Genomic DNA, 105,468 nt, shown 5'->3' on the forward strand with positions numbered 1-105,468 from the left:
AAAAACGACTGCGTGGACACTCGGAGGGGACTTCCTAAAAATGGCGAGGGTTCGCGGCAGCGATTTCAAAAGGTGCGCGGTCTTCTCTCAGACGCTGCTCCGGCGACGCTGGCCGGGTCCTTCTGCAGCTGGGGCAGCGGAACGCGTGACACAGGATCCGGCGCTGGACGACTGGCGGACGAAGCGACAGTGGGAGCAGCGCGCTTTTTCGTCCACGTGACGCGAGGGGGCAGTGGCACGTGTTTCAGCGTAAAGCTTTATTTCGGACACGAACGCAAATGGCGAAGGAAGTCATGGCGCGGGAAATCCGCTGAAGACGCGGTTGGGATGTCAGGCCACCCCCGCTGCCAGACAATGCGTGGATGAGGTTCTTAAGTCCCCCCCTCTTGAGGCAAGCAAGCACAAGCACCACATTCAAGCGACGCGTCAGGCGGACCCTGTGGGTACAGTGAGGGCGGGAGACGTGGTATTGAAGCACCCTAGGGGCAACCACACGTACGCGACATTACGAAGAAGGTTGCGACACATTTTCATTGTCCGAATAAATACAACCGTATATTATACAGCTATATATATATATATATATATATATATATATATATATATATATATATAGCTTTATCGCGAGTTTTTCCTGCCGCTCTAGAACTTTCTCACTGTCACTTTTCATCTAATTATAATATGATAAGTTGATTAATTAAGACTAATTATCCAATTAGACGGAATGAAAAAAAAATATTCTGAGTATCTCCAAGCGACGGCAAACAATATAACCTTGGTTCTGCCCAGCTACGCGGCATTCGCATATATTTAATGTTCAATTGGCTCAGGTTACGTGGGACACCCTGCATAATCACAATTGAATGACGACAGTACGATTACGGTACAATGACGAAGAAAATTTTACTTCGACGGAGCGACGAAGGCGGTGTGACGATGACGGCACGACGACAATGGGATATGACGTCACTGAAGTGATGATGAAACGACAGCGTGACGACGTTGGCACGACGACGATGGCGCGATGAAGACCTCATGAGTGTCGGACGAAAATGCTGAAACGACGATTGTGCAACGACCCCGGCGTCCACACAAACCCGTAAACGTACAGTCGCGGACAGAATATTACGGACCATGAAATCTAAGAAAAAGCGGAATATCTCCGCAACCTCACAACACAGTCTGGTATTTGAATTTTGGACCTCGACTAGAATATGCTAACAACGTTGTCGTGGGCAGTTTTACTGGTTACTGCAACAGGCTGCTCGGGAACTGAACGTTTTCGGAGATCCCGTGGTCCATTTTATTCTGTCCGCGACTGTACCTTGTGGCCTAAGTTATTGGGAAAATTGGACCACTGGGTCAGAGTAGAAGGCGTGAAGACGACAGCACGAAGTCAAATCGCGAAGCTGGAATGACGACCATTGAACGACCACGACGCATCACTGGCGGTGCGACAACGAATGAATGACGACTGTATGACGACGACGTAGTGATGACAACAGCATGACGAGTGTTGGACGACAAAGCTGGAATGATGGCGATGCAACGACCACGAGCCCTAGCGGATCAAGCTGTTAGGCAACTTGAACCACTGGGTCGGCGTAAGAGTACGGACGGACGGACAGATAGATCGGCGCAAAACGACTGATGCAGGCAAAGACTCTATTCTCTATTGAGACTCTATTCGCATTACAATAATCGCATTCAAGAAGGCTGATCATTACGCCACGCCCCTTTACGGTTCGCTTTCCCGCAGCACTTACGCGCTCGCGGACGAAGCCGCCGCTGGATTGACTAGTCGCTTTGCTAGGCTTTGAACAGCAAGTAATTTTGAGGCCGAATCAGATAGGAATCGAATTATGTGTTCAGGAAGCGAATATATAACATTTTACAGCGAAGCTGTTATGCGCTCGGTTATGGCGGTTTCTGTGAGTAGGCAAAAAAAAAAAAAGAGAGATGGCGGCCATCCCCGAGCTAAAAGAGCTAAAGCGTATCGCCGGGTACCTCCCAGCTGCGTCTAATCGCGCGAAGTGTTAAAATGTAGCGCTAAAAAATATCGCAATAAAGAAAGTAAAACCGGAATAGACACTCTTCAGTATGGATTGCGGTTTGACGTAACCGGCTCTATAGGCAAACCACGTAACCAAATCTTAATTCCCTTCCACCCGTGCAATGGGTAGGCCGCGTGCGGCGAGGACTGCGGAAGAAAAGTGCGCCTACGAAGAACACCGTCGTGAACAGAAGCGGGAATGTGCGCGGCGACGGCGGGCGGCCCGTAATACGGAGGAAGATCGTGCCGCAAATGCTGAGCGTATGCACCTTTGGTTGAAATCACCCCTACCGATTCCACACCCGTCGTAATTGTGGGCGATTTCAACAGACGTGTCTCGGCCAGACGGAAAGTGGTTCGTGGCGTTTCCCTTGAGAAGGTTCGGCATTCAATCTTCTTACACAACCATCGGTGTGCCCACGACGTGTCATCGGTCGTGTATAGACCTCACATTAGCCAAGAACCTTTCCAGTGTCGCCACCGTGCCACTGGCCGTATATCATAGCGATCATAAAGCGATAGTCACCTCGGTGACCAAATAGCAAATCTAAGAAAGCAAGCAAAAAAGGTCAAAATATAAAAAAAAACAATGGAGTATGCAAATTAATAATAAAAAAAGATCGTGAAAAACGAAACTCATTGTGGTACGTGTCTTTTATTTTCAATCAACAGATTTATTATCAACATATTCATCACAATATTGGCATACAGCTCCGCTGGTCATCCCCCTTCACAGAGTGGAATGGCCCTGAATTTTTTTCAAATAGTTTCAGAATAATAAAAAATTTTCTATCACTGATATAAAACAGCGTCAGCAGCCTATAAGATAAGCTTGCCTCCTCGCCAAACATTAGAAAAGAGGTCACTGCCTTATTTTCTGGGACAGTCATACAACGGGCATGTTTAGTGGCGAGTTACGATGAAATAGCATGCTTCATCGCAATATAGACTGTTTTGCGGCAAAGCATCTATTTTACACACAATGTCTTGTGGTGAAACATACACACATTACCTAATAAGCTATAACTGATAAATGGAGCCCACTGAAAGCAAGACTGACTTGGTGGTTTGCTTATTGGGCACAAGTTTGTCCAAAATAATCTAATTCTTTAGGGTACATTCTTTGAATTGTGTACAAATACGAGCACAAAAGCAAACAATTTAAAATGAAATGGGCACCAACCACGCATATGGTGTCGCAAATATGAAGATATCACAACAGAACAGCACTCTTGCAGTATTCACATGAGAGCCTTTTATTTCATTTTGCCCCATGAAAGGAATGCATAGAAAAAAAGCTTCACTTTCTAGAACATGTCTACACAGTAAAACCCTTTAGATACACGCTCAAGTGATAAAAAGATGTCCAAAAGAATAAAACAAGTGCGTGTGGCACATGATATTCAGCTTCAAACGCTGCTTCGTTAGTAACAGACTAGGTTAAACACACAGAGATGCTTTGGTAGCTCAAGAGGTCACATCACAAGGTGCACAAACTCCTGTGACCCTGCCAAAGAGCATAATGGCACACTTTGAACGAAAATGCTTCGAGAAGTTGTTGGCATAATAGAACTTTAGAGACCCTCGCCAATGCACACACACAGGAAATATCCAATACCTTTTTCCTAAACAGTTTGCACTCTCCTTCACAAAATTTGTTATCTGCCCCACCATACACTGCTACCATACACTGTCAGTAACATCTCTTCGATGCATCCATTGACAGCTGTAAGCTCAGCTACAGTGTACTGCACGACAAGCACTTAAATGTGCTGGCAATGCACCTTATACCCTCTCACACTGGGCATTTTAATGTCATTCGAATCAAATGGAATTAGCATCGAATGACATTATTCGGCTGCTACACAGTAATATTTAATGCCATTAGCACCAGATGACTTGCACAATTGAATGAGTTCGAGGGACTCATTCGGCTTCGCACTCCAAGCGAACGTGTACTCTCAAGCCCAGAAACAAAGCAAAACAGGACAAAGCGTTTGTAAATTGAAAGCCGTACTCTTAAGGAAATAATAACTTTTCCGTGTTTTAATGGACTTGTTACTTTAAAGAAACAAAATCTGTATGGCAGGCTGTTGCAAAATTTTGTTACTCTCCAGCTCAGCAGCGCCTGGCCGCCACCCATGGCACCGCCACTCTGCTCGTTAGCCATATTGTAAACACTAGGGCGCCTGGTTGTACGTTTTGGTTAATCAGGCATCAGCAAGCACTTTATGTGCATTTATGCAAGCACTTTATATCTACCTTGTTCTACTTTAGTCTCCACATTTTTCGGGGTGATCACCATTGATATCGCCACCGAATGACAATTTTTTGAGTGTAGCACCTCCACGGGCTAATGACATTCGTTGCACTGAATGCCATTAAAACGCCCAGTGTGACAGGGGTATTAGTGGCCTATGGTGGTGAAAAAGTCAAACATGGGCATCAGCAACAAAATGTACTACTAACAGAACACCTTTGAGCTTGCTGTTAATTAAAAGCCAAATCATAGGAATACAAATGTTGTGAGAATAAGGTACAATAAAACCAGCGTTCTAGTAAAATATTCTAACACAGCTCATTCCAGTCAAAGCTGAAGAAATAAAAGAGTAGGGCCCCCCATTGTACATAATAATTTCAGAGTGCAGTATCTAAAGCATAACAGAGTTACAAAAGTAAAGTATAAGCAAAGTGAGCAGGTTCCCTGTAATTAAAGTTTATAACATATGCCCGTACTAAAGATTACATGTTCACAAAAAACACAGTCTAGTGAGTGCTGAAGGCAGAGAGAGAGAGTGAGAGAGAGAAATGGGGAGAGAGCCCATCAAGTTTGCAATACTAGCGATATAGATGAGATCAGATTACCCAAGTGTACATAAAATGAACCATACATTCAAATTCAACATTTATGTATGTCTAGTGTACTGAAAATCGCACACAACATGACATCATAGCCCAACATTCATGCAAGCCTAGAACACACTTTATCAGTTTTTATTTTTTGTATAAAACAATGTCAGAAGCTGTAACTCAGTAATCACTGCATTGCGAGATACTGGCTGGCTCTTTGAGCTTGTCTCATGCCCTGACCTAACAAAGCAGTAAAAGCTTATACTGGAGGAACAGTCCCTTCACAATACAATCGGAAACTTTTCATGACACTGACTTGAGAAATTTGACCAGCATCAAATGAGCACATGTTGAACTGTGTGCAACAACATTTTGAAGCACGGATACAGGAAAAAGGCTGTTTAGCACCATATAGCAGTGATAGCCACGGACTTGGAAAACACGAACTATTTGAAACTTCAAATAGTAATGCCACAAGGTCCGGTCGATGGTGACTGGTTAAACACTTAAAAAACTCAGTAGCTAATAGAAGTAGTCGCAGGAAGCAAACTGTGATCCAGCCTTGGAGTGCCACGTGCCATGTATTTTCAAGTAGAGATTGCACTAAAGGTAAACAAGTTCACCCCCAGCACAATTAACTCATTAATAATACCTTAACTTACACAGCACATAAAATTCAAGCCAAAACTAAGCTTGGTCAATGGCAAATAAAAGAATAATGATTCCAACAGTAGGTTTTGTACCTTACGGAGCTTAGAAAAGTTGTACAGCAATGCCTTTTACATTCTGTGAAGTCTTCAAATGCCAGAAAAAACAAAATATCTCGGAACGAGCCGCTAAAGCTGCTACAAGGCACGTTTTCTTTAACGTGAGCTCATTCAATGAATCAATGTGGTTCCAGGCTCATAGCATTACTACTTTGTAGAGACATGCCCACATGGTTAACTGTGATCTTACAAAGCTCGAATACATATAATGATGGACATCAGCTGCTTTCACTGCTGCTCCTTGTTGCAACAGCCGGCTTCTTCTTACTTTTACTCTGGTCAAGCTTAGCTTTAGCAGCAGACAACTTGCCCATACTCTTCTTTTGCTCAAGGAGCTCCAATACAATAGTGCTGACCGTGCAGGCAAGCTGTTGAACACTGTGGGGCTGATCTACAGGTGGCACATGGATGAATACGGTCCAAGGACTGATCCTTAGTGAGGTGAAGTAGATGAACTCACACAGGAACCTTGAGAACACACACACAAAAAAAGGATGAAGACATGATATGTACAGCTGCCAATCATGCAGCCCAATTTCCCTTTGCACTCTTATATGTAAAGCCATAATCTGAGTGCATTGCAGTTTGCAAGCTGTGAGCACAAAGAGAGCATGCCAAGTGGCAACCAGCAAGATACATTGTCATCATCATCATTTATTAACCCTTAAAGGCCCCTTTCGGAGTATTACACAAGGGGGAGGGGGGTAAAATGGGCACAGCTGTGAGCAAGGTGATTAGCTTTGAAAATGGGCTGTCAGTAACTGCTCAAATTTTGGGCCATCACAATCATTAACTATTGACTGTGGCAGCTCGTTCCAGTGCTCTACTGTGATGGGCAGGAAAGATTGATGAAATGCAGTGGTAGTTCCATGAAGACACTGTACACTTAAGCAGTTGAAAAGTCAACAGGAAGTGCAGTGAGGAGGGAGAAGTGTGTTATACAGCTAGGGTAAATAGTAGTGGAGTTTGTGAAAAAGACACAGTTGTGCAATCGTGCAGCGAGTTGACAAGGAGAGGGGGTTAAGAGAAGATTTAATGCAAGTGATATTTGTGTGCCAATTGTATCCTGAAATTATATATTCTAATAGATTTATAACTTATAGATTCTAATGCATTAACCAAGTAAGTCTGCTGAGGGCTCCAAATTGGTGATGCATATTCGAGTTTAGTGCAGATGAATGTTTTGTAGGTAAGCTTGCGAATAAAAGTGGGTGACAATGGTAGGGACATTTTGATTAAACCGAGCGATTTTGAACAGTCAGTTGCAAGTTGTCAGACGCAGCCAGGCCAGGTGATATGGTTCAATACTGTGAAGCCTAGAAGGCGGTAAATGATCTGTGGATGAGAGGACCAATGAATTAAGGGAATAGGGGTAAATGCTGCTGTTTTGTTTCCGAGAGATACACATGAACTTACATTTCGAGGTGTTAAGCACCATCAGCCAATGTGAACACCAAGAAGAAAGCTGTGAAGCTTCTGCGATTTTCAATAATGATGTTTGAGTTAAGTCCCACCACACGCAGCTTTTGGAAGTCTTTTAAATCTTCGCCACATCCTCGAACACATTAATGCATATAAGTAAAGATGCACTCATTCTCATGCAGAATAGATGACATAGGAAGGTGCTCTTGACAAGTGCTGAAGACAATGGTGCGTAAATCTCTAAAACATGCAACATTTTCATGTTTAAGTGACACAAATAATTTCATTTCATTTCATTTATTTTTCCCTTAAAGGCCCGAAGGCATTACATAAGGGCATAAGAGCATAATGAATAAGGCATAATTCCTAATAAGGTATCCTAATAAGGCATAATTAAGGCATAATAAGGCAATAAGGCATAATGAGCTCGAAAACTAGCAAAAAGTGAATGGCAGCGATAGACTGTTTATGAGAATAACAATAATTGGGCAAAAGAAGAAGAAAAGAAGGAAGAACATGCGAGACGAGACACAGAGAACATTTGGTAGTTGACATTGCCTTGTAATCGAGAGTTAGACGGGAGCCTGTCTGGTTGGGATGAGACATGACAAAGAAAGACATACACCAAGTAAAACTTATTTAATTAAAAGACGTTCATGATTGTGAACAAGGCCTCCACATGGAAGCCGAAACGTCTTGTTTTTAATAAGTTTTACTTGGTCGGTGTACGTCTTTCTTTGTCTTGACAACTGTAATAATGTGAATTACTGGTTCATTTCTTCTGCCAGGCTGCGTGAGGTGGCCGTAAGCTCTTCACTTTAGGCGATCTCCAAAGCCCAGTTGACGGCCCGCAGCTGGACTGTGGGATTTGAGCTAGACGCCGCTACCTCCCAGTCCGAAGTGTTATTAATGCTGAATTCCAATGGCGGAGTCGGAGCAAGTTTTTCTGCTCGTTTCGGAGCAAGTTTGTTTCAATGACAGAGTGAGGGCGGGAGTAAGGTGTTCCAATAAGAGAGTCGGAGGGGATTCAGAGCGGGAGTCATTCCGTGGAGCAGAAAAAGATGCTCCGCCAAAATCGGCAGAGTGGACTGGAACTCTGCGTGACGCATTTCCTTTATCATGTTCGTCTGCTGGGAGGCGCCACCGGTCACGACTCGCGAGGAAGCAAAAGCTGCTGCACGCTTGACGAGATATCCAATCCGCACTTAAAAAAAAAATCTGGTGAACGGCGCTGAAGAGACAAGTGACCAGTGCGGCGGTGCTGGGAGCAAACAGTGGAAGAAAATGACAACACGCAAGGTATCCTGGGCAACTCGTGATAGAACTTCCGCTTCCACCTTGCTCCGGCGGCGCAGGTTGTGTTCCACTCGTGAATCTGGAGCTTTGCTCTATGCCAGAGTCGAGTGCTTGCTCGTGGAGTCCGTCGGCTGCTCCGACTACGCCATTGGAATTCAACATAAGTTTGAGTTCCGCCCTAGGCTGCTGCTCAATACATGTGTCAAGTCTGCCTTATGGGCGTTGCAGTTCTTGCATTTAGGTGAGAAGCATCTTGGATATATTAGTGAGCACTTGTACGGGTTGACAAATGAGCCAGTCTGCAACTGTCTCATGGTAACTTGTTGCAATTTATCCAGTGATTTATGTGGAGGGAATATCTTTGCCTACCTTCGCGGTAGTGCATAGTAATTTCGCGGAATGACATCAGAGGTTGTCAAAAGGGGCGCTTCTGGTTACGAGAGCTTAACTTATTGTTTTTCCCTACTACCCCTTAGTTTGCAAGTATAAGAGAGAGCGAGGAAGGAATTGAGGAGTGATGGAGAGGAAGGAAAACTGAAAATGAAGGCGTTTGCTCATTCAGACCTGTGTACACTGCTTACCTGCCAGCATCATTTGAAATCTCAACGGGAACAGGGCAGCCGGCTGTCTTAAGCTTCTTGGTCAGGGCAACGAGGTCAAAGCAGGTGCGGAGTCGTTCGTTTTGTGGAGACACCCTACAGCATAGGCCCTGAAGAATCAGGTCGGTTGAGAGAAAATGACTCTGCCGTTAATATTTGTTCCGTGAAAGGTATCCTACAAGTGAATTTCATAATTACTACTAGAATGCTAGATCATGAGTCGTACCACGAGTGTAGCAGCTCCATGCCTCACTGCTACAAAGAAGACTGCATCACAGCTAAACTAACAGCGTGTTTAGAAATTATTATCCCCACTGGCATGCATATAATAGTGTGGATTATCAATCAGAATCAGTGCACTGAAAGAAAGAGGAAGCGTCCAAACAAAAAACACTAGCTATGATGACAGACTGAATATTCTTTCAAAATTTATTACATATTCTGGTACAACATGCAGCGCATGTCCTTTTTTTACGTCCCGCTTCTTGTTACTTTTGGAGCACTGACCTGCCTATACTCACGAAATGAACCAAATGGCACAAACTAAAGTTTTATTGTAAGCGTGTAGTGCAAGCTTAACTTTCTACCACCTTGGCATATGGTCAGTGTTTTGTTTCTAAAAAGCAATAGCACCCCTGCTGTTACAGCAGGTTTGCGAGGTTTTAGTGTTTCTAATATCAGGATTTTTTGCTGTCGAGACAACTGAAATTAAATTGAATATGGTCTGGCACACTGAGCAACAAGTCAAATATCCCTATAAGCAGAACTATTATATTATTGCAAATTTCCTATTTCCCGTTTTCTGGACCCTCGCTACAGGAGGGTACACAAGAATGAAAGTGATTGACATTTGTAACGAAATGGGCTATGTAGAAATCCCTAATGGTGAGGTCAATGCATGAAACATAAAGGGGGGCGGGGAGAATATTTGAAGTTTCCAACATGAATCCAATATTACACACTAACCATTCGTATATAAAAAGGACCCATTCAGTATTACTGAATATTTCAAACTAACCAGGCATTTTGCAACAAAGGACTGCGAAAGTATTGTAACTGTCCTCCATTTGCTAAACAAGGCATCGAAAATTATCAGAAGTGAAATGACAAAAGGTTTTGAAGGAATGCAGCAACAAGATAGATAATGAAAGTTTTGTTTCCAATCTTGCGGCAGAATCCTACATGACAACCTGCAAGTATTGCTTGCAGGACGTCATTTAATGTTTTTTGCAGTACAATTCGTGCAATTTTTATTGTTTACGCTACGACCAGAGATGTTTTCCTTAGAACTGACCTTTTTAACATGTCTTTACAGTACAGCACACAAGTGCAGTTTTTTTTTTGTCTTTTACCACAACTTCTGACCTTCTTTTTTGGCAACCATTTCTTTTGTGTTTTTGTAAAGTTTTTTTTCATATAGCAGCACTTCATTCTTACAAAGATTGTTTACAACCAGCTCTAAAGATTGTGAGATGCTATTCATGCACTTTATGTATTCTTGTGTTTGAGACTGATTCTTTGTCCATGACGGGGAGCTGTCTTCTTGTTCAGTTTTGACTAGACAGTACTGGTGTGGTACTCAATTATACAGAAATAAATATTACTGCTGTAAATAAGTATGTGTCTGTGGTTGACTATGCAATATTCTACACTCACTATTCAAATTTGATTCATATTAAAATATTTGGTATTCACCCACCTTTAATGAAAAGCAAAACTGACCACCGTGTAAGGCAGATGAACAGAAAGGACACACATGGTGTACAGTTGCGGACAAAACTTTGTGGACTATGAAGTGTCGGGCCAAAAACCTCACTGTCATCTGCAGCTGCACCAGTGTGGTTTCGAGACAAGCACATGTATCCTGTCTTACTTGCCTAGGTTCCAATTAAACTGTGAACCTAGCTGCTAGCAACTGCTGCACGTTACAGTATTTACAGTTGTATATGTCTGTATGATGTTGCCATGACTGGAAAATCTTTCCAGCATATGCATGAAACAAGTGTTGCTGTTTGGATGGCTCACCACACCCAACTCAGCAGAGACTACATTCTGCATATCACCACTGGCATAAAGATGTTAAGGTTAGCTCCTGCATAGATGCCTACACTTTATTTCATGCTTAACACAAACAGAGGGCAACGTTGTTGCAGCTACAGAAGCAGTGCTGTCATAGACTTCACACATTTCCCTAGGGCAGTTGCTTTTGATCTGCAACACTTTCTATGGAATATGTATTACAACTTGTGGCTATAAGGTTACATCAAATCCCATATTATTTGTGCCCGCTAATGGTTTTAGTCCCCAGTACAAGCTTTGCGCTGTGGCCGCTGCACGAACATGTCACTTTGCTCATTCAGTCACAAATAGGTTAGTGCTTAGACACCTTTCATGTAATTATGACATGATATTTTTAAACAAAAGAGTATGAGATTTAACCTTACATGGAAATACATGATGCATACCGATACAAGGGGTGCCCGAAAAGTTCACAGCCCACCCGTAAAATCTTTTTCGCATGGTTTTGTTTTGCAATGCAATATGCTATTCAGTTATTTGAATGGTCTCATGAGCAATCTGGATTTATTTTGTTCTTTTATTTGTTTCAGGTACAGTGGTATAAAGCAAGGTCACGAAGCTGAAATATGGAAATGGAGAAATTCACAAAGCGAGCAGGCATTCATTACTATTTGAAAGAAGGACTGACACCACAAGAAGTTCACAAGGACATGCTGAAGACATTAGGGAACAATGCTCCTTATTATGCTATGGTGAAAAAGTGGGTTGCCGATTTCAAGCAAGTCCAGACATCAAATGACGCTGCGCGCAGTGGTCGTCCCTCAACAGCATGCACAGATTAAAATGTCCAAGAAGTGCAAGACACTGTAACGGCTGATCGATGTGTCAGCCAGCGGCAAATTGCAGAATGTGTGGGCGTATCAGTGGAGAGGGTTGGCCATATCCTAACACAGCTCCTGAACATACACAATGTTTCAGTCCGATGGGTGCCCAGACTTCTGACATTAGAAAACGAACATCTGAGAGAACTTCCCTCTGCAGAAAATCTGCAACTGTTTGAAGCTGATATTAATCTTTTTCTGCAGAGATTCATTACAATGGATGAAGCTTGGGTACATCACTTTGGTCCCGAACCAAAAGAAGCCTCGAGACAGTGAAACATCCCACTTCCCCTCGTCCCAAAAAGGTAAAGGTGGTTCGATCTGCTGGCAAGGTTATGGCATCAGTGTTCTGGGATTGCAAGGGCATCATTCTCCTGGAATTCCTCCCAAAAGATCAAACCATCAACAGGGAATGCGATGCAGCTCAGATTTGTCCTCTGAGGTCTGCAATCAAGGAAAGGTGGCGAGGGATGCTCTTGAAAGGGGTGCTGTTTCACCAGGACAATGCGCCAGTTCACACATTTGGCGGTTGCAATGGCTGCAATTCCCTCCTGTGGTTTCCACCTGCTTCAGCACCCGCCCTATTCCGTTGATTTGGCTCCCTCAGACTAGCACCCATTCCCACAGATAAAAAAGCACCTTTTCTTTTGATGAAGCCGTCATGGATGCCGTAAAGGACTTTTTGGAGGAGTAAACAAAACATTCTAAGAAAGTTGATTAATAAAATTCCAAGAGCCATGGCATACAGGTGTGGCCGTCAAGAGAGACTATGTCGAGAACTGACTGCAAAATTTCGACCCGCGGTCACTACGTTGAGGTCAGGCCACAGAATTTTCAGGTGCACCTTGTATCTTGCTTTCTATATGACACATTATCTTTTGGCCATGAATGCAAGAAGTGAGAAAAGCCTCTTGTAGCCTTCACAGCTTTGCCTGCTATGCATGAAGTAGAGCATATATGACAGTACTACCTGTAATGTGTTTAGCAGAATGACCACAGACAGAAATTTGCAGCAAAGCTAGAAGCTGTACAGCAAGTTTGAGCAACACTGCATCTCTCCAGGATAGTGGTGAGACCTGCAGTCATGCTGTGACTGAAGGGTATACTACAAGTTTTAATCGGAGCATTATCTGTGGCTTGAAGACTGTGCAACCGATACATAGCAACTGGCACCCAAGGGAGAAAGATATACTGCAAGCTGTCATATGACACAAGAGGTTGTGTTAGCATGTGGCACATTCATGCGTCAATTTTTAACTTGCTCCAGTGGTTTACAAAATTTTATCCCTGCCTTTATGTCTGTTCCGTATTGGCCACTCAAAGTCACAGGTATGATAAACATGCAAGAAGCATCATGAAATTCTGCTCACAATTTCACTGCTGTGGCAGAGATCTGACATCAGCATGACTTCAAACAACCTTTGATTTGGAAATGAACCCTTATAAAAGAAGTGCAATCAGCTGAAAGTCATGAGCTGGAGCAGACTACAACAAAAGAAGGTGTGCACAACACTTAAAACAAGTCATGTATGCAAGACCAGTGATCATGATTGCAACTTGTTTCTAGCTCCCATAATCTCAAACGATCCTCGACTTGAAGCTCGTCCTCCACTCCACCAAGTCGAGCACAACGCCACCCCTTGACTGAAAAAGATGCCCCATTTCTCAAGAATTGCCATGCAGCCTCAATGAAGAGTAGTGACCAAGTCTGTCGAGGGGTGGAGCTGTGATCGACTTTCTCGAGTCAAGGTCAAGGGCCGAGAGGAAAAACATTCTAGAATATGTGAAGCGAGGGTGGGACTGTGTGATAAATACAGATCCCACCCTTTGAAGCATCGATTTTTCTTTTATTGGTGCAATTGATAAATTCTTAACTAATATGTACCTCACTACCTCTGTAGCTAGAAGTAACAGTGAGCATTACTAGTTGCAATAGCAGTTAGTTATTTCGCATTAATGCCACAGTGCATATGTGAACATGCTAGCTTTGTAATCAGCAGCCTCCTGCAAACATCATGTGATCATGTTCCTATACAAATGTGTGCTGCTTTCAAAATGAAGGTTGAAAGTCTGTGCTTGTGCTGCCTGTTTCATTTCTGAGTTGGTGCATTGCTTGCACTGTCCACCAATGGTATGGATTACTAACAAACCAGCACTGATATTTTTACCGAAGACTACTTGTGCGGAATGCAATCTTCCTTGTGTGGAACTGTCTGCAGTTGTTGGTAGCTTGCATGAAAATGTAAAAGTAAAAGTGTGGAGCCACTGTGCCATCACGATTTAACTGCTAAGGAGCACTAGTTGTTTAATGGCACTAGCTTGACAGAGGTGCATGACTCGGCCATTTTACATAGCTGTGCAAGACTCAATATGACAGATTTCCTTGATAGCATAACCAAAATGATTTATTGTACAGAATTGATAGACAGTCTTGAGATGCCGCCATGATTAAACTCTCCTTCCCCATTCAATTTCATGACCTAGTAGTGGTGTGTGAAGCTTTTCTGGAGCTTTCTAGAGAGCGCAGTCAATTCAGCAAAGGAACAACACAGAGATCACAGATATGTCACCTGTTTAGGTGTGGCACCCTTGTTGTCAGCAGCACAATAACTGCCATTGTAAGCTTGGTTTTCCACAACCAAGTTCCGGGCAGTGGCATTCATTCCACAGTGGACCACAAGCTGCAAAGGGCAAAGTCATATGGCATGAAAGCAGGCCTCTAAGCATCTAGATTATGTGGTATATGCAACATCTTTTGGACTTATCAATTACACCTTATGGGTGTGTCCCACTAAATCCAAGGGTCAACACCACCGTCTTCTAGTAGCACGTTGCAATATCAACGCGACATTTAAATTCAACATACTTGTTTTCTTTTAATGAATGAAAGCATCATGTCGGTGAACTGGAAACACCTGGCAGAAAGGTGCTGTGGTTCATCATAAGCTTTAGCAAGCAACATATTTTTATTCTTGTCACCAGTTCGAGAGGTCAATATGCAAAAGTACCCCAACCAGACTCACATCAGGCTTGATATCCTTCCACAACTGAGGCACCACGCTTGAAACAGTATCGTACTCTACTGGGACTTCTTTCGTCACGAGTCTCGTTCCAGGAATGCCAGTCTCGGCGAGGGCTTTGACCACTTCATTACTCGAATTGTGGCCGTAGTCACGGAACAGCCCGAACCCTGCAGGAACCAGCACAAAAAAAATCCGCAGCTACACTATACTATTATCAGGAAAAGATGACGCTATTGTTCATCATAAATGCTTCCCAAGGAAGTTCGATCGCAATGTTCGGGTCGCCACAACTCGCACCGTCAACAGCCGTCAGGACCTGCCCATATCACAACCCCTGCGAAACGCAACGCCCTTCTTCGGAGTACTGCGAGTCATGACAATCGCTCCAAGCAAAGTACAAATTTGACCGTGCGTGTCGAACACTTTGTGATGGTCGAAAAACAAGCTAGGCCTCGGGCGTTTAAGACCACGGACAGAAATACGTATGTAAACGTACTGTGTTATAAATATGGCCATGACAATTTTAAACTCGCAAGTAAGCTACAACGCCTCTCCGATTATTGCCGGGTAATTGGGGGCCATAAGGAAAACAAACATCACGTGCTCAACGGTTGATAAAGCGACCTCGCCAGGCTCACCTGTCAGGAGAACGGTCGGTTCGTTTTCAGGCAGGCACACACCTGGTAACAGAAAACAAGGCATGGATTTTTAAGATATTTTCTCTTTCGGGCGTTTGTGGTGGCGCCGTAATATGACGTTCGAATACTGACGCAAGTTCGACAAGTCACGTATGAGCGTGACAACTAAGCTCAAATTGTGCTGGAAGCTTGTCTAGCTTGCACAAAAAGGTCCGTTCCAATACCATAGAATCTTCTGGAAATTGCAAAGCCTTTCAGAGGCGAAAATTTCGTTGTAAAGACATTAGTGGAAACCAACAAAACTTACCGTTCAACGAGTCACTGCTCTTCGCCGCCATAGTAAATTCGAAACTGAAATCGCCGGGAACTACAAACGCATTAAAAAAAATATGTTTATACGCGAGATATGTGCTGCCGTCTGTATTCATAAAAAAGTCATGATGGCCAGGTTAGATGAAATAGCAGTAGATAAACTGCAGGAGAAAATAATTAATGCTGAAGTAGTTCGCGCGGTTCACGTGAGGAGTTGACCAGAGCGGAATAGCGTTACGTCAACAGTGGCGCAAGAATTCAAATGACTGCTTCGTTACAACTTCCTACACCAAAGCTTTTGGTGGCCTTGGATTAACGCAAATTACGTGCGAAATTATTTGTAACATTTGCCACAACCACAAGAAGTAACTGAGGCCGTGATATATCACTGTGTGATGTATTTGTCAGTTCGTCTCCAACATGTGTCACTCGTTCACGCAGATTTCATGAGGCAAACCTAGCGGACCTAGCCTCCTAAATTCTGATATAAATCTGACTCGCAGTAATTGTGGTCTCTTTCTTTAATACTGCTACTAAGCTAACGAACCTATGGTCGAGAAGCCTGACATCGGGAAAAGAGACGTGACACTTCGCGTCTAGCACCCGTCCGCTACTCTGGAGCCAGGAAGTTATATAAATCGTGATATTCCTTGCTTTGTACGTTCACCTTAATGCGAAATTAATGCTGCCACAATATGGCATTCCTGAAAGTCGAAATTTCTGCCTTTCTTTGCAACATTTTGGGTATTTGCTGATACGGGCGTCACAGGCGCAGTTTCGACTGCGATCGGGATCGATTTTCTCGGTCGCGATTGACTAATTTTCGCGAAACCGCGGGAGGAAGAAAATCGCGTACGATAATTTCGATCCGCATCGGGCTCTATCCCTATCAAAAGTGCGGCGTGTAACACCGTTATACCACAAAGTTTCCAGCTCGTGACTGAAATGCGGCTAAATGACAAGATGCGATACTGCAAAGCGCGAAAATAATAAGGCAGTGCTGCATGCGAATTAAGGAAACTAAAAATCACGTTTTCTTGTCATAGGCTACGAAGAAAATGAAAAAAAAAATTCTGCGACAAGTGAGAAAGGAATCAATTATGGTTAAGCGTGGTGTAATCCGCACACGCGCCAAGAAATGTCAGAAATTTCATAAATTTCTGGCTTCCTGTGTGCAGAGACTACTGCTCTGATATAAAGTTCAAATACTTTGTAGAATTCAGCAGTAATCTAGGGCTTGATTAGCTTCTGAGATTTCACATGCCAAAACCCGTAATCACGGGCTATTTCTTAATAAGAGGCACCAGTGTTCGCTATTTATCCAATGTCTTAGTAGAGAGTTCTAATTAAAAGAAAACTATTAAAAAACATTACTGTAGTGATGAAAGTGATCTTTGGCAACATAATTTGTGAAACTAGGCATTACGAGTTAAAATGAACTTATGAACTTTTTAATTACTTATGAGCAATACATTGTTGTTGTGGAATTGAAGCACATATGAGTGTTCAAAGCACGTCAATTAAGCAAGAATCTTGAGATTAGAACCTGTTTTGAGAAGTGTTCCCAAAACCTGCCACAAGATACTGTTTCATGTAGCTTTCTCATAGCATGCAAGAACAGCTTTATGGGAAAATGGGGAGGAAGAAGGGTACCATGGGCAAGTGCCGCACTCGCTGCGCATTTTTCTAATAGAAAAACGATCGGCAAATGAACAGCTTGTAAAACAAGGGATGTGAAAAAGAGAAACACGCAAAGTGCTGTCTGGTCCTTTGCTTTACACACCGATTGTTATTTACTGATCACGACTAATCAACAAGCCAAATAGCTGCTTTAGTGTATAAGATTTGCTCTATGGCCAGCTACATTGCTGTAACACTGCCACAGATGAATTTCTTATGCCCACTGCCGCAAATAATGTTTATGGAAAACACACTCATGCATGTACAGTAATTAGCGATTCAAATGCGATACTCAAACTGCATGGTGGTTTGTGCTTCTTGCACCACCGGCAAGTGCTGGGTGGTCACAAAGGAGTCAAATACAGTCACAGTGCATCGCAAAGGCTCTTGATTTCATCGTATACGATAAAGAATTAGTTCAGTGTCTCAATCCAGCATTCACCGGTGAGGCGAAAAGTGCCGGCAGCCATGTTCTCCAAGTATTGCATTTGAATTGCTGAGCACTGCACCTACCCTCTCATCTGTACTACTCAATTTTAATTTAGGCGCGACATTTAGTCATTGCTTGAAACATCCAATATTGCAGGTTGATGCTTCATGCCCCCAAGCCTCTATTTAGGCTATGAGATGTGCACACAAGGCATGCAAAATCTCCGGAAATTTTGAGGGAGGAAAAAAGAAAAGGAATGTCTTTAGGAAATAGAGAAAAACTTAAATTCCAGTAAATATAGCTTGGTTATTATACCAGCAATTAAAGATAATTAGCCTTAAGTACATGTGATAATTACACAGAGAACACGAAGATGATTTGGAATGAACGCCTATTCTCTTCTATTAAATGGTGCTAATCTGATAAATGAGAAAGTTCACATGGGTCCGAGTCACTCTCACTGGACACACTCACATTAGAATCGATCGCAGCTGCTTTCACATTCAGACATGATTGTACATAGACGAGTTTGTGAATATGTTTACTTGCGAGCTTGTTATGAAGCTTGTCATGCACTTGCTATGCAAAGACTAGTTTCGCTTACAGCAGGCAGATAGCGACGGTATCTGCAGTAGCCTAGAAGCTACAGTGGGCAGCTGTTCAGTGCAAAGGCTTTGCAACCAGACTGACGGTACCACATGCTTCATTTAGTTCCAGGCTCGAGTACCAAAACCCACACAGCACCCTGTATTCCCATACTTTTGAAAGCTACGCTACGTTTGCAAAATGAAACTGTAAACATAGCTATAATGTAGACACTTAAATACTTTGCTGTTGCTTTCTTGTCATAACTTCTAAAACTGTATGCTGCACAGCTGAGAATGGCAGGTATATATAACTGCATGGGGAAATCTTGACTATTTTGTACCAGCCCAAAACTGAACAGGGCTCAGGCCGTTACTTTCAGGCTCTTATAGATAAGAGATCGTACCTCACCCCTAGAGTGCTTAGTTGGATAGACCCCAACTTCCCGCAGTCATGCTCCAAATGTGTGGTCACGCGTGCTACTCCTTCGACCACATGCTCTGGTGGTGCCCGTACAGTGCGGGCTCCGAACTTCAATACGAGTCCAAGTGGGATGCCTTGCTGAAGAGTTCATAATTCCCGCACCAACTACAGGCTGTCCAGAGGGCCCGCGCCTTTGCAGAGAGTCACCACCTCCTGGTCCTGTCATGGGCGAAGCCACCAACTTGATTGGGGAGCCTTTGGCTCCCCCCAGTCAAGTTCCTCAGGACACTTCAACAAAGTTCTTGTCAGTTTTCAATTGGGAAAAAAAAATTTTCCCCCTCAATCTTTCTGGGTTTTTCCCCCTTATCCTTACATCCCTAGTGCGCACTCATTCTTGCACTTCACTTCAGTGCAATGCAGCTAGAGTTGTGAGAGAATGAACAAAGACTTTGCACAGCAGCTGCAACAGCAAAGGTGCGGCAGATACTGTCGCTCAACTGGGTCAAACTTAATACATTGATGCCCTTAGGGGAACTCCAACAAATGCAAATAAGTGAGCCTTGCACAGACAGTTTTACGAGATGATTGGAGGGCGTGGCCTTAAGAAGAAGACCACGCTTTTATTGCTCGACTTGGAAGGTTTTGATTGCCCTTCCTCGCCCGTTGAGCCCCTAATCACTGTTCCAGCTTCGGTGGGCACTGCATATATGTCAGTAGCACATGATGGCCATCTATTGCAGGCCCGCGACTAGCAGAGTACATTTCGAGTCGAACATGGCAAGTCCACAAATTCTTGCGACTATAGCGGCCGGGCAGGTCTGTGCTCGGGTCCCAGTGTCGTCCATGTGAGGGATGCCAAGCTGGGGAAGAAAACTCATGGCCCGGGATAAGTGGTTGCACCTCACAAGTCCTGAGTGAGAGGCACTCCGGCTGGAATGCATAGTGAAAGGCTGGTGGCAGCAAGTACCATGCCAGCTGAATGGTAGTTGGGAGTAGTAGTCTGCCTGGCTCTCGCCAACTGTGGCATCTTGGCGAGGTGGCACGCCATGGCAACGCACGGACGGCAGAGATGACAGTAGTCTTCAGTTCTTCTTTCCCATTCGTTTCTGGAGTGAGTGGTCATAAGCCCAGTGCTCTCCTTCCATGTGGAATACCTGAAAGAGAAAAAAAGGGAAGGGCAAGGAAAAAAAAATATGTCAGCACTGCTAATTTCCTCTCAGGACACCGACCTCCACACTCCCCAAGTTTGGCAATATATTCATCAAGACAGGTAACCCATTAAACCAGCCACACAAAAAGTGGGCTGCTATCGTTCACCGAGATCTAAAGTAACTTGGTGTGTCTTGGAATGCAAAATGGTGCTAAAAAGGAAACCTGTTAGGGGTTCTCATGCATTAAGTTCTTACAACTGCCGGTGACCACTACTCATTCATTCAATTCTTAAAGTGCCCATGAACAGCTCGAGGCATTCGTAATGGTGCACTTCCATAATAAATAAATGAATAAATAAATAATAAACAGTAGTGACATAAAGATAAACAAGAAAGAAAAGAAGCAGGAAAAGTAGCACAGGAAAGTAAACAACAATATCCAATTATGCATAAAAGTAGAATTCAGTGAAAGGGGGAAAACATAAAAGTTAAGTATGCCAACATCGAAACGTAAGGTATTTTGTTGGGTTGCAGCATGTTATAAAGCTAGAGCTCGATAAAAAGCCTATGTAGAAAACTCTGGGATAACACAAGCTTGGTTGAGGCACAGGGAATGCAAGAGTCAGTGTTAGCTCTTGACAACAAAGGTAACCAAGAATTTGTTCATACAAACACAAGAAATTCATTTTTACATGTAAAACAAGATAAACAATTCAATCTCTGATCAAGCCCAATGTGTTGACATATGAAGAGTACCATATAACGGCTATATACAGTAGAAACTTAATCATATGTCCTAAAAAAAGAGCGAGAAAAAAGCCTACTAAATGGGAAACGTGTGACCCAATGTCCCTAAAGGGTATGGCAGACTCAACCGCAGTTGACATCTACATAATGAAAAGCGTTGCGCAAATTGTTACTGCAAGAGATGCCAACTTGTGGGGAGCTAGTGGAGCCAGAGAAGCCTGACACGCATTGTCGTTTTTGCAGCTGCAGAAAGCTTACTTTCGCACTCCTTCAATTCGGCCCAAGTCAGCAGCTTGTTTGGGAAGAGCATTCTAGCAGGAAGCTTTGATGTGTCCACTAGGCAAGAAATGTCACGGCACAAGATGCACTTTGCAGTTTTCCTACAAAATATTGTTTTGAGACAGCGACGGGAAATCGGAACTAACTCGAGCTGGTGGTTAATGCTGAAATGCAATGCTGCCACAGTGAAACATGATGCTTACTCTGAGTGCCTCCTACAGCAAGAAACAGTGGTGAGTTTGCGTTATCGCCTGTTAAAAGTGTAACTGTATTGGGCAATTTTTTGTGCTCTCGATCGCGAAAGTTCGGCGCTGGGAAATCATACGAAATGGAATTGTATCCATCAGGTTTTGCTGTATACAGTAGAATCTTGATGATACGAACTTCTCAGGATGGTGCAAGAATTCATATCACCTGAAATTTGTATGACCGCAAAACGTTAAGAAATCAGGAAATTAAGAGGCCAAGTGGCCATATAATGGCTGACTTGCTCAAAATTTCTGATTTCTTAATTTTTTTTTCAATGCAAACCTGACTCCTTTAGCTCATGGCGAAATATTTTGAAAAAATATGTAGCAGAATCTGAGAAAACTGCACTTTTTGAGTGTGTTGTCTTCGAAATCAGGAAGAAAATCTTGCTTTGGCAGGTGCTATCGCATTGCTGATCGCACGAGCGTGACTTTCTGTTGACGCAGTGCAGCCATCTTGGTATTGAGTAAACATGAGTTTGGAGATTCAGACAGCCATAACACTGTATTTCTCCATGCAGCAATAAAAGCAACAAAAGCAAGTGCAAAAGGTGAAAACTAGTATCGCAGTTCATTATTGCAGTCATGTAGGATGCAGGGAGCACTCCTATTGGTTGGCACAAATTTGTATCACTGGGGCTTTTGCTTTACAAACATTTTAGCAGCAGCAAGCTGCGCACTTTGTGCGTTATGATGCCAATATTTTAAGAACTGCCTGGACATCTTAAGTTCCTGTCATTGCTGCATTCTAGCTGCTGCCTGATGGTGATAAGGACATGATTTGAGCAAGATAAGGGAATACTTTTCTTGTTTACTTTGTATTGTGTGATCTGACGGAAGCAAAGGTAGAGAAGTTCATCAGGTGCTGAATATTACTGAAGGTGAGGAATGTGCACAGACATAAAGCTGTCCATCGAAGTGAATACCACTGATCTTGCTGACGCAGCAAGACTGGGTCACGTGTGATTTCAGGCTTTTGATAAAGTTACAAGATGTTTGAAAATGGCTGACAAGTTGCGTGATACTCCAAAAAGCAAAAGCTTCCATTGTTATTTTCAAGGAAGGAGGGGGGAATCAAGGCGGTGTGATGTAGGTTGCCCTGGCAACAGGAATGCGAATGGCACATTGGTGTGGCAGCTCTACCAGCTTGACAACAACCAGTGCCTGGTGCTACTGGCACCTGCTCTGCTGGGGATCGTGTGGCAGCTCAATTGTTTGTATCATCTGCCGTGGCACGAAAAGCAGTTTGCAATATTGAAATTTCACAAGTTATAAGCTAATGAACATGGGCCAGAAATTTGTAAATATTCGTATCACCCCAAAATTCGTATCAGGCACGATTGCATCCACCAGCTTCTACTGTATGCCAAAAACAAAAAGGCATTCAGCGTACAAAATACCTTGTTGGTTATTCTGTACTTACTAAATAGCACACAGTTGCCTTAACTGGTGAAATCATGTTCTGCAGTGGTTGAGTGAAAGGATGCTATCACTGTTAATTTTCCAAAGGCCTTCTTTATCCATGTGTGTTTATTCTTAGGCTGTTGCTTCACTCTTTAATGAAAGAAAAAATTGTTATCCACCTGAATGAAGCACGAAGCTACAAAAGAAACCAACACATGTTCCTCAGATAGCTTTGCAGTTGAATAAAGATCCGTCCTGGTCCGGGGATAGATAGCTGGGCCAATGCCTTTCCAGGAAGGTGGCTTTTCCATGTAAGCTAACCAGGACGCTATCAGAGTGCAGCGCAAGGCAGAATTGATTGACAACTCGAAGCAAAGGGACAGTGAATATGGCAAATCAGTTTTGCAGTGGAGGCAGGTTTATGATAGGAAAAATAGTCATCAACAAAACTACAAAGGAAACCCATACAGGTTTTCCCATGTTTTCTTAGCATTAGATATTGTGCAGCAACAACTTGATTTGGGTGAGTTGGCTCATCTTGAACGTACAATCCAGTTAATGTCGGCGTGGCCTAAGTTATGGCCCTGTCACACAGGCAAATTTAGCGTCATTTTGAGTGAGTGCACTTCGCTGCTAATGTCATTTGCAGGCTGTCACATGGGAACGCTTAGCGACCCTCGCTGCAAAACATACTCGCCAGCGAGTGCGCTCGGTAACTCACTTTGCTTTGTCAAAGTGTGCAGCCTCGGTAGCAATACTTAAAATTAAGATAAACTAATATTGAAAGCAGTATAGGTATCAATTTTAAACTACTTTTTCGTGATTGGAAATGTTTTAAACAAATAAGGTGATACCTATAGTAAAGAAAAGCTAATTTACTATTCTTGCTCTCAGGCTCTTTATGTGTAATGGCCGTGCAGTTGCTTATGCCTGTTCAAACTGCTGTCATTTGTTCCGAATTAAATGGACGGTAGCAGTCCATCAATGACTAGGTCACAAGAGGAAACCTAGGCGCTCATACATAAGGTGTCTAGATAATATCACTTTTTGCCATTTAGGATTGAGTCACATTCACCATTGTGGTTTTGGCTTGATAATTTTACGGCAAAGCTGACTGTGCATTACTCGCGCCTTTGGCAGATGCACGCTTCACGATACAAAATTGATGCACTTTTTGGTATTTTTAGATCATGTTAAATGCTTCAATATAGACCTTCTATTCTAGTAACACAGGTGTTTCAGCAGGTGGTCAGCATTGTGTCCTGCCTGCTTTTTCATGTCTCACTTTCTTGCCATTCTTTCGAACACCAAAGCCATACTAACAAGCTCCAATTCAGACGCTAATGTTGCCTACACACCCTTGTCTTCCAAGACTGGCCAGTCTGCAGTCGTTCGCTGGCTTCCCTGCGCTGCTGCTCCTCAAGAAACGTCTTGCTGCTTGTTGCCTTGTTGACATCCTTGTTTTTCAGGGCTAGAGTCACTTCCTTCCATAACCTAGTTCAAAAAGAAAGCAAAGTAAAAAGCACATTTTCAGGATAGTGGATGCACTACAGCTCGGACCACTCATAATGCAACTGCTCATAGTGCTGGACCGGACATAATGCGATCTTCTCTGACTCCCTGTTAATCTTCCCATAGAACTCAATGTAGTACACACATACTGCTCATAGTGCAGCCGCACAGGAAGACGAAATACTGGTTATAATGCAGTTGCCGGAAAATTCCGCAGACAAGCGAGCCAGTGAGTGCACTTCTCAACAAGGTGCGCTGGCTGAGTGGAGAGTGGTGTGGAGCTCCGAGGAGAACAAGAGGATGCGGACCGAACAAACAAACAAAGATCTGACAGAGGGAGAGAAACAAAAGCGCAGAGGCAGCACACTGCCTCAGCGGACGTGCACGGTTTGCCCAGGTAACGGAGAGGCTTTTTGCTCCGGCTGCTTGTCAGCGGCATGCGGTATGCAGTGAATGCATGCACATTGTCACTCTTTGGCTCTTTAGTCTGTGCGGAAAGTAAATGCGGTCGCCAAATAATATTTTTGGACACGGACCGGGTTTAAAATATGACTGAATTGTCGAGCAGGCGGGAAAAACGAATTTCTAAAGTAAAATAAGTTCGTATTTTTTTTTTTTACAATCCCATCACCGCGGATAAATCAATTGAGGCCGTCAGTGCATTCTGCATTTGCCCATCGCGACGTGCATCATTGCAAAGTGCAGATATTGTGCATGCGACCATGACTCTGTGACGCTGTCAGTTTAAACTGTTTTCCGCAAATTCATCAGCTCGGAACGTTGTCTACATGCTAGCTTTCACAGTTCCTACTACTACGCGGGTTTAAAATCTTTTGCTGTATGTGTTTGTGGTAGTTGACGGTTGATCACCTGCAAAACCACATTTCATGTGCACTGGCATCAGTTCAGCCTGTGTGCATCAGCTCGCGCCGGATCTTTGTGTATTCGTGTATGGGTATGAACATATATTAAGGGTGGAAAGCAGAGGAACAACCTCAGGAATGAAAGTTAGGGCACATCCTGGTCATATGCTCATATTCCTGGACACTCGTGGCTGCTTGGTCTACATGTTTTGCATGTGCACAGCCTTTGAAAAATGTTCTTAGTTATAGTGCAGAAATTTGTGACTATATTTACTTGCGTTATAAGCGGCTCATGCTGTACTGTGTATCAGAGATAGCTCACATGCCGAAAGTGGTTGAGCAAGAGATGACCCTGGTGCCAACATTTCGACAAATGGACTTGCCTTGGTTAGGGCAAGTCCTTTTGTCAGGATATCGGCTCCATAGACATCCATTGTTCGACAACTGTTGATCACTTCGAGTATTCAACTTTCTGTGAACCTCTGCCCCATTTAACTATGCGCTATCACAAAGAGATGAAATGCAAATGAGGCAATATTGTAGACAAAAACCGATAATTCAAATGCAAAGACAAAACAAAAAGCTTTGACCTCAAAGTGACGGAGGTCAAAAGCAGCCCCCTGAAGTGAAGGCATTTAAAGTGTGCAATTGTCAGAGGCTGCAAATTTAACAAAAATTTGCAACTTCACATTTTATTTTTGCAGGTGATCATTTTCCTTTAGATTATCACTATAATCAAGTTGATTGCATGCAGCAAAACGTTTCCACTATACACCCAAAATTTCTAGAATGTGGATCACAGTTTTACAGTGAGACTAGCCTAATAAGATGCTCGAAAGTGTTAGGGTTCTTAACTCACACTTTTGGCAGCATTAGGTTCTTCACTGTCACAATGTGACAATATGCTCTCCTAGCAAAAAACCTGTGCAGGGTGCAATGCTTTTACGCACCCATGTGAAAGAACAGAACTACCTTCCATTAAAAAAAAAAAAAAGAGGCACATAAATTTTGTTGTTGTTGGCCAAAGTGCTCATTGCTTATAAAGCCTTGCATGCTTGCTGCTTTGCTTGAAGGTGTTAGAGAACTAGGTTTTTGTAGCAACATTGTAAATGCACATAAAATGGAAGCCAGGAGTGGCTGCTAGTCGTGCTCTGCATAGCACTATCTGACAGCACTTTTGAAAATGAGTAGCCAGCATTGCCAATAGAGAGAGAGAGAGAGAGAGAGAGAGAGAGAGAGAGAGAGAGAGAGAGAGAGAGAGAGGACACGAGTGTCACAACTACAACCAGATTTTAGCGCTACAGCTCACCTGCGCGACTCGTAGGACTCTTGCTGCTGAATTGGTTGCACTATTTTCTTTGTGGTTGCCAAAGCGGTTGTATCCACAAACACAGACTGATCCTGCAAGATCAGAGGCACACACATCAAAACAGAAGAAATAAACATCTGTTGCTTACAAATAGTTTTCGAGCTTGGATATAATTCAGCAGTTAAAATCTGTATGAATAGATAGTGGGAACATATGAAGGGAACTTTATTTTTGCTTCATGACTAGTGAACAATGAAAAAATAAGAAGAAGTGAATGAGTGAATAGGTTTCCTTCCAAAAGATTGGTTTAAATGCAATGACACAGCAACTCCAAGAGAGTTATAGATAACTCAGCAATAACATCCGAGTTTAAAGCTTTCAGTCTAGGGAATCTAGTGCTCCAACTTACGCCATTTGGGTATTTGGCCGTCATGACGCCGTTCCATTCGCCGGTTACAGTCATGAATGGCCTCCGCTCATTGGGAGGGAACACCTCTGCGGTGAGCTGATGCTTCTTGCCACCAATCATGGGCTGTGGAAAAAGGACAATTCCTGTGCTTAGTTATTGTTAAATAGATGCTGCACTAATGTTATATCTTAAGCTAAGTTTTCACTTAAGGTCATAGATGAGTGACTATTCGAAACTAAAAACACAAGTTGTCAATCGAACACCCTACTTTTAATTTCATACTTGAACTGAATAGCAGTTACTTAAAGTTTCAGATATTTTTTCAAGACCTTCTGAATATACTATATTAATGTGGGAGATGATTAAAAATGGGACATAAGATTAAAATTCTTTGCCAAACTCCTACAAAGTTGAACCAGAAAAAATATGGGGCCACCTAAGAAATTCTTATGATGTGTAAATGCGAGAGCATTACCTGTCGCTGAGTGTGTCGCTGAGTTATGTCACCTAGTTTAGTGCTGCTGCATTATGTTTCCCAGTGTAATGTTGCTGCTTATGAGGTCGCAACAATGCAAGATGACAAGCCGGCCATACTACTTTCTCTCGGCTCAGTTTTATTTGCGGAGTTCTCATTATAGTAGTGCTTCATGCACATTGCGTTGAATGTTTTTATCCATCCTTTATCAAGGTGGGACTTGACCAAGAAAGTCCTTTTGTTGAAGTGTTTGCCCTAGCGACATCTCTTATTCGATCACTGCTTATTACTGCTGGCCACATTGTTTTGTAGGAACCTTTAAAACGAGTTTGCTTTGTCTCCTGTCTTGGATATACAAATTTTAATATTCCGCGCTTATTAAGCTGCAGCTGTGGTGAGAAGGACGATGACTACGCTCTTGTTATTTGCGCAGAAGAGCATCAGTGCTTTAGCAAATTGGTCATTCTGGTCAGACAGTGTTACTGGCACTGATTAAACTCATTAAAGACATTGTGCACTGTACATAGGAAGTGTTTCGTCACGGGCAAGTGTGAATGCATGCAGACTATCAAGGCACTTAGCACCAATGCAGCCACGGAGGAATACCTATATGACCATCCAAATGTCCACAACGGACAGCATTGTGCACGTATGCGAGGCAATATTGTCAGATGCTGTTCGTTGAAATTGACAAAACTTCTGAATGCTGCTGTTAAAATGGGAACTAGTTGTTATTTTGCTGTAGTCTGGTTTATATAATTCCTACACTGAAAATGTGACAATTTTTTAACCACCTTCCTAGTGCTGCCTACAGAAATAGCCCCACAACATTGCTCTCCATCTGTGCGGTAGTTTTCCGATTCAGCACGCCGGCTACATTTATTGTTGGCATCTCTATTGTTCACTTCAGACAATGGGGTGCTCTTCAGGGGCTGTCATTGCTGTAAAGCAATGTTGTCCAGGGCTGTGAGTCATAAAGAACAGAACTTGAATCATTGTAGCACACGGTAAGAAAACCTGGTTGCCTGTAATGAGGTACCTAGCAACTACAATGACTTGTGTGTCATGCAAACAGCATTTTTACTCTTTGGTCTCTGTAAGCAAGTGAGACCAGCTGTTCTCAAGAAGCATATGAGCTATTCCTTTTCTCTTTTGTTATTCAGCAAGAAGTTGTGTCGCTGGTTTTCTGAAAAGAGCCCTGTAAACTTTGTTAACATGGTAAATAAACTTGCCTAGTTCCTGGACAATGCTTTCATCAACACCCAAGCCAAACATTATTCATGTAAATTTGCCAGGGAGCCTACAATTTTGCTCAAAAAACTGCCCGCCTCTTTTTATTTCAATTTCTGGAAATGCCTGCCAATCAACCTTATTCAACAAAACAGACAGGTGGGCTAGTTGGTATTGCATGTTAATAGTTTTTAGCACAACGAAACACATGACATTAGAGAAGGCACACAGGAGTTGTTGGTAGCACTGTGTCCTGTGTGCTTTCTCTCGTGTCGTGCGTTTCTTTGCGATAAAACTGATGGCCACTGTCCATATTTCTTCGCAGGTCATGGCTAAGGATTGCCTCCAGAAGAACTGAAAATAGAGAAATTGTGTGGCTGATAAGGTGGTGGAGTTATCTGGCGGTGGAGAATGTTGTGTCAATAAAAAGTCCAATGAGATCAGGCAACATGACAGCCCAATCTTAGGGCACATTCACACCGGCGACTTGAGGAGGTCGCGCGACCATTTGCGACTCGCAATCAAAAAGCGACCAAAGGCGACTGATGTTCACACCGGCAAGCCCGGCTGAGCGCGACCTGCAAGTCGCAATCCCGGAGATTATTGTTCTCAGCGAGAACTCTCGGAATCTACACGGAATTTGAATGCGACGCCGGAGGAGGCCGGATATACACACACGAAAGATCACTTCCGGTGCACCGCTGATTGGTTTATCAGTTTTGCGACCACGGTCGCGCGACTGAAAAATCGCGCAGAGAGCGACTCGCCCAAAATGGTCGCTTTTCGAGAAAGGCGACCGTTTGCGACCATTTGCGACTGGTCGCAATGCGACCAACTTGGTCGCGCGACCTCCTCAAGTCGCCGGTGTGAATGTGCCCTTAGAGGCCTTGGCGTTACCAAATCTAAGCGCAATAATAAGATGAAGCAATGCAGGCACTGCTTTGCATAAACACTGCTTCAAGTGCAGTAGTAGACTGCAAGCAAGCGTGAGGGAGGTGGTAGCTATTCTGATTGCTGATAACTCTACTCAAAAGAAGTGTAGTATAAAACATAAAAAAAAAACTTTAGGCAATGATGCCCAGAAATGCATTCACACACCTTTCCTAGGGGTAGCTCATTTTATTTAGAGTATGTTTAAAGTCGAAAACCTAGAAGCACAAGTTCTACAAAAACAGATAAATACATAAAAAAGTAAAGTGTGCAATTAGTACAGGACTGTAAAAAAACTAATGCACAATAGCCCAATTTCACTTCGTTGCTATGTAAGCATCTTATGAGTCTGTAAGTAATGCTGGTTAGGTAGAAAAATACCGTAATACAGTAGAATGCTGTTGATATAGTTTTCAAAGGAGCATGGAAAAGAAAAGTAACAGCAGGAAAAACATAGCAGTGAGGAAGAGTGCAAATTCGCACAGCAACATCATAAACGGCACTGAATGGCTGCCAGCACAGTTATTAGATGTCTCAGTGCTTGTGCTGTGACCGAGGTCAGCATGTGCACGGGACACTTACGATGTTCTGTAACAGTGGCCCCTTTCCAATCTTGGTGTGCTACACCGCATATCACAGCTCTAGTGCGGCAAAGCTGATTAAAAAGAACTGGCGACTACGCAACTCAAATGAGACCGTCGTAGGCCCTAAAGTAAATGTAGCCCTACGCTCGGTGGATTTGGCCCAGTGTGCGTGGTTAATTCCTTGTATGTTTCTTGAACTTGGCAAGTGATGCACCCTTTTTCAGGTGCTTCACCAACTGCCCACTGCCCGCTTTCTTCCAATACTTTTGCAGTGCCTGGATTGTGCAACTTTGGTCACTTTGGGTCGCTTATTGCAAACTTCGATCGCTTGTTGCAATGTGCGAGAACAAGTCTCCATATGCACCGCTAAATTCCTGTGACTGTCGCGCTGAAATGCAACCTAAGATGTGGGAACAGTACAGAATGGCTACATATCAAATGGGAAAGCCCAGTGAAGGCGGGAGATGGAAATTCAAGACGATGAGCAAAGCGAAAACAAGGTGAAAGCAGGAGTCAATGTTTTGACAAGTGGACTTGTTTCCTTCAAGGCCTCGTCGAGGCCGACAAGTGGACTTGTCTTGAAGAAGACAAATCCAATTGTTGAAACAGTGGCTCCTGCTTTCACCTTGTTCTCGGTTTGCTCATCGTCCTACATATCAAATGGGAACATACGACGTACATGGGATTCAATGGGGCTTAGTTCGACACTGCGAAGACACGACACAGCCAGGACAACTGAACAGCAAGGAACATAACAAGGCTCCACTGTACAAAAAGTAAGTAAAAATAAAAATAAAACAACAGATAAAGCTTAAGTACCTTTTAAACACTGTAATCAGAATCAAATTAGATTAAATTAACTCATGGGGTATTAACTAGGAATGTGCAAATACCGAATAGTACATTTCAAATCAAATACTGAATAGAATATCAGAAAATTCTTCAAATAAAATTTAATGCTTACAAATTCTGGGCAAGAAATTATGGCGCTGCCCATGTTCGGGAGTCTCCTAGATTTGCATAGTGAGCTGTCAGTAACACAGGTACGTAGAAATGAAGATATACAGTATAATCTACTCTTATTAAAGGGAACATCAAATTATTGTCACAGCACTGACTACAGCTCAGCACTAGTATATGAAGGTCTGGAAAATACTTTTTGATCCATTGAATTTCTGTTGAATAGAATCAAGTGCATTTTTTCTTTTAAAACTAATGAATTAGTGATGTTCTGTTGTACCAAATACCAATGAGGGTCTCAGTTTAGTAGTGGACCTGTGTTTTGCAGCAATAACTAACTTATTGCATAGAAAGTTCTGCTTTCCAAGTTTCTTTTACAATACAGAAAGACTATTCCAACTTTACGGCAGGTGGGTTATTGTAAGGTCAATTTGTGTGACAGAAGAAAGGGCAGCGCATCATGTGAGTCGGTCCACCGTTCTGTGCATAGATGACACTGATGGCAAGAGCAGGCGCCATCCATGCATTTCATTGTCAGCTTTGGCGTGATTTGCCATCTGTCAAAGAGTTTGAAATCTGCAAGACCATGGCAAGCTTGTGCGACACTCTCACCGCTTTGTTCATCCGGCATCCATGCCAATGCACGTAACTGGGTCGTGACACTGGTGCCCGCCATGTAACTCCAAAACTAAGCTTCAAGTGACATGTCACAAGACATGTGCACGCATGCACACACATGCACCCACACGCACCAAAGGATGTGCCTACGAATGGCATCGGGAACAAGAGGCTGCCGTGTCATGTGCCACAAAGATGGTGGCTGCGAACAGTTTTGTTGCCACCCCGATCACTTTTACTTACGATGCGGATTGCTAGTTTTCCGAGCTTCACGGACCTGCTGCCAATAGGCCGGCGTTGATTCTGTGCCAAATCGTAACTTTATTCGCTAACACCTATTCAAGCAGCGCTGATTAGGCCTAATGGCCTGGGCAGCGTGTTTGTGACGAAAATTCAGTGCTGCCCTATGTGGTAATGGGCCATAATCCATCGTGGAATACTTGCCGGTAATACGTTCGTACGGTGGCTCATTAGTACCCGGTCCCGAGGTTGAGCATGCAGGTTAGTTTTACGGCTGTTGATGCATCCCACTATCATTGCGATGGGCCCTGTCGACCCGGACGAACCTTGCAGCGATAGAGCTGGCCCCAGCCAACACGGCGCCGTTCTGCAAATTTCGGCGTAGGGGTGTTTTGTGTGTGCAATCTCTGCATCGGGCTGACGTTTGGGAGTGCTCGCCGAGTCCGCTACGACGTCAGCCGGGGCAGCCCATTTGCAGCACGCTTGGCGTTCATTTCGCACCGAAAACAAAGTGAAACACTCGCTTTAGCAGCATTGAGCACGAGGACCTCCACAGCGCATGCGAAATGTGGCACTGCTTGGGTCACCGGACACATCAGACACATAGAATATTTGAGAAATCAAATTATTCAAATGTTCACTATTCGATTTGATTCGGTGACATTCGCACACCCCTAGTCCCAAAGCAACACACAGGCTATGACATACTAGGGGGCTTCAGATTACTTTTGCCCACCTGAGGTTCTGTAATGTGCATCTAAATCTAACTATACGACCGTTTTTGCATTCTGCCCCCACAAGAATGCAGCCGCAGTGGCTGAGAATTAAACATGACACTTCTAATCAGTAGCACAGATAGCCACAGCCACTGAGCCACCATGGCAGGTCACTGTAACGGCACTGTCATCTTGTATCTTCACTGGTGGTATCTTGAGCTGCATTGTCCCGAACAGTTATTGCTTACACATCTTCCTGTGTTACATGTGAAATGAGTTGCCTCTCAAATGAAGTTCATGGGATAGTGTCAATGCAGCCATACCGGTGAGAGGTAAAAGTAATATGTGTTCCCCTGTCCAGAAAAAATGGAAGCACTTTCACTGCTGACAACGGGAATGCCTGAAGAGTGCCACTGACCTTGGTGTGAAAATGGATGACAGCATTGTAGCCTGTCTTCTGGCAAGTGATCTCAACTGTGCCACCCAGCTCGATCCAGGGCACGGTGAAGATGGAGCGACCATATCCGCTGGGGAAGCTCACCACATACTCCTCGTCATGCCGTAGGAACATGATGCAGCCCTGGCCCACGTTGTGCACACCAATGCTCATGCCCAGGTACTTGGACTTGGTCCAGATGTGGGCACAACATGCTATGCCTTTGGCTGCATGTTCAGCGTAGAAGGCAGACACTAGAAAAGAGGAGACACTCTTTTGTTTCTGTGGCTCACACACAAGCACACAAAGATGCAAAGTTTATCATGCCGTATTTTCGTGCACATCATTTGCCCTGGCTTATTATCCAAAGTTGTATGACAGGACATTTAATTCATTCAGGTCACTTAGCACTGACAATGGCATGTGAATGTGAAACCACTGCAAAGATAGTGCAAGCCCTGAATTCCCTCGTTTTCTATGAGAAGCAATGTTACACTAGGTGGCAATATAGTCTGTACCCCCTTTACATGTTACGTGTAATTGAGGTGCCTGATTTTGTAGGATAAAGAAAAAACTGGCAGTTTCGCCAGAAAGCTGAAGCAATGACTGTGATAGCCAGGTTAAGTGTTGCGCTTCCTTGGAACCAATGCCTTTCCATGGAACGCCATTCCGTGCAACACTGTCTCGCACGCAGATACGCTGGCAGCCGTAGCCACCTAGCCTAGCTACTTCGACATTCACTAATGAGCTTCTTGTTGTTCAGTGCCGTGTTTTCATTGAAACAATTTGCCGCTGTTAGCAATAGCACCGACTTTGCCTTTGCAATTCTTGCCAATGGCTTAGAAGCTCGGAAAGTATGGCTGCATTGAATAATGCCTGTTCCCGAAAGTCAGCCTTGCCTCAGTACAGTACTATTATGCGGTGAAGCATCCCAAGAGTGGGAAGGGGCACGGTACGTATATTAAAGCGCCCCTGAAACGGTTCGGACATATTTTGTATACGCGTAGGGTACAGCTACAGTTAATCATTTGCACCACAATTTGTGTGAAGCATCTCATATTAAGAGAGCTACGGATGATTACAAGCAGCCCTTTTCCATACCCATGCATTTTCTCCTCAACTCGTTCGCCGAGTGATCAGGTCTTAGCTGCGCCTTCACTGGCACTGCGTAATAATGGCTCGTCATGTCATCTGCTTCCAATTGTCTAGAAGCAAGCGCGCGAAGCCTCTCCGACCTCTCCGCCAGCTGCTTGGCAGTCGACCCCAAGCGAGAGCTATAGAAGCAGCGAGCAGTGAAGCGTTGCGAGCATTTCGTCGCAGTGCCGAGCGTGTCCAGTACTCCGGTAATCACAGGTGAGATGGGCGTTTCGATGGATGGGTGGAGGCATAAACTCAAGCTGATGGAGGAGCTTCAGTGTAGGCAAACGTGAGCAGCCTGACTGGTCTCTTTAGATCGGTCTGCATGGTCCAGCCACCTGGTGACACAGAGCTTAACCAGTCAAACAAAGAGCTAATATTTCTCTAACCAAGTGTAAAACATTTTAAACACTTAGAAAAACAATGTGCTCAGGATTACTCTCATGAGGAAAATTTACAGCAGCAGCAAAGTAGAATACACTTCGTTACAGCTACTGTGCTTGGTTGAGCTCTTGCTACCACGTGGCTGCACCGTGGAGACCATTCACATTTGTGGCTCTGCTCATCCCGTAAAACGCCATGGTCAAATGGCCAGGGCTAGTCCGCTTGCCCTTGCGTTTACCTGAATACCGGACACCGTAAAACACTATTCTAGTAGTAATCCTCCAGCGCTAAGTGACAGCCACAAATGCGCAAATCCTGGCGCTGATCGGATAGCGACAGTCCGATGCGGTGCAGCCACTCTGCTCGTCTGCTGCCTTGCAGAGGGACGTGATGTCGCAGCTTAACATATTGACAGTCACTATTTTTGCGGCCCACAATGTAACAAGGGCAAACCATGGTGCTTGCAAAAATAAAGACAGATCAACACTGCCCACGAAGCTCTTGTCAACATGGAGCATGTTGTAACACAAGCAAACGACACTTGATTTGTGCCAGAAGTGCTTAAGTGTACTGAGAAATGGTCCTTGTGCATGCTCTTTCTGTTACTTTCTTTTTATAGAAGTACATTAACTAACATTACAACTATTACAAACAACATTTGTTCGCCATAAAGTTTGAAAAATTATTGATGACATGCCCTGGGCAGCCAATTGGATGGCTTGCCCTACTCGCGTCATTAGGGCAACTTGCGTCAAATGGTCAGGGGCGGCTGAAAATTAAGCCAGTGATGTGCTGCAATCAATAGAGATGTACGTTTTTAAAACCATTTAATAAATTACAGGCTTTTGCAGGGTACTCAGGTGCATCAACTAACGATCAGAAGGACCTACCCTAACGACTCGGCATGGTTGTACAAAATCGTCAAAATCGTTTCAGGGTCCGTTTGAATAAACACGTGTGCACCCGCCATCTCCCATCGCAATACGAGCGCCAACATGCCTTACAAGTGCAGTGGCAGGCCTTCAGAGCTATTTCAAATGTACCTGTGGCGACATCAGCCTTTGGGGGTAGTAAAATGCATGCATTCATTTTTTTGGACTGCCCGATTTTTCGGACATTCTTGCTGCCCCTAGGGAGTCCAAAAAAATCAGACGTTGACTAATATGCGGGCTCAAATAATGCAAATGCAATACATGCAAGTGCGCGAAAACTTCTGGCGCCCTTAAAAGCTTTACTTCGCTGTGTAGGGCCTGTAGAAACATCGCACAGGCTCCACTACCCTGCCTGTAAGGAGCTGTGCAAGTAACATAACACTTTTAGGTTTGAGCTTCGATATTCTTTTGCATTTTTAATATTTAAATGTCTGAGAAGATTAAAGATAAGAAGGCGTGCACTGTGAGTGTTATGTTTCATGACATTCATTCGTGGGCTGATATTTTGAAAATGCTGACGAATAATTTAGTCGAGAATGTAAGACCTGGTATGAGCAACCTTAGTGACAGAATAGTGTAGCAATGTAACCTGCATACATTTAAAGCATGACCTTTAGCAGGGCACGGCATATAGCAAACGTAGGTGTAAATATATGCGGACCCTCATGCAACGACGATGGCAAAAACTTGCTTGGAGTACTCATATAATTGCTATCACAATAAAAAAAAGTGTGAGTGTAACCTCCACAAATAACTGCATAAGATTGATATCTCCACAAAAGCAAACGAGTTCATTTTGAGCACTAAGTGAGGCCCTAGAAACGCCGTTGTCACCTTTGGAGCCGATATGTTAAAGCGCAGCATCGTTTCACAGCAATGCAAAGAGCACTTATAACGAAATTTTGACTTCAAGCGTGCCTTTGCGGCAATATGAAGGGCAATTCTGCAAAGCTGCACCCAAACGCCTCTTGACACATTTCGTATACAACTAACGTATACAACACTTTTTAGATTTCAGATAACATCAAGCAACACCCCACTTCCCTTCTCTGAAAGAAGAAGGCAAAGTCAAAATAGAAGCTTACACATGTGACTCCAAAAGTGAATGTGACAAGATTAGGCAAAATTGATGTGCCAAGTCGTGCATGTTGTTATTAACCCCTTTTTTAGACACTCAGAGAACATTGCAAGGTCTAAAGGTGCTTTGGAAAGGCAAAAGGTGTTTATTGTTGGGACAAACAATGCACAAGAAAGCAGCATACAATTATTTTAAAAATGAGGAATGTGATGCAGATGAATTAACTAGAGATAATGCAATACCATTTAGTGCAAAACTAGAACAGATCCTCAAGCAAGGCAGTTATTGCTCAGCATGCATTAAAGTGCCATTTATACATAACTAGTTTCACAGTGAGTGCCTGTTAGGACATGGTCATCACAACCTCAACCAATGCTGTGAGCCGAGCTAAATGCTTGATGCTTAAAGGAGTGCCTAAACACAAGACAACAAAGAAATAACGCCTTGGAAGTACCACACCTATGAAAGTGATGTCTGTATGTCTGTCTGCTTTTGTAGCAAACTCTTCATTCAGAAAAACCATTCAGGCGCCCAGGCCTGCCCTGAAATCAGACGAAACATCCCCCACCTTAATACTTGTGCTACGTGGGCACAAGAAGCGACATTAAATGGTTAATGCCTTAAAGTTTCCTAATGACATTACTCTGGAGTTTGGTGCCACACGTGCAAATTTAAAGTCACTTGACACAATGATGGTGATAACAGCAACCACAGCCTGCAGCAAGTGATTTTTGAGAGCTAATTTAAATATAAGAGCGTGTTTACAGCTTGAAATTCTCTTCCCCAATCTTTCAATGCAACAATACGTGAACTACAGCTAGCGTGCCCAGCCTGGATTAGTTGTCTTTCAAGTATGGCTATAAGGTGTAAAATATGTAGGCGCGCAAAAAAAAAGCTCCACCACACTGAGGTTACGACAGTGTTGGCAAGAAGGTGCTTGAAGAACACAGCTGTTGACTGCAGCACTCATATGCTTCCACAATAAGCATCACGCTGAACAGCAGACTCCATCAGCAACAGCACTGTACCACAGAAGCTACTGTTCTGAAAGTACGCACATCTCAGCTGAATTAGTTGTGGTGAATGCATTAATTGGTGAATGACATTTAGGCGAATGACAAGGTTGCGCACATGTCACTCCAAGAATGGCATTAAGACTGAAGGCATTAACAATTTACTGTAATGTTTCTGTGCCTGCGTGGCACAGGTATAAGTGGCGGAAACAAGTAAGCCATTTTAAATCATAAGTGCAATGAAGTAAATATGCTATGAAGGAGGAAAACTGTGAACCTTTGGCTGAAGTTTTTCTTTCTTCTGCTTCTGTGCAGGACATGAGTGCCATGACTTCATTGGGATTTATATACAGAGTTAAAGAAAGAAGTTGGAACTCGAGCCGGCCAAGAAACCAACAATTTTCATATGCATTTGAAACTAGGCATTGTTTGACCCTGCTATGCTATGTACGAACTCGAGACATCAGTGGCACTAACCCGGGGGGTGATGAGAGACTTGTTCCGCAATGAAGGTTAAATCATTAGTGGTGGCCCAAGGCACAGGACCATCTTTGACAAGGCCCTGCAAGTTAAAAGAAAATGAAGTCGCATAACCAAGTTGAAATATAACGGCAAAAGTCTTCATTCTTTTTTCCACAGTTTAGACATGCAGTCTGGTACAGAACAGTAAAGTGTATGCATGTTCGATCACTGCGATGCACGTCCTCACTCCTAGCCGCAGCAAAAGAGTATTAAAATTTTCCACTGATAACACAACTCTCAAACTTTGGTTTTGATGGTCACAGTGAGAAGCTGTGTACAGTTAGCATACTAGGTTGTAGGAGGCTTCAAAGACAACTTGCTAGGTTGCAGAAGAGAGACATCGTGATTTTGGTTCTAATGACAAGTTTGGTGTTCCAAGTAGCGAGGAGTCACCGCGCTCTAAATATCTCATCCTTTTTTGCCCGCACGGATTCCTTTAAACATAGCTTTTTTCCATCAACAATTGAAGTCTGGAACTCATTACCAGGCAACATCAGTTCACTATCACTGAAACAATTCACACAAGCTTCTTTATAAATGTTTGTTGTTCATGCCACTCCTGCAATAGCCTTAATGAGGGCTGAAGTATGAATAAATAAATAAATAAATAAATAAATAAATAAATAAATAAATAAATAAACAAACAAACAAATAAAATTATTTTGTAGACTGCAACAATAAATAAACATGTGCACTGATCACAGATGCTTGCAAAAGCAGAATCGTGCTCTTCACATGCAATAAATGAAAAATGGGGAAAAAAAAATTCAGCGATAAAATGATTGTTAATACCAAATCTTGAAGTACCTAATTTGTGCAGGGTGTCTTTTAGCTGCACCTTTAAGAACTGCCTGTGGCAGATAGCTCAATTCTAATCATTGATCTAAATTACTCGATCAGGCAACCATAACCTCCACAAGAAATCAATATTCGTAATTATTAACATTACGGACACTATTTCAATTTACGAATTATAGCCGGTGAGTTCTCAAGGCAGATTTACTTGGAATGAATTCTGCAGACTGTACCAGTTTCGAGATGGTATTCATTTTTGAAGTGTCCGATGAAATGCATTGGCATTCCAGTTACTTTTTTAAAGAAAACGCTCTTTTATTCATTGAAGCGCAAAAGTCTCTGGAACACCAATGCATTTCGTTGGACACTTTGAAAACTAATACCTCGAAATTGGTGCAGTCCTGATAATTCGTTCCAAGTGAAAATGCTTGGCAAACTCACCGGCTATAACTCGTAGATTGAAACAGTGGCAGTAATGTTCATAATTAAACAGCTAAGTAACATGATTATGTTAATTACTTATTTATCATACAGATTTCTCTTAGAAGTAATGGCTGCCTGACCGAGTAATTTAGATCAAGGATTAGAATTGTGCTATCTACCACAGGCAATTTTAAAAAATTTCGTGCAGCTACAAAAAAAAAAAAAACTTGTAGGTGCAATAAAAGCAGTCATATCATGAGAAGCCAACAAACACTGACACCAAGGACAACATAGGGGAAATTACTTGTGCCTAATAAATGAAGTAATGAAACGATACATTAATGGATTAATACATTAGTGGATGAAAGAACAACTTGCTGCAGGTGGGAACCGAACCCACAATCTTCGCATTTCATGTGCGATGCTCTACCAATTGAGCTACCGCAGCGCTGTTTCCCCATCCACTTTTCTTGGGTATTTATGTGTCCTAGTAGAACCCTGGGAGTGTTAGCCAGCGCCATCGCTCACAGACCTTGGCGGCAGACGTGGAACGTTCTTTTTGCAGCAGGCGTCACGAGAATGTGATCTTGAGAACCCGAAAGGTTGTGGGACTCTCAGAATGAAAATACACCAGCTCAGTCATGTATGTTCACTATTACTCAGCAGAATATGTGCAGACGAAAAAAAAGAAACCCTAATGTAGAAAAGAACAAAACAAGCAGGGTGCAAGAATCCACAACATTCTTTTCCCTTGCATTTATTGTCCTTCAGAATCTTCGGCATGCTTAAGAGAAAGGAAGAACTACAATGCTGCTTTAAATTTTAACTGCACCAAGATCTCTCAAAACTGAAGCTCAGTGAATGAGGAAAATTTGTTCAGCTTAACAAGAACTTCCGTGCAATCATTTACAGCATGAAAGTGCTGTAACAAGAACACAAAAGATGCTGTTAAAGTAATCTAAGGACGGTTTGAAGTAATTAGATTTGTATTCACATCATTTGGAAACGAAACCAACCAACTAAGGATTTTGTTTCATTTTAGAGGCAATTCACATTTGCCAAGTTTACTCTTTGCAATTCTACTGCACAAAATGCAACACAGAGACAGAGTGAATGGGCACGAACCCCGGGTTTGTCCCCGACCCTCCAGTAGCAGCGAAAGACCTCCCCTAGGATTGGGTTGTAGGGCTTCTTGGCAACGGAGCTCTTGCGGCCAGCGTGAAATGCAGACAGGTACCACCGCACCACCTCGACCATTCGCTCCTTGGGGTCGTCACGGTCCACTATGCTGTGGGCACACCCAGCCATCCCATCAGATTCAGTATGACTACTTTGCAGCAATACAGAAAAAAAGACCACAAATGGCTATGGACATACTAAAACAGCTTTTAACTGGGAAATGTTTAGGTGAATCTCTCAGTTAACTACAATGAGGGAAGGGTGAATGGAACCAGGTTAGGGTGCCTCGGGTTTGCTAGCTGGTCTTTAGATAGGAAGACTCTCTATATGTCCTGACATTCTTGTTCTAGCTTCACAATGTCATCATATTCATGATATAAAGCTTGACAAAGCTGCCTTTACGAAGGCTACCACACCTATCATAAACAGCAAAAAACCTTAACACAATTAACCTTCACATAAATTCCATAGTTTGGTGCTGCATAGCAGCCTCGAAATCTAAGAACAGCAGCTTAGAGGAAAAGAAAAATCAGTAGTATGACCCATCAGCAACACAAACATTCCTTAAAGATCAGAGTACTACAAAAGCTATAGTGTACAACTTTGAGGGCTACTCTGGTTACTTGTCAGCAGACTGCTGCATAAAATGGTACCAAGAGCATTTCTCAGTGCATGCATCTCATCTGCAAACTTCAATATTTCAAACTATGAATGTCATAGCCAGCTGCCATACAGCTGTCTTCTTGATGCTGGTTTACTGTTTATGAAATGCACAGGGTAAACCAAGCTAAGTGCGAGCATGCAGGACCATGGCTAAAGCTCCGCATGCAGCTGGATGTATGCGCTGGTGGAAGTACAGCAGATGCACTGTGAAGGGACGAGAACTGTGGCAAGCGTTGCCTCCAACATGCTATGTGCTTTCCCGGGCTCTGTGTGACCTCTGCTGTACGTGCCAACGACTGCCAGAGTTATCCAATCTCAGTTGGCAATCGAAAACTTCACACAGTGCATATAGGCTTCCAGAGGACCAGCAGAGATAAGCAGAGTGTTTTTTGGCACATAGCTTTTGGTACATGCAGTGCTGTCTAAACACACCCACGGTAAATTTTTGCACATGTGCAGGCTAAGTTATGGGGTTTCACAGCTTAGCGCCCTGCAGTTATTTTCTTGACCATCACTCACCTTATCAGCATACTTATATGACGCGAGTAAAGTAAGTAAAGCCTCTGTTCTCCTAAAGTGCTTGTTGGTGGCTCGACACTCTGTCTTGTGTGAGAGGCAGAAAATCTATGAGCACTCGTGTCCATTAACAAGCATTGTAGAAATGCAAAGGCTTGCAGCGCTCCCTTGGCACAATATCGATAAGGTGGGCCATGGTCGAGAACATGAGCAGAACAAGAACCCATGGACCCCGTAACTTAACTTCACATGTACACCAGTTTACAGTGGGCACAGTTACAGTTGCAGCATATACCAAAAACTGCAGGCTCCGCTGTACACATTTCATTCTATGCTGATAGCACCGTATTTATTTGCTTAATGATCACACTTTTTTGTCAAAACATTGATGCAAATTTAGGGGTGCGATCATTATGCGAGTTAAATTTCCTGCGAAAAGAAAATATATTTTTTTCATCCCGCCTTTGCTGCAGAATGACAACAGGTCAACAAATAGGTGGCTGCCACTGTAACAGTGCGGGACACCAAAACAAAAATGGCGGCTGGCGGAGCGAGCCGAACGCACCGAATGTGATTTCTTTTTCTTCTTGTGAATACATTAGGTGCATTGAAACAGTTTCTTCCGAATCAGTAATGTATAATATCGTTACTATCGGCAAGTTTGCGGCAATAACATAGTCATGATCACTTTGAGGGGACAGAAACAGATGGGCGCGCTTAGCTGCCAGTGACAGAAACTAAAGCCCCACAATCTTTTAACAGAAACCCAGGACAGGCACGCAGCAGAGAGAGAAAGAGAAAGCACTTTATTTGCACCCATCAGGGAGTATGGGTGATCGGGGTGAGACGCAGCTCCCCCTTTCACTGTCTACCTCCCCCCTAGACGTCGGCCGGAATTAGTTGGCTTCCGACGGCGGCCTGGGCTTGACCGATGACTTGTTTTTGGGCTTGTTCTTCCTGGCTATGGAGGAAACGGCGGCATTGGTCTGCACTACTATCTTAATACGGCACGCTTCTGCTATGGGTGGGTGAATATCTTAGCTGTGCTACAAGCGTCCGCGTATGAATAGGGTATGAATCAGAGTAAACATGGCTACTATCGTTGCCGCTCGCGATTTGTTGCGTGCCCACGAGTGCAGACGAGAACAATCCAAAAGCGCCATTTTTGTTGTTGACCACAACCGTTATAAAGCCCACAAATAATAAAGCCAAGGCAAGCTTGGTTGTAGCTTCTTTTTCTCATGGAAGTGCAGAAACGATGAAAGGAATGAAATGGGGCATCTGCTTAAGAATGTTCGGTGCGTGCAGACCTCTTGGTATGTCTTGGAAGAGTCATTCACGTAGCATTCGACAGCATTCGACAGATGGTAAGCTCGATCATCATTAGCTAGACTTGGCACATGAAATATCGGTGTGGCAAGTTCGGGGTGCGATCATTACACAGGAAAGGAAAAAAATAGAATTTTGACGACAAAGTTCAGGGGTGCGATCATTAAGCGAGTGCAATCATTATGCAAGTAAATACGGTAGTTAAACTTCATTATAGTGAAGTTGCATCGGCCAGAAAAATACCTTCACTATATCAGATATTCGTTATAAGCACACACAGATATTGGAAAGAAATTTGTGATCAGGCCTATGTGAAAGAAACACAAGCCTGGTGCTGCCAACGGGTCAGCATAGGGTCCCCTGTGGATTTCAATGAGCTGTTGACAGCTTGCTGTGCTGATGCAAGGCACGGGAAGAAAAATAATTTACATACATATACTCTGCACCACCATGAATAATCAACCGTGCGATTGGTGTTGTCACGCAAAATCGGCCCCTTGGCTTGCCGACTGCGGTTCAACGTAGCCATGTTACTGGTCAGAATGTGCACACCGCTGAAAGACTTTTCGAACACGGAGGGGAATGCATGTAGATCCATACTCCACTACAACAGCCATCAGTTTATAACCCATGCATCAGATCTCAAGCACAACTGCTGATAATGTCTATGAGTATGAACATAAAAACAAGCATACAGCGTGCAGATTTTTTGACACAGAAGGTACCGCACAGGGATCCGCACTCTGCTACTACAGCGGTCATCTATACTGTGCGTCTGATCTCAAATTCGATCTCCGATAAGGTCTACAAGTGCGAACATAATGGCACTGAGCTTCCTGCGATGACTCGTCACCAGCCACTCCACTGGCTGCATTGCTTAGGTTCTTTGTTGAGAGTTGGCAACTAAAGTTGCGGCTTTGTGTCAGTTGACATGGCGGCAATTTTTTTCATGGGTGCCATGTCTGCAGCAGTGCGGCATCTGAAATTTCGGTTATGGCTGTTTTACATTGATGCTAGGGATAGGTGGCAGTGCCATAGAAATTATATGAAGATACCAAAAATCCAGACATCTGAGGAATCGGTAGGCGACTTAGTTGACATTTTTGCTACAAGAATAAACATATATTCTGAGGCACGTGCAAACGAAAATTTCCTTCACACTAACCAATATCTTGTTAAATCCTGCATTTTCGATGTTGCTATAGCAGGAGAAAATCCCATTGAAATAAGACGTGATCAACTAAATATTTCGTCCTATCCGTGTTCCATATATCGAGGCTTGACTGTACAGAAAGTTCCCAGCCTAGGCGACGTCAGTTGTTTCAGTATACTTGATGACAATGATTGTACAAGGTGGTGATTTGGGAGAGAGACAAATGCTACAAAGCAAAACAGCAACAGACTAAGGATGGTATGAAAAAAGTGCTTACTTTCATTTGCAGCAGAAAAACAAACAAGCCGGTAAAAGAAAAACAATGCAACACATTCCCACATACAAACAAACAAGCTGGTAAAAAAAAAAAACGCATTACATTCTCACACTGCGCAAAAGCACCAAGTACGAACCATGCCTAGGAACCATGGCAGGCAAGCTGGTAAAGGTTCTTACCTGACAAAGATGTCTGGATGAGCAAAGAAGTCGGCATACATTTCTAATAGCGACCGCCGCTCTAAGATGAATGTTGGCAGTGTGACTTTTGTGAGGTCCATGCCAATGCGAACTTGGGACAGCAGGTGTGAGAAGACACTCTTCTGGCCCTCCAGGGAGCCCACTGTGTGTTCAAGAGGGGATTGCCCATCACGAACAGACCGTAGTTGTCTAACAGAGGAGCACTGTGATAGCAACAAGCACCAGCTTTCTCGTCTATGACATGATGATCTAATATTACAGAATTTGCATATACGAGGCATTAGAGGAAGCTGCATGGGCAATTCCTCAACTACTTCGGGGCACATGACTTTCTTCTGCTTACTTGTCAGCTGACGTACGACACATACTATGATGCCATTACATATGTAAACATGTTCTACAAACAGTGTAGTTCCTTAGCAAAATTTTTCTCTACCTCACAGTAAGCATAATAAACAATTTTTACATTTCTCGAGCAACAAGCATGCTCTCTATATTCTAGTTGTTTAAAGGGCCCTTCACCAGGCCACATAGCAAATTTCGGTTATACACTGGAAGTTATTTGCCCTCTAGGGAGTGTTCTGCAGCAAGAATTTTTCAAATTGGTTCATTAATAGCCAAGATAGTAACATATCAGTGCCGCAAACCCATGATTTCAGGAGGCGAGGGCCACTGCCAAGAGAGACACTCTCTCCACTGGCCCCGTCTAGCCTTTGAAACGAAATTCCTTGTGTTTATTGCATATCGGAGCTTGAGGAATGCATGACGCATATGTCACAGGCCCTGCCTTTTTTTTCTCCCTTGCTTTTTTGCTGCATGGTGCATGTCTGCTGACGCCGTCGTGCATGAGCTGTTGTGCTTGTCTCATTTCGTGCAGCACATGATTTCGTGTGCTGTGCACGAGAAGATCGGACTAGCGGTATAAGTCAGTGCTACACGAATACTGAGGCAAACACAAACAGTTCATAGAGCATGACTGCGCACTGGAACGTGGTAGAAAATGACATACTTTCGTTGTCAGCGTGCGAGACTGCACGACATGGGAAGTAAAACAAGAACACGCAGGCAATCTGTTTATGCGTTTTATTATTTCTCTAAACTTTGATTCATCTAGTGAAGCAACAGATTACACAAATAACAGATGCTGCCTTGAATTCTCGAAGTTACGTGTCACTACAAGTGATGTCACAGCACTGCAGTGTCCTTAGGCGCACTTGTGCGATATACATTGACTTTCCGACTGGGAGCACAGCGCCCACAAGAAGAAGGGCAAGCAGCATTCGGATTGAAATTTAGCTCTTTCTGCTGCACATAGAGATGTAGTACTTAGCAGCAAAATCGTTAGCATGCATTGTATGCACGGCGCTTGTCAGCTCAAAATAGCCAGACCTGATGAGAGGCCCTTTAAAGTAAACGCCTGCACTAGAGACCAAAAATGGAAGAGAGAAAACCAACACTTACATTCATCTTCAGCATCATCTTCATAGGCAGCTGTAAAAAAAACATCAAGAACGTGTGAGGAATGTTTCCAATTAGTGATTTTTTACCCTCACAATACAACACTCGGAAGTAAATACAAATTGCCTGGTCTATGCAGAACACTCGAACAACAGTTCATGAAGTAGTCTTAATTCTCTGCTCCTTCTTATACACATTACACAAGCAAATAGCAAGAGATAGTAAAACTGTGAGTTGTTTTGCACAAAGATCAAGGAAGTGGCAGCAATAGCTATGCACCGTTTCATACATAACAGGCAACACTGCGAAGTCTAGACCCACCTCCCACTGCCTGCACATACCGTGCGGCACACATGAAAGAGTACACGAGTATGCATAATGTAATTTGTGTAACATTAGGTCTGATAAATTTATGTTGCGCAATAGACCTGAACGCATTTAATCCGGAATGAGTGGAATGGTCTTCTACAAACAATGGCCACAGGGCACTCCTTGTACTCGCAGTGAATCGCACATTGGAAGCACTAAGGTGCACAAATAACATTAAATTTGGCACAACCTTATGCCCACAAGTGGTGTAGTTCTAATACACGAACTAGTTATTCGGTAGAAAGCATTGCAGACAAAAAACAACTGCACTGCGAAATGTGTGGTGCGAGACTTCTACAATGGCATTGCTCACATAGCTTGAGCAGCGTTGCCTGCTAAGTATGAAATGGCATATGTTGCAACACTGGAGAGCCACCCACTTCTTTACCACTCTGGGAACAAAACCTTGAGAGGCCATGTTCACTGTGGCTGTGTTTTGTTCACTTTAGGTGTTTTCCACCACTGACACCTCTTCCTCCATCTGCTAGTTAGCTGTCAAATAATTTTTTTCAAATTTGGCCCAATCGAAAATTCAGTCAGTTACTTTTCTTGCAAACAATAATGACCAAGGTAACATTTACAGCACTAGTCCTATCGTAGTTGTTTTCTTGTTATTATTGTCCTCGTCCCATTGCGCAGTACATTCATTAACAATCACCAGATTTCACAAGGCACTGTCACTTGTTTTGTCTGTAAGACATAAGAAAGTCTACTTGTGGACAGAGTAATGTCCATGAAAGGAAAAATCATTATCCACCCGAATGTAGCACGAAGCTACAAAGGAAGTCTATACTGGTTTCTCAGAAAGAAAGCTCCGCAGTTGGGTAAAAATTCGCCCTGGTCTGGGATCTCACTTCTTTTCTTCAATTGGAAAGCCTTTCCATGAGAAACCCATATGTTTGTGGCTTCGTGCTATATTTACGTACGTGACAATTTTCCCTTTTATGGACCTTTTTCTCCCGTGCGGAATTCCACAGAACTGATTTGCCATATTCAGAGTGATGCCGATGGAATTGTCTAGTGACTAAGACACTCTTATACCAACCTACACTACTTGGGTGCAAGTCCTATGGCTTTTATGATAATTTATTATTACTATAGCATATCATTCATATATTTAAAGTAGGTCACAGAACTACAAATTACATTATACTTACACCTACATTACACCAGTACTAAAATGCATTACGCCTACTGCATTACAGACTGCAATATGTCCCTCATGGAGCTATCCCTGAAAAAACAGTGGTTGCAAGCCCGCACCAAGCTCAGCCTCTGTGAGCCAGGTAATGTATGGGCTTCTGTGTCAGCACAAGACCATGCAGTGGTGTGCAATACATATCACCAGATTCTACGCGTTGTCATGTCACACTTCTTAATGCTTCTTGTCATTCCATTGTGAACACGGGTGGTATTCCCCAATGATAACTTTTGGGCTTAGGATCACTTCGTGGGATTTTCGCATAACCTGGCAAAGCAGCATTGACATCTACAGCCAACAGCGTTCCTCGCATAGTGCCAAAACAAGCTGTCTTAGCACAGTGCAAGGAATGCAATTGCAAGCACATTCTGATGCATCAGGTGTGAGTAGCACGCTCTTGAAAACCGATCATATTGATGAAAGTGATCATCTGAAAATACAAGCTATAACATAACCATTACTTGTAACTGCACTTGTGAGAAACCCATGCTTATAGTATAACTTCATCTTTTTTTATTCTCATTCTGCCCGTCACTTCAAGCTCAGACTGCTTAATTTAACTGTCCTTGGCGCTGCTGCTACAGAAGACTTCTGTTAATTTGATTCCGGTTAATTTGATCCCGGCCGGCACCAATACATTTCCATGGGCCAAAACTTGTGCTATTTCTATCTTAAAATTGACCGGTGCCAAATAATTCAAAATTGAATGATCTGCTTTGCCGCAACACCGCCATTAAAATTAATTTCTGGGATCTTATATGCCAAAAACCACAATTTGATAATGAGGCACAACATAATGGTGGACTCCTGGTTAATTTTGTCCAAATGGGGTTCTTTCAAGCGCACCGAATACATGGTACATGAGTATTTCTGCATTTCACCCCCATCAAAATGCAGCCGCCGTGGCCAAGATTCGATCCTGTGCCTTCGGACTTAGTAGTGCAATGCAATGGCCACTACATCATCACAATGGTTAATGCAATACAGCCGTGTTATGCGGTGAAGCACTTGCAATTGCAGGAAGAGTACTAAGAATGGAAAAGGGCCACTTCCACAGGACATGGTACGAGTTAGTATGCTTGTTCTCGTTGCCCACCTGCTTATCTGATTCCTCTGCAGGTAATTAAAGCAAATGCATGTGACGCTGCATTAAACAAGCAAGTGTAGATTAAGAAACACGTGCTATGTCCCGTAAGAATGACCCCTTCACCCTGCTTGATAGACTTCACCACAAAACATGGTTGTATTCTGGTGAAGCTAACCTCAAAGGCGAAATATGCCAAGTGCAAGTGAACGGCGTTTGGAGTTTTTTCTGCTTTTTGTTTAATTTGACTCACCAGCTAGTTCAACCAGTTTCGTCGATCAGGTTAGGATCGAATTAACAGAATTTGGCTGTATATCCTAGTCTGCTGCACTGCAGCATATCCAGCAAGAGATGCCTCACAAAATATTGCTCCTCTTGGTGTTAGCGATAAGGTCTTGACGAAGCAATTTGTAATAATGTCAGTTTTCAGAGCAATAGACTATCAATTTGAAGCTTGTTCAGGTGTAAATAATTAAAATTTAATTAATTTAGTCACGGTGCCAGATTGCTTCGGCCTCCCGCTTCCTCAGCATATGCCAAAAATCAGGTGTCCGGAAAATCGGTTGTAAACTACACTGGCAACTCCTCCAGCCGACGACATGGTGTCAAAGAAAATTCGTTATGATTCCTATCTTTTACTCAAGCCAGCATTAGGGCGACTTTCGTTACCTTGCAATAAAATGACAGCTAATTTTTCCCTGATAAATCCACAAGTTCCTCGAGTTTTCCTGGAGTTTTCCCCGAGTTTTTCAAGACTATTCAATATCTCAGAATTCCCGGTTTACCCAGTTGGTAGACACTTTGCACGGCGTAAGAATCAAAATGTCATGCACATTCCGAATAAATTTCTCTTGCTGGTTGCTGACAGCAAAACATGAAATTACACAGTATGGTGCATGTGAAGATGCTCTTAACGATGCCATACATGTACGAAGGCCTAGCAGCAATGCTGTCTACTACAGAATTCTTTTATCTTAGTGGACCAGTAGTGCCATCGGTGGACCACTCTGCTATCTGGTCACTAATGAGAACAAGAAAGAGATCAACAAATTATGTTCATGTTTAACTACATGATATCATAACAAGAAAGCATGTGGCATACAGGATGCTAAAGGCACTCTAGCCTCAAGACAAGGCATCCAAGAATGCATCATATCAGTGTCATAGACTGGTGAATATGGCAACTTCTAAGTTGTTTAACAATGTTTCCATTTCCTTCCAGTGTGATAGTACAGGTCCATAAAGTAAGTCTTACCATCGTAGACTGAGTAGACAGATGCCGCTGCTTGTGAGCTAGAGGCTAGGCTCATAACGTCTGTACTGGACTTGTCACTTGTGGGCTCAGTGGTGCGAGCCTCAGCACTGGAGAAAATAAGAAAACACAAATGCAGGATTGAAGAGCGTGCGATTAGGGAGGTCATTTACACTCTACATTGCCAACTTCGTGGAGTGCAGCGAATGCTATAGCCCAGACTACACATACACTTGCAGGTGCCCGTGCAATCACAGAACATGCGCAACAGCTCATTTCCGTCGAAGCATGTGCAAGCTCAGACATCTGCACAAGTCAGATATGGATGCCTGCCTTTGCTTGCACTTGTACTCCGTGCATGGAGCCACATCACCTATCGAGACTAATCAGAGCATGCGTTTGTCCGGGCATCTCGATAGCGAGAGGGCTCATTGGAGCACCCATCAACAGCCGTGGCATCTATGTTATGCAGCCACATGCAACGTCTCCCATATGGACAGCCAGTCTGAAGTACATGCCTGCTTGTGTGCTCCAGTCTGGCCGTGCTACTTGGTGAAGACCGGCTTTCTCCTGTGCTAGCTTGGCTCACGGAAAGTAGACAAATCTAGAATTTCCATTGATCAATGATTGATGATGGGTTTTAATGCTGCAAGGGCCAGTTCTGGCCAAAGAGTGCCAAGAACATGCTACAGCAAGTTAACAATGGCTGATGAACTCTGTGATGTACCATGGCTGTGAAGGGGCCTAAAATGAGTCAGAGTGTAAGTGTGTAAAATATATATGTGCTAGAAAGATGAGAATGACAAGTGAGGTATTCTATGACTATAAAATATACTTTGCAATGTGATCAAGAGATAAAAATATAGGAGTATGTAAATAGTACTAAAGCCTTTCCCGGGTCCTCTAGTGCAAAAACCAGGAGGCATATGCTCTAATACTATTATTGCGGCAGAAGCCTCTGATAAGAGGCCGCGCTATGGATCACTTGGGTGTATAACCTGCAGCATACTTGCATCCTTTAAAAAAGCTAATATTGATTTAACATCGAAGTGCGGGTTGTTGCTAAGAAACATTGCTGGATATATTAATGGACTTGTTGATGGTCAGGTAAACGGAAGTGTTTTTCCTTTAGAGCCTCTAATTCACCACATTCCAGCAACACATGCAGGATTGCCAGCGCCCCATCATTTACTACAGTTGGGTGGCTCATCACCAGTCAGCAAGTACGAGTGTGTACCATATGTGTGGCCAATTCTCAGTTGGTGTATGGTAACCTCGGTTCGTCTTATTTTTGATATGGGTGGCCAGTTCCGTAACTGTGGTTTAGTGTCGTGCAGCTTATTGGACGTTTCAGTGTCCCATAGGCGTTGCCAATAGCTCCTAAGCTTTTTCTGCAGGAGATGTTTCAAGTCTATGGCAGGGACAGCTACAGAGATGTTGGTGGCTTTAGTGACCATTGATGTGGCAGTTTCGTCTGCAAGCATGTTGCCCTCAATACTTCTATGGCCAGGTACCCAGCATATTGTGATTTGCTGGTTAGATATATGCATTGTGCACAGAAGCGAATAAAGATCGGGATCGGGATTTTTGTACACTTAGCAAGTCAGTACATATAACAGCTTTTTGTGTCTTTATTTTCCCGATTTGTTTAACAGCGGACAATATTGCATATGCCTCAGCCGTGAAGATACTCATTTCTGGATGTAAAATATTCGACTCGGAGAAGGATGGACTAACTGCTGCGTATGATACACCGGCATGTGACTTTGACGCGTCGATGTAGTATTCAGAGCAGGAGTATTTCGACTGAAGCTCCAAGAAATACATGCGTATTTCGACCTCTGGAGCTAGAATTTGCATTCTGAAGCACCATCAATAGCTCAAAATGCAATGATGTCTTCCAAAGTATCTAGCCAGGAATGCGCGCGCACTGGCGTGCATCCCTTGTAGATACTATCCAACATTCCTTGCGAGGTGCAGAATACGCATAGGCGCATAGCAGCAAGCAAGCGTGCATGTGGTCTGGTCTTATGGGCTGCGTCACCCAACCAGAGAAGATAACCAGAAGAAGGGTTTTTACACTGTCTGCCTTTGATAGCCTCCTGCACAAATGCATTTGAATGGAAGCTTTGCGGAAAGGTTGGTAGCATGCAACCGGTGAGCCTTCCGTCCCTTTGCGGAAAACTAAGCCGGCTTTCATTAATGACTGGCTGACACAATCTCTGGCATTTTCTGCACTGCACTGAATTGGTAAGACAGTGCTGTAATTGGTTACAGAACATTTTAGACAGTCCTCCACCTGCTATCTCCTAACTCAACAGCCTGTATATACTTTCATGCCGCATTTTCTTTTATAATCATAGTAGAACATGCACACTTATGAAAATATAGAGGTTGTGGATGTTGTTGCTGGGATTTATGGGGAGAAAATTAATTCCTAGAATTACACATCCCTAACCTACACTTCAGGTATGAGAGATACTATAGCGAAGTGCTCAAAATTAAGTTTCAACCCATCTCAAACAAAAATTCTATTTACAAACACTGAAATTTCCACGCAACGAGTACTTTCTACACACTGTTTCTGTTACAGTGGCAGAGGAATGAACCAGTGAGGCTTAGCTAAGGTTCTTGAGGGACAGCGAGATGGTTCGATGGTACAATGAGAAGGGGCTATAACTACATTTGCATGAAAGCTGTAAAAAATTGAAACAGGAGGAAAAATGCAGCTAGGCCAGCCTGAAGAAAGGAGGCAGGTTTGGAGATGCTCATAGTCAAGCTGACCAAAAAGGAATTGGTAAACAGCATAGGTGCCACATGATGGGAGGAAGAGTGCTAGGAAACCGCAGGAAATAGTGACTGCCTTCGAGAATGGGCCACAGCTTTAAATGCCGATTTAAGCCTACTGACAGCCACAGAATAACAAGTTGAAAAATACTTTCTGCAAAAACTATATCAAGTTAGTAGAAAAAATGCAGAGGGTGATTTGAAGGTAAACCTTAAAGGGCCCCTCTCCATGCCACATAGCGAATTTGGTTATACGCTGGAAGTTGTTACCTGTCCTCTAAGGAGTTTCCTACCGCAATAATTTTTTTCAAATTAATTCATCAATAGCAGAGGTAAAAATAGTTGAAGTGTTGCGAACCCATGATTTTAGAAGGCGGGTGTCGCTGCTAACACAGACACTCTGTCCACTTGCCCCGTCTAGCCTCTGCAAGCGACATTTCTTCCCTGTGTTCTCCTATACCAGAGCCGGAGGTTTGCGTGATATATATGTTACTGGCCCCACATTTTCTTTTTTTTTTCTGTCTCTCTCATGCTTTTGCTGGGTGGCGCACTTGCGGTGACAGAGGATGAAAGCGCATGATTGTGGCACTGGAACACGGTAGAAAAAAAGAAAAGTTTTTGTTATGTCCAAGGTAGCCGTAATACAAAGCGTTAATTTCAGAGGAACTTGTGCGCAGCGGGTCCGAAGTCATCCCAGATTGCTCTCTGCGTTTTGCAAGCTGCTGACGGGGACAGTGCCAGGAGACGAGGAGAGACTGCGTTGTTGGCAGCTAATGAGAGTGGAAAGAAGGGGTTCTCATAGACAGAGCAGCCTCGTAGACATAGCAGTTTCATAGGCATAGGAGATTCGTTCTCTGCACACATGACTGTACAACATGGGAACAAGCAGACGAAACGGAAGTACATCTCTCTTGCTACAGTACAAAGTAAAAGAAAAACACAGACATTTGGTTTATGTGTTTTACTATTTCTCTAAACTTTAACTGATCTATTGAAGCAACAGATTAAACAAATAACTGATGTTGCCTTGAATAATTCTTGAAGTCGCGTGTCACTGAGTATCATCACAGCACGGCCATGTACATAGGCACACTTGTGCGATTGACGTCGGCTTTCCAGCTGGGAGTGCAGCGCCCGCGAGGAGAAGGGGAAACAGCGTTCGGTTTGAAATTCCACAATGCTTAGGGATCTAATACTTAGCAGACACAATCGTTAGTGCACATTGTATGCAATGCACTTGCCAGCTCAAAATGGCCAGATCTTGTGAGGGGCCCTTTAAGTGCTGACCAAAACTGTGATAGCTGGCCTGACATCAACGACAGTAAACTAACAGCTTGCATGCAGTGGACCTAATATGATGGGGACAAATATAGTTGGTCTCTCCCAGCTACATCTTTTGCTGTCATAAATTCATGATGATGATAAATATGATGACAATAATTCCTTTGACAAGTGCTGTGAACGTTGAACAAAGGAATCCCCAATAACTATCACTGTAACACAAAACACAGCCCTCCCAAGGTAACCATGGTCACATCAATCCCTATAGGCTTACTGACGTAACTTATCTGTCAACCCCGTTCTTGTCCATTGATTTCTGGCACTTAGATTGATTACAATACAACGCTGAGATCACAGACAAGCTATGAGGGCAATTTCGTCACTCAATGAGCTGCATCAGTTATTGTGTACTGCTGACAGCTTATCTGAGAGCAATGCTGATGATAACAGTGGCCAGCACGTCCTTACACCAATCTCAGTGCAAACCACACAACACATACACACACAGTGCAGCATGTGACAACTGCACTTTCCTTTAGAAGAGCCAACCGTTAGGCTAGTTGGTGCGACCTTTGAAGGCAGAGAGAGAGAATAAACATTTATTTGGCAAAACAAGCAGGAAATTTTCCTCGATGAGTGGGGCCCTCAGTCTAGGGCTCCATTGCCATGCGCGACCTTGCGAGCCCGCTGGTTCAGCCGTTGCTGTTCCCGCGGGCTCGTGCTGGGCAGCACAGACTCCAAAGAGGAGGGGGTAGGGTTGGGTATGCGGGGGAACACCCGAAGGGCTAGGGTATTCCCATGTGGAGTGGTACACCGTGGGTTTGGTCCCTCAATAGGGACAATAGGAAGTATATGGCGGGATGAAAGATATGAAGCATGTGGAGACAAGGAAAGGAATTGGTCTGCAGTTGCCACCAGACAGCGGCATCAGTAGAAGAGCACTGAAGTAGCGATGGAGAGAACATCAACGCAAAGAACAGAGAGTTCTGTGTTCACAGAACACACATAGTGTTCCGTATTTTTTACGTCCGTGTTCTTTTCGTCGGCAATTCAGCACTCTTCTACCTTCAAATGTTGCACCATTCTTTTTCAATATTTTCATAATATCCTACAAAGAAAGACAAGATAGTGGGAAAGTAGGTCAAAATAAGGTGCACAATGTGTATGTGCTTTGATTTACTCCTTGCATTAAAAACAAGAATTTTCATAAACAAAAGAAAAAAAAACCTGAAGTACATTTTTTTGCAGGACAGCACAAACAGAATGCAGCAGCTGGCCCAATGTATTGCAACATGCTCAACATGCTATTGGATCATGGCAGTCTAGCTACAGTAATGTTATAACTGGGAATATGCATTAGCGTGAAGCCAATCAGTGAAGTACTGCTGTATGGCAGTTCTATCCCAACCCTGCATCAAAGCAGCCCTTAAATCCTACAGACATGCAGTGTCACCTAGGTCACCTGTAGTGAAGTGCAAACGAAAAACACAGAGGCAGATGCACCTAAGATGGATTTTACCCACGTATTGTTCCAAGGCAGATACTGTATCACACTACAATATCTGACTAAAGCAGAATGTGCTTGCAGGTACTCGTCGCAAAGTTCACAAGTGGTGCGTTGTCACCAACCAACACGAAAATTTGTTCTATTGCCATCTGGTGGTGACAATGGCAATGGCGCTGGTTCTGGTAGTAGGCCACTGCCAAAGCAGCAGATGTGGTTTCAGTTTCGTACCGACAGTAACGCACTAGCAATTTTTTGAACAATTTTCTTTGAAAAAAGGTAAGACATTAAAATGAGCTAAACACAGTAACCATTTATTGTGAGCTGCTGTTTTCGCTTAGGGCAAGCTGGAAATTGGTGCTTTCAGTGGGAGATAGTCTGTCTTTAATAGATTTGCCATCCTTCAGAACTGCCAAGACAGGCACTGTAGCCACTGAGGTGACATTTGAGGTCACCATTGGGGTCAGGTGCGTCCATGGTAATTAAAGTTTGAATCATCCAGTGAGGGACATATTCAGGATCGAAATAACAAAAGCCTTCGACGAAAGAAATGTATGGATGCAAGCTGGGACCTTCAGTCAGGATTACTTCAAACAAAAAATCAAATTAAAAGGAGTAAAATTAACGTAAGCCTTACTGTATGTGTAAATCCTTTACTCTGTGTGCTTCGTGATGATGAAAACATTGACAGATGATAGAAATATCAAACATATGCAGGCCAACCGCAGATGAATTGCCTCCAAAATGTGTAACACTGCAGCAGGATGATCATCACAAGTTGCATCGATTCCAAAGACCATGCAGCACCACGCTGTATATTCTTGTGCAGGGGCAGGGGCTACAGGCATAATGCCTGCAACAGTATATTAGTACCAAAATATTCGGGAAATATTTCATAAGTTATCAGTGCATGTATGCACCTCCACTCCCACATCCCTAAACATACTTCATCAGGTGCAGTTGTGCTGTAGTGATTACCAATACTGCCTTGCTATCTCCAAATGGTATCAGTGTACAGTATAGAGGCATATCATGCAACGTATATCAGGCTTATCTTCAGTGTGCTTGTGGCTTTTACAGTCTATAGTTAATCAGGGCAATGTTTGTGGACATAAAGCACTGGCGTTGTCACAAACTCGTATGTACCAGGACTGTGTGGCTAGCGCCGTCATGCTCTGGCACCTGTGATGTAGTACAACCAGATAGAACTACAGTGTATGCAGCAGTTTTTGGCCGCAAGACGTGTATGCATATGCGTTTGCATGGTACCACTACATAGCATCACTTCTCTCAGTTTCTTGCAGGCTTCTATAGAGCTTTTAAATTATATTTTTGTTTTATTTAGCCAGCAACAACATGCTGATTTTATTCAAATTGAAGAGGATATTTCTTAACTTCCCCCTTAAATTTCTACGGTGTCACAGGCATCAGTAGACGAGCACTTTGTGCTTCCCCAACATCAAACCCTGTGGCCTGAAAACTAAGGCACATGGCATGTGAATGTTTGGCTGAAATCTTAATGGAATGATAGTTTCGATTCCTGTGTTACAATGCATCATGCACAACTCACAGTGGCTGAGGCATAGGGTGGGGTACTGGTGGCATGAGTTCCGTCTCCTCCTGGGTGTCAAAGAAGAATTCCTCGTCCTCGTCGTCGCTCGAGTAAGACACAGGTGGCACTGCATTCAAAAGTAGGAAAGTCATCCGAGTAACCTGCACACTACCTTCTTGTTTAACTTTAGTTTATTTTTCTATTTCATTCGCAGCAGTCGAGCACCTTTTAATGCAAACTCCATTAAAAGGACGCAAAAGGGCAACATTAAGTCAGGTTAAAGCAATTAATCGAGGCTCCAAAATTACGTAATTTCTACTGAGAATAGAGTTTCTGTAAGCTCGGTAAATGTGGGATGGCATTTGCACCAGCATAGCAAAAACGCAAGAACAGCTCCTGCGACCTACAGTATTCAATCTTTAAGTAGTAAATTGTAGCCAGCAAGTGATAATAGCAAAGTTGACTACATTGAATGTTAACATAAGAACAAACGCAGTTAGGGAAATTTCACCGAATTTGCGCGCAGATAAACTCATCAATGCTAGCTCTCACAGTGCCATTTGTTAATGTCCTTAGATAAACTTCAAGGTAGCACGATTTCTTCTTTCCTGCTTCCCTCCTCCTCTAGTCCTACATGGAATGCTGCTAGCACCACCAAAGGTTCCAAACCTCTCAACATGTGTACAAGAACAAGTGGCTTTTTGTTTGTGTCCTGTTGAATTTATTATCAATACTCGTTTTTAATATGTATTCCATGCTGTAAAACTTCATTCATGCATATGATAGTGTATAACATGGTATGTGAAAAAACCTTGGAACCTTTTGGGGGCACTGGTGATTTTCGGTTAGTGTCTCTAATATTTTCTTCAGCGTCCCTTTAACGGCGAGGCATCCTGCCCATTACGAAATGGAAGAACAGACTGTCAGCAAGATTCACCTTTGGAGTCTGGGGGACCACTCTCGTGGTCTGTGGCACTCAGCGCCCGGGGGGCTTCATGGGCTTGGATGCCCGCTGTTGTGGCAGCCTCATCTGCATAGTTAACATTGCACAAAAATAGATAAGAGGAAAAAAAAATGGGTAAAGGCTACATGAAGCAGAGACTCTAGAACACAACTTGATTTGTGAAAAAGTTTGAAACTGAACGACGATAGCTGCCCTAATAAACATGTACAGACAACTGCAAAATTTTATGGGACACAGGATTTGCAAAGGAACAAAATTCCCACGAAGCCTGAGCAGATAGCCTGGAATATTAAAGGGCCCCTGAAACGGTTCGGACAAATTTTGTAGGTGTGTAGGGTACAGCTTAAGTAGAACATTCGCACCACAATTTAAGTGAAGCGTTACGTATTAATGGAGCTGCAAGCGATTAGAAGTTACCCTCCTCCCTAGCTATGCTGTTCCTCCTCAACTCGCTCGCCAAGCGAGCGGCGCTAAGCTCCGCCTTCACTGGTTCAGCGTCACGATGCGACGTCACATCGCTCACTTCCGGTTGTTTAGGAGCACGCCCCCTCCCGCGCGAGACCTCTCCGCTAGCCGCTTGGCCGTCGACCGAGAGCTATCGAAGCAGCGTGCGTTGCGAGCATTCTGTCGTAGCGCCGAACGTGTCCGGTACTCCGCTAAAAACAGGCAAGCTGGTCATTTCGGCAAATGACTGGAGGCATAAACTCAAGCTGATGAAGGAACTTTAGCGTAGACGTACGTGAGCAGCCTGATCGGTCTGCACGGTCCAGACACTTGCTGGCGCAGCGCTTAACCAGTCAAACAAAGCGCTAATATTGCTCTAACCAAGTGTAAAGCATTTTAAACATTTATAAATCAACGTGTTGATGATTACACTCCTGCGAAAAATACACACCAGCAGCAAAGAATACACTTCGTTGCTGCTACTGTGTATGGTTGAACTCTGTGCCACCAGGTGGCTGCACCGTGCAGACCGTTCACATTTGCCCTTCTGCTCATCTCGTGGCTCATCCCGGCACAGTCAAGCGGCCAGACCCTGTCCCCTTGCGCTTGCGTTTGCCCTAATACTGGACTCGCGGTTTGCAGGTCGCTAGGTTTGCAGTCCACAAGGCAACAAAGTCGAATCATAGTGCTCGCGAAAAGACTGAGACCGACTCTGACCGCGGAGCTCTCGTCAAAATGGAGTACGTTGTAACACAAGCAGACGACACTTGCTGTGTGCCGGAAGTGCTGAAGTGTACTAAAAAACTATTCTTGTGTATTCTCTTTAAGTTATTTTCTTTTTACAAAAACAAAGTAACTAACATTCCAACTATTACGAGCATCATTTGTTCACCATAAAGTTGGAAAAATTATCGACCACGCGCCCTGGTCAGCCAATCAGATAGCTCACCCATGTGACGTAATATGGGTTATTTGCATCATATGGGTAGGGGCGGCTTAAAATTCCGCCAAGCAGTGCGCTGCGATCGGCAGCGATGGGTATTTTTAAAACCTTATAATAAATTACACGCTTTACGCAGAGCACTTAGATGCATCAATTAATGATCAGAAGAACCTACTCTAACGACTCAGTACGTTTGTAGAAAATCGCCAAAATCGTTTCAGGGTCCCTTTAAGTTCCTGTGAACACAAGTGTTTGCAAATCGCAGTAATTCATCGCAATACAGGAGGCATGCCTTAACAGAGCAGCAATACAAATTTGTTGTGGAAATCGTGCCCCGCAAGCATTTGTGGCCGACCGTGCCTGCCGAACTAACAGGAAAACAATACTGATGTACTCTGCAGTCCTTCTTCGAACGTGTTTTGTATCACTGCCGACTTCCTGCCAAATGTTTCTCCCATGGGTCAAAAGGCGGCAATGCTGAAATGCTAATGAAGATGGCTAGGATGTCGGTGGATTGATATGTCAATGCATCATGCACAGTTGTTTTAAATGAATAAATGTGTTTATTGGTCACAGATGAACTGGCATCATCCAGTCATGCACATGTGCATGTATGCACACAACCCGCTCGCAGTGATACCTCACCTGTTCTTTAGCAGTGGTATTTCACCTAGCAGTGGTGTCTCAAAAGCTTTTCTATGTGGGAAAAGAATGTTTATACTGTGACTAGCAAAGGAAACAATCAACTCCCCTTTCACAGCACCTTCTATTACATCACCTCTGAAGCAGTGCGCTTAAAAGCTACTCTTTACTGTGCAGCCGTACTATGTAGCATTTTTTTACCTTTTCTATTCTTTTTGCCCTTCATCAGTGACTGGCATGATACCAAGCCTTCGTTATTACCAGTATCGGCCGCTTGTTGTGACGAGTGATACAATATGAGCACAATCGATGGAAATAGATCCTTACATAACATGGGCTCTGGTGCTTCCGCTTATGTGTGCTATCATTTGTGGAGGAACAATTGCAGGAGCCACCGCGTAGTGTGCAAGCTTATTTTACTTGAAAGGCTGATTCTTTCTTTTACTGTTGCGTACAAAAATCCTCAAACCTGTGCACGTGCAATAATTTAAAAGTTTTCCTGCTAGGTTTTCCCCGTTTTGTATATTTTGAAATGCAGGCAGTTGCATGAGACTCGCTAAATCACTAACATAAAAGCACTATGATAGCAACAGCTGATGCCAACCACATGCGAATATGCACTAGTTACTGTTTATAAAGTATAATAAAACCACAAGTCTGTCCTGCTTCCACCAATCTGTGGCTACACGTGCCATACACATGATTAACAGAAGAAAAGCTATTAGTAACGGTTAGACACATACAGTTTCTCTTGGCGGGAGCAAAGAGTTAAATGCAAGTCCAAGAGAAAGAGCAAAATAAGAGAAGTATTTTGCCCCATTTGCTGTAAGGCACAAAGAATCGCAAAACAGTACCTCGAGTTCTTAACGGGGCAGGCCGTTCTTCAGTTCCCCTGCGTTGAGGGTAGACCCCATTCACAGGTTGAGCAGTGTTCTGCCAAATATTTAAAAAGACACATTTACGTCACAAAAGGCTGATTCTGAAACAGGCTAGCTTCGTCACTCACCTTGGCAATCTGCAACAGCACAATAGTGTGCTTGACGGTTTCCAAAAGCGCCTGGAGAAAAGAAAAATGACTTGCACAATGGATGCAAAGAAAAACAATGCAGAAAAATCACGCAATTTTTAAATGTCAGAAATTCGACAATGTATACCTTTACATTTTTGGCTTGCTCAAGGTCTCAACATTAAATCTTTGGCAATTCTACGAAATCACGGCAGCGTTAATTTTAGAAAGGCGGTAGCTCCAGGGGTGCTTGGATTAGTGGCTTATTGTAGTAGAATTCCCAAGTAAATAGAGAGAGAGAGAGAGAGAGAGAGAGAGGAAAACTGAAGGAAGTAGACTTCTTAATTCAGCAAGCATTTCTAATGGATCGAATCGCGTGAATGCGCGAAAATAAATCTCGAATTAACACTCCTCACGACAACACCCCCACACTCATGCACTGCTGTTAACAGCAAGGGAATATATAAAAGAATGAGAAAAGCGACAAGAGCGCGTCTGCAAGTACAGTGCACGTGAAGTAAGGAGTTCCCGATCAGAAAACGGAATGCGTCTGTACTGCGTGTGCACTCACGTTGGCATTGCTCCCGATTCCGGACAGCTGCTGCTTCTCGCGCGGATCAGCGACCTTGTCGATGCTGTACTCCAAGTCCTGTCCACGAGACACAGACGAAAAGAGAGCCACAGTCACTGTTTCTGTGCGCACTTTCCGATGCACCGATCGCGAAGAGACCGCTGCAGCTGGCAACAGATCGGTGGCGGTCGTGCGGGGAAGCCGCCGTGCCACGAAACGTGGTCGGGGGCTCGCAGCCGCGGCGATCGGGCGATTGTGGCACGGCAGCGACCTTGATCGCCGATTCACGGGCGGCTGTAGCGCGTGGGAGAGCGCCGCGGCGTCACCAGAAGGAAAGTAAAACCGGGCAGCACACCGAGTGTCCAGCGAACACGATCGCCACCGTTAGCCGCGGACCGGCCCCCATCAGCAGCATCGGCACAAGATCCTCCTTCATTTCCGCGCAGGAACAATTGCGCCTTCCCATTGGTTCGCACAGTCACGTGGCGTAAACGCACGGCTCTATCTGTTAAAACGGAGCAGACGCACTAGCGTTTCCTTCCGTTTCTCTCTGGTCCTTGCCGCGCAGTCACAAGTGTTGCTACTACTACGACCCCGGCTCCCTTAGCGCTACGCGCAACGAAGGCATTTCCGACGCGGCGATCCATCGATCCATGGCCGCGGATGTTAGGTTAGAAATTTATAAACGTCCGTGCAGGCTCCCCCGTAAACACCGCGAGCACGCTCATAGCAATCCGCAACACATGAGCCATAAATTGACCATTTCCTGCGCGTAAACAATCTGGCACCGATTTTGCGGCAGCGCCACCTGAGAGCACGAACGCGAGTGTCGCAGCGCTAGCCTCGATCCGAAACCGAAACCAAGCGCAGCAACAGCTTTGGCCAAGAAAAACGAGTATCCGTGAGGAGAAAGCTGCATGATCGCTTAAAGTTTTGTAAAATAAAGCAGCAGCTATTTTCTTGAAATTGTAAATATTTCATATTATTGCAGTCTTTGGGCTGTTTAAAGCTCACTTTTGATAGGTAAGCACGCAAGAACGAAGAAACTCTGTTTACCGGAACAAACACCACACGGCAACATACATTACATAGCGCACACATCAGACATAAAATATGGAGCGACTGCACGAAATGGTGATAAATTACGCCCACGCTATTATCGTGTAGCAGAATTCACGGAATTCCCCGATGCAATAGGCGTTTTCTGTCACTGAATATGCAGAACCGTGCCAGATGTTTCCCAACTTTCCAGTGGCTTGCGAGAGCATACTTTAGCAATAAAGAACTACATGGCACATATTCTTTATGCGCTAAGCTTGATTGCGTTGGTGGTGACAAAAAACTAAATGCTCCTTTTATAAATCGTAAACCCACCAAGAAAATTGGGAGGTGTGAGCAATGAAAGTATGACAAGAAATAACCAAATTACTATCTTGAGTGTGCTAAACACATACCTACAGCAATCCACTACAAACTTGACAATTTCTGCATCAATAACATCCAGCCCAAATTTATGAATATGCAGCATGAGTAGCTTGATAATCAAGTCTTACCTTGCCATCCCTATATACAGTCTTATTAGGTAAAATGCCCTTAAAGCAAAGCTCTGCTATGTGAATGCTTGCAGTTGAGGTGCTGCTTCGCTAAGGCAGAGGCTCTGTTTCTAACATGCTGACATGGCTTCTAGCAGTTATCTTTCTATGGCACATCTTAACAGCACGTGTATTGCACTATGGCCACAACAAAGAAAGAAAATGAAACAATGAGATAGATAAGGCATCTCCTGACTGGCCAAGTGTGAGGGCGTCCTTTTATCAACACACCGCGCCCACTACACCCCAAACAGCTAGGAAACAACACACTTCCGGTACACCCTCAGGACAGCCAGTGCAAGCAACAAACACTTTGCAGGCTACCCTCTCTCTCATAGATTGCATGAAAGTAATTTTATGTAACCTGATATTTAACAATTATGTCATTACATTCGACGCTATACGAATACAAATAGTTATACGAATATGCTAGCGAATGCAAATATGAAAGCTGCCAAGCTAAAATTTTTTCACTCATTCTACTCCTCAAAATTAGACATTCATCCAGAAAACGTTATAGTCAGAGACACAACTAGGCCCTCCCATCAAACATACCCTCAGCGATAAGCCTGTATTTGCACGCACAAATGTGTACAAACACGTTTCCCTAGAATGGCTTATTGGAATTCCTTGCCACACAATTCATCCCTTCTCAGTTCTGTCGTTTAAGTTATTTTATGTGTGCTCATATGAAATTATTGTTTGTTGTGTATTCGAACATTGAATTGTTAACCTCATTGAATTTGTAGTGTGAAGCTTTCCTTGTTCTGATGTATTAATTTAATGTATCACTTTTACATGATACTGTTCTTATAGGTGTGTTCCTGCAATCCTGTGTGTGTTCCTCTCCTGCCACAGTTATGCAATAGATGTACACAATATTGACACAGCCATAGCAGTAAAAAATAAGTGCTGCCAGTTTATAAACGCCAAAGATAATCACATTACAAAGTATGCTATCTTGCACAAAATCTGTCAATTGCAGCTGCGAAAGAATAGCAGTACACCTCTCATTCCTTAACTCGAAAAGATTGCTAAACACTATAGGAGAATTATGTAAAAGAACAAGACAGTATAATGTACTGCAGACAGTGACACAAGTCAGTGAGTAAAATGAGTCAAGTGCGCTCCTGTGTATTAATATTGTAAAAGCTTGACTTTTTGAACAGAGAACACTGTGTACATGTGTGACATATGTTAACATGATATGACATGACACAGCAGAGTGCAGGCACAACAAGGGGAAAATAGAGAGCTGAGTGCCTGATGGCATACCAACGAATATGGGAACTATGTTGCGTCGTACACAATTCTGCTGAAGCAGGTTTAACACAAGGTGTCACCTATGCAAAATTCAAAGCTCATTAGGTATGATGTATCATGGAAGAAAAGGACAACAATGAGTGAGAACATTAGTAAATTTCATGTGCACCTCTGGCATACAATCTCTATATACACCAAGCAAAAATTAGTCATTGGCAAAAGACAGCTAAGAATAATGTGATCTTAGAAGCCATGATACACATTTATGAGGAAACTGCTGATTAAATGGAGATGGGTGCACTTCTGGGCCATATTTTGTAACAATCCATTCTATTTCCTTATCTTCTCTGCCTGGTACGATTGGCTTGGATGCTATCGTCATCGCTTGGGTCGGCAACTTGACATGACAGATGGTAAAGAAACAAGAATGAAAAAGTAAAATGGCTTGTCACCCATTGCCAAAACCTCAACCTTTTCTGGCATACTATACAGTTGGACACCAATTTCAGCCATCCATTCAAGAGAAAAATGGCACCATTAGAGATAATGGACAAGAGCTGCTCATTTTGCTTTAATCTTGACTTCTTTAACATAACTTGATGAAATAGTTGTTTCACAGGAGTCACAATGGGGACGTAATTTGGTAACTGCTGCTATGTATCAAAAGGCTTTTCAAACCGAAAACCTGCCGTTTGGCACTCTTGGGTCATATATGGCCCTTGCAACATTAAACACAATCCATCATCTTTATGAAAACTTGGTCACTTATATATACATCGAACTTTTTGTACTTGCTAACAGGCAGAAACTCACTGTCACGCTACCTGAACATGTTAACATCTGTCAAGAAAAGTGCGCGATTCCAAGTGTTCTCGCTAATGGCCACACAATTTGCAAGATCCAACTATGGCCTTACATATTGTGGAAAGTGAAACCATTGCGCCGCATCAATGCAAAGCCAGTGCTATCTATCTATTTCAGCTATGGGGAAAATAATCATACCATAAAACGAGTTCACTGCCTACCCTGATTTGCTCGATGAGAAGCTGCAGGTAAGAGTCTGCTTCGGTGAGCTTGGTGTCAAAGTTGTGCTGTGTCGGGGCCACAATGCCTGTCTGATCCCACAGACGCTGAAAAGACAAGTGTGTTGTTTGAGCAACGCTTTGCCATCTGAAAGCCGAAAACGCATGTTCTGACTGGGGTTGGAATGGATACAAAAAGTGTCCGTATTTGACATTTTTAAAGCAACGCTCAGGAACGTGTTATGCAAAATATCGAAGCACGGGTAGAGAAGAACACAGTTGGCTATCTAGCTCCATGGGCATGAACTTACTGTGTTCGGTTGTCGCTGTAACGTATGCCTCAGGATCGTATCCTCCAGCGCACGCACCCATCGCTCTCGCTCCTCAGCGTCGCGCGCTGCGTCACGTCCGAAACAATACAAGCGACGGTCTTCACTAAAGACGGGCGCACGACATCGGCACTCTCAAAGCGACAGCTCTGGTTACTCGTGAGCGGAAAGGCGTTGACACGTGCGCCGCATTCTTTGAGCGAAGTCTGCCAGGCTCGCTCACCTTGGAAGTGAAAGATCTTGCGGTCCACGCGAATCGTGAAGGTGCTGTCGTCTTCATCGTCGATTCCTATTACTGCCCCCTGCGTCACCCGCGCACGTATCAGTGTAAAGGCGAAAAATAGGGCACCGCTCAAGCAATGACGTTTACCTGGAGCCGCACGCAGCCACGCCGGGCTCCCCTGGCCATGTTTTCTTTAGACTGAAATGTCCAAGCAAAGCGGCGAAAGAAGCATTGCAAATTATAAGACACCGGCTCTGAGCGTTGCGACAGCTCAGCGAGAGCATGCAACTACGCCCAAATTGTAGGGCCGCGGAATGCACGGCCCCGAAGACGGGGGAAAAGCAGTACGTACGGTGTAGTAGGACAACAGTCCCGCATTATCGTCTAGCACAAACCAGCGGTACTGCCAGCCTTTCATGACGTTTGTCCATTTGCTCAGAGGTCCTTCGACACTTGATGCAGCCATGTTCACCTGCCGACCATGGCACCCATGGTTGCGAGGCGGATCGTCCGATATGCCGCACAGGAGCACCATCACGCCCACATTAGCTCACAAAAAGGGATCAACGCCTTCGTTCGTGGGAAAGCAACGATTGTCGGCTGTTGCAAAATATGTATGACAGAGCAGGCATCGTGCGCCTATACATTCACCGTTATCTCGGGTTTGATGGGTGACTAATACATGAACACAGGCAACACCCACTTTACGTCAGTTTCGGTTTATATTTCAGCCAAGCCGCAATGTTGATTTGCGCTGCTTTGTTACTGTGAGCCCTCTTTCAGTTTCAGCGTGAGTTTTCTATGCGCGCTTTAAGCAGGAATGGTCTGTTTATACAAATACACATACAAAAAAAAGGGGGGGGGGCGTCGCTAGGGCACGTGTTTAACTGTGGAGCTGCTTCCAGCAGGAGATCTATTTTTAAAGCGAAACTCTCTAGTTTCTAGCGAATCAATGTCCGTAGACCAAACCAAAGACCATGGACCGATCGCGAAGATAACGAAATACTGGGCCGACCCACAGCGGAGCTGAAGCAGGTTTATTTAAAAGCGATAATACAATTCTGTGAATTGCATCTAATAGCACAACTACAGCGGACAAAATTGATATGTTACACATGAATATACAAAAAAAAGATTAGTAATATATGGAAATACAGCTTTTCCAGAACCCTTCTAAACAAGGTAACAAACTTACGTGAAATGTAAAATGACATATCGAATTTGTCCGCACTGAATGATCTGATGGATGCCTTTTACAGAACCGCGATATCTGTTTTTGATGCAGAGCTACGAATTTGCAAACATCGTGCTTCTATTTTTTTTTTCAAACTGTCAAATATTTGAAAATTTTTTAAAGAGAATTCAAACCCTAAATCGAACTTCCGCTTCCAACAGTCACTAGAATTTAACTTTCTCTCTCAATTGCAACAAATGGTCCAGGAGTTATCTCAGAAAAACGTGTTTGCCTTTTACATGTATTTGAATAGGCCGCGTTCTGAGTTGGGGCGAAAGCTTCCTCTTAAGAGGACCGATTTTAATGAAGTGTGTTGCATTAGAGTGACAAAGTTAAATTATAGCGACTGTTGAAAGCGGAATTTCGATTTAGGGCTTGAATTTTGCTGCAAGAATTTTTAAAAATGTGAAAGTTTGAAAAAAATAGAAGCACGCAGTTTACAAATTCATAACTCTGCATCAAGAACAGATATCGTGGTTCTGCGAACAGCATCCATTAGATCATTGAAAGTGCACAAATTCGATATGTCACTTTACATCTTACGGGAATTTGTTACGTTGTTTACAAGGGTTCTGTAAAAGTTGTATTTCCGCATTTAAAAAAAAAATTGACATTCATGTGTAGCATATCAATTTTGTCTGCTTTATATGTTCTATTAGATGCAATTCACGTAATTTCATTATGATTTTTCGTTGCTGAGTTACAGAGTTGTAAACTTGATAACTTCTTTCTTTGAAAATTTTTGATTTTTGCTAATTTTTAATAGATACTTTACGACATAAATCAAAAATTAGAAGCTAAAAGTCACTAGGTTTTCAGTTTTTCTTTTAAATGCAACAAACCTCATCAAATTTGGTGTAGTGGTTGTCGAGAAAAATGAATTCTTCTTTTACATGTATTTAGATCGGAGCACCAGAGCTAAAGCTTTAGCTCGGGCCCAACTCTGACGCGGCCTATTCAAATACATGTAAAACACAAAAACGTTTGTCTGAGATAACACCTGGACCGATTTTAATGAAATTTGTTGCATTTGAGAGATAAAGTTAAATTCTAGTGCGTAATTTTGATTTAGGGCCTGAATTTTGTTTAAAATATTTCCAAAAATTTGCGAGTTTGAAAAAAAAATAGAAGCACGAAGTTTACAAATAAATAGCGCTACATCAATAACAGATACCGTGGTTCTGTAAATGGCATCCATTATATCATTCAAAGCGGACAAATTTGATATGTCAATTTATATATTAAGTGAATTTGTTATGTTGTGTACAAAGGTTCTGCAAAAGCTGTATTTACACATTACTCAATTTTTTGAGATTCATGTGAAACATATCAATTTTCTTCGCTTTTGATGTACTATTAGATGCAATTCACAGAATTGTGATATTGTTTTCGATTGCTGGGTTACAGAGTTCTAAACTTGATAGTTTCGTTTTTTTTTAATTTTAGATTTTTGCCAGTTTTTAATAAAAATTAGGGACCGAAATCGAAAATTTGAAACCAACAGTCACTAGATTTTAAGTTTTTTTTATTCAACAAACTTCGCCAAATTTGGTACAGTGGTTGCCGAGAGAAATGAATTCTCCTTTTACATGTATTTATAGATAGGAGCACCCCAGCTAAAGCTTCCTCTGAAGAGGAAGCTTCTCAAGAGGAAATTCGAAAATTTTCAGAAATGGGAACTATCAAGTTTACAACTCTGTAACTCAACAACCAAAAATGATATCACAATTCTGTGAATTGCATCTAATAGCACATCTAAGGCGGACAAATTGATATGTTATACATGAATCTAGAAAAATGTACTACTACGAAAATAGAGTTTTTGCAGAACCCTTGTACATAACGTAACAAATTCACACAAGATATAAAATTACATTTTGAATTTGTCTGCTTTCAATGATCTAATGGCTGCCGTTTACAGAACCACGATATCTGTTTGCAGAGCCATTAATTTGTAAACTTCGTACTTGTATATTTTTTAAAACTTGCGAATTCTTGAAAATCTTCCTAATGAAATTCAGGCTCTAAGTTGAAACTACGCTTCCAACAGTCACTAGAATTTAACTTTATCTCTCAAATGCAACATATTTCATTAAGATCGGTCCAGGGGTTATCCAAGAAAAAACGTTTTTCTGTTTTACATGTATTTGAATAGGCCGCTTCGGAGTTGGGCCCGAGCTACCGGAAGCGTGGGGGTGCCCTACGGCTCAGGGCGTCAGCACGGCCTAGGCCAATCGCGCGCGCTGGTAACCGAACAAACATGGCAAACACGACCTCCGGTCACGCCCCCTGGACAACTTGAAGAGCGCCAGATTCGGCGTAAAGGAACCACTGTGTTAGTGGTTATTGGATATACGCGTATGCCTTTGCTGTTACCATTTTGTTCATGACTTTTTTTCGACCCCATCCAATTTCATCGCTATTCAACATAACAGGTCAGAGCACACTAGTTCAGACCAACTTGCTTTCCTTTCGAATAAATTACCGTTACACTCGCAGTAATACAGTTCGGAACAAATGCCATTCAGCTACCGCTTAACCTTCAAAACAACCATTCGATTGTTTATTCTGTGTTTTTTCTTTAAAGCAAAGCAATTATTCTGCCAGCGTGCCGCAGAGGAATGTCTCCCGCGACGATGCAGGAGGAATGCACGGGATGTTGTTAGGGTTGGTGTCTGGCACCACGTGCAGAAAGAACTTTCATCCGACCATCTTCGTCAAAATGAGGCGTGACTTCTCCTGTGATGGTTGGCGTCGCGCACTACGTGCAGAAAGTACTTTCTCTCACCCGAACTTCTTCCACCAGGCCTCGTCGAAATGAAGCGTGACTTCCTAATTCGCCATGACCATTTCGAGTATCTGCCTGTCTGGCGGAAGCCCCGCAGTGTACAGGCCTCTTTTGTGTGTGTGTGTGTGTGTGTATGTGTGTGTGTGCGTGCGAGTTTAGAGAGACCGTTTCCTCGAAAAAACTACATGAGAACTTCCACGAACCCGCAACGCGCAGAAGAGACCGACAGGCATCTACAATTCCAGGAGGCGTGACGACCTCCTCCTTGCAGCAGTCTCGGTATAACCAGAGGAGGAGGGGCCCTCTTTCTGTGCCGGTCACGTGACGTCGACGGAAGCAAGATCCCTCCCGCGATTGTAGAGAGCCTATTTATGGGGCTCCGAAATGTACTTTTGATGACTTCATGCACTTCTCATTTTCTTTCATCAACCTTTGAATAAACCGTGCAAGTTTCGCACTAGAAATCGTCTCGTCCTCGCTTGGTCGCCATGGTCTACCGGATGCCTGCAGCCCGCCGACAACGCCACGCTACCCAATAAGTAACGTCGGTCGAGCTTCGATAGGCAGGCGCCGCTACAACTCGGCAGCAGTACGATACGCTACCCTGGAGTACGCAACAATGTACAAAATACGAGGAGCGGAAGCAAAGCGGTTAGCCAATCAGAGAACTGAGGGATAACATTTAATGTCGCAGGAGAGCACGTTACAAGAGTGCTCAAAGCATGTATAAGGTAACAAAACTGTGTTATCGTGCGTTAGAACACTAAATTATCACAGAAGACTATCATTCCGTGATTTGAGAATGGTTTGCTGTAAAATGTCATAAATAAGCAGAAGTTAACAGACTGGTAAACGAATATATAAAGTTAAAAGAAGCGAAGAAATCTCTGCTGAGACGTAAAAACATAGTAAGGAATGAACATGTATCGAAGGTAAACAAATTTTAACAGACTGTTAGAGGAATAGCTGAAATTAATAGAAGAGAGTTCTAGAATGAGATGTAAAAACAGAGCCTGGAATGACCATGCAACACAGGACCATAATGCACGCTCACAAAAGTTCCAGACAGCCCAAGCAGGGAATGTGCCATCTGAACGAGATTTACCACTGATATTCGTAATGCACACATTCAATCGCTCAACGCTAGATGCCAAAGTTCATAATCCCCGCAGTTGACCTGGTAACGCTGGTGAGTTTCCGACAAATACTTCGTATTTGTTTGATCGCTTAGAATGTCAACGCAAATTTCACAAAGCGCTTCACATGTTACAAAATTTTGTTATCTCACATTGCACAAGCAACAAATTTATAGGGCAACTCCGGCGATTTTTTTTTACAATATCAAGGTAAAAAAATGACATTTTTAGGTTCCGGAGATCCCCCTGACACACATCTATTCGTAAAATTGTTCCCGAAATTCCGAAGTTACCCATACTAAATGAGAAAAAAAGAGCAAAAGCGAAACAGAAACCTCACCGTGCAACCTAGCGAACATTTTCGTGTGACGTCATGAGCGGTATACCTGCGGGGAAGGCGCGCAATGCATGCCGGTCCCGTCAGCGCGGTGACCACGGGTAGCCCTAACCACTGATTTGATACGTGCTGCCTACTGATTAGGCGTGTGACCAGTGGCGTAGCAACAGGGGGGGCCGGGGCCCCCGGGTGCAAGGGGCCAGTGGGGGGGGGGGGGGTGTCATACACGTTTGAAGACACTCTTTCCGCCGGCTACACCCGGGGGGGGGGGGGGGTGACAGAAGACCTATGGGCCCCGGGTGCCAGACGACCTAGCTACGCCACTGCGTGTGACGCCTCCTAAATGAAACGTTTCGCACACTCCCTACAATATGCTATGGAACGTTGTTTTCCGCATTAGTATGTCCATTTATAGATGCGCTATATGCAGGGAAGAACGTCGCTGAGTGTCCAAAGCACTCACCGTTGCATTTGTTTACGTCGACATGCTACAGCAACCACTCGTCGTGCGCTTGATAAATATGCAAGCAGCGCGTCAATGACACCAAATACTGTCAGAAGATACCAAAACACGCAAATTTTGTGCACGTAAGGTCTGACGAATCACTCTCAGGTCCCGCTGGTATGATCGAGTGAACCGACACCTTGGAAAACAGCGCGCGGGAAACAGTAGTACGCGTTTTTATGCTGCCTACAACCAAAGAACGGAAGACACTTTGTCGAGACTAAAGTGTGAAGCGGCGGAAGCCTGACACCTTCGCCGATTTGTTGTCGGAAACACCACGGAGGCACACAACTCGTACATGTTATGTGAACGTTTGTTTGTTTATTAAATGCCTGCAACGTCGTTTACGCCTATGTCTATCGTTTCGATGTCTTCCGAGTCCATCATTTCAAAGCTGTCATCTGGGAGGATGTCGGCTTCAGTGGCGTAGCAACAGGGGGGGCCGGGGGGCCGTGGGCCCCGGGTGCAAGGGGCCAGTGAGAGGGGGGGGGGGGGTTGTCATATACGCCTGAAGACACCCCTCTTTCCGCCGGCTACACCCGGGGACGGGGGTGCCAGAAGACCTATGGGCCCCGGGTGCTAGAGGACCTAGCTACGCCACTGGTGGGCTTGCAACTCATGGCTGGTGAACTCCTTGTACTTTAGTGGGTCCACATCCAGGACAGTTTAACTGCTTTATGGTCACTGAAGTGCACAGATATGTAATCAAGGTTGGTCACACTACTGCGGGTGCTGAAGACGAGGTCTAGACAACTCCCGTGGTTGGTAGCGGCTTTGCTGGGCGGGGTATCCAACTTGAGCATTGGTGGCGGTCACCGCGCTTCCGAGTTTCTTGGTACCTGGGTATGCAGCGAGCCGCTTCAAACGCATTGCCTCTCTTGCGTGGGCCCGTCGTGACCCTGGACTCTGTACGTGGTGTCGGACGCGCCTCGCCACCCTGATGCATGCGACGTATTGGCCTCGAGCTCCACCACATGAAAAGCTGGCGCCACCGTCGGCGTGACGTGCTAGGAGGGATCACGTGGACATAGCGGCCGCGTCGGCTGCTTCGGGCGCGCCGAAGCGAGCTGAAAACGAGTTTAAATTCCCTCGTACGCTGCGGTCCTCATTTAGTGGCGCAATTTTCCCGCTTCGAGTGTCTCCTTTACAATGCTTGAAAGCACTACAATAGGTAGTGGCCGCCTTTGAAGGCGCGCAACACGGTAGGCTACTGCTCGGTGCCGCAGGGCCGGACGCACGTAACGGAGGCCGGTGTCAGCCTTATTCACGCGTAGCCGCAGGACAAGGAGCTGCGTGAAGCTTGGCTCGCGAAATATAAAACCGGCAAACAGTCATCGGCTACAACTCGGGTATGCAGCAAGCACAGACGCGAGGAAGATTTCTGCTACGGCGCCCGGTCTGTGATGTTCTGAAAACGCGCACTGAGACGCTCGCCCGAGTCCGCTGCCCGATTAATGTCGTGACGGTTTGGTCTATGAACTTGTCGATGCTATAGATACTGGCAAGTTCAGTGGAGTGGAAAGGCAGCGGAAGAAGCACATTTAAATAAAGCATGGCATATGGTCATGTTTGTGTCATGAATTAATGCACTGGATTACAAAAAAGGAGCAGCAGGAAATTGCACGCTGAGAACACCGATAAACATACAGTGCGACGCAACTCGAGAAATAGCATTGAAAGTTCAAAGAATTTAGAACAAAAAAAAAAAAGATTGAATCGTCGCGACGGCACATCACAGTCACCGTAGGCGTCGAAGTCTCTACAATGAAATTATTTTTTAACAGCTGTAATAGCGCCCACTCAACAATGGTTGCTTGCATACTGTCAAATGCTCCTATTCTGCGGCCTAAAGCTCATGGCACGGTGCGAAAACGCGCGCGCGGAGAAAGCGAAACAGTGCGCGGGCAAGCATGCAGATGCGCAGTCGGTCGCTGCGAATCTGCGCGATAGCTGCATTGAGGCTTCGTTCTATTACACTTCATTTAGTTATACAAACACTATAAGAACATATTTCATGCATGGTTTGCTCTGAGCGTTTACCTATCTTTCACGCAAGAAGCCGGTTCGGGAGACTCCATCGCGGCGACCGCGCGCAGTGGCTTTCACTGTACGTATTCGGTAAAGAGATAGCGTACGTCTGTAAACAATTGTGTGCTTTCAGTTTGCCCAATATTATTATTTAGACAGCAAGAAACTTCTCTCGTTTCGAAAGTACTTACAGAAATGTCCGGGAGAGCTCACGCGTAGTGTTTTCAGTGAGCGCTGACAGCAAAACCTATGAGGAGCGCGCCACGTGATCCCTCATACTACGCCAGCGAGGCGCTTCCGATAGATGGCGACTCCGTAACTCCTCGCCGCCATATTTCTGGAGCGCCGCTTGCGTTCAGCGGCTGTCGCACGTCGCGTGTTGGGAGACACTGGTTTGGCTAGACGGAGCATCCTCCCCACACGATACCGCAAAGTAAACTGCCGCCACCGCCGCCGCCACACCACACCCAAGCAGACGGTCACCACGCGCGCCTCAAGACTGTGACGTCAGGCCACACAGCGCCCAATCAAGGTGCCACCTCAAGCGCCTGACGAAAGTGACGTCAGGACGCACCGTAGAACACACGGCCGCCACGCGCGCCGATGTGATGAGTCATCCCGCGTGGCGCCGAACCACCCCGACACCCGCACTTGACGACAGTGACGTCACGCACGCGAGCCAATCAGGAGGCGCACACCTGCGCCTATTGCGACAGTGGCGTCACGACACAGAGGACGCCAATCAAGAGGCCGGGAAGCTGCGACAGTTTCTGCTAACGGCAGATGACCTTGACAATGAGCCATTAGATGCTTCCGCCTTAATATTCGTAGTATTTTGATGCACACAATTCATTTCATAGCGTATTGAAATATTAAGACGTTGCGCGTATGATCGTTTATTTACAGAGCATATAGTTCTCGCGCGGAAATGGCAATGCCGGTACTGATAACTCTGGCAGCTGAAGACGGGGGTTGTTTACGCTGCTGTATTAAAGGGTACTCCCCTTGTTGCCTATTCGACATACAAGGCAAACAGTGCATTTCAGAAGCTAAATAATGAGTCAGCATAACAATACTTAAAAATATACACCCATGTGCATAGCAACTTAATTTAGGAAAGTACTAAATTAAATGATGTGGTTTTACGTGCCAAAACCACTTTCTGATTATAAGGCACGCTGTAGTGGAGGACTCCGGAAATTTCGACCACCTGGGGTTCTTTAACGTGCATCTAAATCTAAGTACACGGGTGTTTTTCGCATTTCGTCCCCATCGAAATGCGGCCGCCATGGCCGGGATTCGATCCTGCGACCTCGTGCTCAGCAGCCCAACACCATAGCCACTGAGCAGCCATTTGATGTCCTGTCTTTGTGCACGCAAAAGTCTCCAAAGAACCATGTACAACCAATTCACCCGAAACTTAACGCTTCTACCTCGAAGAGTAAAGATTTCAAATAATTTTTTGTCGCAAGACCCATAGCTCCTCTTATCTATGCCTCCCGTGATGCAAGCCGCAAAGGAATTTCTCGGCTTGCCACAAAAACATGAAGCCAGCCACATGCATGTAATACCTAGTATGCACGAAGCCTTCTGCCCTTAAGAACAAGTGGAAGGGCCAGATGCAGGCACCACTGGCAGTACGAGCCAAGGGCAGCACGTGGAAATGCGCGCAACAGTCTCAACATTAAAAAAAATAGCAGAGGAGACTAAAGCAAAGCTTTTCTTTGTGGGCCTTGCTGGGTTTCGTGACCGTGGGTACTGCAGCCTGTGCCGAATAAGCCAACCCATCACGGCACAGCAGGTGCACCGCAGGGTTCCTTACAGCACCACCAAATGGCACTCACCTGCGCACGTCTTCAGCACCGGCCGTGTGGAGGAAAGAAAAAAATAAAGCCAGAAAGCTCGCCTTCGCACATCCACGCCTGTGCGGTAATGAGGAAGTAAACACTTCTTGCGGATAAAACAGATTTGAACTGCACTATGTACATCTGCGCATGCAGCCTCAGAAACCACGATGCGTTCAAGGCTCCTGTAGTACTTGTGAGTCGGCAACTATGCTCAACAAAAGGCTCGGTATAATTTGTCTGTTCTCGTGTGTGCATGTGCATGTACTCGTGTTTCAACTCTAAGTGCTCACACATAGCTTTACTGTACGCAGATACCCACTCATACGATCTCAATTTTTTTTTTGCTTAAATGGGCATCGATAAAGCAACCTAGGCGCAAAACCGTGTTTATTCCTAACCATTTATTCATGAACATTCATATTTAAATTCTTTGGCAGGGCATATTGCATCGTATCCCGAAACACATTCCTGAATTCGTTTCGCTAGAAGCCATTGCTCTGGCTATCAGGCCCAGGCTGCCCTTGGTTGTTCCATGGTCCTGGTCCTTGATGCTGGAAACCAGGCTGCCATGCACCTTGCCATATTTCGTTTTGTCGTGAGACATGAAAGGGATGCAACCCACTGAAGCGTCTGGCCCTCCAGTTGCCCCTGCGTGCTTTCGGTCGCTCGGATGGTGGGACTTCGATGGCATTCTTGATTACCTGTGCAGAAGCCAGTGACAAAGTTGGAATTGTTAGTGAATCATAAGCCTACCCTGATGACTGAAGGCATACATACACAACAAATGGCCTTGCATCTCTAGTGGATTCAAGAACGCAAATTTGAGTGTTGAAAGCTCTACTACACTCAGGTGCTCACAATATGTCACAAGAAACTTACGAAGCTTTGTTTCCGCAAAACAAAGCCTGAAAAGATAAAAATTGTAGCTAAAAAAACAAATTATTTGCAACAAAGTTGTGAGGATGACCAGGCAAAAAGAGCTGAAGCCTGTAGATTGAGGGCAACCTGCCAACTCAGACAGGGCAACTTAATAGCAGCTGACTGAAAGCATGCATTTTACTCAGGAGTTAAAAAAAAAAAAGGTCTCCAGTCCAGACTGTGAAGGTGGTTGAACAATGAAGCTTTGAACGACTGCAATGGGTAGCCCTCGTGACTAAGGTTGAAATTATTCGTGCGGTGGCATTCACATGCACTTCAATGTGCTTTTACCTTTAGCCTAAGACGTTTCAATGGCCTGCGACTTGGATTGTGCCGCTACTTCGTGCGCCTACAAAGAGTGTATCAGAAGAGAAATTTGCCGCACCTCATATGCGCACTGCTCTTCAGGAGTCCTCACTATACATGGCTTTCCCATAGCACTGTCACAACACAAATAAGTTACTAGGCAAGTTGTTTTACGTACGATGTGTAAAAGAAGAAAGTGTAGTTATGTCACTCCCTGTTTCATATGCTACAGTCATGCTGCCATCGCCGCCGAAGCTTGTGCAACAGTAATCTTTACCGGGAAATGTATGTGCGGAGCGCCACATGCTTCACACTGCATGTAAGTGCAGGAGTGCCTTATCAATTATGTTGTTCAGATGCTAGTTTTGAGCTCCTTTATTGAACGTATGCTGTTCTGTATGTTTTATGCGTCATTCTAAAGAATGTATACACTGTTCGCTTCACTTTTCCAAGTGACTGTAGCCTCTGCCTTATGCGGGTATGAGCCATTGCATTTGGGGGTGTGAGCCATAGATGACGATAGTTCTCTGTCAACGTTATGGCACGAAGGAATCCGAGGATCCTAGCCATAGACAGCTTCACTGTAAAGAAAAAGACCCTTATATTGAAAGACGAAAACCATGATGAGATTTCAGAAACAAAATTATTGCAGAAACATTTCGCACAACTTTAAAAAAAAAAAGGTATGTGTAGCAATGAAACGAAAGAACAAGAAGGAAAGAAGGCCCGAGTACGCCCAAGTATTAATCTTGGTCACTTTCAGAAGACAGTGCAAAGTACTGGGTGCTCCAGCGAGAACTTCTGTGGTATTCTTGAAATCTGGGCTGCAGAGATAACAGCATTCTTCTGTTGGTACCACATTATGTGCCTGGTATATTTAATTCATACACAACAAACATTTTGGATTGTGTGACTGCAGAATTGAAGCTGACTGCTCAAGCACGTATATTTATGCCCTCGTCACACAGAAGTTAGTTCTATAACCAGTAGGGATGTGAAACCAGATTTCGTATCTAATATCAAATATCAGAAAACTTGACAAACTTTTCTGCTCGCAAATTTGGGGCAATAAACACAGTGCTGCACATGCTCACCATGCTAATCACATTACAACAATCCTGCTAACTAGTATAAGTAACTTGGCCATCTATGAATCGAGATATATGATACGCTCTACTCTCATCAAACGGAAGACCATATTAGTATGCCAGCACTAATAACCCAGTCCATACATGGTCTGGAAAGCTCCAAATGGCACGAATCTGAGCGTGAACAGTGAACTCGCATATTCGATGTGCTCAGCATGTCTTCCAGTGGCTAATTGGCCAGATTTCCAAACATGCTTCCATGCGTTCCCTCTGTTCACATAGCGTTTAAATCGTTTCGATAGGTCCAGTCAGCCTGGTCGAACCTTGTGCCGATAGATTACATACCATGGGAACACTATGTGTGTTAGGGCACCAACCACAACTGGGCCATTCACCGAAGGTACCTCAAATACTGCCAAACCTCGGTATAGTGAGCCCCGATGTAACAAACAATTTTTATTTCCCGATCTTAGTTCCACCAAAATATGTGCATTTTTTTTTTCGGTTAAAAAGTAACTTCATGACACGGTTTCGATTAAACAAAGTTTTGGCTATTTCAAGCATGTACTCAAAACCTGTACAGCTGGTAAATCTAGCAAATTACTATGGAAATGTCAATTGAGGGAAACGTTATTTGCAAGCATCCTTTCACATGAAATTTCTAGTGGCAAAAGACCATTGAGGCACGTGCACTGGGACGCAGTATGCAGGAAACAACGCTGCGCCATTTGTGACGTAACGACTTGCGGAAGCTGCGGGGTAGGCGACAGATCGAAGCGCTCGGCGAAACACGAGAAAGGTCGATTCCCTCAGCGCAACGGGGATGGGGAATGGGCAAACACGCAGTAATGTGATAAAACACGCGCTACAGAAGAGGGGGGGGGGGGATGCGCAACTATCTGCCCTCACCTCCTAGCATATGCGTCTCCTCTACCCTTTCTGCAGCTGTGCTTGGCTGTCCATGTGCGGGACCAGGCGCTGTATCTTGGAAGTGATCTTCGGCAAGTGCAAAGAAAAGCCGAGATGTTTGGTACCTTCCTGCGCATTTTGTTCCCATGTGTCGAGTGTTGGCGGTCCCTCACATTGCGACAGCATGTTCTTGGTCATCGAGTGATCTTTGTCCGAGAGTGTGTGACACCAATAAAGCTACAAACCTTACTTCTCGTAGTTGTCCCTTTACTTTCGCCATCGATGCTACACCCTTTCGGCGAAACTGTGATATTTCTTTACCGAAGATTACCTCAAAGATACGGCTCATGGCTCACGTGTACTGTAGACAGCCATGCACATAAACAGTCGACCACAAAATTTTATGAACCACGGGATCTGAGGTAAAGGTGTACATCTCCACAACCTCATAATGCAGCTTGATATTCCCATTTCCATCATCGACTCGGATATGAGAACAACATTGTGAGGTGCAGTTTTCCCACCTACTCTTGTAGGCTGCTCGGAAATTCGATGTTTTTTGACATGCCATAGTCTGCGAACTTTTGTGGTTGACTTTACAGCAAGGTTAGAGGAGGATAGACATGTGCACAAGGGGGAGAGGACAGATAGGTGCCTGTCCCCTGCTTCCCTTCAGTGCCTTCTTGCACTTATTTATATTTCGAGGGTGCCATCTGATGATGGCTGCAATCACCAAACACAGTCAGCCATAGCGCCCAATTTTTGTAGCACTGGGCAGCGCAAAATGCAAATCTTCGATGGCATGAGCCACGCTGATGCATTGTGCTCAGCCCGATCTGCACCGCATGCGCCGACACTCGTAAGAACGCTGTTATGGCCCGACCTTGCGATTTGTTTAGAAGTGATTACTGACAAGACACTATCCATCAGAAATGTTCTGGGCATTCGTGAAATAATTTTTTTACTACTAAAACTAAAACCTCAAATTCAGTTACATCAAAGTTTGAATGTATTCGAGATATCGAATGATAGATATTTGATTCACGAATTGAATTATTTGAGCATTCTCTATTCGATTCAAAATCAAATATTCGAGCAGTTGCGCACCTCTAATTAGCAGATAATGACATCCGAGACAATGAAATGACACATAGTGCTAAATGAAAACTGTCGCTTGCACATTATCATGATGAGCAGGTGTAAGAGAATAAAATGTACAAGGTTGAGTACAATGAAATGACACATAGTGCTAAATGAAAACTGTCGCTTGCACATTATCATGATGAGCAGGTGTAAGAGAATAAAATGTACAAGGTTGAGTAGAAAGGAGGAGTAGTGGTGGTTGCGGCAAGTAAGTTAGCTGAATGCTTATTTTCTCACCTACAATATTTAAGTGAAGTGCACATTGATTACTGCCTGCAATGTAGCATCTCATGGTGTCGTATGAGTATGTAGGTCATTACAATGTGGAACTGAGTGGAAACCAAAGCCAAATCAGCCAGCCTGTAATCTTCACAAGGCCCTACCTGCTCCAGTACACTCTCCAATGCAGTGTTCGGGGCTGACAAGGGTGACAGGTTTATCAAATAGAAATATCTTTTGCAGACACCCTGGTCACTCCCTCACCCAGGCAAGGTGGATGTACAGACAAAGCTCGCATAAAGGTACGGAAGTTCGTACGCAATTTGACGTAACCGAATGTCCACAAGCTTTAGCTGTGGCATATTAATTACACAGTCATTCTGTAGAAAGTGCTGCAGATCAAAAACACAGCAGAGTTACGTTTCTATGACCAAACACCTTGCGCAGATTCTGCATAATCACCTGCGAAGTATGAAATGAAGTTTAACATAAGCAAATTTCAGTCAACTTCTTCTGCAAAACAAGAAAGCACCCGTCAGAACTACAGTGAGTAGGGACGGAATATAAAAGGAGATCAAAATAAAGGTGTGCTTATTTTAGAAGAGTTATGGCTGCTAACGCCATGCAGTCTCCTACAAGAATTACTAGAAGGAACTCTGACGCTAACGTCTATGGAAGCCTCATAACCGTGGTGTTTGTATGGCGCACGAAAGTAGGAAAGGAAGGACAGAGACGAGTAAGGAGTGCTATGGGAGCTGCAATCATGGCGGTTCAGCTAGCATGGGAATGATAGTGAGCACAGTGGAACGTCGTTAAGATATACCAGATTACGCCATAGCTCTGCTTTAACAGTAGCCGAACTGAATCTCCTGACAGTGCTGCCACTGAACTTGATGCATTTCGCGATTACTTAAACCACAGTGCTTTATCGTATACCTGTTGGTTAACACGTAGCTCTTCTTTACGTAGTGAGATTTTCGGGGCAATGCAGACTCAAATAGCACATTCTTCTTAAAAGCACGTTGTAAAGCTGGCATGTGAAACAGACGCGCAACGAATTTGCAGTCGCTGCACCACCACCCTTGATGTAACACAGCCAGCGCAGGCCACACAGCTCGGCCTGTGGTTCGACTTGTGTGCGATCTCCGAGGTGGAGTGCAATTTTGCATGCTATTTCACAGGTATTCAAACACCCTGCCAGCTGTGCTGTCGGCACGTAGCAAGCGTCCACTGCGAAAGGTGCTGGCCGCATCCCAAAGCATGTGATCAATTGTTCGATGCTATCATTAAGCTTGTTAGAAGCAACACTCTCAGTCGTTTTTCTTTTGTGCACTGGCTTTTCTCTGAGGGCTTAATGTGGTTTTTATGCTAGCACAGTAAGCACATTTCATGTGTGAAAGGACGACAAGATGCCGAAACATCAAACCCTCAACATCGAGAAGAAGCATGATATCATTTGCAGGATAGAATATGGCACAAAGAAATCGGCATTAGCTTGGGAAGAGACCTGCCATTGACAAAAGGTCACAGCGTGTGGAATGCAAGGAATACTGCTGGACAGTTATATGGCTGCTAACGTCAAAAGGTGTCGTTTAAGGGAATCAATGCATCTGGATAACAAAAAGGCATCAGTGCTTTGGCTCAAAAAAAATCGCAACGTCTTAAAACGTTCCTGTCAGTGGGCCAGCCCCCCTGTACTGTGATCAGACATTGTGAGCTACAGTTTCTGCTCGAAAATCTTCCCAGGGCAGGCCAAAAATAGGCATTTTTAACGGGAGACGACACAATTTTTTGTTTTGGTTTAAACCAGGTGGTTACCGACTATACTAGAATCAGTGCTCGTACTTCGTCTAACCTGGACCTTGTTTTCGTGTATAATCACCTGTTGCCTTTGCTAACCGACTGTGAGACCAGTGATGCTATCTCGGACCAGAAACTGGTAGTGCCGTCTTTGAGCCTTTCCGCCAACACTGTCAACCATCCCCGCTAAAATGTTGTGTTAAACTTTGCTAGAGCTGATGATGTTAGGGTTCTGTAATTGCTAGAGGACTCTTATGAGAGATTCTCTTAACTTTATATGCATAATCAAAGTCCTGATTGTCTCTGGGAGTACTTTGCTAATTTGGTCATGTCTTCTATAAAGCTGTATATACCTAAGCATATAAAGAAAACCAGCAATAGAAGCCCTTGGATAACTAGAGAAACAATACACTTAAAGAGACAATTAAAACGAAAACGTAAAATATAAACAGAGGCCTAGCACTCAGACTCGATCCACCATTCAATATCTTGGAAGGAATCTTAAGATACTTGTGAAAGAATCTAAACAAAGGTTCTTTGGCATCACAATCCCAAAATTTCTAAAAGAAGCACTGGGTAAATTTTGGAGATATATTAATCTATCATCGAATGCTTGCTCAACGAGACAATCTAAAAAGCAATCTTCTTCTGAGAGTTTCAATGATTATTTTGCATCTGTGTTCACAAAAGATAACGGTATTATGCCGCGTATTGAATCTCCATCTGATAGGCCACCTATTGCTCACGTTGAAATTCCTGAACAAGGTGTGCTCAACCTTTTGCTTCATTTGAACATAAAGAAAAGCCCTGGACACGATGGCATCCCTTACGAGTTTCCTTATTAATATGCCGAATGGAATTCTAATTATTGTGCATTAATTTTTTGGTCTTCATATCGGTTTTTACCAAAGGTATGAAAGCAAGCTAAAGTGATTCCTATCCTCAAAAGCGGCGGTGCTGACAATTTAGCAAATTATCGCCCTTTATCAATTACTAGTACCTGTTCAAAGATGCTTGAACATATCTCGAAACATCTGTTAAATTATATTAATGGATATAACTTGTTATCTATCCACCACCATGGCTTTCGTCAAGGCCTATCCACAACATCTCAGCTCATCGAATTAGCCCTTGATCTTTCAGAAACTATTAACTCTCGGGGACAGACGGATATGATCTTCATGGACTTTGCAAAGGCATTTGATAAAGTGTCTCACCGTAAACTATTAGGAAAAATTCATGCTATGTTCAAGAATGCTTCTATTACACAATGGTTCTCATCCTATTTTCTTTCTCGCAAGCAATATGTCAAAATTAGTGGTACAAGGTCTCAGATTTCATGTGTTAAGTCGGGAGTTCCCCAAGGCAGTGTTTTGGGCCCCCTTTTATTCCTCTTATTCATAAATAACCGCCAAATGAAATAGACGTTTCCATCAGGCTCTTTGCAGATGACTGCATTATATACAATAAAATTGATACAGTAGGAGACCAGGATAAATTACACGCAAATTTACAGAAGATAAAGAAATGGTGTGATGAGTGGCAAATGGTGCTAAACCAGTTAAAAACTGTAGTTATGACAGTCTCTAGAAAGTTAAATTACGTAAAACTACTCTTATTTTATTAATAATCTTGAACTTATAAGAGTTGAGCAGCATAAGTATCTTGGCATGATTTTCACAAATGATGTTCGCTGGAACCACCATATAGATTATGTGTGTGCCAAGGCAAACAAGTCGTTCTGATGTCTGAGGCATAATTTACATTTACAACTCAAGAAACAAGACGTCCAGCTTATATAACATTAATTAGACCTATAACTGAATACGCAAAGGTTGTCTGGGACCCTTACATTGCTATAAATATATCAAAAATCGAAATAATACAGCATCTGGCAGTCAGATTCATATTCAATAAATATCGGCGGATGGACTCCCCTTCTCAACTTTGTGTACAGGCAGACCTATCGACATTACAGGCTAGAACTAAATATGAAAGACTTAAATATCTTTACCTAATAATTCATCATCATGTTCATATTAGGTATACAGACTTTCTTGAAATTATTTCTGGTGGAACCACTAGACATCGTCATTCTATGTTTATTTGTCCCCTGTTATTCATACCGATTGTTTCAAGTATAGCTTTTTTCCAAGAGCCATCAAAGAATGGAACTCCCTGTTCGAAGAAGCCGTTTCATCCTCATCAATTGATGTCTTCACAAAACACACTGGAGATATCCTTTTTTGTAAGTAATATACTTTACTTTGTATCTATGTTATCTTCAGCAGTTAATGCTGTTACCTCTTGGTGTTATTAATTTTCTTTTATTGTCTTTTTCTGTATTCAATGTACAATTTTCCATGTACAAAATATTTCATTTGTAAATGTTCGTATTCCACTCCTGCTATAGCCCTGTGTAAGGGCTGGCAGTATCTGTAAATAAATAAATAAATAAATAAATAAATAAATAAATAAATAAATAAATAAAATGTTCAATACATTCATTGTACCCTAAGCTTCTCCGAGACAGACGCTGCCAGTAAGGGGTTCACCATTAGGGTCACCATAGGGGTCCAGCACGCATGTTCCAACTAGTCAAGTTCAAATTATACGGCGAAGGCCAATTTCACAATCTAAACGAAATTTTGCAGTGCATGGCCACCGGCCCAGACCGTCACTGAGAAACTGGAGCAATTGCAGTCAAAGTAATGCAAGTGTACCTCTATAGCTCCTGCCATGAAACCATCAGAGGTGCACTTGTAGCTCACCTCTTTTCTCACTTCCTCGTCGCATCCAAGGATGGTGCTGAAGGAGAGCTCAGCAGGAAGACTGCTACATTCGCCCTTGCTGTCCTCGTCAGTCGTGTAGTCAAAACCATTCTTGTCAGCCAACATGACCTTCCTCTCTTTGCCTGTGATGAATTTCCCACTAGAAAAAAAAAAAAAAAAAGTGGGCAGTGTGTACACAAAGGAGGCAAAAAGAATGACTGACATACCTCACTATATGGCCATAAGGTACACTAAGTAGAATACTCTACCATGGAACCATGTAGCAATTTTTGATGAAGTAAATGAGTGAAAGCTCACACCCGAATTGAATTCAGGGGTTTTATGCACCAAAACCACAATTTTGTTATGAGGCACACCATAGTGGGGAACTCCATATTAATTTTGACCCCGAGGAGATCTTCAGCGTGCCCTCAATGCATGGTCGCACTCGCATAATGATTGCACTCCTGAATTTTGTCGTGAAAATTCTATTTTTTTCTTTCCCGTGTAATGATCGCACCCTGAACTCGTCGCAGTGATATGTCGTTTGCCAAGTCTGGCTAATGATGATCGCGCTTACCACCTGCCAATGACTCTCGAAGACATACCAAGCAGTCTGCACGCACCAATCATTCTTAAGAAGATGCTCCATTCCATTCTTTTCATCCCTTTCTGTATTTCCCTGAAGAAAACCTACAACCAAACTTACCTTGACTTTATTATTTGTGGGCTACATAATAGTCTTGGTCAACAAAAACAAAAAAGGCGCGTTTCGATACTTCTTGTCTGCACTCATGGGCATGAAACAAATCGCGAGCGGCAACAATAGTGGCCATGTTTACACTGATACATTAGAAGTATACCCTATTCATAAGCCGATGATTGTAACACAGCTAGGATATTTGCCCACCTTAGCAAAAACATACCATATTAGGATAGTAGTGAAGACAAATACCGCAGTTTCCGCAGCATGCCAGCCATGTGTTTCTATGTCACTGGCAGCTAAACGCGCCCATCTCTGTTTCTGTCCCCTCAAAGTGGACATGGCTACGTTATTGTTGCAAACTTGCCGATATTAACGATATTATTCCTTACTGATACAGAAGAAACTTTCAATGCGTGTAATGTACTCACGAGAAGAAAAAAAAATTGCGTTCGGTGCGTTTGGCTTGCTCCGCCGGCTACCATTTCTTTTTTTTGGGTGTCCCGCACTGTTACAGCAGAAGCCACCTGTTTGTTGACCTGTTGTCATCCCGCAGCAAACAAGAGATGCAAAAAAAAAAGAATTTTTTTTGCGGGAAATTTAACCCATGTAATGAATGCACCTGTGAATTTGTGTCATTTTTTAAACAAGAAAGTGCAATCATTATGCGAGTAAATACGGTAGTGTACATTACTGTAAATTATCAAAATTATTACTTTCTTAAATATTAACACATAATTATGCCCTTCCACAGTATTTTGGTTCACAAGACTCTGTGCTGCCTACAAGTCAGTCATACACACATGCGCTGGCTATGCGTTCCTAGAAGTGGGCATAGATATATAGTGGCCGCCAAGGCTCGCGCTGCTGTTTACTTCACCCTGTATGGAGCGATGGGTGAGGAGGACATCGATGCATCCTAGGATGGGTGGATGCAAGTGCTAGCTCGTGGTGTTGGAAGAAACCCAGCGACATGCGAGGCAAGACCATCTCAGGAGCACCAGTGCCCAGAAAGTCAGGAGAAGAGGCAAAGAAAGCTTCACTTCAAAACGGAAAAAATAACACTTACCTCACTTGTAGCGTGAAGCCGCAAAAAAAATTCATATGGGTTTTTCAAAATCTTTGCATGCGAAGCAAACATTTGTCCTGGTCCAGGGATTGAACACGCGACCAACGCCCTTCCAGGGTGATTGCTCTACCATCTCAGCTAACCAGGAGGCTAGCCGATTGAAGTGCGAGGCGACCTTTCTTATAGCGTCGGGTTTCCTCTGTAGTTTCCCGCTAGTCAGGTGGATGTCAATTTTTCCTTTCAAGAACCTTTCTCCACATTGCTGGCTTCCACAGAACTGATCTGCCATATTCATCGCCCATCACTTTAAGTTGCAGATTAATTCGCCCTGCACTGCAATTGGTAAGCCTCCCAGTTAGCTCGAGTGGCAGAGCGACCCCACCACAGAGGCGTTGGTCCCAGTATCAATCTCTCGACTAGGACGAATTTTTTACACTGCAAAGCTTTTTTTCTGTGAAACCGATAAGGATTTCCTTTGTAGCTTTGTGCTACAAGTTGGGTGGAGGTTTATTTTCCTTTTCCTAAGCCTTCCTCCACCTCTGGGATTTCGGCAGACATGATTTGCTCCTGCAAGACCCACAGGGCATAATAATGTTCTGACGAGGCTGCAACTTTTCCGCTAAGGCCACTTACGCTTCTGGCATCTTGGAACCCCATGAGAGGGCAATGTGTGTGAGGAGCAGATTGGTGCAGAGACGCACAGCCAGGGGCAGCCAGTGGATTCCATCTTTGGCTCGATGCTCCAACAGCATGCGCAGGTGATAGTGGATGTCCACCACATCGATGCCAAATTTGTCGGCTGTCTGCAAAGTGGACAGAAGGGGACAGAAGGAGGGTGCACCAAAGTGTGCGAGTGTTACAACAGAAGGGAAGGCAGCAGTCCTTAGCTGGGCAGAGTGCCTAAAGAGGTGCTAAACAAGTCAAAGTAAAATCCAATTATTTCATTTAACGACCAACACAACAGACGCTCTGCGACATAACTGCCACTAAAGAAATGCACACAAACCACAAAACACGAAACAAAACAATCATAACGACATAGGCAGAGAACTTTTCGCAGCAATTATGTCTCAAAGCAAGTACTAACTAAGCCAACGGCAAGTTCTTCTGAAACAAACAGACATACCTGCCAGCCTGTCAAGTTAAAAATTTGTAAAAGAACCCAGACACAACTGGGACGGAGGTAGGGGGGGGGGGGGTGAGTAGGTGAAATAGCAGACATCTTTCTAATGTTTTCCCTAAGCACAGATGCAATACGGGATGTACAGTAGAACCTCGTTGATACGTTCCCATTATGTACATCTTCCAATCGCAATCGTTCGCAATCGTGAACACAAAAGACGATTCTGTAGAGTTACGCTCATATTAAGTGCAGCTTGTAAGCTGCTCATTCCTGTGTTGAGTGACGTCGGTGAGCCTCGGTGTCATAACCGTGCGAATGAGCACAGCAAAAGATGAAAGCAAATGCGGAAAGCAGCAAAAAAGAAGAGCTTGTGAGGAGGAAAGGGGAAGAGGACGCTCCAGTGAAAGCACATGGTGGAAAGTATGCAAGCATTTTTGCATTCTTTGCATTGGACAGCAAATGTGGGTAGCTGATTGAGAGAAGAGAAAGATTATTAAATAGAATATTTAACAACAATGAGAATCTAGGCAGGTCATGCAATTTGTATTGCAGATAGATAGAAGCCAGTCAAGTTGACAGAATAAGAGGCAACCAAGAGAATGGATACAATGTTAAGGATTGCACAACAATAGATTGCAAGACACAGCTAGGACATTTGCAGCCATAAGACGACATCAGTTGGTGTAAGACAGGGGAAACTGCTTTTATCCTGAAGTAGACGTAGCCAGGTTATGGTGATAATTGGCAATGCTGTACTGTGCAAGTGCTTTATGAAAAGTCTGTTATGCCGGGCTCTATGGAAAATCAGTGCGCTGTACATACGACCCGCAATCATCATCATGCGAATTTCCTGGAACCCCTACGAGATGGTGCCCCTCAGTCATTTTGTAAAATGATGGCAGCTTGAAGAGAGACATTCAGAGACTGGCCGACAAGGAAGCGAGAGGGAGGGCTTGTCCAAGGAATGGGGGAGCGGGGCTCACTAAGAGCGGTTGGAAAGGGGGGGAGGGGGTATGAAGGAAAACTGTGTGTCCTCCCACTGTTTGCTTTTCAGGCCAGAGATGCCGCTTGCTGAATGCGTGTCTGCTCACCTTACAACATATCAACGGACGCGTACGTGCAATGCTGCCAGAGCTCTAACGCCACAGTTTCGCCAAATATGCTCTCACCGTCGTATTGGACATACATACAAGGCCTGGTAGCCTCTGGGGTTCTGCTTGCACTGCATAACAGGATATGCCTTGTGTGCTTGCTATCGCTGTCATTACTTCACCCTCCAAGAGAACTGTTTTAATAAAGGACTGCATATTTATGAACCTGAATTTGTGAATGTGGCAAGAAAGCTGCTACAGCTCCTTAGAATACATGTGTCACTTTCGTACTATGACCGATTTCATATTTTTTCCTCCTTTGATAGTATTTATTTCCAATCACCCGTAACATTGAGTGGTCACCACTTGTGATAATGAGAATTTCGCATCATGTCAGCCAACGATGAGCAAGAGATAGGGGAAAAGAAAGGAATACTTATATGGTAAAATCCATAAAGTACAAAACAGGGTACAGTGAAATCATGATATAACAAACTTCAGGGGATCATGCAAAACTGTTTGTTATTCTGAAAGGTTGTTATAGTGAAAACCTCAACCCCATCAACTCATCAGCTGTCACTGTATGAGCTATTCCCACAAATGTCACTGTTGGCCCTCGGTCTGCACTGCAGCTATTTTCCATAGATTCTGCCACCATGCACCACCGAACCACTGTATAGTAAAAGTGGCATGTGCAAAACAGACGCTGACCCTGAGCAAACCACCGACAACGAGAAAGTTTCATGTTTCCTCCTAAAGCGAGTTTCTTTTTATGTTTTCCACATTCCTTGCCATGAACGCCGCCACTATCTCCCTCAAGGCGGACACCTGAACTACTCCAAGGCACAAGCACATGTGAACGACACCGTCCAGAAAGTGCGACCATGTGGCATCCCTGTTGCTGAATTCTAATGGCAGATTTGGAGCATTTCTGCTAGCAGTTTTTCTGCTCCTTGCGTAACAAGTCTATTCCATTGAGAGATTGAGAGCGCCTCCCGTATCTTTCAATAGCGGATTGGGAGCAGCTCAGCTGCTAGGTCCACTCCACGGAGCAACACTCTACTACGCGAAAATTGACAAGTCGAACAGAAGTCACGCAATGTCAGGCGATCCACAGCCAATGTGCCGCTATGGCGCCCGTGAATGCAAACCACTGTCTCTTGGAAGCAATGAGTGGTGCTTCGCATCGTCAACTTGCACCGTTACTGCTTGTGGATAGGGATGATCTGTCTTAGTAGCTAAATCTGCGAATTGACCAGCAATGAAGACGCTTGGGAAGCTAGTGTATTCAAGCAAGCTTTCGACATTGTTTCAGCCACTGACCAAAACAGACCAAAAGTTGCATGTTTCGTCGACATCGTTTGCGAGTATTTGGATGAAAAGGTAACAAGGGCTCCTTTTCGAAAGTTTGCATTTTAACAGCCTTCCAGACTACAGGTGCGCCATGGTCAGCTGTGCCGTCGCACACGACGACTTCATCGCCCAAGTAGTCAGCGATGACCATGCAGTGGAAGATGATGACATGATAAGATAGAGGAAGCACTGGTGCCACCTTTGTCATTGCAGGTGATGCACAGACTGAATCGCACATGCCTGTTTATCAGTTTTGAACAGTACGAGGACAGTGCTCTCTGATATGTTCAAGCTCTTAAAGGTAAGCCTGAAGTGATCGCTTTTAGATAAAAGTAAGATAAGATTATCATGTATTTTTTTCCGTAAATAAATTACGACACTTTTATAAGTGCTCCTTTCATCACAAAACACAGACTTCTGTTGATCAATTTCATTAGCTCAATGTAGTTTATTTCGAATTCAGTGAGAGTCCCCGTAAAAACCGAATGCTGCACGAAATAAAATTGACTGACTCGTGAAACTTCTACCATACTGTGTTGTTGCACTGGTCCATTTGCAAAAACAACCATTTGTAATATAGAAAGGTTATACTGAATTACAAAGTGCACATGCTACTCAATGCAGTAAATTTTGGGAGTTTTTCTATGTATCAATGGGTGCAAATATATGAAAATATATAAAATATATTGGGCTTGGCAGTTTAGTCACAAAAGTGAAGAGAGTGAAGTTTGCTGCTCTTTTCTCTACAATCATTGTTACATTTTACCAGTCAATAAATATTCAGTTCTTGAACAGCATGCCTAGACTAAGCTAATGTTTATCTTACACTAAAGAAACTAAACCAACTTGTATGAACGAGTAATATACAAAACTATTTTCGTAAACCTCGTGCAAGACATTTATTACTGAACAGAAAACACGACTAAAATTGAATTTTTAACATTTTGCATCTAGCCAACATCACCAGTAAGTCAGTGCCACGCCAAGCACTTCAACATGCTTTCCCATAATTGGGGCACTTTGCTGCAGTAAAATTACTAGGGAACTCCCAAAGTTCAGCCTTGGCTCTCTAAAAATACGTTGTAGCCTATCTTTACTAATAATTTCCTCAGCCTGAGCAGATTCCATTTCGTGATGAGAAGGTGAAGTGGTGGGGGAATCGCAACACTGCACTGCTGCCTAGTATTTAGTTTTTGCATCTCTTCTAGCACGGCATGGCTTAGGATAAGAGTGGCTTTTATGGTACTGCAAAAAGGTAATTAGCCCTTTATGGACAAGTGCTGCCTACAGGCAGCACACCAGGTATATATATATACATTCCTTTTTGAGTTTCAGTATTGCGATCAGTTTCTGGCTAAATGCCTTTGGCCAACACCGAATGACAAGCAGCAAGCGCCATTCATTAGATTAGAGCAGGGACATCAGACGAGGAAGAAGTTCTGCAGGTGAGTTGCTTTCTTGTGATAGCATGATCTGAGGAGCGAGAGCTATGCAAGATCCTTGGCTGCAGAACTGTTAGTTCCAAACGAAGCCATGGGTGGCTTGGGGTCCCTTGCAGTGTTTGGCCCAGAGTTTCTCCCCTAAAGCTGAAAACATTTCCACGAAGTATTTTTTTTCTTTGTGTTGAATAAGCTTATTACCGGTGAATATTGCATACAGAGATAATCCTTGCATTGACATGTCTCGTCCTGAAAGAGCAATTAACCAGTATAGTTCAACTCGTCCTTCTCCTCCACATCCCAAGTGCAATTTGTTACCAAGAGGCTATACACGAGCACTGCGCACCTCTCTGCAGAAGGAGTTGGCCTCAAGGACGTGAAATCTCAGCGAGTACTTGAGGAACTCGAGCTGCGGTATGAGGAATCCGCCTCGCACATCCTGGGCCAGAGGGGCCGCCGTGAGCCAAATCACCAGAGATGTTGGCGGGAGTATCCGTTTGAGTTCGGTGAAGAACACGGCCAGGTTTGTCTTGTACTCCTCGACGCCATTAGGCCCCCAGCTGCAGGTGACAAATGTGGCCTTGTGAGGGTGCACTTCAAAACAGAAAAACGGGCGAGCCTGTGCAGAAAACAATCGTGGAGAGAATGGCAATGGAGGCAGTGTTAGTGCAAGAAGAAAGTGACGATCAAGCACGTAAATATTATGCCCTTATTGACCTAACCTTGGTGTAGTGAGCACACATAGTAACGAACTATTGGACAAAGATGTAAATCTCAAGTGCTCCTTGCATCAGCATGTAACGAATACATGCTTGCGATGAAAATGGGTATACCAAAGGTGTTTTTGGCTTGAGTAACGAGGCTTTAATGTTATTATTTACTTAATAATTACCGTCAGCTTGACTAACAGGCCTTGGGTAGGAGCGGGCGTTACATAATATTAATGTTTTTTTCAGACTTGAAGTATACAAATGGTTTAGTGGGTCAGCCAAAGTCAAAATGGGGTCATTTCAGACTGTACACAGCAAACAGCGAATAGACACACTATTGCAGCTTCACAAAGAAAAGCATAACTATACGAAACATACATACAAATTCACACACACAGGCAGATTAGGCCACAGCAGCGAAATGTTTAGAAAGCTATTTGACACTCAACAAAGAAAATATCGTGCCAGACAGTAAGAGGTTCTCAGAATATAGCAAATATTTACAAAATAGTATTACCCTGTGTAAAGTCTCTGAACGCAGGATCTGTGATTGGACCGAAACAGTCAAACAGGCACGTGTGGAACTAAAGAGGCAGTATTCCAAAAAATGACTGCAAAGCAACTGTTTGAATAAGACACAGCATCGTTAGATGATGGCAAGTCCAAATTAAAAAACAGCTACGAGCTCTGAAAAGGTCGCAGAGTATGGGCAACACTTCAAATAAATGAATTCTTGGGTGTACATTCCAAAACCACAATCTGTTTACGAGGCATGCTGTAGTGGGGGAGACTCCGAGCAAATTTTGACTGCTTAGGGTTTTTTAACGTGCACCCAACACACAGCATACGGGAATTTTTGCATTTCATCCCACGACTTCAAGCTTAGCAGTGCCACATAGTGGCTGCTAGCCTTGACAGCAGGACAGTTACGGAACAAACTGATTCCATATCTAAACATGGCATAAACAAGCATGCATGAAATTAGCTTGAGCATTGGATAAGGAATAACAAAACGCAAGTTCCACGAAACAAGCCATACTACAAAGTTTGCTATGATTAACAGTGCTAAAATAAGGAATATCACTGAAGCCAACATTTCAATGAGGGGACTTGTTTTTTTGTCAGGACTAAGACAATCCTAGGTAAACTTTTTTTTTAAAATTTCACACCGAACTACTTAACATCGTTTTACTTATTAAGTAACAATAAACAATTCCATTAACAGTAATGACAAGCAACTTTGGTATGACAAAAAGCCTGATAATGCTCGAGGTACGAGTCAAATGCAAACAGGAAAAAGAATACACTTAGACCTCGATATAACGAAGTTGGTAAAATCTTCAATTTACTTTGTTATACAGAAATGTTATTCTGTTGAAATTCGTCCTTTTATGCAAATAAGTACAGCCACCGTTCGATTTTTCTTGCATGGAAAGGCGCCACAGAATTTTCCGAATTATTAGGCAATCGAAAAAAGCAAATTTCATGCAAACTTTTTCAAGCAAAAATGTACTAAAAAGCAGATGTGACTGCGATACAAGTGTGAAATTAAAATGCAAATAGTGACGAGGTAATGTCATTGGTTTTAAGACTCTCTGCAATCCAATTCTAATCAACAAGTCGCTGCCACTGCGGAAGCTGTGGTAGCTTTGTGCCTGCTCTGCAAGTTTGCTCGGCTGCCATGGTCTGCAACGCATGTTTAAGAAATGCATTTGAAATGCCGCAGACAGCACCAAAGACGAGATGCACTTGGTGCATCTAGAGATAATGAGACCTCCAACAGTGATGAGTGATGCCCAGTACACTGTAGCTCGGATACAATCAATTTTTTTAAAAGTAACTTTTAAATGTTCTTTTAACTCTATCTAAGCAGATGTAAAAAGTTCTAATTTCTTGATTTTTTTCCCTCTATTTATATTGTTCTCTCATTTAGTTATTCTTCATTTGCCTTTCATTTCGCTTTCGGGACGGCAGAGCCTTCGATCAGTAGCCAGACTTTGCACACTACTGTAGATTTAAAAAAAAAAAAAAAATTCAGAACAAGCGGCCATTACTCCCTGTCTAACTGCCGAATACTGGTAAGCGGAATAACAGGGATGATGCATTTATAACTTCTTGAAGTATCGAAAGTAAAGTCTGTTACATTTGCAGGCATCGTAGTTTTCACGCCACGCCGTGACAGGGGCTGGTCTTTTCTGTCAAGAGCTGTCGCCAACATACTGAACATAGATAACACAAGATTGCTATGGCTTATCACCCCCAGACATTATATGAAAGGTAACAGCTGCATAGATATAAACGCATTGTAGCACATGTAGGTGAACCCCATAATAATTGACCTTCCCATTTTGCCGTGACATGTAACCAACTAATAAGTGTAGAGGCCAGCCACATTCAGGAGATTAAAAAAGCTGACACAACAGCCCGGCATTAATAGCTCTGTCAACAAAAGAAGTGCAAGCAATACCTCACAAGTTCTTGCGAGCATTAATATGGCATGATTGAACTATGGGGTTTTACGTGGCAAAACCACGATCTGATTATGAGGAACGCCATAGTGGGAGACTGGAATAATTCTGACCACTTGGGGTTCTTTAATGTGCACCTAAATATAAGTACATAGGCGTATTCGCATTTCACCTCCATCAGCTTGGCATGATATACCAACTTTTGCACATTCCTCCTTCCATCATTGTCACTTGGTTTTGATAATACTGCTTTTTCCAATTTGTTATGCTTAAGAATTTAATTCCGAATAAAAAAATCAGAAGTGAGAACAGCACCTGTAGGATCACTACCTGAATCTCACGCAATGCCAGATTAAGTGATAACCCAGAATTTTAAGCTATAAGTTTATTTTTAGACACACTGCAAAGGCACCATGTTTTCCTCTCGACTGCCACCACAAAGCTGCTGGGCCAAAATCATGGGAAAGGAGCTGCACTCTTGTGGAGATACGAGGCAAAGTTTCAGTATTCTATCTCTTGTAACAGATTGAAAACCCATTGAATAGCAAACTTCTACATTAGGTCTAATACGCCACTTGACCAATGCCTACTGACAGAAGCAACGAGATTTGGCTGGGTTGCTTGCTGCGTCAATGGAACAAGCTGCAAGTCTTTTTTTGCGATGGAGATGCATGGCATAGCACCACTGACCGTGTGATGTCCCAGAGGCAAGATCCGACCATGATTACGTCTGGCACGAGTTCATCGACCATGCCTTCCAGGATCGCTTTTACGTAATCATTGTAGATTCTGGTAAGGAAGTAGAAGGCGATGGTCGTCTTGTCCATCTTGAACAACCGCTCCTCTTTGTAATCACGACCATTGTGCTTCTTTCCGTGACAAACGAGGATGTCTCCAAAGGAACTCTCTTCCATCTGAAAAAATTTTTTTTTTCGATCAAATATTTGCCAGAGACAGCTATAGGCTTGCACAGAACAACCGACAACTAATGTGCACTCTCTTTCACCTCAAAAAAATTATTTTCTTAAAACTCGGCTCATTAAAAATCTTATTCCCATCGCACGCTCAATTTCCAGATTATTGCACAAATCTGGCCATTAACCACAGAGAGAAAAAGTGTCTCTGAACATAAAAAGAGTTAGCTGCTACAGTACGAGTGCGTGAACCACATGAAGTTGTGCGAGAATAAGTGGTCAGATTTAACAACCGAGAGCAATAGTTGGAGTAACAAAGACGAATCAAAGCAGGCTCTGGAAATACCTTTGGCCACTTTTTTTTAAACGAGACCTAAATATAATGGAGAGTACCAGCTGATCAATCTGCAACAAGTTTTTATCTTGATTATGACTGGTTTCGAGCTGATCGTATCCAACAAACTCGTTTCCAGCATCGCCCTGCTCCCCCCCCCCCCGGCCTTTTTATTTTTTTTTTCGTTTTTTTTATTTCCGGCACCTTACTTAAAGGGCGCACGTTACTTTCGGGAGGGCGAGACTCGATACATTTTTGTGTTAGCTTTATGAATTGACACACACACAAAAAAACTAACAAAGAAACTTCTTTTTTTGCTTTTTCCCTTTCATGCTTTCATAATTGCGTGCAACGCGCAGTTGGTACCTTGTGCCGATGCGAGCCATTTAAGAAACAAATGAAGACCGAAAATGCGACACAAATATCTCTGGTTTCCCGAACGCAAAGCGCTCCGCGACGACCTGGCACGCGTAAGTTTGCTTTCCCCTGGAAGAAATTGGGACGCGTACCAACATCCGAGCACGCGCTCGGGTACCCTCGGCGAACTGTTGCACACTGAATACGTGGAATCACCCTTGGACACACGCGCGCTCTTGTAATTCCCACCGCGTTCGATCCAAACGCGGCAGTAGGAATCGAACGCGGCCGCTGCACCGCCTTCAGCAGAACGCCACAGCCGGGCCAAGCAGATCTCCAAGTTGGCATGCCTATTAGCTTCGTCAGTCACACCATTCCGCGTAATTTTTTAGTTTGCTTGTTTCATAGTGGGCAGGCAGGTGCCATAGCACGCCGTTTTATGCCCGTTATCTTGATACACAGAAATATCAGGAAAAAGGGAGGGGGGGCATACCATATCCCCCACCCGTCACCGCGACCCCCTTCCTCGTTGACCCGTCTACCAGTGCTTGCAACTGCCAAAAACGAAACCACTCGGAATGTGCTTGAGTTCTTCTTAAAACTCATATGAGCCTTAGAAGGCGATAAATGCACTGCCTACTTGACTGTACAGTTCATGGCCAAGAGAGCAGCACAAGCCCGATGAAAGAGACATGAAAAATGTGGAACGGAACGTACTCAATCGTTGAAAGGGCGCTTACCTTCAGTTTTAACTTCTGGTTTGAGATAAACTGGTTGTGCTGGTAGAGGCAAACCATGTCTTTGTAGATGGCCCTTACGTCTGACAGGGGCAGAGCAACACTGATTATAGTAAGCACATGAAGAAAACGGAATGGTCCGAGTACTTACTTGAACAACCCATCAAAACAATGCGCTTGCCTTTAAGCAAGGAGCGCACGTCTTCGCTCATATATATTGCCGGCATCTTCAATGACAGGAAACCAGTGAAGGGACCGGCAACAGCATGGAAACGTGCTCCGACTTCGATCGTTGGTGCTTCTTGTCAAACGAACGCGAAACACGGACGCACGCGGCACGCGCTGTCAAGTGATTGGCGATCATGGCGATGATGAACATTCGGACATCACCGCGATCAGCACCTGTTCGGTGACGTAACATACCGTCACGTAAACTCGCAAACATTTCTCAGGGCCCAAGGCAGACGCAGCGTTCGTGCAAGGTAGCAACTCAAATTACCTTAAAAATAACTTACAATTAGAAATAGATACATGTTATTTACCAGTTGCGGTTTACCGAGTCTCACCAGTTTCGATTTCACGTTTAAGCTGCATCAAAGGTTTTGTCCGTTGCAAGAAAAAATTGACGTAGCCTCCGAAATTAAAGCGTAAATATCCTTAAGCTAGCATTTTCATAATCTATAGTTTAAATAGTTTATAGTATAGTTTAGGAAATACGCAGCTTTTGTTCCCTTCAGCTCGATAGTGTTGCGTCGTGGAACGCGTGCTTTCTAGTCCTTGCTCTTCAGTTTCACATTGTGAAAGAAAATTGAGCTCCAGGAACCTTTGCCACTGACAAACGTTGTTCTGTGTTGGGACTCAGCCTGGTTAACCTCCCTGCCTTTCCTACCTCCCCTCTCTCTCTGTCTCTTTGAAGCTGTTGTATCTCTCAAATGGTGTCCATGACGTCAACGTCCCCTTTAGTACAGCAAACGCATAGCCTTCGAAATTGACTTTCATTACTTTGAGTGTAGTGGGGAAGGCAGTTGCGCCGCAATAGTTCTTTGTAGCCATGTTTCTAGCGGATGACGCGACGCTGCGCTTGATGATTAGCAGCGAGGAGACGGCAGTGTTTCGTACTTTCATCAAAGCGTTCGATCTTGTGGATGGAAAGAAGGGGTCGAGGCGGCTCTGACTTATTTCCTGTCGGATGCAGCTACACATACATGGACTCAAAAGGGCCGAGTCGAGTCAAAGTCGGGCTTAGGCAGCCCTACGTTGCGCTATGTACAAAAACTCGTAACTGACGGGTTGAGATTATTGCGACATCTTGCGTTGAGGCCAGAGATGAGACAATGGGATCCGGTTAATCGCTACTGGTTGCTAACTATATACCGACGCAACACGCCAACGTTTACACGTGCGCTTTAAAAAGGTTGGGCTGGATCGACTCGACTGGCTAGTGATTGCACGAGCGCAATAACCAACTCTCCGCCCGACAAGTGGACTCTAGCCACTTTTGTCGTGTGCATATGGGTATCCTCTACACGAGCAAGTTGCTTAGCCGAACACTTCGTCGACTTCGTTGCCACCGTATGCCCTTGGGTTAAGTAGGGTGAAGACACAGATCATATGTGCTTCTATTTCACATGAGCATTTGTGAAATATGTTAAATATCTTGCAGCGAACGACACAGCTCGCACGTCGCTGTACTTTTCTCATCGACTAGCAAATGCCACGTGGCACGCAAGTGCCACGCTGCGTAGCATGGTGCGAAATCCGTGAAATTTCGCAACACCGCGCACAGCACATGTCGGAAACCGGTACATAGGAGTATGGGCAAGTTGATGAGACCTAGAGTGTAGTATATACTATAGGTTGCGCCCAAGGCTCTCCGCGATGTCGTCGTGGTGGATACTAAAGCCCCTCCATACAAAGCGCAAGCTGATGGAGAAGCTTTAGTGATTCCCTTCCGCTCGACCACACCAGCAGCTAGTCTGCGATGAGCGAGTCGTACTGTCGCTTCCTCCGTCTGTGTCCCTGTTATTTGCGCTAGCCTTTTGATTAATGATGCCACACCAACTAGCCCAGCTTTCTGCCTTGATGAGCGAGAGCCAGTATTCGTCTACAGACTCCCAGGAGCGGTACGCCGGAGTAATATTACAGAGCGAAGCTGTAAGCCGCTAGCTGGTCGGGATTTTTCGTGGCGTGCTCACGCAGAACACGGCTCGCCCAAATACGGCTTCGTGTTCGAGTTTCCGCGTAACAGTTATGTTTTCTCGTATATTCGAATCCGATGCTATCATGTCTGCAGCTTGTGTGTAAGTCGTACATTACGCATTTTCTGAAGCAATTTACTTTTAAACATTAATTGAGTTCAATAAGGCACTTGCGCTTAGCTGATGGCCTAGAAGGATGAGGATGTGTGCGGCACTCCCGCACATGTGCGTGCGCGCGTGACGTACACGTCGCTCGTGGTGGCGGTGCTTCCGTGACATCGTTTAACGTCCCCACCAGCTTCGCTTGTACGTCCACTTTGAAGGGTGTAATGCTGGTAGGTTGTTTACAGTGGAGATGTTAGAAGCTCGCTGGGTTTCTCTTGACGTGCGCAGCTTCGCCGAGCTGGGGGGAGAGAGCTGAGAGAGTGAAAACAGAGTATAAAAATAGTATCGCGTAGCATAGCGACGCGGCGATGGTGGGTGGAGCCTAGCGGCGAGAAGGAGCGGCGCGCATGCGAGTGAGGAACGCGGCCCGTATGCGTGCCCTCTCCTGTGGCGTGCGAGGCCAACACCTCCTAGAGTATGTTGACGAGGCGGGGTGGTCAGGCGAAGGAGGAGGGGCGTTCTTCGGCTGCTGCTAGGGATGTCTCGATCATAGAGTTTCCTACAAAATTTTTTTTCGAAACTCTATGGTCTCGATGTCCTCCTCGACCACCGCTCCGTACAGAGTGAAGACAACCGCGGCGTCTCTACTACGGCGTTGGCCACGCAAATCGCCTACGCCGTAGTAGACGCCTTTGGCGGACGCCGTATAGGGACACGTTGCCGGCGCTCGTGTGTATTGTGTGCGGTTTGGCACACTGGGCTTCCCCCAGCACCACTGGTCTCTGGTGTTTGCGATAGCAGCGTCATGCATAATTTTTTATTGCGAAAGCAAATATGTAATCAGTCCAATTTCTGGCTTGGTTGTCAGCATTATGTTTCCTATAATGTCATGGGTTCGTTTCCCACCTGTGGCAAGTTATTTTTTTTTCATCCAGTTCCATTAATTTACCAATGCTTTAATTCAAATATTCAGTACAAGTAATTTTCCCTACGCTGTGCTTGGGTCTTTTTTGACTTACTATATGACTATAATGTCCAAGTGCAGTAAGATTATGCCCCGTGCCCTGTATCCCGTGCGTGCTGGGGAAAGCGTGCGAGAGGGCCGATGATGGTGGATGCGTACCGTGTTCCTGCATGCCCAATAATGAAGGTCACGTGGTGAAGCATGCCTGTGAAGGGGGAAAGTGGGATTGCGTCGTTCCGTCTAGCCCAGCCGCGACTGCGCATCGCTGTCCGCGCGGCTGAGCGCATACGGAGCCCGCGTGCCCTATGTTGGTGGTAATCTGTGGCGGGTGCAAACGTAGGGCTAGGCGAAATAGCCTGTGGCTTCATGTGACTTTGCATATTGAGACACTCTTGTCTGAATAGTGAATATATATTCACGCATGCGCCACGCATGAACTTCGGGCAGCGCCGCTAGGTGGAACAGCATGCCCGGCGGAATGCACGATAGGACGCTGGCTGCGCACACGCCTCACACATGACGTCTTTCGATGGTGGCCATACGGCGCATCAGTGGAGGAAGAAAACTCAGGAGGGGCCCTGACGTCACTCTTTGTGAAGTTAAGTGAAGCCGGAAGTTGGCGTTGATCACGGTGTTGCTCCGTCTATCGGGCCAGCTCTTCTCTCTTTACATTTATCTCGAAACCACGCCGTGCTGCGCGCGGGCTGCCTATTTCCAATTGCTAGTAGGTACAGCGGGGCGTTGCACTTGCGGAGACGACGGACGTTTCCGCGCATGCGCCAGTAAGAGCGGGTGCGAGAGAGGAAATGTGGGGACTTTTGCTCCTTGAATATACGACTCTGCCTAGGCAGTATACGGAGGAGTTTCTTAGCGCGTGTTGTAAGCGCTTGTCCCTAGGAGTGCCGGCAGAAGTCGCGGGGCGCGGTAGTGCTGAACTTAGCATCGCAAGTTGGTGGCTCGACGCAATTATATTTATTCAATCGTGTTTTTACTAATTAAAACAACGTGTCATTATTTCGCATTACTGGCAGCGCCTCCAAGACACGAAAGCGGCAACGGGGACATCAAATCTGTTGGCGCCTGGGGATTGAGGCGGCCGCTCCAAGAGAGTGACGGCGCGCTCTTCCAGCAGCTCTTGCACAACACGAGCAGTGTGGATCGGCGGCCTATCGTGTTAGAATATATAGTCGCCCTCCAGGAACGATCCGTCAAGAACGTATGGAATCAGTACGTCGTCTGTGACTGCCCTGCACCTTTCAGCGATGAACTTACCCTCGAGGCCTATCAGTGGGCGTCGCACAACGCTTAATAAAGAATACCGGGTCATTTCACGCAGTAACGATGAGATCGGCGCACTGCAACTGACAGCAGAACGCTTCTCGACGATGCGGCCAGCGCGCGCCGCCGTAGCAGACGATGCCGTTCAAGACCCCGCCCCTCAAACACCTGCGCCTGCGCCTGCGCAAGCTGCCGCCGCGGCCTGACTCAAGCGCTCGCCACATCGTGTGAAACAGACTGCACATCGTCTTTCCAATAAAACGTGCACGCACACACACGTAAGCACACACCGCGCGGTACGAAACGTGCCCAAACGCGCAGTGCAAGAGGAAATCAAGGTGGTGCGAACGAGAGATAGGAGAGGCATACCACCCGCTAGTTGAATTTTGCCCCGCATGCGGCGCTATCAACGCCGGCGCAGCTAGAGTCACTGGAGTGACTCTACGGCGCAGCAGCGCCGCTCCCGGTGCCGTTCTACATTCGCACCACTCTTTATTTCTCGGCGTTTCAAGCGCTTGCGTATCTTCTTTCCTTTCCTTCCGCTCTCTCGTGGTGGCGGTCCCGTCGAAACGTCACACGTGTCTAGTTTCCTCCGGCTCCTCGGGGCGACGGTCCCGTCGTCTACGCGAATGTATACAAAAATCACGGCATACAAAAATCATTGAGTCCGTACCTATGTTCAGAATTCTGTGTCACCTCTGTGTCGTATGCTAAACAGCTTCGCTGTTCATCCACCTTCACATAGTGGAATGGCTCATAATTTTTCTCAAGAAAACGAAACACGTAGAGCATACACAGTGACCTGTGTTTTGATTCTAGCAGCGCCCAGCGAAGTGGCCACTTCATGATTTTTCAATGGGCTATTGGTCATTGTGGTGTGATTGGCAACGAACTTGCTGGCAGTGAAGCAAGGTCGGCATTCTATTCGTCTGGTGAAGTGCGGGTTGCCTACCCGGGACCTGACACCAGCTACATGATCCAGGCACTCATGGAGGGCGTTGCAAAGACATACAAAGCCCACGCTTACGTTCACGGACGCCTACATCTGATCGACCAAGACGGTAAATTCTGTTTGCCCCCCGAAGCTTACGCGGGGCAAAGCGTCACTTTCACCCGCCGCTTACGTACACTGAATTCATCGGTCAGTCGAACAGCCCTGACTGCGAACACTGTCTAATGCCTGAAACTCTGGAACACATGTGCGATCGCCCAGCATATATCTTGCAACGAAAGACCTTGGAAAATTTTCTAGCCAGCATTGTCAGGCAAACACTGTCGGAGGACGTTATTCTTGGCCCATGGCCTGACACTGCAACTTCAATGCGTACAACTAAAGCGCTGTTGAAGCTTCTGCATGACACGATTGAAACTAAGACTAGCGGCTCCAGTAAGGCCACCGTATCATGTACATAAGCATTCACGACTTCTCATCATCATCAATCCCAGTACTTTCACTACCCTTCCCTCTTGCCCAGTGCAAAGTAGCAGACTAGCTCAGGTCGACCTCTCTGCCTTTTCTATCAATAAAATCGGTCTCTCTCTTTTTATTCAAACAGCAAAAAGAGAAGATTTTGTGCTTACCGCTGTTTTGTTTTGGCTGAAATTTCGCAAAAAGATCGCATCTCTCGTTCATGCGTTGTTTGGAACAATGAAGGCCCATAGTTCTATTCGGACCTCGCGATTAACATTTGAGCTGCTACAGAAACGTGAAGCGGTTTTGATTCCTGACAGCAGCTAAATGTCCTGACGAATAACGCAAACAACGATGCCAAGTGTTTTATTGAGAAATGAGGATCACAAAATGCAATCTTGTTGCTCAATTGCAGTGAGCAGCGGTATAGCAACTGAATCTCTTTTTAAAGTTATTACAGTAAAGATGCGGGTCACGGCAGGTATGATCATAAGCTTACCTGCGTCCTGAGGCATATGCGCACGTGAAGATCAAGGTAGAAACAGCATTCATGCGTAATGTAGAATCACATTTAGTCGATAGACGTACGCAGGAAAATAACTTTATTCATTCGACACATCCGAAGTTTTGAAGCAACACAGACAGCAAGGAGCTTTTCAGCTCTGTGTGCTTCGTGAATAAAGATAACATTTCATTCGCGAAGCTATGAATTTTTTGAGAAAATGGAAATGAAGTTATGCAAGTGAAGGAATAATTGTGAGGCATGTGAACAGCTCATTTAATGCGATAACACTATACCACAATTCAGTATCGAGAATTTTTTTTCCTGGAGCACAGCTAAATATCCTACATAAATATACATAATGCAGATTTATGCAAAGGATAACGGTACAGATCTTAAACTCTTAATTGCTTCGTAGGATGTACGACTAGCGGGAAACTGCGCATTGTCGTAAAGGCGAGAGTTGTAATGGAATTTTAAACACAAACAGAGATATTTGCGTTTTTAAACTTAATATTAGATTCGAGGTGCTTGATATTTGCTATTCCCGTATTTTCGTACGGACCATTATGTGGGCGTTCTGATATTTGTGAACCCTTTATGAAGACTCACGCAAAAGAAGAGGACTTAGGTGCACATTCATCATCGAAATTTAAGCAAATAATGGTTATCTCGGAGGAAATCACAATGTTTCATATATATATATATATATATATATATATATATATATATATATATATATATATATATATATATATATATATATATATATATATATATATATATATATATATATATTAGAGAAATGTATTCAGTTTTAAGCAAGTTCACGCTAAACACCGTGCCTTTTATGTATGTAGGCTGCGTATGGACTTAATAAAACGGAAAAGCGGGCTATTTGATTTGCAGTAGGCGTGATGACAAATAGCGCGACGAAATGGCACACAAGCGTTTCGTGTTTGTTCCTTCGTCATTCTTGTGCGCAGTTACGTCGCACTAGTCACCGTCACACGTACGGACGCACGCTCGATTCCTTAGTTTCTGCTGTCATCCTCTCCGTCATCATTAAAATGACGAAAGTGTATCCCTTTGTCGCTGACCAGTCGAACTCAATTTTACCACATTCTACTAGGAAACATCATTACGTACACAGGACAGAAATCGTCACATCACTGTCCAATTTCCAATGTCGATGCTGTCTGTCTAGATCTCATGAAGTTTAGGAAAGGAATATGTCTCTTTCTTTTATCGTTTTAGGATATTCGTATTCATGAGTTTGAGATATTTAGTAATTCGCCCACCGATGGTATTCAAGCAGTGACCACGCTTGACAGTCTCAATAACTCGTAATGCGCAGATATGAGCCTAAATGAACAAAGAAAGGATGACTACATGTAATGACAGGTGAAGCATGAAGGAAACAAGGGCTCAAAATGTAAGCTCCCTTAGGTAGTCTTGATTTGAGTTTGAGCATTATTGTTGTACTTCCCCTTGAGGTCGTGGTAG

At 44.0% G+C, this 105,468-nt stretch overlaps 3 protein-coding genes and 1 non-coding gene across 4 annotated transcripts; all 4 read right to left on the minus strand.

The window, feature by feature from the left end:
• Positions 1–3,285: 3,285 nt before the first annotated feature.
• On the minus strand, positions 3,286–16,099 carry LOC135914913 (pyroglutamyl-peptidase 1). The gene is made up of 6 exons (XM_065447857.1): positions 15,856–16,099; positions 15,549–15,590; positions 14,911–15,077; positions 14,458–14,568; positions 8,970–9,097; positions 3,286–6,138 (listed from the first exon to the last, which is right to left on the minus strand). The coding sequence occupies exons 1-6, from the start codon at positions 15,974–15,976 to the stop codon at positions 5,889–5,891; spliced, it is 819 nt and encodes a 272-aa protein (XP_065303929.1). The 5' UTR covers positions 15,977–16,099; the 3' UTR covers positions 3,286–5,888.
• A 3,451-nt stretch (positions 16,100–19,550) lies between these two features.
• On the minus strand, positions 19,551–66,886 carry LOC135914922 (oxysterol-binding protein-related protein 9-like). The gene is made up of 20 exons (XM_065447865.1): positions 66,530–66,886; positions 66,325–66,375; positions 66,178–66,256; positions 65,937–66,022; positions 65,629–65,733; positions 61,749–61,826; positions 61,178–61,228; positions 61,026–61,104; positions 58,116–58,208; positions 57,197–57,305; positions 50,058–50,164; positions 46,152–46,181; positions 44,670–44,832; positions 40,499–40,661; positions 38,111–38,195; positions 33,072–33,343; positions 26,901–27,023; positions 26,492–26,583; positions 24,166–24,301; positions 19,551–20,132 (listed from the first exon to the last, which is right to left on the minus strand). The coding sequence occupies exons 1-20, from the start codon at positions 66,710–66,712 to the stop codon at positions 20,061–20,063; spliced, it is 2,157 nt and encodes a 718-aa protein (XP_065303937.1). The 5' UTR covers positions 66,713–66,886; the 3' UTR covers positions 19,551–20,060.
• TRNAS-UGA (transfer RNA serine (anticodon UGA)) lies at positions 39,749–39,821 on the minus strand. The gene has a single exon. It is a non-coding gene; the product is annotated as a tRNA-Ser (tRNA).
• A 9,536-nt stretch (positions 66,887–76,422) lies between the features above and the next one.
• Positions 76,423–97,885, minus strand: LOC135914935 (PC-esterase domain-containing protein 1A-like). Its single transcript, XM_065447873.1, has 7 exons — positions 97,656–97,885; positions 97,508–97,587; positions 95,853–96,076; positions 92,331–92,544; positions 87,612–87,781; positions 85,207–85,366; positions 76,423–76,753 (listed from the first exon to the last, which is right to left on the minus strand). The coding sequence occupies exons 1-7, from the start codon at positions 97,729–97,731 to the stop codon at positions 76,535–76,537; spliced, it is 1,143 nt and encodes a 380-aa protein (XP_065303945.1). The 5' UTR covers positions 97,732–97,885; the 3' UTR covers positions 76,423–76,534.
• Between the last annotated feature and the right edge of the window lie 7,583 nt (positions 97,886–105,468).

The sequence above is a fragment of the Dermacentor albipictus genome, chromosome 1, assembly GCF_038994185.2.
Source record: "Dermacentor albipictus isolate Rhodes 1998 colony chromosome 1, USDA_Dalb.pri_finalv2, whole genome shotgun sequence".
Taxonomy (NCBI): domain Eukaryota; kingdom Metazoa; phylum Arthropoda; class Arachnida; order Ixodida; family Ixodidae; genus Dermacentor; species Dermacentor albipictus.

Excerpts from the sequence above, each read along its gene's own strand:
- LOC135914913 (XM_065447857.1), bottom strand. The coding sequence starts at position 15,976 with ATGAATACAGACGGCAGCACATATCTCGCGTATAAACATATTTTTTTT. Across the intron at positions 15,591-15,855 it reads GAGCAGTGACTCGTTGAACG|GTGTGTGCCTGCCTGAAAAC; the intron begins GTAAGTTTTGTT and ends TTCTGTTACCAG. Across the intron at positions 14,569-14,910 it reads GGAAGGATATCAAGCCTGAT|CTTGTGGTCCACTGTGGAAT; the intron begins GTGAGTCTGGTT and ends TGCCCTTTGCAG.
- LOC135914922 (XM_065447865.1), bottom strand. The coding sequence starts at position 66,712 with ATGGTGCTCCTGTGCGGCATATCGGACGATCCGCCTCGCAACCATGGG. Across the intron at positions 50,165-57,196 it reads CACCCTATGCCTCAGCCACT|TGCTGAGGCTCGCACCACTG; the intron begins GTGAGTTGTGCA and ends TATTTTCTCCAG. Across the intron at positions 27,024-33,071 it reads TCATCCATTTTCACACCAAG|CCCATGATTGGTGGCAAGAA; the intron begins GTCAGTGGCACT and ends CTTTTTCCACAG.
- LOC135914935 (XM_065447873.1), bottom strand. The coding sequence starts at position 97,731 with ATGCCGGCAATATATATGAGCGAAGACGTGCGCTCCTTGCTTAAAGGC. Across the intron at positions 96,077-97,507 it reads ACCAGAAGTTAAAACTGAAG|ATGGAAGAGAGTTCCTTTGG; the intron begins GTAAGCGCCCTT and ends AAATTTTTTCAG. Across the intron at positions 92,545-95,852 it reads TGCCTCTGGGACATCACACG|CTGGGGGCCTAATGGCGTCG; the intron begins GTCAGTGGTGCT and ends TGTCACCTGCAG.